Source organism: Schistocerca serialis, chromosome 1 (assembly GCF_023864345.2).
Source record: "Schistocerca serialis cubense isolate TAMUIC-IGC-003099 chromosome 1, iqSchSeri2.2, whole genome shotgun sequence".
Lineage (NCBI taxonomy): Eukaryota > Metazoa > Arthropoda > Insecta > Orthoptera > Acrididae > Schistocerca > Schistocerca serialis.
In genome coordinates this window covers 257913367-258057545 of record NC_064638.1, presented here as the reverse complement: position 1 = coordinate 258057545, position 144179 = coordinate 257913367, and the positions used below count along the sequence as shown (strand labels likewise).

At 44.7% G+C, this 144179-nt stretch overlaps 1 protein-coding gene across 1 annotated transcript; it reads left to right on the top strand.

The window, feature by feature from the left end:
• Positions 1 to 24073: 24073 nt before the first annotated feature.
• On the top strand, positions 24074 to 89010 carry LOC126464508 (atherin-like). The gene is made up of 4 exons (XM_050096242.1): positions 24074 to 24290; positions 34139 to 34256; positions 66847 to 67047; positions 88863 to 89010. The coding sequence occupies exons 1-4, from the start codon at positions 24074 to 24076 to the stop codon at positions 89008 to 89010; spliced, it is 684 nt and encodes a 227-aa protein (XP_049952199.1).
• Positions 89011 to 144179: the final 55169 nt, after the last annotated feature.

The following is a 144179-nucleotide window of genomic DNA, read 5'->3' as shown; positions in this document are numbered from 1 at the left end:
TGACGACGTACAGTAGTTAGCCGAGTATCACTTAAGTTAATTATATCTACGATAAGGACCAATTTCTTGAATTTTCCACCTCGGTGATGCAGCTGTATCTCTTCGGTCTTTCTCGTTGGCAGCCACCTCTACAACGACCAATAACCCTCTTCTTCCCTCCAGCCCTCGATAATTCAGAGCGTTGGTGGGCAACCAGCGGCCTGCAGGCCGGATCCAACCCGCGATTGATTTCAGATCGGGCCCGCGGTAGAAATTTGTTCGAGAGAGGGCGTGGACGTACTACAACACTGCAACTGATAAAACTGAAATTAATTTGCAGGGTGTTCGAAAATCCCCGGTACAAACTTCTAGGATTTGTAGTAGGGACTCAGTAGATAATATTTTCAATCGGAACTCATGTCCGTAAACGTACCGTTTCTGTGCCACAGCCGTTTGAAAACGTGTCTGCCAGGTAGGCATGCAAAAGGGTAGTTACGATGGGTCGGGGTAACGTCGGATCGGCTGATGTCATTCCTCGTCTGTTCTACCTCTTTGACCTGATTCGAGCTTCATTCACGTGTCTATTACTGTTACAGCAGCATGGGTGACTACACATCTGCAAAATACACCGACATGATCCTTCTGTACGGCGAAACGCACAATAATGGAAGAGATGCTCGTCCCCTTTATGAAGATAGTTATCCGTAACGTTCAGCTCCGTCGCATACCCTTTTCGCCACAGTTACGAACACATTCGAGAGATGTGTAATTTCACGATAAGCAAGCGTGTCTGTGGTGCTCCAAGAAGACGCGGAACAACCGAACTGGAAGAGGGCGTACGGAAATTCGTCAACTAGTACACGAGCAATTTCTTCGGCTATTAATGAGTGGAATTGTAAAACGAGTGATGTACTGGGTCACCCCTAATAAAATACTTGTAAAAGTGGTCTTGTCGCTAACATGTTTTCAAATGGGTGAAGCACGGAAACAGTGTGTTTGTAGACGTAAGTTCCAAATCAAAATATTATCTACTCAGTTCACTCTACCAGTGCTAGAAGTTTGCAACGGGGATTTCCGAACATCCTTCAAAATGAACTGGCGGCAACCAGTTCCTTCTACAGGCATTTATTTTCCTATGATAACATTTCAAGTGCCTAGCATCCCATCTTCAAATGTTTAAATTTGTTTACGTGTTATGAACATTGTTTCTTCACTACCGTCGATGCAGACCTCTGCAACAGAAGATTGTAATAAAGCTATTGTGAAATGGCGTCAGTAAAGGGATAATGTTCGCGACGCGTAATTAAATGTTAATATCTGAAGATAGTGTGCGTATAAAATCAATATACTCTCGAAAACCGGTGTTTTAAGGCATAAGTTCCTGGTGTTGTCTGTCGGGGTAGGGGTGTCATTCATATAGTAGCGTTACCGAAAAACATTGTTGTCACGGACGCTGTACTTGTCACCGAGTGCGCTAGGAGCGCTGCTGTCGCGTCACGTGACGAGGCAGTCCAGCAGTTTAATTATGTGAATCAGTCCCGCGTGTCCCTACGGCTGTGCATGCCTACTTTAAAGTATCGATCTCCCAGGAATACAACAGCCTACAACATCGCATTGCTTTACAAACCAGTTAATATGTAAAACATTTGACCTTAAGCACGTAGAACCAGTTTTAAGAAAAGCTACTTTTCCACATTTCTCCATGTTTATGACGTCATAACTCCTGAACTATATCTCGCACAGGTACGTTTAGTGGTATACGTGAATGCTGTCTACAAAATCTATTGTGAATAGAATTAGTACCAAAGAAGTAATAAATTAAACGTTTATGCGCTATGGTGAAGTTTTATGCATGAACAACCAAAATGTTGCAAATGAAACTTTTTCTTTCATTATTTTGTGACGAATGTCAGCGAGAACATGTTTCGGAAAGGTTTCAAATGATATGTCAAATTTTTTGGTCCCCGAAAACGCGCTTATTAAATACAGCATGAATATAGTCTCCGTAATTGGCACTCCGCTTGTTACGCTGCCTGAAGACATAGGCAAAATTTCTAACATTAATACTTGATTTATTGTTGTAAAGTGTCAACGTGAGACTTTAGCTCCAAATGAGCAGATTAAACAGCATTTTAAATTTTTGAATTCTGTCAATAATTGTATGAAATATTGAAAATTAAATGTTTGTAGCCCCTGAAACCAGTCAGATAGACAACCTGCAACTAGGAACTGTATGACGATTTTAGACGTTTAGTAATACACACTGTGTCCCTGAAACCTTGCGGCAGACTTCGGGAGTGGTAGAGGGTGTCTTGAGGAACAAATCGAGGGCAGGAAGCTGCATCCAGAAACGTCATCCAACGACGCTAGAGGATATCGAAATTAGAGGCCTGCACATGCCACTAGGTAACCCCTTCGGCAGCAAACGTGACTTTGTTCGCTGAGGGACCATAGGCAGAACGTCTGGCAGTGTTGTTTGTTGTTTTATGATAACGACTGATGGTGACGATCGCCAGTGGAGGAGATGGAACTACTAGCTGCGTAGAGAGGGTTTGTCTTCTACGAATGCGATGCTCTGTTGCCTCGGTGGATAACGATTTCGAACACAGGTTTATTTTTCACCTGTATACCGAAAAAGGTTCCAGGAGAAGAATAAACTGAGGATGGAAACCCATGTCCAAAACCGTCGCATTCATAGGAGACAACCTACGCAACATCTTCTCCAGTGATGATCGTGGCAATCAGTTGCGATTACTGATTAACAAATTCCCGGGTTCGATTCCCGGCGGGGTCAGGGATTTTCTCTGCCTCGTGATGGCTGGGTGTTGTGTACTGTCCTTAGGTTAGTTAGGTTTAAGTAGTTCTAAGTTCTAGGGGACTGATGACCATAGATGTTAAGTCCCATAGTGCTCAGAGCCATTTGAACTGATTAACAAACAACATTGCGAGACGTCCTGCCTACGGTCTGTCAGCATACGATGTCACGTTTGCTGCCGAAGGGGTTACCTGGTGGCAGGCGCCGGGGCCTATAACGTCGACGCTCTGTAGCGCCGTTGGATGACGTATCTGAACACAGGTTCCTATCCTCGATTTGTTTCCCAAAACACCCAGACAGCCTTTACAACCTATCGAAGTTTGTCGCAACATTTCCGGTATATTCTGTACATAATCATTTGGAAGTCTGTTAGGTGTACCTTTCAGTTCCTTGTGAGGAGCTAATGTTTATCTAATGTCTGATTGGCCAACTCTTTCAGTGCATGTGACAAACCGTATCAGCAACAGCTTTGCTGAACAAATGCTATGGCATCTGAACTTACTTGTCTATCGAAAAAATATAGACAGGAGGGCATATTGAGTTTGATACCTGGACAATCCAAGTAGGTGTAAAAATTATAAATGCGTTAGCAGTAGCGTAAAACACAAAAATTAATGCGAGTCGAAGGTTTTAGGGTGAAACCGTCGAAACGTGGAAATAATTATCACTGAAGCATATTCTGTACTTTAAAGAGGTGTCAACTGAAGGTAGTACAATAGCAGTGAAGTATTTTAGCGATCAGGTTATATACGTTTTCTATTTCGCCGTTGAAATATTAATCTCAAATCTAAAGGTAGGAAACTATTAATTTCAAACTGTTGAGTGATGGGAGAAGGCTGACAATTACTTTCTCTATGACTTACTATTTGGTAATCTTTGGTTTTGTTAGTCGTCAGATGCGAATTCTAGGACCGAAGTTATGAGTTTTGCACTGGTAACTTTAATTTTCCCGGGGATTTTTAGTTTAGTCCTCTTATAGGGGTGGCTCGCCGGAGGCAAAATACAATAACTTAAATTTTTACTGAATTTTAGGGCTCGGAATCTTCTGAGGATATTGAAAACAACCGCTGGGTTCTAAACATAGAAATACGTTATATGTAACAGTAACTCAGACCACCATGTACTATTATTTCTGGAATCACAAATATACCGATTTTAAGAATCACGTGCCGAGCTGCAGAGCTCGCAGTGGGCAGTAGTCGGGCACAGAGAGTGGATTCGCTGCTTGTGCCTCGCCCATTGCCCGTTAGTTACCGCGCTAAGGACGACGCCACAAAAAGCGTCTTAAGTCGCCGCTGCTGCGACCCGGACGACAGATTTATTTGCGGCGCAGCTGATTTATGGATTGATATTGTATTCGGGCGGCTGCAGTTGCGCACAATACCGCCCGCCTGTACCAGACCGCGTATTTCGCGGGCTGCGACACGCCACAGTAACTGCACCCTGACACACACGCTTCGCTCCATTCTGAATTACCGCGGCTGTGCTGAAGTTCTGACCGCAGGCAAGTCCCTCTTGATCCTTCGTGTCCTGCTTCACGACTGTCTGCTGGTTTTTGAGCACCTATTTTAATGCAAAGCAGTATGGTTGCCTCTAGAACCGTCCTCCACTCGTACAAACAACGTATTTATCGATTAGTTAGTTAGATACAGTTCATTTCTTCGGGGAAGACCCGTGACAGTTAAAGTGCACTTGGCGCGCTGCTTCGCGCATCTACAATCACTAATAAAGTAATGCGATTTCGTTTACTTTTCTATGACAACGCCACACTGTTGCCGAAGTTTCTAGGTGACTCCTGTTTGCTGTCAGTACTTGATGGCATCCTATCGCACTTACCGATTGAAAACTGGCAACAGCGCTACCAGCTGCTAGTGATCTTCCTCGCCTTATCGAGTATAGTTGCACGTTCCATATTGCTCTTAGTTACTGCTCATGTTACAAGTGAAACGCAGCTTTTAAAAATGAAGTTTATTTTCCTGCTATATTACGCAATTTATCAACCAGTATTTTAATATTTGGGTAAGAAATAGGAGCAGTCGTCCGGGAGAAATGATTCGTGGTTAAAATAAAAATTTGCTTTACCAACTATCACACATTTTGTTTTTTCGGGGAAATCATGAAGAATTTTTGTGGCTACTCCTCTGTGAAGCATTTACAGCCTCAGTAATTTTTTTCTTCTAGTGTTATTTCAGAATTGTGACGAATGTCGTCATTAGCGGATGTGCGTATGGTAAAGAAGCCGTTACAATAGCCAAGCCGCACAACAATTTTAGGTGAAAACCATTCACGAGGTGTGATCAAAAAGTTACGGAAATTTTGTTTTCTTGAGGAGTCTTTATTTATTCATCAGTATCAACTTTGTCTCCTTCAGAGTAATCCCGCTCAAATATCATTCACTTGTGCCGGTGCTTTTTCCAATCTTGGAAGCACTTCTGGAACTCACTCCTGTTGTGGTGTTCAGCTCCCTCAGCGATTCCGTTTTTATCTCATCAGTTGTGGCAAAACGACGTCCTTTCATGATTCTTTCCAGCTTAGGGAACGGAAATAAGTCGCAGGGGCCCATGTCCGGTGAATAGAGTTGCTGAGGAAACATAATAGTTTTCTTTTTTTGCCAAAAAGTCACGAACGAGCATTGCGGTGTGAACGGGGGCGTTATTTGGTGCAGTTTCCACTAGCGGTTCGCCACAAGTCTGGTCGTTTTCTTTGGATTGCTTCATGCAAATAGCGCATAACTTCCAATTAGTATTCCTTATTGACCGTCCAACCATAAGGCAGGAACTCATGATGCCCTATCCCATTGTAATCGAAGATAACAGTGACAAGAACCTTCACATGGTATCGAACTTGTCGAGTCTTTTTCGCTCTTGGCTCTTCAGGCAGTTTCCATTAGGACGAAAGGGCCTTAATTTCGACGTATACCCGTATACTCACGTTTCGTCACCTGTTATAATCTTCTTTAGAAGTTCTGAATCGTTGACGGCTTCATTCAGTAATTCCTATGTCTACGCGACGTCGTTTTTAGTCTAAATTCTACAGTTTCGGAACAAACTTTCCTGCTACACGTTTCATGCCGAAAACATGCGAAAAAATTGCTTGGTATGAGCCATAGGATTTGTCGACTCTTCAGCAATCTCTCTGATGGTGATTCGGTGGTTTTCCAGAATCGTTTTCTTTGCTTCTTCCAGATTGTTGTTAGTTACTGGTCTGCTAGGGCGTCTCGGGCGGTACTCATCTACAACGTCTTGTCGACCATTTTGTACTTTTATACCACTGGTAAACTCCTGTCTTATTCATAGTAAACGCCACAGTTAACATTTCGAATACGGTGCTGCACTTAATTCCATTTTTCATGCAATATTTAATACAAATTCTTTGATCCATCGTTTCGAAAATAAAGATTTGCTGAGCACTCGAAAACACGTATAGCCGTTTCGACTGTCACAATAAACCAGATATTTAAAACAGCTGAAAATCCAAACATACATCAGAATATGTGTACTAACAACGTAAAAAGTTTGAAAATCGGGTGTGTGAAGCCCGCAAAATTAAAGAAGTCTCGTTACTTTATGATCACACTTTATGTTACCGTCATCGCTCGTATTGGGATAAGTTACACCAAAAAATTGCACCATAAGGCGTTCGTGGTAGCTGTAGCGATAAGCTGGTAGCAAATTAGAGGTTCCTTGTGTCTGGAGGGAGAGCTCGGATAGCTGATTCGTTACACACTCCATGTTAAAGGCAGATACTGGGTTCGACTACTGCCCAGCACATTTTTTAAAAATTGTTACGTATACTCAGTACAGCTTATTCTTAGAATAATCCCAACTGAGCGAGATGGGACAGTGGAAAAGCACTCGACTCGTATTTGGGACGACAGTGGTCGAGTTCTCCCGTCCAGCTATTCAGATATAGTTTTTCCTTTATTTACCTAGATCCCCTAAGGCAAATGCTGGAGCGGAGAGAAGGAAGATTAGAGTTTAACGTCGCGTCGACGATCAGATTCCCTCCACAATCCGATCTCGTACTCCGTCCCTGATGACCATAACGTCGACGGCACATTAAACCCGAATCTTCCGTCCTTCATAGTAACATCATTGCGAGTACTTCGGCAGTGTCACACGTCGAATCAGCGAATGCACGTCATGACGCAGTATATTAGTTGCACTTTCTTGGTTCGCAGTTACATTGTCTTCCTGTGTAGCCCAGGTGCGGATGGCTTTGATTACGCCTTTGCCGACAGCTCTGCTGCGGCGTGTGTTGGGCCGAGAAGAGGTGTGGGATCTTGGGCACGGCCGGGTTCCCGGAAGTGGTAAGAGTGGCCACTGTGAGAGGTGGGAAGGGCAGGCTGGGAAGCGAAGGGCCGTCGGCCGTAATTACTGGCTGCTGGGCTGCAGGGCGCGGCGCCGCCCTTTGTGGCCGCTGATGCGCTGTCGATTGCCAATCAGGCGCGCCGCTATTTGGCCACCGCACCGGCCTCGCATAAGCCGTCGAGGGCCCGCCGCTCCTTCCCAGGAGCCGCAGTCGCTCGCGTCTTCCCGGCACCTGCTCGGAAGTGCGCTCCGCGACTTATTTTCACTCTCTTTCTTCTACTGGTAGACTTACTGGAACCTGCGTGCACAGTCAGTGTAACAGAATTCGATAGCGATTTGTTTATGACCTGCCTTCTCTCAACTCCACTGTTCACCTACATGTTACTAATAATCAAAATACATACATAAAAAAAGTTTCGCATCACCCCGGTTCCCAGAACTCCTGAAGATAGACGTTGACTGAGTATAATGTATCATAGACACAGTGAGACTTCGCAATACTCTCTTAGGATTTAAAGGTTGGCTACAGCGTGCATACATAAGTTCTGGAATCTAAGATATTGTTGTCGCGCTTCGCAGCGCACGGATTAATTTGTGGCAGTTTTGAAGCCAGTGTAGGAGCCCGCCTGCTGTGGTGCGCCCGTGTGTTGGGCTAGGGGTCGTCGCCGAGCTGCTGTACTGCCGTATCCGCCAGCAGCGACACAGGATTTGGTATTGAGTTTATATTTTTTATAATTTGCAGCGCGCTTATTAATTTAAAGAAAAGGGTTTGTGTATGTGCGTAGCAACAGACGGTAATTTTGATAATGACAGGAGTTGAATTCTTAAGGGAAACCATTGTTAGTCGAATAGATTAAGTGTTGATTTTTGTCATTGATTTCTTTTGTAATTGTCAGGGAATTGTTTCACTATGTATTTAATTGAGAAGTATTTCAGTCTGTCTCAAGAGTCTGATTAAAATGTAATGCCACTGGAGGCAGATTTACATACGAAGCTCAAATAGCTCTGAGCACTATGGGAGTTAACAGCTGTGGCCATCAGTCCCCTAGAACTTAGAACTACTTAAACCTAACTAACCTAAGGAAAACACACACATCCATGCCCGAGGCAGGATTCGAACCTGCGACTATAGCGGACGCGCGGTTCCAGACTGAAGCGCCTAGAACCGCTCGGCCACCCTGGCCGGCACATACGAAGCGATTGTTCAAAGAGCTTCTAGCATTTTGTTAATTGAATGAGAAAGAATCGCTTTCAGAATATAGTTTTTAAAAAAAGGAATTCCTTGTTTGGGTTATCATTTATGGAGTTTAGATTTGACCAAACCCTTTCTCTTGAATTGTATGTAGTTGAAGTAAGCAGCAGCAGCCGCAGCAACAGCAGGAGCCTCCATACAGAACATGCATTTCACTCAGCGTGAGTAATAGGTTTTTTATGTTTTTTGTTAAATAATGGAATGCAGCAGATCAGGCAGTGGCAGCAGAAAGACCAAGTAAGTTATTTGTTGCGCACAGGACCAATAAAAGAAATAGAGTTTAGCCGATCTCTGTAATAGTAAAGTTAACAAGAGTACAAGTACGAGATTTTCAGATCTCGTGTTTTCTAATGAAAATCTCGTTACTGAGTAATAATGTAATTGTGATTTGCTCTGGCGGTTTATTTTGTCATGCTATGCAACCAGTCCCTGTTTTGAATTTTAGGTAAAATTTATTTTTTGCGCCCTTAAATAGTTTTCAAGCCACTACAGGTTCATCATCAGACGGAGGAGTCACAGGAACATTATCTTGTCTTGTGCAACTGGATGCTGTGAGTGTGGTGCTGGTGGGAAATTTTATGAAACGGAAAGCTTATGTTCGGACAACCACGAACAGAGCGTTTAGCTGCATATGTTTCTTTGACTCCTCCACCTGGTGGTGAGCACGCCGTGGCTTAGAAACTAGTCAATGCTGCAGAAAATAAATCGTATAAAAATACAAAAAAAAAGAAAAACGCTGATCGCATACTATACCAAAATAAATCGCCAAATTAAATCACAGTTCCATTTCGCCATCCACAATGGTTATGACGTGTTTTATACGATTTCGTTCTATTATTACCTTCTTGTTTGTGAAAATATCTTCATAAAAACGATAAAAACCTTTAATATGCAAGATCCAAGATGTAAAACGCAAAACACAGTAATGCAACAACTTTCAGATGCAAGAGTACTGGCCGGCCGCTGTGGCTAAGCGGTTCTAGGCGCTTCAGTCCGGAACCGCGCTGTTGCCACGGTCGCAGGTTCGAATCCTGCCTCGGGCATGGATAGGACTGATGACCTCAGTTGTTAAGTCCCACAGTGCTCAGAGCCATTTGAACCATCAACTACGAATTTGGATAAGTCCTTGCGTGTAAAGCAGATATCGTCAAACTCTTTTGTTCTAGAGCCAATACCGACATTGTGGGCCGCACTTATGGTCGCATGTGTACCGATCTTGTTATTAACTGATAACCTACATAAATTAGTGTGTTAGAGCCATGTGATCCATTTGCAAGAGTACTGTGACGCGGTTGCTGTCGTCGCGGAGACTGTTCGGCGTAGCCTCATTGTACTGGTCTTACGCTACATTCGGTGAACCCAGATACGAGGTGCATATCGGCCAACTCTTCATCAGTGAACGTAATCATACTGTTGTCTATCACTGTTGACGTGCAACTAACACAGCTGGAAAAATAAACCAGAGGCAGAATACAAGAGTAGAGTGGGAACTGATGTTGTCAACAAGAGATACCCTGAGTTAATGGAACTGTTTTGTTTCCAGACAAGATACATATCGCATATAGTCGACGTTTTATTTCTGGTGCACATATTTTCAATGCAATGCAGATACAGAGGTAAATGAGTATAGGAACCACCAGGGACCACGCCTCCCCTGTACTAGAATGTACCGGAATACCCAGAAAATATGTCAGAACGATCTCCGAAATTTTGTCTGTCGAGCGTTAAATAAAGTGACGAATATTTTGACAGGTAACGGTACTAATCGAAACAAGCCTGGAAACGCATACTTTCTGAGATATACACATCTGTCCATAGAAAGAACTGAAAGACGTTTGGCTGCGGGTGTCCCCGCAGTCGTGTGATTCAACAAAGTGTTGATTTCTGTCAGTATCACACAGTACGCTAGATCCACTTTAGTCTGAGCGGTAGTGGTTCGCAGTTGGTTGTGTGATTGTAGTTGTGCTGTGTTGTAATTTCTGTCGTGTTAGCATGCGTCAGTCGCAACACTGGATGTGTATCATGGTGTCTTACTATTTACACAAATGACCACTTTTGTGTTTACTGTTATTGTGCTGTTTGTACGTATTGGTACAAACGAATGGTTCAGTACATTTTCTACCACACAAGTGCTATTGCGGAAATGATTTCTGCTATGAAGTAGCCTGAATCCCTTTGTCATCCACACTGAAAACATCCACTTCACAGAGAACATCAGTTTAGCTGTTTCGCTGATTTTCTCGCGTCTTAGCGACAGAGATTTTGAGACACGCTAAAATGTAAACGGTTGAAGACCTTAGCTCAAAAATGGCTCTGAGCACTATGGGACTTAACATCTGTGGTCATCAGTCCCTATAACTTAGAACTACTTAAACCTAACTAACCTAAGGACATCACACACATCCATGCCCGAGGCAGGATCCGAACCTGCGACCGTAGCGGTCACGCGGTTCCAGACTGAAGCGCCTAGAACCGCACGGCCACACCGGCCGGCCAGACCTTAGCTCCGCGCGTCTGAGATGGAGGAGCTTATACTGCATTTAGTTAACTAAAAACTGTAGTAAAATACAACTCGAACCACACAAATAGCTGCAAGCTACCTAATATGTACCTAGAATATGTCAAAACAGTCGGTTGATCCTGTTTACTGATCGTCAGTGCCACGACTGCACAGATATTTGCAACCGAACGTCTTTCACTCCTTCCTATCAGCACATGTTCAGATCTTAAAAAATATGTCTTTCTTCATTCATGTTTATTTTACTTGTTTTTTCGTCTTAGTGAGTACAGCCACTCAAAATATTTGTCGCCATTTTTTAACTTCCTGCCTAGCGACACCAGGTCTGGTGTGAGTATTAATAGCTATAGCCAATATACATATCTACTGCAGACATAACATCGCCTTCTATATTCTGGAAGTACGTAACAGTGGGCACTTTTGTTGTATCTTGTACTGAGGTTTCCTCCTGTTTCATTCACGGATGGAGCATCGCAATGCGAACTGTTTATTTGATTTTATCCGCACGACCTTGGTGGAATAGACAAGTAGGGGGTTGAAGAATATTTCTATTTTCTGCTCTGAAACACGATTCTTGGTATTTAAGCATGTTCCCACGAGATGTAAGCCGTATTTCTTCGAAAGAAGGAGAGACGATTCGGGTTTGAATTCCCGTCGACGGCGTGGTCATTGGGGCAGGCTAGGGACGAAAATTGTCCGTGGCTTTTCAAAGGCATTTGCCTTAAAAGATTTTGGGGAAAACATAAAGAGTTTGGACGGGGATTTTAACCACCGCCCTCCCGAATACGAGTCCACTGTCTTACCGCAGCTCCACCTCGCTTGTTCCCACAGTACAAAACCGTTTTCGGTGAGCAAATGTGGACTTCCAGCTTTCAGACCGGAAGCTTCAGAAGCAGTAACCACCATGCTTTGTTGACTGAAGCTTTAAACGTAGCTGCTACATTGCCACGAACATTCATTGACCATGGGTGATAAGATTTAATGCATTTCGTCTATGTACCTTGTTGTGGTTCAGGCGACAAGTATGCTACCCGCAGGGCAGCAGCACATCGCTGACCGTGGGCTGTCGTTGGTAGGCGACAGGCGCAGAACGATGTATCCCTTAAAAATCTACGAACAGTCTGCTTATAGTTTACCAGCTCATTCTTCGTTTGAAGCTGAAGGGTAAGTAATGGTTCACATTTTAACTATGCCAAACACTTATTCAACTACGAATTGCCGGCCGGTGTGGCCGAGCGGTTCTAGGCGCTCCAGTCTGGAACCGCGCGACCGCTACGGTCGCAGGTTCGAATCCTGCCTCGGGGATGGATGTGTGGATATCCTTGGGTTTAAGTAGTTCTAAGTTCTAGGGTACTGATGACGTCAGTTGTTAAGTCCCATAGTGCTCAGAGCCTTTTGGACCATCAACTACCAATTTGGATGAGTCCTTGCGTGTAAAGCAGATATCGTCAAACTCTTTTGTTCAAGAGCCAATACCGACATTGTGGGCCGCAGCTATGGTCGCAAGTGTACCGATCTCGTTATTAATTGATAACCCACATAAATTAGTGCGTTTTGAGCCCCCAACAGATAACCTATAGCAAGGGCGCGATAAGTTGGCCGCCGGCACCCAAGTAACTATAGTCGGCACCATTTGGAGCACTTCGTGTCGACTATTTTCTGTTTCAGATTTATATCCCCTCCCAGCGTCCCCAATGTTCTGACTCTGTGATGTCCGGATCAAGTGTTGTATTGTCTGTGTGAGTGGATGATTAACTGATTAACAACAGTAGCTAATTATAGGGTACTTACAATTAAATCGATTAAGCAATGTGACACTGGGTCACAAATATACACTAAATGTTTTGAATTTCATTTTTCGTCTACTTATTGCGCTGTGTTACAACAGCCTTAATTTAATTTCATATTTCTTGCTACAAATATGTGCCACATTTGAAGATGGCCGTCTCTGCACTGCTCATTCAGGAATCCATGTTGGTTCCCTTTAACATTTATTTCACAGTAGCTGATCATTACGAAACAGACACGCTCTTGATTTGGCAGCACTGGAAGACAGTCAAGAAAATATTTCCTCACCGCGCAACGACAAGTCTATCTGCCCCTGCACACAGTTTGGTCTTTGTAGTAAGCGTCCAACTCTACTTAGCTCACCGCCGAATTTACCAACGTCAGCTGAAATTAAGCACATCTTAAAACTTAGCTGCTTCTGTGAGTATTTTTGTTTGTTACTGAGCAGGGAAACTACACTACTAAGAAACTCTTAATGTTAGTTGTTTTTGGATTCGGCTGTTGGTTATTGTAAAATACGGGTGAGAACTGCGGACCGCACAAATACTTGGTTCGCTGGACGGGGTTTGGCGACCACTGGGCTAAAGCTTTCATTAAATCCTCATGTTTTGTTCGCCGAATTTCATGAACATTTATTTCTAGACTACCGTATTTTTCGTACGCTGCACAAGTACGAGTTGAAAAAGCTGAAAATAGTGTCTGTGAGAGGCAAAAGAAGTTGTAAGTGGCAGAAATAAATATTATGTCCGGATGGAGATCGAACCTGGACCCTGACATTTATTCATTAAGCTACCGGGCTACCGTCAATTTTTATTGCAGTAGTTTTCCCAAAATTTGGTGAAAGGAGCGTATTTACTGCTGGAAGCTCTCACAGGTTGGCTCCAATGCAATGTGAATTCTCCTTCCGTCCCGTGATTGTTGGTTCTTTTCTTAGGCAGACTTCCTTCCACGATTGAACAGCGCTTACTTGCATCCGAAACACTGCGCCTTAGATAGAACTGTGTAAGCGACGTGATGCCTTACTCTGTCCCTTTATTCATAGTACGTTTAGGAACTGTTATTAATAAAAACAGTTTTGGTATCGAGATTCACTGCTATTGTCTTCAGTAAAACTTACCCAGATATCTGACGGAGCTCTTTACGAGCAACGTTACAAGTTGCCCTCATCAAGCTTATGTTGGTAAAATGGCTCTGAGCACTATGGGACTTAACTTCTGAGGTCATCAGTCCCCTAGAACTTAGAACTACTTAAACCTAACTAACCTAAGGACATCACACACATCCATGCCCGAGGCAGAATTCGAACCTGCGACCGTAGCGGTCGCTCGGGACCAGACTGTAGCGCCTAGAACCGCTCAGCCACCCCGGCCGACCACGCTTATGTGCCGGAAATGTTCGGCTGTACTACGATGCTGTGACACACTCGGAAAAATTTTATTGAAGATGCCGTGTTTGTGGGAGTATCCTTCAGTTTAAATATTGCTAACGCAGTTATTAAGTGCGGTCTCTGCTCCAGTACAGCTCCGGTATTAGAATTGTGTATGCACTCAGGAACCCAATTGATATATGGATACTTTCAGAACAAAAAAAGTTTTCTAAGCTGGACAGTACGTGGTGTAACCCATAATCATCCAAGGCCTACTGGTGAACCTGAAATCTGTGATCATTCCTCAAGCTGTTGAGTCTACCACAGATACTTACCCTACTTGAAAGATATGGACAGTTGTGACATCACGAGTTCAGCGTCTCACAGAATGTTGACTCTAGTCGTTGTCCAGAAAGTTGTCTTCGTAAAGTGATAAACTGGTTTTATTTTATTTTCCATTGGTAGCCTAATGGACTAATACGTCCTGTAACACCGAACATCACAGTCCATAAAACTTGACCTTTCGTCCCCATACAGGTTCCGTTACTCGCATCGTAGCACTTTTGTTCTTGAAACACTTTAGTCTGTCTCACATAGAATAAAACTGTTCTTAGAGTGGAATCTACCGAATACTTTGTGCTGCTTTCGCCCGTTTTATTCTCAGGAACCGGCTGCTTTATATCCACGAGTTCCCCATAAAACGTTTTACAGCCTTACATTACACTGAATCGTTCATTCAGCTTTCCGAGTTATGGTTTAGGTGGTGGGTGTCAGCTGGAATGTTGTTCGTTTACACCGCACGCTACTATCTGGGAAAGTCGTATACACTGCAGGTGGTTTTCGGATTTGCAGCATTCTCTCAGTACTGTTCTCTTTTTTTCTCTCTCGTAATGTAGTACGACGTCACCAATGTAGTTGTTTTCAAGTTTCTCCCAGAGTTTGTGAACAAATGAGATACTAGACACTTTTACCTTCTGTACGAGAGAAAAAAAGAGTGATCTCTCCCACGGGAATAGACGCTAGGAGCAGATGCATCTGACCCTTCAAACTGGTCTTCTTTACTGACCTATACAAATATTTTATAATGAAATTAAAGGTAGTAACAATATGTTTATGTTAAATTAGTGGTGTATGTCCGGTATGACTACCTACCGACCGTTCAAGCCCACAGAATATGTATTTCTTTCTCTAGTTTTGATATCTAAGTAAGAGTGATTAACATTAGCGAGTCATCAAAAAAAAAAAAAAAAGTGGTTCAAATGGCCCTGAGCACTATGGGACTTAACATCTGAGGTCATCAGTCCCCTAGAACTTAGAACTAATTAAACCTAAGGACATCAGACACATCCATGCCCGAGGCAGGATTCGAACCTGCGACCGTAGCAGTCGCGCGGTTCCGGACTGAAGCGCCTAGAACCGCTCGGCCACCACGGCCGGCTAGCGAGTCATCCCTACAGTATCTATCCTGAGTGATGTCGCTAAACCAGATGCGCTAAGAAGAATATCTGATTCCAGTTCACGAAATAGCAGTTTTCTATAAAATACGGAGCATTGAGAATTGGTTTGTTGACAAGTATATACAAAGGGTACTTTCGCCTTTCAAGCTCACAGATCCCAAGGTATTGCTTGAATTCTCCCTTGATTGTCACTATTACATGTCTGCCTACAGTTTCTGAGAAAGTGAAGTACCCAGAAGGAAGCGAAATGAAACTTCATCGTTTGAGAGCGTTCGTGGTATTATTTCAGTGTTTACAAAATTTGCTGATATTTAGAAAGAACTTGGCAGTACATGTCCAGTTATCAGTATGACGTTGCACGCCGTCCACTCTGGATGTACGTACTGATGCTGTTGGGAAGGGTTTTGTATCCTATCCTGAGGCAAGCTCGTCTACAACTGTTGTAACTTATCCCTGATATCCCGGATATTGCCACGCGACGAAGCTGATATCCGAGATGGACTCAAGTATATTCTATCTGGACAGGTATGGGGATCTTGCCGGCCACGTCAGTACCTCAGCATCACGCAGACTGTTCATAGAAATACGTGTCATGTGTGGATGAACATTGTCCTTTTGAAAGATTGCAGCAAGTTACAGTCGCATGCGAGGCAAACACACGACGCAGAACGTCCGAGATGTAGTGTTGTTACGCAGAGTTCTCTTATCCCTAACAACCATGACTAGAAGTTATGCGTGGAGTAACACAGCTGTGGCTCTCCAAAACATTGGAAAATGTGGCCTCTTCCCGGGTCGCGGCTGTAGTGCAGAATCCTGATTTGTCACTGCACACAAGGCGACATTATTCATTAGCAAGCCATGCTTTATGATAACGGCACCACTTCAAACGCAGTCAATGATACAGGCTGACACAGAATGTTGCAATGAATACATAACTTGTTGTCGGATGCCAGATGTGTTGTGGCCACGATATGCTTGGCGCACAATACGTGATCCTTCCTTGTGGCGGTCAGACATGGCCGAACGAAACCCTGATAACGAATAAGCCTGACGTCACGTTCCCATGCAGTTTATCATTGTGCCATTGTCATATCCGAATGGCGTAAAAATCTGGATATTACACAATTTGATCAGACGATGACATGCAGAGCCACAAAGGGGCTCCTTTCAAATTCTGGCAGGTGCTGATAACGCTGTCTTACACGTGTGCGCAGCATCTCTCTGTCTTTCACAGTAAACACTCAATATCAGACGCTTTTCATGCTCTGTACATACCCCACCTGACGTGGCGATAACCCTAAACATGACCAATTCTGAAGCACTCTCGTGGCCGTTCTACTTTACACAGAGAACTGTAGCTTCAATCGTTTATATATCCACCGGATGTGTGTTCATGTATGAAGTTACATTGATATCCGATCTTTCCTTCTGGATGTTTCAACTTTTTATCTGGCAGTGTGTGATCTCTCTCTCTCTCTCCCTTCCTTCCTCCATCCGACACCCCCCGCGTCTCTCTCTCTTCTCTCTCTCTCTCTTCTCTCTCTCTCTCTCTCTCTCTCTCTCTCTCTCTCTCTCTCTCTATCTCTCTTTCTCTCTTTCCTGTCCCCCCCCCCCCCTCAAGCTTTCAAAAGCGTGAACTAAAACACGATAACTGGGCACTGACGATTGGCAAAGTATCAGACATTAGATTATCCTGTACACGACGCGAATTTAAGCCTGTGAACCTTGACACTTTTTTTTATGTGAATCTTTTGCTGTCTGGGAGTGCTTTGTAGCATTCGTTATAACTGCCAAAACCGCCGTAACTGTGCACTTCAATTGCGTTAGGTAGATCAGTGTCCGTACAGGGAAGGACTGTGGAAGGATTCTGATATACTAAAATCGTTCCGAGTGACTGGAAATGTGCATTGAAACATCCACTACATAATAAGTGAGAAATAAAGAATTTTAACAGTTATAGAGTGATTTTCCTTCCTGCGCTTCCATACAAAATTCTTCTCAGTATCTGCTGGACCGAGCACAACAACATGAATCCAAAACTGGCGAATATAAAGCAGGTTTCAGACAATAGAGATCTTTCCGAAAACATATTTTAATTCTGAAGCCAGCTCTCATGCATCAAAAAATTTATAAAAGAAAGCAGTTCGTACCGTCATAGATTTTAAAAAAGCTGATTACTCGGTGGACCGTGACCCTCTGTTCCAAATTTTGAAAGTACAAGTTCTGCACCTCAAACCGCTGCGGTTATCCGTCGAAACACTAAATGTTACAAAATCTAAGGTAAAATTCGAAGGAGACATTTCGGAACATCTTGAAATTGAATAGGAAGGAGACAAGGTGAGGGACTTTCGCCATTACTTTTTAACTGTGTCTTACTATAGAATGTAATCCTAGAGTGGCGGAACTTAAAATCAAACGCCAAACTTGACGAAGCAATCAAATTAGAAGAACCAATATAAGGAGAGGTTGCTTAGCTGTTGCAGACGACCTGTTGATTCTACACTCCTGGAAATGGAAAAAAGAACACATTGACACCGGTGTGTCAGACCCACCATACTTGCTCCGGACACTGCGAGAGGGCTGTACAAGCAATGATCACACGCACGGCACAGCGGACACACCAGGAACCGCGGTGTTGGCCGTCGAATGGCGCTAGCTGCGCAGCATTTGTGCACCGCCGCCGTCAGTGTCAGCCAGATTGCCGTGGCATACGGAGCTCCATCGCAGTCTTTAACACTGGTAGCATGCCGCGACAGCGTGGACGTGAACCGTATGTGCAGTTGACGGACTTTGAGCGAGGGCGTATAGTGGGCATGCGGGAGGCCGGGTGGACGTACCGCCGAATTGCTCAACACGTGGGGCGTGAGGTCTCCACAGTACATCGATGTTGTCGCCAGTGGTCGGCGGAAGGTGCACGTGCCCGTCAACCTGGGACCGGACCGCAGCGACGCACGGATGCACGCCAAGACCGTAGGATCCTACGCAGTGCCGTAGGGGACCGCACCGCCACTTCCCAGCAAATTAGGGACACTGTTGCTCCTGGGGTATCGGCGAGGACCATTCGCAACCGTCTCCATGAAGCTGGGCTACGGTCCCGCACACCGTTAGGCCGTCTTCCGCTCACGCCCCAACATCGTGCAGCCCGCCTCCAGTGGTGTCGCGACAGGCGTGAATGGAGGGACGAATGGAGACGTGTCGTCTTCAGCGATGAGAGCCGCTTCTACCTTGGTGCCAATGATGGTCGTATGCGTGTTTGGCGCCGTGCAGGTGAGCGCCACAATCAGGACTGCATACGACCGAGGCACACAGGGCCAACACCCGGCATCATGGTGTGGGGAGCCATCTCCTACACTGGCCGTACACCACTGGTGATCGTCGAGGGGACACTGAATAGTGCACGGTACATCCAAACCGTCATCGAACCCATCGTTCTACCATTCCTAGACCGGCAAGGGAACTTGCTGTTCCAACAGGACAATGTACGTCCGCATGTATCCCGTGCCACCCAACGTGCTCTAGAAGGTGTAAGTCAACTACCCTGGCCAGCAAGATCTCCGGATCTGTCCCCCATTGAGCATGTTTGGGACTGGATGAAGCGTCGTCTCACGCGGTTTGCACGTCCAGCACGAACGCTGGTCCAACTGAGGCGCCAGGTGGAAATGGCATGGCAAGCCATTCCACAGGACTACATCCAGCATCTCTACGATCGTCTCCATGGGAGAATAGCAGCCTGAATTGCTGCGAAAGGTGGATATACACTGTACTAGTGCCGACATTGTGCATGCTCTGTTGCCTGTGTCTATGTGCCTGTGGTTCTGTCAGTGTGATCATGTGATGTATCTGACCCCAGGAATGTGTCAATAAAGTTTCCCCTTCCTGGGACAATGAATTCACGGTGTTCTTATTTCAATTTCCAGGAGTGTATGTAATGGCATTCAAACATCACAAAATAAAACAGGAATTTTAAAGGAACAGCGGAAAGGGCACGACTCCAAGTATCATTTGGAAAAAATAAAACATATGTTTAGCAAGAAGCTGACACCCAAAATTCTAAAAATTTAATACGAGAAAATTGAGAGTTTCTTAGTTCAAATTTTTAGGCGAAACCGTTAAGGAAACTGGGCTGAAACAAATTTGTTACGAATTTCGTTGTCGCAGAACGGAAAGAGTTTTCAGGCTTATAAAAGGCATCTATAACAAAAAAAAGCATCTGAAAAAACACAAAAATGAGCCACTACAGTACTGTCATCAAACCAGAGTGCCTTTTTGGGGCTGCAATACCAATTTTAAGCAGAGAGAATATCGTGACATCTGACGAACTTTCCAAGAGCCAATTCTGAAAGAACTACAGCAAGGCACAAAGAAAAGCTTAAGAAAAAGAAAGAAAAGCCTCGTAAAATGCCCATTGTTAACATCACATGGCTGGGTAGGACCCAAACGTGTACATGTAATCAGTACTCCGCACGCGACATGAAACTATGGGAAAGGGTACTTATGCTGATCCCTCTAGCCTATTCCACTAGCGAAAGGCACGTCCGAAGAATTGTTGTCGGTAATCTCTGTATAAGCTCTAATTTCTCGAATTTTTTTGCCATGGTCATTTCGGATGAGCTATGTGAAAGGAAGTAATATGTTGTCCGACTCTTTCCGGAAAGTAAGCTTTCGAAATTTCGGTAGCGTACCACTCATGTAGCGTCTGGCACTGAGCATCTCTGTAAAGCTATCGTGTGACTAATAACGATCCATCAATAATAATAAAATCATTGGGAATGTAAACAGTTGGGGAGTCAGTGATGCGTGTACGCACATAACGCAGTGTGGAGACGAGGCGTGCCGTCTGGCACAGAGCCGCGCTGCGCCGTGTTGTGCAGTGGCGGTCGCGCGCTCGGCTCTGTTTGTCGGCGCTACCTGTGCCGCGGGTGAGTTTTTATCGCCGGCGGGACACGCACCCTTTCAGCGGCTGCTTTGTCATCGGCCGCCGGCAGCCAGCAGATGCTCCCAGAGTGCCTGCCGCCGCTACCTGTGACCGGGCCGCCCTTCTCGGCGACGTACTTGCGTCTCCCGCGGCGCATCCCATTCTCCTCCTAATCACAACTTCGCAGCGTGATCCAAACGCAGACATAAGTAAAGCAGTCAACAGTCCTAAGATTGGTTCGAACGCCGGAGTGGTTTTCAAGACGTGGTGCTAAGAACAGCTGTATTTCCTTCCCTTCCTCCGAACTGGGAACCACGACGTGTTATGACAGACACCCAACAGCCGTGCACCTTATCACTTCCTCCCACTAATATAACTCGCTACGCGTCTATTAATTTCGAGAAAAATTGCTATGTCGTCTAAAAGGTATAGACAAGATCATTTAGTAAGTGCGAGAGCGTTACGGAGATGCTGAACTTCGAAAATGGTTCAAATGGCTCTGAGCACTATGGGACTTAACATCTCAGGTCATTAATCCCCTAGAACTTAGAACTACTTAAAACTAACTAACCTAAGGACATCACACACACCCATGCCCGAGGCAGGATTCGAACCTGCGACCGTAGCGGTCTCGCGGTTGCAGACTGAAGCGCCTAGAACCGCCGACCACCAACGGCCGGCGATGCTGAACTGATTCTGAGGCCAGACACTACAAGAAAGGCGTTGTGCATCGCGGAGAACTTTACTATTGAAATTCAGGATGCGTACGTCCGAACAAGAGTCGGGCGGTGTATTACTTCTTCCCATTTAAGTCTCATGAAATGACCCCAGCGAGAAAATCAGAGAAAGTAGAACTCATGCAGAGCTTTACCGTGCTTCTTCCCATTCAACATCTGCGAAAGGAACGTCTACTTGCCGTTGGATTTTGGAAATATATTGTGCTTGAACAATATGAATTATCTCGAAGGAAACGATTTATTGGCAGATAGCACGGATTCAGAAAAAATTGTTCTTGTGAAACGTAACTAGCTCTCTATTCACGCAAAGCAATGAGCGCTATCGACAAGAGATCTCAAATTGGTTTCATATTTTTAGATTTCCAGAAGGCTTTTGACACCGTTCCCTCAAGCGTCTTCTAATCACGTTGCGTGCTTACGGAGTTCCCTCTCAGTTCTGTGATTGGATTCGTGTTTTTCTGTCAGGTCTTCCTAGTAACTGGCGGGAAGTCATGAAGTAAAACAGAACTGATATATGGTTTTCTCCAAGGAAGTATTGTAAGCCCACAGGTGTTCCATGATTTAGAAAACAATATGAAGAGTCCTCATAGAGTGTTTGCGGATGATGCTGTTATCTGCCGTCTCGTAAAGTCACACGATCAAAACCAATCGTGAAACGATTTGGACATGATATCTGTATGGTGCGAAAAGTGTCAACCGACTAAGTAATGAAAAATGTGAGGTGATTCACACGACTACTAAAGGAAACCGTTAATTTTCGGATAAACAATAAATAAAACAATTTTAAAGGCTGTCAATGGAACTAGATGCTTACGGATTGCAATTCCTAAATATCTACGGATTGCAATTATGACGACTTGCATTGGAAACATCACACAGTTGATGTTGTGGGAAAGGCGAACCAATGACTGCATTTTATGGTCAGAACGTTTAGAAGATGCAACAAATCTATTAAAAAGGCTACCTACACTAACCTTGTCCGTTCTTTGCTGGATTATTGTTGCACGGTAGACTACGGGATCCGTACTGCACAGGACTGACGGAGAACATGGAAAAAGTCCAAGATGGCAGCTCGTTTTGTATTATCGCGAAATACAGAAGACCAAGTTATGGATATACGCGAGTCATGGATATACGCGAGACGGGGCGCAATCATTAAAATAAAGGCATTTTTCGTTGTGACGAGATCTTTTCACGAAATTGTAATCCGCAACTTTCTCCTTCGAAAACAAAAGTATTTATCGACGCCAACCTACAGAGGGAGTAATGGTCATCGTAATAAAAACGAAAAACAATTAATGTTCGCTTTTCCCGCGTGCTGTTCGAGAGTGGAACACTAGGGAAATAGTGTGAAGATGTTTCGATTAATCTTCTGCCAGACACTTAAGTGGGAATTGCGGAGTAGTCATGTAGAAGTAGATGTAGAGGGGCAAAAGATATTGCTAGTAGAAGCACACTTTGCCACACACCGTTGAGGTGCCCTTCTTGAAGTCTATGAATTTTCGCCCTTAAGTGTAGTTTTAGTTTATTGTGCAATGTAAAGCGATGTTGGACGGAAGTATGCCACAACATAAAGACGACCTTAATTCTTCAGCCACCTCTGGATATACAGGGCGAATCATCTAAAACTTACACTGCAAATATTGCGGAAGTGGAAAGTGCTATTGATGTGCGGTTTTCACGGACTGGGTTGTCAGTCAGGGCTCGTCACGGTCGCAGGTTCGAGTCCTGCCTCGGGCATGGGTGTGTGTGATGTCCTTAGGTTAGTTAGGTTTAAGAAGTTCTAAGTTCTAGGGGACTTATGACCTCAGATGTTAAGTCTCATAGTGCTCAGAGCCATTTGACCCATACTTAGAAATCGTACTTTTTGTGCAAACACATACTTTTTAAATAGAACAATGCCTGCCGACATTAACAAAGTAAAAGTAGGGTAAATTACAAAAAGTCAGTGGTGTTTGTTGCTGGAGTCTATTGCCAGTCATTTACGATATATCGTATTTTGAAAAGTTTCCACACCGGTAGATGTTTTTACCATTCAAACTGCGTCTTTGCTACATACGATGTTGTTATGTTTGCTTTAGTGTACTTAGGTGTTCCCTGAGTGCAGTGTCGGTTGCTATTCAGGTGGTGCGTGACAGCCCAAGCAGCCGGTTGTTAGTGGATGGTGGGGTTTAGCAGTGCAGAAAGAGCCTACAAGCTCATGGTGTATGGAGAGTGTAGGAAGAACGCAGTTTGTTCTTGTACGGTGTATACGGCAAGATATCCCAATAGATGTCAACCATCTGGGGAATTATTTGTCAAACTCTTCAGTCAGTCCCGTGAAAGTGGCAGTGCAACACCTACACAACTTAACAGTAGTAAATGACGATAGAAGAGAGGAAATTAACGTTCTTGATGCTGTTGCAGCTGATCCGCACGTTTGATCCCGCGCAATCGCACGAGGAAGTGGCATGAATCAGTCAAGTGTCCTACGCATTCTCCATCGAAATAGGTTTCGTTCCCATCAAATGGTTCAAATGGCTCTAAGCACTATGAAATTTAACATCTGAGGTCATCAGTTCCCTAGACTTAGAACGACTGAAACCTAACTAACCTAAGGACATCACGCACATCCATGCCCGAGGCAGGATTCGAACCTGCAACCGTAGCGGTCGCGCGGCTCCAGACTGTAACGCCTAGAACCGCTCGGCCACCAAGGCCGGCTACCATAATAACAACAACAACAAGTATTATAACAGTCTGATGATTGGCTAACAATAAGAGCCATTGAAAACTAACGTAATCCGTGAAGTACGCATGTCAACAGCACTTTCCATTTATGCAATATTTGCGGTGCAAGATTTAGGTGATCCTCGCTGTTTAAATGGATTCATCTGATTGCTGCTGCGCCATTTGCGGCGAGTCCCCTCGTCTCGGCCGGGAGTGTCCCTGCAGGTATGTGGCAGGTGGCGGCCCCTGTGTACGACTGTGTCCCCAGGAAACCCGAGCCCGGGGCGCGTCCCCCTGCCAGAGTGGCTTCGCGCGCCGTCGGTTCCTTGCCCGGGTTCCGGGCTAATCCCCAGTCAGAAGGCTGCCACAATGGTGACAAGCCGGGCCGCGCTGCTCTTGATCCGCTGTCCTTCACAGCAGCCGAGCCGACGGGCCGCGTCGCGCGTTTTTAGCGCGGCTGCCTGCCGCTCCGTGCAAACGGACACATTCCTCTCCGCGTACACACGTGTGCTTGTGTTTCAAATGCCGAGTCGCTGTCAGACTGCTACACTGCTGCCCATCAAAACTGCAACGCCAGCAAATAAAATAAACAACAAAATTTTACTCATTGTGCCTACACAGTATAGTAAAAAGAATCATTCTCATCATGAGCAGTTTACAGCCCCAGGCAGGGTCCGTTTGGAACATAAACGTCGCCATCTAGTCCTGTTTCCCCACCAGCTTTCTCTGGGCCAGTGCTTTCCTCTTTCTTAAACAGATTCCTCCACACCTTTCAGCCATCTATGCCTTGGTCTTCCTCTTGGTCGTTTTCTTCGCATCTTCATTTCACGTATCTTCTTGGAAATCCTCTTGTTCTCCATTCTCTTTAAATGCCCATACCATTTTAGTCTGACGTTTCCATCCTTCTTTGCAAGGGTTTCTCTTTCACTTCTCTTCATTCCTCATCCTATCTCTATTACTCCTGTCCTACTACTGTGGTGTATGACTTCACATGCCTCTAATCTGCTAACGTCTCTTTCCTTCATTACCCATGTTTCAGACGCTTAGGTCAGTATTGGAATGTTGTAACTTCTATACATTACTTTTTTTTTTTTTTGTGGACGTCTTTGTTCCAAACCAGACTCCTAACACTGCGCAGGAATGCTTTTGCCTGTCAGCCACGGTCACGTATTTCTTTATCGTTTTATGGAACGTCCCCTTTGAACAATTATACATGACTGTGCTTAAACTGACACAATATTTTTAGCGCAACGCAATCTGACTTTCAAAAATCCCTACAAAAAAATGGCCCTGACTAACATTAACCTATACGTTTCACCAATCGCTTACCTCACAAAAATCTTGGTTACTCGAACTACTGCAATACAGCGAGCGCCACTACTGCCAGCTAAATAAAAGATTCAAACTACGGAAGGCACTAACTACTGATAGGCATAGTTAGCAAATGAAAGATTTTAATAGAGAACAAACAATGTCATCAAAAGTCATAATATATATAGCAGTTCATGACATCCAGTCTTACAAATTTCAAAACTGCACCATTTCTCTCCCCACATCCGCCACTGCTGGCGGCTCACCTCCAACTGTGCAACCCTACGCGCTGTTAACATCCAGCTGCCCACAGTAACCCGTCTCAACGTGTTCGAAATGTAGTACCTGCTACCTAAATTACTGGCTATGCAAACTATGGGTGATGATGTATACCCAAATGCACCCTATACAATTACGCAAGGTGCTCGGCCAGTGTGGCGATGACTAATGCTGTCTGGCACCTTTGTTTCTGCTTGGTGTCTCCACACACGAACATGTCCATCGTGATGCTACATGTGGAACCGAGACGCGCCTGAAAAGATGACGTTGTGCAACCCCTGTGTCTATTATCGTAATTGGGCGTATACAGTTTCCTACGCTGTCCTTCTTTCATTCAAGTTAGTGATCATTCTGTAATGAAATAAAACGGATAGAACGTAGAAGTCTTAGCCTACTTTCTGTCTGAATTACAGGTCCGCTAATAACTATTATTGATGTTAAATTTAAGCTACACTTAAGGAATTGATAAGGACACTACAAGAGGAAGAAAAGGCATTACGAAGTGTAACTTCAGGAATCACTGTTTAACGATGCACTTACTGTAGTTTGTTGAATACATCACACTACCTAGTTACGCATCAAACTACGAAAATCGAGATACCGCAGTGTTAAGGCACTGGACTCAGTTCTGGAAGACGACGCCTCAGATCGACTATCGGCCACCCAGACATAGCTTTTCCATGGTTTTCCTTCGTCACTTAAGGTTCAAATGATTCAAATGGCTCTGAGCACTACGCGACTTAACTTCTGAGGTCATCGGTCGCCTAGAACTTAGAACGAATTAAACGTAACTAACCTAAGGACATCACACACATCCATGCCCGAGGCAGGATTCGAACATGCGATCGTAGCGGTCTCGCGGTTCCAGACTGCAGCGCCTAGAACCGCTCGGCCACCAAGGCCGGCTGTCACTTAAGGCAAACGCCGCATTGGTTCCTTTCAGAAATGTGCGACTGGTTTCCCTCCTCACCCTTCTCCTATCTGAGCTGCTTCGTCGACTATAATGATCTTGTCGCCGACGGAACACTAAACCGTAATCAGCTTCCGTTTCCTTCACGTACGAGAATTTTTGGATCGTTGGAGTACATATACGTATACCACACTCCACATTAATCTGCCTTCGTGACTAAGTGAATAAGTCTGATTTTACAAAACCGACAGTCCGACCAATCCTAGAATTTGTTTCTGTTCGTTTATCTTACCGAAGGACAACGGTAATACAAGAGCTGAGGGCTCTGGTACTTCTGCCTTTTTGTGAAAGTACAGCGTCGAAGAAGATATCTGCACCATTCTGATTTGATACGGAGTAGAGACAGGACCAAAACAGAAATTCATTTTGGGAATTTCGAATGTAACATCCCATCTCTGTCCTACAGCGATGTAGAGAAACCACGAAAAAATCGGAATTGCTGGATCAGATTTAAGACGCATTCTTCTCGAATATAAATCTTACCCATTACAATATGTTGATCATTTTTACTTTTGGACTGTCTAGACGGCCGAAAAGTAAAAATTGTCAACATATCGTAACATTACACGCATCTGAGGACGACAGGACTACAAAAATTGAATCTTACCCTGTGCATTTTCTGTCTTGAAGAAGAAAGTAGAGATTAAAGCAACATTTAGAATATCTGAAGGGCGATTTCGTAATTGTATACGCAAAAGAATGTCGCATTAGGTACCTGATAATAATAGTTGATCTCTGTAGTATAAAGGGTCCACTAATACCATCCAAAGCTTACAATGGAATCGTCAGTATTCCCTTGTGATCTAGGTAAACCACCTTTACGTAATGTACGTGGAATGAGGAACAGGAGGCAGAGGGAAATTAAGCTTATGGGAAAAGTCTTAAGGCAGTGTGGCAGAGAGGAGCAGCACTAACGTTAAAGGAAGAAGCAAGGCATTCGATTTAAATGATTTAGGAAAACGATGGTTAATGTAATTTAAGGTAGGCAGAAAGGAACTGGCACCTTTTTCTCCCGAGAGCAATGCGATAACCGACTGAAAAAAATGTCTCTGAGCACTATGGGACTTAACAGCTGTGGTCATCAGTCCCCTAGAACTTAGAACTACTTAAACCTAACTAACCTAAGGACATCACACACATCCATGCCAGAGGCAGGATTCGAACCTGCGACCGTAGCAGTCGCGGGGTTCCGGACTGCGCGCCTAGAACCGCGAGACCACCGCGGCCGGCTAACCGACTTATATATATATATATATATATATATATATATATATATATTAGGGTACTATTGGACAGTAAAATATGCAAAAGTTGATCAGTAATTCGTCTCATTGAGGTATTGCACAAATATGAAAATGAAATTTTGTTCGAAACTGCAATATTAAATCATGGGTCATGAATTTTTTGGTTGGTAACTACCGGGTGATCAAAAAGTCAGTATAAATTTGAAAACTTAATAAACCACGGGATAATGTAGATAGAGAGGTAAAAATTGACACACGTGCTAGGAATGACATGGGGTTTTATTAGAACAAAAAAAAAAAAACACCCCATATTGCTAGACGCATGAAAGATCTCTTGCGCGCGTCTTTTGGTGATGATCGTGTGCTCAGCCGCCACTTTCGTCATGCTTGGCCTCTCAGGTCCCCAAACCTCAGTCCGTGCTATTATTGGCTTTGGGGTTACCTGAACTCGCAAGTGTATCGTGATCGACCGACATCTCTAGGGATGCAGAAAGACAACATCCGACGCCAATGCCTCACCATAACTCCGGACATGCTTTACAGTGCTGTTCACAACATTATTCCTCGACTACAGCTATTGTTGAGGAATGATGGTGGACATATTGAACATTTCCTGTAAAGAACATCATCTTTGCTTTGCCTTACTTTGTTATGCTAATTATTGCTATTCTGATGAGATGAAGCGCCATCTGTCGGATATTTTTTGAACATTTGTATTTTTTTGGTTCTAATAAAACCCCATGTCATTCCAAGCATGTGTGTCAATTGGTACCTCTCTATCTACATTATTCCGTGATTTATCCAGTTTTCAAATTTATACTGACTTTTTGATCACCCCGTATTTCAAACAGATAGTGTCGTAAAATTAAAATCTTCTGGGTTATTAGGCCGTCACATTCCCTCCTAAAATAATCGACGATTCGACCCCTCTGCTGGGATCTCCTTCAGGATGTTTCGGTGTACACTATCGCTAGAACAATGTTCTAGTAATCGTGTACTCCGAAACGACCTGGAGAAGACCCCAGCAGAGGGGTCGAAACATCGATTATTTTAGAAGCAAATATGACGTGGCGTAACAACCCAGAAGATCTTAACTTTAGTGACAACAGCTACGAAAGCCTGTAGACTTACACAAATATTGAACACGTACAGTACTTTCGACATGTGGGGTGAGTGGTGGATCTCGTCCGAGGCGTAGCTCTGAGGCTAGAACGTGTGTTTACTGTTCTCCCCATTTTTAGACAGCTGCTCTAGATTTTGCCATCCTGGCGCCACATTTGCAGCGCGCACGGCGTGTCTTCGCCTGCCGGTACTCCCACATAGGGCCCGGGTTGCCCGCAGCGACGGCCTCCGCTGCGGAGCTTGCACCGGCCTCAGCGTCGTGCCACGGCGATAACTCACGTGCGCCGCGTGGCCGAATGCCTCGTCAGTCAAACTCAAATTATTCCGCGCAAATACAAGCGTAATGTAGTTGAAATAATAGCGCGCGCCAGTTCATCAGCGCGCGATGCACCGGCCACATTATATTTCACATTATGGCCACTGTATGGTGGCGTAAATCAATCTCGCAACCAGATGAGTAATGAGTTTGAGGGCTCTCCCCTGCCACCAAAAAACTAGAATTAATGTTTTTTTTATTTGAAAAAAAAAGTATCTTCGATTTATGTCCCCGCGCTGCTCCAAATTCTAAATTGCGCTTCCCGTATAAAGTGGCAGCGACGCCGGTGTTTATTATGCATGCGGTGGCAATAAAACCGAGCAATTAAAGCCTTTTTATCGACGGGCATCAATCGCGATCTGCCGAGGCAAGCCTAAGTATTTTATGCACTCCTCCAAAACATATCATGTGTCGTGGGGCACGATAAAGAATTGATAAGTGGCCCGTAAAATACGAGATGGGAAAGAGAAATCGCAGCTGATTTCACCGGGTGAACTGAAATATCTATGCCTCAGGAAAAGCCGAGCCAACTGCCAGATGCCACAGAAACACATGGAATTAACAAGATTTAGATAAATTATTCAAACATCTTAGACATCGCCGCCCGGAGTGGCCGTGCGGTTCCAGGCGCTGCAGTCTGGAACCGAGCGACCGCTACGGTCGCAGGTTCGAATCCTGCCTCGGGCATGGATGTGTGTGATGTCCTTAGGTTAATAGCTAGGTTTAATTAGTTCTAAGTTCCAGGCGACTGATGACCTCAGAAGGTAAGTCGCATAGTGCTCAGAGCCATTTGAACCATCTTAGACATCCTATCTTCTTTCCTTGATGACGTAAACATTGTCCGTTGTTCGAAACGTCACCAGTGTTAAAAAGATGCATCGACTTACTTGGAACACACAAACTGCTCTTGAAGCTGTTGCTGGTACTTGAATTTTAAACATTCACGAATTACTAATTTTACAGCTGTCTCATTGCATCTGATGTGGATGACGCACTCGTCTCTTTATTCGAAAACTTGCCGGTTCCAAACCTGCTGCTGAGAGAAATTTTCAGCTCCACTCACGCGGTTATGAGGTGGAGAAGCGGTTAACTATAGTTCCTATTCAACACGTTTTGAGCGGATGCCCTGCTTTCCATTCCAAATTTCCCAGCAATATCGCACTAAGATAGCTTATCACTAAGACTGTAGATCAACGACACTGCCGTTGCTTACCTGTTTTGAAGGGAAATGATGACAGCGCTCGATTTCATATATGATAGACTTGGTTGGTTGATTTGGGGAAAGGGAACAAACAGCGAGGTCATTGGTCCCATCGGATTAGGGAAGGACGGGGAAGGAACTCCGCCGTGCCCTTTCAAAAGAAACAAAAAAAATGGTGCAAATGGTTCTGAGCACTATGGGACTCAACATCTTAGGTCATAAGTCCCCTAGTACTGAGAAGTACTTAAACCTAACGAACCTAAGGACATCACACACACCCACGCCCGAGGCAGGATTCGAACCTGCGACCGTAGCAGTCCCGCGGTTCCGGACTGCAGCGCCAGAACCGCACGGCCACCGCGGCCGGCCCAAAAGAAACAACCCGACATTTGCCTGAAGGTATTTAGGGAAATCACGGAAAACCTAAATCAAGATGATCGGACGCGGGTTTGAACCGTCGTCCTTCCAAATGAGAGTTCAGTGTGCTAACTACTGCGCCACCTCGCTTGGTATATATGATGGAAAGGCAAGGGTGTGCGGCAACAGCAGCTATTTGGAAACATCCAGTCAATAAGCAGAAGGCAGATGACGTGCTTCGTAGCAGTGAGTTGAATTAATTGCGTCAAACACTAACGTCAGTCCGGCCACGGATTTTATATTATGTATAAAAAATATAATGTGGTCGTGGCCTCAAAAGTACATAAAGTATGCATCATTACAGTGTCAAGTAGTGACAGATGCACGTAACGTGAAATCACTAACTCTCTATTCAAACGCTGCTTCGACTTTTCTCCCAACCAAATCTATTCCTCCGCTTATGGTACAGACTAGAGTCAAACTTCATCCCGAAGGAAAGTATCAGACGAATGGTGTCGGAAGTTTAAGAAAATCTTCATAGACTCAATGTAACCACGAGTAACCTGGAGGAAGAACGAATAGTTTCAGTTTCGTCGCTCAAAATACACTGCACCGTTTATCGCCTTTAATTAATTATCTAAAATTTTTGTCTCACTGGCTACGCGAAACTGACGAGTCGCCGCCCATGTACTGTAGACGAATAGCGCCCTAGCCGATGCTGTCTTCGTTTAAGTCTGAAGGCCAGGTTATCTGACACTGTTAATTATATCATTCGTCTTTTGGACGGAGACTTGGACATCAATGATCGTTCGTTGCTTTCGAAATATTTACAGCAGTTGTGTTTCTGGTTTTCACCTGTTACCTTTTATTCCCCTATCTATGCACCGTACCGAGCTTATGCAATATCTGCAGTAACCTCGTCGGCGGCGGATGTTAAACCTTTATCTTCCTTTGACTCAGCCGTCGTAGACTATTCCGCTATAAGCACAAGCGTTCGACCTGCTCTGCCAATGCCACGCACCAATTTCACCGAAGAGAATACTCTTGTCACTGAATTAACTGAAGGTAAAATTGTTTGTGATTCAGTAACGAAGTGAAAAGAGAAGAGGCGTGACTGGTACCTCGAAAATGCCTGTCAGAAGACAAATGTCTTGTTAAAAACTCATACCAAACTGCCTATGAGATGAGTCGCGAGTGTTAAGTTCCTCGTCTATTCCGAATCCATGACTGCCCTTACATCTCTACAACACTTGTACCCAAGAGGTAAAATAGTCCTGAATATCCAAGACTCCCTTCTCCACGCACAAACGCTGGAGAAGGAGATGTCTGTCAGCTGGGGATATGGGTATGAAGAGTAACAAAATGGCAGATCTAAAAGCCAAGGAGGCATATCGCTGTCATCAAAATAGTTCAATGTGCGATCCACCTACGTACCATCGCCTCGCTGTTGAGGTATAGTCATGCATTGATGGCAAGAAGAACGGCTGGAAGTCACAGACAACAATCTGCGTCGAGTAAAGTTCATTACGCGGCCGTAGCTTACATCCATCCAGCCGAGCAGACTGGGTGACGTTCCTCCTAGTTGTCTTCGTATGGACTCAGTCCTATGACGCATGGCTTATTGTTTCGGCGAGAGGAACCTCCAGCGCGCAGTTGGTGTGGCTTGCAGATTACGGTGCGCCACATTTTAGTAGACTGCTTTATTTTCAGACCAGAGGTTAGGAGCTCATTTACCCACAAATTTGCCCTCTATTTTAACTGACAATAAAACGAATGTGGCATGTCTTTTAAATTTTTGTGTCCGCAGCTCGTGGTCGTGCCGTAGCGTTCTCGTTCCCCCCCCCCCCCCCCCCCCCCCCCCCTTGGGTTCCCGGGTTCGATTCGCGGCGGGGTCAGGGATTTTCTCTGCCTCGTGATGACTGGGTGTTGTGTGATGCCCTTAGGTTAGTTAGGTTTAATTAGTTCTAAGTTCTAGGGGACTGATGACGATAGATGTTAAGTCCCATAGTGCTCAGAGCCTGTCAAAATACCCAGATTCGTCAACAGGGGCCAACAAGAGGTCCGCGAACTTACACAACGTATTGCCCGAACCGCCTGTTTCTGAGCCAAAAATATACTTTTAGAATGGGAAGAGTTACCCCAAAATATAATACCATACGACATTAGCGAATGAAAATAAGCAAAGTAGACTAATTTTCGTGTCGAACGATCACTTACTTCAGATGCCGTTCGAATAGTAAAAGTGGCACCATTAAGTCTTTGAACAAGTTCTAACTGAACACCTAGAAATTTGAACTGTTCAGTTTCACTAATCATATGCCCATTCTGTGAAATTAAAACGTCGGGTTTTCTTGAATTGCCGGCCGGGGTGGCCGAGCGGTTCTATGCGCTACAGTCTGGAACCGCGCTACCGCTACGGTCGCAGGTTCGAATCCTGCTTCGGGCATCGATGTGTGAGAGGTCCTTAGGTTAGTTAGGTTTAATTAGTTCAAAGTTCTAGGGGACTGATGACCTTAGAAGTTAAGTCCCATAGTGCTCAGAGCAATTTGAACCGTTTTTTTCTTTAATTGTGTGTTAGAAACTGTAAAAACTTGTCTTTTCATTGCCAATTTTACCTCATTCCACCGATTTTAGCTTGTCTTAAGGAATATGAGATAGTGTGATGTAGCTATTTCGACAGTCATCCCTGCTAATTTTCGTATGTGCGCTGATAACCTTGCTCCGGAGCGCCCGTAAACCACCAAAACACACACACACACACACACACACACACACACACACACACGTATTGCCGATCGCCTACGGACCCCTGTGTTTTGGAGAGACATGGTGGAATTTGGAAAAAAGTAGGTGGTTATTGGTAGAGTGAAAGCTGCCGTGTGTAGCTCACAGATGTTTACCGTTACACATACATCTGGGCTCGACGCCAAGACTGGCACAAAGTTTCAGATCTTTCAGAGTGTTACATTTCTTTTCAGGTTTTGCCCAGCCCTACATAATTTTGCTCTATTTGCCTCCTCATCCAGTTTTAATAGAAGATATACTGTACACAGTGCTCGGTCATTCTACCTGTCGCTACTTGTAGCTCGTCATATGTCGCACGCAAATATGAAGGCGTGTTTTTCTTAGAGCTCGAAATATGCCTCGAACCCTTTGTGCGAGTCGGCATTGTCTCGACGGAAACGTATTGCCACCCGTCTGGTGCTGACTTCTGAAGTCTTCGGTGGCGAGGTCAGTAACACCGCCTTCGCTCGCTCCCAATAAAAAGAAATATGGAACGACCTCGCGGAAGAAAAGAAGGGCGCCGAATTGTGCGTGCGCGTATATTTGTGCGTGGCGTCTGGCCGGCTGCGACAGGTGATCCGGTGGCGTATATTTAGCGCGCGTGCTGCGGGGGGAGGAGCGCCGCGCCCTGATGGGGGGCAGCGCGCCGACGGACAAACGGACGGCCCATTCCGCGCCGCGTTTTATGTGTTTTGCTCGCCAAAGCAGGCAGCGGGCCTCTGCGACACCCGGAGCTGCGAGCGTGCGCGACGGGGCGCGCGGCCGGCGTGCTGCGGCCTCCGCAGGCGGACCGTGTCGGACAGCCGGTGGTGCGCTCGCGCGAAATGTGCGCTCTTCGCCGTCGATTTACCCAGTCTCAGCGCCCCCTAGAAGGCGCTTCCAACGGGGCACTGGTTTACTCGTCTTTCGCGCGCTTGTAGTGCGTATTTAGATGTAACTACCTGACAAGGGAACCTCCCCATCGCACTCTCCTCAGATTTAGTTATAAGTTGGCACAGTGGATAGGCCTTGAAAAACTGAACACAGATCAATCGAGAAAACAGGAAGAAGTTGTGTGGAATTATGAAAAAAAATAAGCAAAATATACAAACTGAGTAGTCCATGCGCAAGATAGGCAACATCAAGGAATGCGTGAGCTCAGAAGCGCCGTGGTCCCGTGGATAGCGTGAGCAGCTGCGGAACGAGAAGTCCTTGGTTCAAGTTGCCGGCACGGTAGCTCAGCGTGTTCGGTCAGAGGGTTAGTTACCCTCTGTAATAAAAAAACTGATTGAATGGATCAATAACGAACTTCAACGGGCGTCGGGGGACGTCTGCCACGAACTGTCGCAACGAACTATAACGAACAAAATGAGATTTAAAAAAAAGTCTTCCCTCGAGTGAAAAGTTTAATTTTTTATTTTCAGACAATTATCAAAGTTCAAGTACTCACACATAATCAACTTCGCTCTCCAAAATTCCAATACATATTCAGATTTGCTTAGACATATGCAGGATTTGACGGTCTACACAGGGAAAAATTTGTTTTCATCACTTTCTTGGGAGTGATTATTACGTCCACAAGAAAACCTGAATCGGGCAAGGTAGAAGAATCTTTTTACCCATTCGCCAAGTGTACAAGTTAGGTGGGTCGACAACATATTCCTGTCATGTGACGCACGTGCCGTCACCAGTGTCGTATAGAATATATCAGACGTGTTTTCCTGTGGAGGTATCGGTTGACCTATGACCCTGCGATGAAATGTTTTCGGTTCCCACTGGAGAGGTACGTCCTTTCGTCTACTAATCGCACTTTTTTGCGGTGCGGTCGCAGAACATAGGCACTAAACTTATTACAGTGAACAGAGAGGTCAATGAACGAACGGACAGATCATAACTTTGCGAAAATAAAGAAAGTAAACTTTTCACTCGAGGGAAGACTTGAACCAAGGACCTCTCGTTCCGCAGCTGCTCACGCTAACCACGGGACCAACGCGCTCCTTAGCTCACAGTATCCTTGATGTTGCCTATCTTGCGCATGGACTACTCTGTTTGTATATTTTGCATGTTTTTTTCGTAGTTCCACACAACTTTTTCCTGTTTTCTCGACTGATCTGTGTTCAGCTTTTCAAGGCATATCCACAGTGTCAACTTATAACTAAATCTGAGGGGGGTCGATGGGGAGGTTCCCTTGTCAGTCTCAGCGCCCCCTAGAAGGCGCTTCTACGGAGCTTAAAATGGAAGCAAACATCCAACGGGGCACCGGTTTACTCGTCTTTCACGCGATTCTAGTGCGTGTTTAGATGTAACTACCTGAGTACCCGACGTCCCCCAGGTACTGTATGTATTTATTCCAATCTTGTGTTAGTCCATCTACTTCTTCCCCCTCTCTCTGTCCTTCTCCTTCACCCCCTCTTTCCGTCCATCTTATCCCCCCCTCTCTCTGTCTATCTACTCCTCCCCTTCTCTTTGTCCATCTGCTCCTCCCCCTCTCTTTGTCCATTTGTGCCTCCCCTCTCTGTCTATCTGCTGCTCTCTCCTAGATCCATATCCTGCTCTCGCTCTTATTCCTTTCCTCCTCCCCATTCTCTATGTCTGTCTCCTTCTCTCCCTCTATCTGTCCATCTCTTCCTCTTCCTTCGCCGGCCGGGGTGGCCGAGCGGTTCTAGGCGCTACAGTCTGGAACCGCGCGACCGCTACGGACACAGGTTCGAATCCTGCCTCGGGCATGGATGTGTGTGGTGTGCTTAGGTTAGTTAGGTTTAAGTAGTTCTAAGTTCTAGGGGACTGATGATCTCAGAAGTTAAGTCCCATAGTGCTCAGAGCCATTTGAACCTCTTCCCTCTATTTCCTCCTACACCTCTCTATGTTTCTCTACCGCGCGGGATTAGCCGAGTCTAAGGCGCTGCAGTCATGGACTGTGCGGCTGATCCCAGCGGAGGTTCGAGTCCTCCCTCGGGCAAGATTGTGTGTGTTTGTCCTTAGGATACTTTAGGTTAAGGGTTAAGTAGTGTGTAAGCTTAAGGACTGATGACCTTAGCAGTTAAGTCCCATAAGATTTCACACACATTTGAACATTTCAACCCCTCTCTCTGCCTATCTCTTCCTCTCCCTGTCTGTGTCCATATCATCCTCCTTCCTTTGTCGCTTCATCTCCTCCTCTTCTCTCTTTGTGTGCATTTCCCACTCTCCCTCTGTCTGTCCTTGTCCTCCTCTTCCCTTTCTTTGTCCATTTCCCCCATATGCTCTCTCTGTCCATCTCCTCCTTTCCCTTTCTCTCTCTCTCCACGTTATCACCTTCATCCCAATAGGAGGCTGGTGGTTTTGACCCCCACAGTTTTTTTTTCCAGATCGTAACTAATATGTAAACCAAATTTGGTTGAAATCTTCAATGGGTTCAGGATCACCTTTCTACACGTGGCTTTGACCGAATACGTACTTATATTTACCATATATCATGTAAGTAGGCTGTTTAGGTTTTTATGTTGGTAACGCCACGTAGCACTCTGTATGAAAATCACTGACTGTGCTGTGTGCAGTCTGTGGCTGGTTGGCATTAATGGAATATTCACTATTCTAATGTTGGGCAGTTGGATGGGAACAGCGCGTAGCGTTGCGCAGTTGGAAGTGAGCCGCCAGCAGTGGTGGATGCAGAGAGAGAAATGCCAGAGTTTTGGGAGGTCACTATAAGCGGACGATCTGGATGTGTGTCCGCCAGACAAAGGAAATTTGTAAAGATGGATGTCATGCTTTTTGAACATTATTAAGGTAAATACATTATTTGTTCTCTATCAAAATCTTTCATTTGCTAACTATGCCTGTCAGTAGTTAGTGCCTTTAGTAGTTACAATCTTTTATTTAGCTGGCAGTATTGGCGCTCGCTGTATTGCAGATTTCGAGTAACGAAGATTTTTGTGAGGTAAGTGATTTATGAAAGGTATAGGTTATTATTAGTCAGGGCCACTCTTTTGTAGGGGTTGTTGATAGTCAGATTGCGTTGCGCTAAAAATATTGTGTGTCAGTTTAGTGATGATCAGAATAAGTAAAGATAAAACTGTTTGAGTACGTTGAGTTTTGCTCACCTGTTTGAAAATCAAATAACGTAGAAGTTTAACAGCACAGTCATTCATAATTTTTCTAAGGGGACGTCTCAATCAGATGTATTTGTATTCCCATTTCACCTGCATCTCTAGCGAATTTCGCCCCGTAGTTTCATTTTCAAGCTGTTCATTGTTCATGACGGCATATCTCCTGAACTGTGAGTCGCACAATGGTAATAGTTTTACATGTACGTCCAGTTACAAATGTGGCTACTGTCTGCGAAATATGTTGTGAATGGAATTAATAGTAAAGAAGTAATCAATTAAAACGTCGTACATGATGGCTCAGTTTTTCACGTATCTTAGAGTTTATGACGTCATACCTACTGAATTATGTGTCGTACAATGATATAATTTTCTGGCAAGTTCTTTGGCATATGTGAATACTGTGTCGTGAATACAGTAATAGTGAAGAAGTAATGAACAGCGAAAAATGTAGTGAGCAATAAACTTTTTCCTTTCATCATTTTGTGCGGGTTGTCTGCGAGAAAATGTTTCGTAAAGGTTTGAAATTATATGTAGAGTTTGTTGCAGATGACTAAGTGCTCTCCTTCCCTAATACTGGATGGTTAAAGTCTGCGTATTCGGGCGGTGCGAGCATGCGAGGGCTCATACTATCACACGGCTAGATATTTAATTTAAGTTATCAATTTAAATGGCAAAGTTATTCGTCCGCCACGCCGTAGAGTGTATATTACAGCTACCTCTGCTTTGCCCATGACAGAGGTACGAAATAATCTGTGATCTCAGACAGTGCTTTTCAGTCGACGTTAACTGTTGGCGCTTGACACGAATATTGTTGTTGCGGCGGAGCAATCCGGAATTGAGTTGAAGCAATGCCCTTGCCGGCACTGTTAAGCTGTTTTTCTAGTGAGATTTTAAAATGGTTGTTCGTGCCGCGGTCGGTTACCTTATAAGTTTCAGTGCAGACGCGATGGCCGCATGTGGAATGTTGATGTAGCAGTGTGTAATTGCAAGTGTTCATAATTCTTTAGTACCCGTAATAAAACAAACAGTTCGTAATTTCTGGAAGTCATTGCTCTCAATCCATTCCGTCCTCATCTGCGTCCATAAGCGATCAGCACTTGCAGTCAGATAATTATTAAATTCATGGAGAAAGGTGCACAAGAACTCGTAATACAACAGCCTGGACATGTTATAAGCTGCATTACATTTTCAGCTCCACCTCCGCCCCTTTGACAGGTACGTGGTTCTTACTGCCACAGCGATTCTCTCCAGACAGTGAGTGATATGTGTATCACGTTTGGTTGAATATATACATATGTACGTACATCTATTTTTATAACATTTACGGATACATGCTACTGTGCTACGATGCTCTTATCAATCGTGTTCGAAAAATCGGGTTTCAAAGGTTTAGGAATATTCTGAATACCGTACGAGAGTGACAGCCGTTGACCAGCGGCGACAGTGTAACGCCTATGGCGGCAGACTGGAAATGTGCCGGTACTGCTTTAAATTTCCACATTTGAAACAAAATCTTGCACCAAACAGTTGTATTGCTACAATAATAAAAATTATTATCATTCTGGTATATTTATGGTGATGCTTAGTAAGAAATTAGGGTGAAATGAAACGTTTAGCATCCGATTAGAAAATTGAGCCGGCCGAGGTGGCCGAGCGATTCTAGGCGCTACTGTCTGGAACCACGCGACCGCTGCGGTCGCAGCTTCGAATCCTGCCTCGGGCATGGTTGTGTGTGATGTCCTTGGGTTAGTTAGGTTTAAGTAGTTCTAAGTTCTAGGGGACTGATGACCTCAGAAGTTAAGTCCCATAGTGCTCAGAGCCATTTTAACCATTTAGAAAATTGATTATAAACATCTTGAGCGTCTCACATCATATATGTATTTAGGGGTAAAACTAAGAAACGGTATTAAATGGGACGATCACTTAAAATAATTGTTATAGGTTGTTAATGGAAAATTTAGATATTCTGGAAGGATTCTAGCAAAGTGAAATGCATCTGTAATGGAAATCGTATCAATAACGCTAGTGCGATTAGTTGTTCGCGTATTTGGAGTCCTTATGAAGTATGCATGACAGCAGACCTCAAACGAACTCTACGACACGCTCGCAGGTTAGAATATAGGTAGGCGCCCTTACACCGAAACAGTGAAGCCAGCCTCCGCGATATCGGTGAGTCTTAGCAAAGTGTTCGTACTGCAGTTCTGCTCCTTGATTTCACCGAAAACAGGTATAAAACGTTCCTCTGTTTTGCCGCGATGCACACCGTGCTCGACAAATGAGAACTGGCGTTGAAAAAATTAAGTTTTCAATTGTTTGACTATGAGTAGTCATGCAAAAAAGTATATTGTTTCAAAAGTACATGCGTAGAACGAACTGTCAGTTCAACACATTAATGCTAAAAGGGTAGGTTTAGCACAGGACTTTAATGGCGGAGCAGACTTCTAAGACACATCAAGACGGCGTACAGGCTCCAACTGACGTCTCTGCTCGGTAGAGACCATACTATCTCCGCTTCATTCTAACCTCCTTGGGTAGAACCTTAACATGTCGGCATAGTCCATATGAAACTGTAACAGGTGTGCTCGGAAAATAGAGGCATGTACAGGGTGTCCCAGGAGGAATGGTCAATAATCAGAGATATGACAGGAATGATCAATGGAAGAAAAAAGTATCTTATAAACATGGACTCTACAACGCGTACCTCAAGAGCTTTGAGAACTTCATCTTCCATACTGTGAAACAATTATCTTCTTCTGCAAACTCTTTACTTTTTGTAATTTGCGAGGAGGTGGTATAGACCACACAACAAAAAACTGTCGAGTGAACAAGCGCTTTAAAATCCATACCTTAAGAGCTGCGAGCACTTGTTCTGCCGAAGAAATGTGTTACACAGAATCGAAGACGAAGTCCTTGTAGCTCTTACGTTATGCATTTTAAAGCCCATGTTTACTAGACTTTTTTTGCTTCGAATGATTGTTTCTGTCACATACCTGAATATTGACCTCTCCTCCTAGGACATTCGATAGACAGTCGTTTTTCTTTCCTTCGATAGACAAATGGAATCGGAGAGGAAAGTGACAATGCACTGTAAAGTGGCTTCGAGAGTATTTATGTAGCTGCAGTTTTACCGATACATTCATACGACTACTAAACATCGTCACAGTGAAATGAATAGACTCATAATCCTTCGTCGTCTTTGGCAGTCCGATAGAATTTGGGATAGTATCTGCCATGAAAATATGTACAATATAGTACAGACTTGCCTCAAGCACAATTTATGATCGTCACTTCCGGACGCGCATAGTTGATTTCTATTAATGATAGCATAAAATAGATCCAGTTAACGTTTTAAAAGAACAGTCATTCAGAAATCGTTTTTGACGTAAGACATACGCACATCAGTATAGGTGCGAATGCTAAAGCTGTCTACTGATGCAGTACCAGGGCGCAACAATGCAAATTCACGACGTCGAATATTCTCTCTGGACGTGTAGCGATGTACACAAATTCTGGTCTCTTCGTGTACATTACGAAGAAAATCATGAAGATGATTTTGCAAGGGGGGATTGGTAAATTCGTGAAGACATTCGGCTAGCTATAAATTTCCTTGTATGGCAAGAAAATCACAATCATAGGTAAAAAAAGTATTGCCTCAGCCTCAGATTAACTGGATCTCAACTTTGACTAACATTTGTGTTAGGGATTTGACACCCCTGCCACACAAAACGACTGTGGAAAGCATTGCAGACAGTCCTGCCCTAGACATACGTGAACACCAGTCAACAAGTCAACAGGAGATTGAGACACTCGCAGTTCCTTTAGCTGCCGTGGTTGCGGTGACAACGGTGGTGGCCTGGCCAGTAAACAGCGGCCGTAATAACGCTGCTCGACAGCGTGTATTTTGCAGGTCACACGAGCTCAGAAGATGCGCCATTACGGTTGTTTACAGCATGAATCACGCGTAACTGGTCCGCCGGCCATGAAAAACAAAAAAAAATGCGACGCCGCACTCCTTCGCGGAGCGAGACCGCGTGCGTAATTACAGAAGCGCATTTCAATCAGGCTCATTAATATAAACGTGCGCTGGCCGGCCTGAGCTACGAGCGACCCCCGCCACGTATGCTGCTGCTGGCGCTTGCGACACTTGATTTATGTCGTTACCCTCCGTTTCCGACCCATTATCACATTAAGGATTGAACACACTGGCGGTGGACACCGAAAATGAGCCGATCCATTCCGGAAAGAGGAGAAACATGAAGAATACGGTTTGCGGTCTGCAGCGCCTCGTGCGTGGCGTGGATCGGCCGCTGCTGGAGCTACCAGGTGGGCGGGCTATCACCTGACATGCAGCCTCACCAGTGTCTCGCTGTCAACACACGAGTCAGCTTCATCTGCATTCCATTTCGCCGCTTCACGATCGAAAAACGTGGCTGCAACGACCGGTGCGTGGGACTTAGGTGGACGCTCTGTCAGGAGAAGTAACCCGTGTAGCACCCCACTGCTTGGATAATTCAGATTAGTTGACATGAGAGCCAAGATTTCTGCACCCTGTAACGTAAAAAAACAAAACTTAATATTTTATAATTTCTTTTCAGTCGATCCCGCAGCATAGATTATACATCAAATATGACATTTTGTAATGAATAATTCCAGGTAAGCTGCTAATGGTTTAATTAGCAATTCTTCTTCTTTAGTACAAGTCAGTTTTGGCTATAGTGCCACTCTCAAGCAATCCTGTACATGTTACACTTGGTGAGTATACTTACGTTTATAGAAGTTGTACAGATAAGTCAATTTAGATACATATATGTACTTGGAATAGAGAGCCGTAATGTATCGGCGAGTAAACTGTCGACTGTCTATTTGTTGTTAGATTTATAATTATAGCGATATATATAATTAGTTTTATTGACATTTTGAAAAACGAAAACGGATAAAAATCACAGTAAACAGAAAACCAAAGCTGGCCACACGGAGTGGCCGCGTGGTTTGAGGCGCCATGTCGCGGATTGCACGGCCCCTCCCGCGCGAGGTTAGAATCCTCCCTCGTGCGTCGATGTGTATGTTGTTCTTAGCATAAGTTAGTTTAAGTACTGCGTAAGTCTAGGAACCGATGGCAGCAGTTTGGTCCCATAGGAATTCACACACATTTGATAACAAAATTATAATAGCAATGAAACGCAACTAACATCACTAACTAGCAAATACTGCACTGTAAATATAAAGCATCAACGAGAAGAAAGTGTCATTCCATCTGTCAAAAGCATTTCGCAAAAATATTCTATACAAACGAAAATTACGTGATTCTAGCTAACTGGCAACAAACAGCCGACAGTTTACTCATTGATGCAATATGGGCATCTACTCCAACTGGATGTTAGTATGTACGCAAATTGACCTTTTTGTACAACTTCTATAAACGTAAGTATACTCTCCAAATGTAAAATCCACAGTTTACTTGAGAATGGCACTGTAGCCGAAACAAGCTTGTAGTAAAGAAGGATTACTAGTTAAATGATCTCATAGCGTGGCACAAGTTTTTGTATGCCGCTTTCATAGAAGGTTGCCGCCTATGTATTCAACCATGTGGTAACATGTTCTTTCAGCTCCTCATCATCGTTGAAGTGTTGACTACCAAGGACCGATTTTAGGTGTAAGAAGAGATGAAAATCGCTAGGAGCGAGGTCCGAGTTATACGGAGGATGATCAAACGCGTCCCACTGAAATTCCCATAAGAGTTGTTTGGTCACATTCGCCGTGTCAGGTCGGGCATTACCGTGGAGAAAACTCCACCTATTGACAGTAGTCATCGGCGCTTGTTCTGTATCGGGCGGCGCCATTTCTTAATGGTCTCGCAGTAACCGCGTGCATTGATTGTTTGCCTTCGTGGAAAGAAAGCAATCAGCAAAATGCCTCTTCTGTCCCAAAAAACGGCGCACATGACTTTTAGAGGTGTCAAGTTTTGCTTATGCTTAACCTTCGTTGGGCATGAAGTGAAGTGTGCCTACATTCCATTTATTGCCGTTTTGTTTCAAGGATGTCGTACGATACCCAAGTTTCATCCCCCGTGACTATCCGAGAAAGGAAACCATTGCCTTGTTCACTGTAGCGTGTCAAAAAAGAACGGATAGACTGTGCACTTCAGTTTTTGTGTTGTTCAGTAAGAATTTTGGGTACCCGACGTCAGTGAAATTTTCGAAATTTTTCAGTAACTATTTCACGAATCTGTGATCGTGAGATTTGCGGAACTTTCATCACAAGGACACTAAGTGTAAACTTACGGTTGTGCTTAATCCTCTCTTTAATTGTATGAACCAGTTCATCAGTAACCACAGACAGGCGTCCACTTCTTTCTTCATCGTGCACTTGATCACGTCCTTCTTTAAACAGTCTGACCCATCTTCTAACCATTGAATCACTCATAGCATTTTGTCCTTAAAAGTCGCACATTTGCCGATGAATTTCCTTTGGTTTAACTTTCGTGGCATTTAGAAAAAGAATCACAGATCTGATTTCACACGCGGTGGCATTTTCAGTTATGGCTGACATTATGAAGAAGCACTACAAAACATATGTCGGCAACAGCGATCTGCAAATGGCTTACATGCCTTCTCTTTGAGTCAGAGTAACTGCCGCGCATGCTCAGAACTGCGATCGTAGCGCTGCCGCGGATAGAAATAGAAACGGAACTTACTTTGTGGATGACCCTCGTATTTATTGAAGTTACATAGTTTACAGGACTTAAGTACAAATTGCCTCCATTGTTAATCATACCACAGGACTTGTGAATCTCCGGTATTTCTGAACACTTATTACAATTTCTCTCACGTCAGGGTGGTGAACTGTCGGTTGCTTCTAATTGCTGCACCATTTCTGTCCACGGGTTTCTTATTCACTGTTGAATGTCGCCCTCTTCGGTGTTTATTGCACATTTCGCACGTCCTGTATTTAACATTCGCAGCCAATCACCTTCTGTGGCCTCAAGTAATTGGTAGAGATAATTGCGGCATGTATAACAATATTTTAATAAGTTTTATAAAATACCAGGCTAGCGTAAGCTTGGTGTCCCAGTTCAATTTCAGTGTAGCAAATTCGAGAGAAATAAACAATACCGAAAACAGATATTGATACGATGGATAGCTCCATTGGAACACGCAGAAACAGAAGAAAGAAAGTATATTGGATGCAGTTTGAGTAGAAAGCAAAAAGGAAACAACTGCCCTTTGGAAAACCTAACGAAAATGTCGAGAAACTTAATCCAGGAACAGTGCCGCCAATAACTCGCAACACGGTCGTGATACAGAAGTTAGACTTTTTACCTCATAAGGGCTCTAGTATCTCAAACATTTTTGCAGATATAAGCACTTTCGGATTTACCAACGACCCATCTTCATATCTATCCTTGTTGTAATGTACCTCATTTGTTTAAGAGCTAATCATTCGGACTTTACTTCGCCTATTGCAACTATAAGAGTTAGTTCACACAAATAACTCTGAAATGCAAGTGTCCATTATTTTTGTTTTATGTTTCAATTCAAGGTAATACGGTGATATCTCTAAAATACTTAAATGCTGGGGTGGTTCCTTAAACAAGATTACCATCATATTCCTTGCCCTTCTTGTCTAGTCTGCCCTGTCTCTATGTCGGCTAACCGCTAACCCGTAACCTGCCCGTCCCTTCCTTTCCTTCAACAGATACAGAGACGTGCTGTTGTAAAAATTACCTTGTTACATCTTCTTCATCTCACAGAATTATGACCCATCATATGTAGTATGGTTTTATTTCTAAGGCGAAACAACATCTGTCATGCAGTCGTATCTGCGGGTGTTTTACAAGGGGCTGCATTTCCACACTAAAGACGCGCTGGCTTCGGGTTGCAGCCTTCGATACGGAGCCGCGCAAAGCAACGGCGTCGCTCGTCGTACATCAAGATATAGCGGCGCATTCCACAGAGCTTGGTATCCCATAGATCGGGATGTATCAGGAGACACCATAATATTTGTTGCTTTCGAGACGGGGCGATTTTTCTGTCTTCTTCAGTCTCGGGGCAAGAAGGGAAACAGTTCCACGGGCGAGGTGCGAGGCGTCGTGTCGGCGATTGACACAGATTACGCCGGCGAACTTCACGCGTGTCTTACATTCGCAGCCATGTTGTAGCGAACAGTGACCGCTCTTATCTGGAAACGCGAGAGCTGTCTTGTTCTCGGCAGTGACATAGTCGCGTGTTCTTCTGTGTAGCTTTCACTCGCTGCAAACCGTAGTTCATAATTCCGTGATCGTGTGTGGGTAAAAGACCGAGCGCTTGCGAAGCCCGGTGTTCGGTTTCATTGGTGAAAGCTTTCTTTAGACCAGGTTGCGGTGGTTAAAGGTCTTAAACGATATTAAGCTATAAGCTTTTCATAGAGCGAGTCCAAAGAAAAAAGATTCAGAAGGTGTAATATTTAATCTGGTGTAATTTAGTACCGTTGATAAATATGTAATCCTTCAGTTGGATGATTTTTATTGAGGATTGCGTCACGGCATAGATATGCAGACAAGTCCTGGAACTTGAATTTGTACCGACTGCACACTGCCGCCGAATGATCCGAAACTGCTGGTTCATACAGGATGGATGACGTCAACACAGTACTACGGACGTTGTCCGTTTCTTTCAAGCGATATTCAGACGTCAGATCGTTGCCCTCGGCACCTTAGCATTCATTTGACATGGTGAGGAACAGCGCTTTTACAGTCACGATGTAAGACAGTGTGATTACATCTTACGGGGTTATCTAAAGGACAGATTCTTCGAAGATGTCCCCGAAACACTCCAGGATTTACATTCTGTAATTTCCAGAGAGATTCTTCAGAAAGTCATTCCGGAATTCACATGAAGGTTTAGCACATACGTTGCTGCAGAAGAAAACCACTTTGAAAACCGTCTGTGTTAAATGTCAGGTTATATTCTACAACATAAATATGAAATATATCACTTCATATTACTTCGTAGTAGACAAAAACTATCTGACATCTCTTTTGCCGGCCCGTCTGGCCGAGCGGTTCTAGGCGCTTCAGTCTGGAACCGGGCGACCGCTACGGTCGCAGGTTCGAATCCTGCCTCGAGCATGGATGTGTGTGATGTCCTCAGGTTAGTTAGGTTTAAGTAGTTCTAAGTTCTAGGGGACTGATGACGTCAGATGTTAAGTCCCTTAGTGCTCAGAGCCATTTGAACCATTTGAACATCGCTTTTGCGTCAACCTGTTGTTACTGGCGCCGCCCGGTGACTCAGTTGTAAAGTTATTGATCTAGAGGTCTGTGGTTCGTTCCCGGTGAGTTTTAGAATTTTTTATTTTCCAGTACTTTTGCACCTCTGTCAGTGTTAGCTAATGCGAAAAATACCGAGATGAAACTTCCTGGCAGATTAAAACTGTGTGCCGGACCGAGACTCGAAATCAGGACCTTTGCCTTTCGCGGGCAAGTGCTCTACCAACTGAGCTACCCAAGCACGACTCACGCCTCGTCCTCACAGCTGTACTTCTGTCAGTACCTCATCTCCTACCTTCCAAACTTTACAGAAGGTCTCCTGCGAACCTTGCAGAACTAGCACTCCTGACAGAAAGGATATTGCGGAGACATGGCTTAGCCACTCCTGGGGGACGTGGACGCTTCGTGGATCGGTGTCAACGTTAATCTGTTGCCCTCTGCCCCCCCTCTCTCCCTCTCCCCTCCCCTCCCCTCCCCTACCACCCAGTAACTGACTGTGTAAGTTAGTTTAAAGATCAGAGATAGGCAATGGCGCACAGCCTACAGTAGAACCGCGCCTAATAAAGCACTATGGTGGTCAGACAAACCTTCGGGTTGTTGAAAGCTTTATCTTCATACTCTTGAATTGAGTCCGCAGCTCGTCGTCTCTCGGTCGCGTTATCGCTTCCCGAGCACGGGGTCCCCGGTTCGATTCCCGGCGGGGTCAGCGATTTTCACCTGCCTCGAGATGACTGGGTGTTTGCGTTATCCTCATCATTTCATCCTCATTCATGAAAGTGGCGAGATTGGGCTGAGCAAAGATTGGGAATTTGTACGGGCGCTGATAACCGCGCAGTTGAGCGCCCCCCAAACCAAACATCATCATCATCATCATCTTCAATCGAATGATGGCTCTAGAAAGGACACGGCCGATCTCGTTCCCTATCTTTCCTCAAACCGATCTTGCGATCCGTCTTTAGTGACTTCGTGGTAGACGAAACGTTAAACTCTGATCGTCCTTCCTTTTTGTGATTCACGATCGCTGTTGCGAATCTAATTACTGCAGAAGAATACTACAGCTAGAAAAGGAAAGTAAACAAAGGCTTGCTCTCTTCTTGAAAACCTTATAACCTGCCAGCGGTGTAAACGAAATAGAATGGGAAGGAGAATAGCATTACTAATTTGTGCCACGCCGCGACTCCATCTGCGCTGGTTAGAGCTATTAGCCGGCATTGATTACCGCCGGGCTGGTAGAGGCAACAACGGGTTCAGCTGGCTGCGGTAAGTGCTGCTCAGCGATGCACAGACAGGCAAACAGGCAGACGGACACGTGCGATCCGCTTTGCTGATAGACAGCGCGGGGCCCGGTGTTTCGCTATAGTGCCGACTGGCAAGCCCCCCAAAGCTAATCAGATTGTTTGTAAGCAAGCACGTGATGCCGCAACAACACAGGAAGTGACTGAGACAGAAGAGAAGGCTGTGGGCAGAGAGGACAATTTTTTTATTTTTTTATTGACAAACGCTTATATAGGCAGTAAAGGAAACGAAAGAAAAGTTCGGAGTAGGTATTAAAATCCATGGAGAAGAAATAAAAACTTTGAGGTTCGCCGATGACATTGTAATTCTGTCAGAGACAGCAAAGGACTTGGAAGAGCAGTTGAACGGAATGGACAGTGTCTTGAAAGGAGGGTATAAGATGAACATCAACAAAAGCAAAACGAGGATAATGGAATGTAGTCGAATTAAGTCGGGTGATGCTGAGGGAATTAGATTTGGAAATGAGACACTTAAAGCAGTAAGGAGTTTTGCTATTTGGGGAGCAAAATAACTGATGATGGTCGAAGTAGAGAGGATATAAAGTGTAGACTGGCAATGACAAGGAAAGCGTTTCTGATGAAGAGAAATTTGTTAACATCGAGTATAGATTTAAATGTCAGGAAGTGGTTTCTGAAAGTATTTGTATGGAGTGTAGCCATGTATGGAAGTGAAACGTGGACGATATATAGTTTAGACAAGAAGAGAATAGAAGCTTTCGAAATGCTGAAGATTAGATGGGTAGATCACATAACTAATGAGGAGGTATTGAATAGAAATGGGGAGAAGAGGAGTTTGTGGCACAGCTTGACTAGAAGAAGGAATCGGTTGGTAGGACATGTTCTGAGGCATGAAGGAATCGGTTGGTAGGACATGTTCTGAGGCATGAAGGAATCACCAATTTAGTACTGGAGGGCAGCGTGGAGGCTAAAAATCGTAGAGGGAGACCAAGAGATGAATACACTCAGCAGATTCAGAAGGATGTAGGCTGCAGTAGGTACTGGAAGATGAAGAAGCTTGCACAGGATAGAGTAGCATGGAGAGCTGCATCAAACCAGTCTCAGGACTGAAGACCACAACAACAACAAACACTTATATCCACACATCAAATCGAGATTAATTGGAGTTTAACAAATTAACTCTCTCGTTTTTAGCGTTCCGTACCTCAATCGGTAAAGACGGAAACCTTATACGATCACCTTGTTGCCTGTCTGCCTGTCTATCTGTTAAAAACCCTTTGTCTCAAGGAGACATATTAAGTTGAAATTTAAGTCAGTTACTAAGATCTACGGTCTGTCGGCGGTATACATAATTTAAGCTTCTAAGTCAGTGCAATCAAGAGATACGACCATTTACGTTAATCGCAAACTGACTATCAAAAGTAAAGGTTACATCCCGTTGACCAAGAATCATGAAATTCTGCAAGGCGCAAGATCTCTCAGTACAAGCAAAGGAAGAACTCCGAGAATTGTTAATTTTTAGTTACATCACAAGAAAAAATTTTGTCATTTGTCATCAAACTGTCAATATCTCGTTTTATCTGCTAAGACCCTTTTTCTAAGGAACAGTTAAATGTATCAAGTTTAAACTTGGCGGTGTAATAAATGTAAGCTTCTAAGTCAATGCAACTAAAATATACGGCCCTTTATGCCACATATTTTGATACTCGCAAACTCACGCATCAAAATGTGTAGCGGTCTAGAATCACGAAATTTCACAATAAGCAAAGTGTCACAGTACAAAAAAGGGAAAAAATCAGAAAATTGTTAATTTGCGATTACGTCACGTGAAAGGAATTTTTCTTCTGTCATTCGTATTCCGACTTCGAACTTGAAATCAAAACAATCTCGAAAGTCTTGGAATCCCTGGGACGGATATGTCGCGAGTACCAATGTCGGTAACAGGCAAAAGTCGTCTGGGCTCTCGATTTTCGGAATGGATGAAATGCCCGTATACATTTATTAAGTGTGTACGGGAACTTCATTGCACAGGTCCTACCCGGACCTGGCCAATTTTGTGTCCACTAATAGGAGGTAAAAATGTTCGGTATGATAAACTACGGACATTCTGGCCCTGCTAGTCACCTGTGTAAGAGATGGTTGTACTAAAACTGTTAGATTGCTGCTACGCGGTACTCATTTCAGATGAAGCGGATGGGGTGGGTGGCAGACTTTGTTTTAGGCGTTCATAAGTACAAATTGCTTCTTCTCTTCTTTATATAACGTGACGTTATAGGTACTACTCGACAACATGAGCTATAGACGCAGCCGTAGCGATAAATGACTTGTTCGCTTGACTGGGTGCAGATACGTTCAGTTCAGAGTAATACGCATTGTGACCTCGCAGTGCACGCATGAAAACTGATGGCCAAAATCGTCTTGATGTTCATTAGTTTCTCCATGCTTAGGGAGTGCCGTTGCTCTACAACTATATATTCAGTTAATAACCGTTCCACTTCGTTGTATCCCTTATCGCGTTTTAAAATTCCTTCCAGTTTTGATGATGTAGCTAGCTAGCCTTACGGTGGTATATACAAAATTTACTGCTCTGACTGAAAGGCCAGCTGGATGGAATATACGGTAAAGAATTTACAGAACTGAAAACGAAAAACATAAGAATTAAATCTAGTTTCACAGCTGACCTCATACAAGCTAGTAACACGGTGCACAGTATCGAAAACAGCATTGTAATTCCTCGTACAAGAAGGTATACTGTATGGACACACATGAAAAAATAGAAATTTACACCCATCTGAAGAAAATCCAGGGAGAAGACACCCAGCGAGAAGTACAAACTAAGAAATATAAGTTTATGTGCATATACCGCCCTGTTATTGATAGCTTTCTTCAGAGGTACGTAGCAATTTTGTATGTGCATACAGATGTTAGTAAACATGTTCCTGTAAGCAGCCCTCGTTCCGTCCAAGACATAATAACGCTCTCTACAGTTTCTTGTCTTCTACTGTAACTTTTAGCCGGCCGCTGTGGCCTAGCAGTTCTAGGCGCTTCAGTCCGGAACCGCGCTGCTGCTACGGTCGCAGGTTCGAATCCTGCCTCGGGCATGGACGTGTGTGTGATGTCCTTAGGTTAGTTAGGTTTAAGTAGTTCTAAGTCTAGGGGACTGATGACCTGAGATGTTAAATCCCATAGTGCTTAGAGCCATTTGAACCATGTTTTGTAACTTTTGATGTTAACGCTAAAGGCCGTAGATTTACATTTGACCTGAACACATCGACCGCTGCAACTGTTTCATAATTTTATGAAATATGAAAAAGTGTTCTTGTCTTTTCAATGGTAAAGCAAGCAACTTACAATTTAGACTATGTCAAAATATTAAATAACGCATGCCAGTACTTTCAAGGTATCGAAATGTACAGTTCTTATGGTCATGACACGCCCATTTTTTCTGTGACATCATTAGGCATATCACTTTCAAAGCTACCTAGCTTTTACTGTCTTAATCATTTGACGTTTTTTATGACAGCAGCATGTCAGATACAAATATTTTTTCTGTACCTGTAAACACAGCTTTCCGTGTCCCATTACGTAAAATATTTGTATATCCATTATCTCACGCATTTACAATGGTAGTGTCGGTTCCAGTTCAGAATGGCCGGGATGTGAAGGCCGACATCATTCGTGGACTTTCATAAAGATCATATCATCAATTGGAGCGGCTATTAATTAGTTAATTAATGAACATTAAGTGCATACATCACTACATTATTCGTAAATACGAGGAACCGCATACAAAGTCATATTATTTGTTGCCATATTTTTCAGTCCACTTTACAAGGCGACCGAAGAGTGTCCTTCATTTTCTATGATAACATAGAGCTGAGATAATTTTAATGATGGTGTCTTTGAGCGTACGCATAGTATTTTGATATGTAATTCGATGTTTACGACACCGTTTCTAATAAACTAAGCAGATAATTGTGCAGTCATCGTTGTTAATAATGCTTACGCCATCGCTAAAATACACAGACGCAGAATGTTTTGTGTACTGACCGGCGACCACGCCCCTGTCTTCCACTGGACTCGGCGCAAACAGGTTAACTTGCTCAGCCAAGTCTAAGTAAAGACAGTGTCAAGGTGGAGCACCGTTACTGAGCAATGATATACGGCATTCTTTATGTGGTTACGGATGTCCTTTTGGTTGGGAAAATAGTTACGCATAGTTTATGCGAACTGCAAATCACTGCTGCACGTTATGGGAACGTTTATCCTGTCTCATTACTTACAAAAAATGAGGTTCATGTTTATTTTATCGGGTGTTCAATTTTTTTTCCTGGTGGGATTTGAAGACTGAGATATAAAGCCATTATTTCTTCGAGGACCACCTTTATTAATGTGCAATAATGCGGCCGTGAGTGGTTTGAATTGTAACATAAGTGTGACTATCTGTTTGCGTAACAGACATTCGTAACTTATAAAAATGTAAACCTAGAGCGTTTTCACCTCCGATACCACCTAAACTTTGGGCTATGAAGGCAGAAAAGCTTTTTTATTCTATAGCGTGTAGAATAATAAACACTACCAGTCACAGTTCTGTTTTTCAGCTTCACCCGTTGTTGAAAAAATTCACATTTTTCCTCTATTTTTCGACAGACGTCTGTTTGACATTTAACACAGTTCTCTGCCTCTTTCTCGAAACGCTGAAGTCTAAACAATAACAAGTGCTATGTCAGAGCACTTGTCTTTGACAGTAGTATTTTCAGTGTATCGGCAGAGTGTCCTGAACATCAATTGTTAGTTAAATACTTTGCTCCTAATCGTATTATCACGTGTGGGAAATCGGTATTCGGTATGTTGAGTCGAATGAAATGTTCAGGTTTTCACAATATATAACTCTTCTAATTGAAATCCTTTGTTTCAGGCGTCGTCGACAGTATTCAGATCGAAAGGGAAAGCAATAATTCTTTCACAAGCTCTATGAGAAAACGGCATTGTCCATAGTAATATTTTCGTTTAGGGCTTTCTGAAAGTGCTGGCCATTTTATAAGCCTACTTGCGTAGGTTTTAGACTCTTCATTGTCGTTACACATACGCTTTTGTTTCACTGAACTGCACCGTTTTACATCCAAATTCTGACTAATAGGGTAATATGCAGAATTCTACTACTTAGACGAAGTGATATTTCAAAGTATTGAAGATCTTCATCCAGCTAACGATTTAAGTGTTGCGTATTTTTCTTGAATAACGTCACATCAATGCCAGAATGTTCTCTGCAGCAGGCTAGTTCATTTCAGCGCAGATCATAGCTCGCGACGAGCGGGCAGCAAGCCCCCGTCGGGCCCTCCAAGTTTTAAAATTTTCCGTGGTTTTCTTTAATAAACTGAAGGGAATGTCGAAATTTTTCCTTTGAAAAGAAAACAGTCGATTTACTTTCTCATCCTTCGAATCTCTGAGAATTCGTCCAATTTTAATGACCTCGTCGTCAACCGTAATATTCTATCCCTTCTCTCCCTTAATCATCTGCAGGTGGTCTAGTTTCCTGCTGCTAATGATTATAACTTTGCCTAGATGCTCAAATCTAAAATTCTTCTCTTACTTGTTATCAGCGCTCGATAAATATTTGATATGCACTGGACATGAAAGGATCGAAAGGGAGGGCAGCGTCACTGTCTAATGTGGGCGCGTTCACACTAGACGGAATGTCAGCACTTCGCCTAGTCCAGTACCGAACGGTGAAATAAAACTTACGATATACCATCCACGATGCTAAGGTGGGAATATAGAATCAAAATTAAAGAACAAGTTTGTTAATGACCAAGACAAAATTCAAAACAAAAGTTCTTGGCAAAGGTTGCAAGGACATTTTCAACACTGCTGAGAAGTGAAAGAATAGAAAAAGAGTCGTCGAAACATATCGAAACATCCACATTTATTTGCTCGACAGAATATGTACGTACAAATATATCAAATAATATTTAGAACGCAATACATAGCGTCTGTGTATTCTACATTTACAGGTTAGCGTAAAAATACTGCATTTTTCTTCTTCAATGGGGCTGACTTTCTTCGCAGTTAAAAACGTTTTTTAATGAAAATTGTTTGATCAGCTTGTGTTCTTATTTACGCACAGTTATAGAGAAATCTAAATAATTTCTCGCTTTCAGATATTTGGCCTTTTTGTGCAAGAACAAAAATGGCTCTGAGCACTATGGGACTTACCATCGGAGGTCATAAGTCCCTTAGAACTTCGAACTACTTAACCTAACTAACCTAAGGACATCACATACATCCATACTCGAGGCAGGATTCGAACCTGCGACCGTAGCAGTCGCGTAGTTCCGAACTGAAGCGCCTAGAACCGCTTGGCCACCGCGGTCGGCTGGAAGAACACCCACAGGAAAAGTAGCCAAGTCCTAATGGTAGCGGGTATATGAAAACTAGATCCAGTGAAATTAGCACCTGTCCAGAAATCTGTGAAATTTAGTCATAAGACTCTTGGACCTACCTGCACACCGAGAACACTCGCCCACCGGACACGCTCCCTTTGAGTCACGGTCTTCCTTCACTTACCAAGTTCTCGTTCACTCCAGTGGATGACTGCTTGAGCTCTGTCACCCATGGTATGACAATAACTTTTGTAGGGTTCAATTCGTGCGCTGTAGTTTGGTGCTGTCCAAAACAGAAATCAGCGTATTGCCTAGGAAAGCTTAAGGGTTCCTTCTTCTCAATAAGCCTATAAAATATGCATTTTTTGCGACTTATTGTAGAAAAATTAATAAAGCAATCAATGTAAATCTTTTTACACCTTAGTTATTGATTCTTGAACAACATTTTCAGATTTTGAAAAAATCAGTCGTCATTGAGCTTCCCATCCGAGCACTTAAAAAAAAAATCTATGGGATGTTGGGCACGAAGTAATAGAACAGATTTTTTGAAATTTGAAAAAATAATAAAGTGGTGAACGTCAGAAACAGAGATACCCGCAGACCATTCCGTCAGTGTTAAATATACTAATAAAGATATCTTCCTGAAATTTAGCTGAATTGCTCCTCGGGCTTGTCCGCAAGGAATAACAGGCTACTTTTCATTTTACTTTATTCATTTATTGTTGCAAAAAACGTGACGAAGAAGACGCGACAAAGCTATATCTCTCTTTCTAAAAAAATCAGGAAATATTGTTCAGTATCAATAAATAATGTACAGAAACATTGCTTCATTGGCTTAAAAAAAAGTAAAAATCACTTACTATAAAGGCTGAGTGAACAAAATTGACCCTTGAGACCAATTTTTTTTTCTCATTTTCTTCGTGGTTGTTCGTTCTATTTGTTCGGAGCGAACGTCCCATGACGCTTGTTCAAGTTCATCGTTGATCCATTAACTCAGTTTTTTTTTTTTATTACAGAAGGCAGCTAACCCTCTGACCGAACACGCTGAGCTACCGTGCGGGCGCTTAGTTCAAACGAGCACTAGTGTGCAACTCCGGACGATGCTTGCTTCGAAATAATGACTCTGAATCAAGCGAAGAACAGGGCGCGAGAAAATGTAACTTCCGATTGTAAAATTTTTGCTGTTGCAGCTCTTGTTAGAGTACCTGCTGGCATGCTCATCAGTAGTTGATGTAAGGTAAAAGATGACGTAAATCCCTCCAGCTCTTCAAAAATGGTTCAAATGGCCCTGAGCACTATGGGACTTAACTACTGAGGTCATCAGTCCCCTAGAACTTAGAACTACTTAAACCTAACTAACCTAAGGACATCACACACATCCATGCCCGAGGCAGGATTCGAACCTGCGACCGTAGCGGTCACGCGGTTCCAAACTGACGCGCTTAGAACCGCACGGCCACACCGGCCGGCTCTCCAGCTCTTCTACCTGCTGAGCGGGCAAGTTACAGAGTTCAGACAGGGGGATTTATTTAACCTTCCCTCGACGTTTTCTGGGCGCAATTTTCACTGAAAGTGGTTTGCTGAACACCCATGATATCGTCGCAATGTGTTATTAAAATAAAGTAAACGATGATATAAAAATTAAGAAGTCATAAAGCACAAAATCCACTATAGTAATGTGAGTGAGCTCGATGGTAATAAGTTAACTTGCAATGTTACCAGTTGACGCCACTGTCCTCTCAGCAACGTCTACGTCAAAACTTTCCTCTCGAGAATTTTGACGTTGACGTCCCGGTCCTTTGACGCTCTGTCTGAATGCCGCCATTCTAAATCCACTGATGAATGTTTTAACTTTCCGTTCCGCGACTTTCAGTGGAAGTCTACCTTAATAGCGATATCAGTTGTCTGCTACCGTTCTAGGCAAACCCCGAGACAGATCACCGGCGCACTGTGCAACCACTGGCCGCTCAAGCGCGCTTCGACCGCTTTCTACCGGCACGTAACTCGTTAAAACACCAGTAATGTCGTTAGGGGCTGATTTATGCGGCGTTCATAACGGGAACCGCAGGCTGGCGGCTGCGCTCACAGTCTGCTATTGTGCGCTCCGGCCGACGTTTCAATCAGCCGACGGTCTGTCCCGAAATGGAAGTGGTCGCTAGACACCGCCTGCGGGGCCCGCCGCTTGGCGGCGCAGCTCGCGAGTCTGCAGAAGGCCTTCCGATCTATTTTGCACCAGCCGCTGCCGCATCTGACCCCACATCGTGACTGGGCGCCGATCTGCCCGCTCACCGGGGCCACGGAGGCTACGAGGTCGTCTCTGATACCGAACGCGTGAATGCAAATGCAGTCGTGTTCTGCCCAAACCGTTCCGACAGCGTTACATTGTTCTTACAGGAAATTCAGCCCGCTGGTTTTCCTAACCGACACTTTCGCAGATGCTGCTGACCTACTTCCGTTGTGACTTGGAAGCGTAACTAAAGCTTTACTCCCTATTTGCATATTTCTTCATAAAGTATACTGTAACTTGGGAGGCTGAATCTCTTCTGTCAGTGTTTGTTTACAAATACTGTACTATTAGCCTGATCGGTAATATACTTGCTGGGAGAGCCTTTAAAGTATTTACTGACGAAAGAAAGAGCTCCACCAAGGTTCTCAACAGCGGACTACCACAGGGCACAGTCTTTGCCCCATTCTTCTTCAATCTTAAAATTTCCGAGATTCCAAACACACAATCTAGCAAGTTTGGCTACGCCGACGACTTGGCCCTAGCTGCACAACGCGGATCATCTGAGGCCGCTGCAGACATCGTGTGCTCCTGTCACTGAGAGACTACTTTTGCAAATGGTGACTGTAAATGGTTCAAATGGCTCTGAGCTCTATGGGACTTAACATCTGAGGTCATCAGACCCCTAGAACTTAGAACTACTTAAACCTAACTAACCTAAGAACATCACACACATCCATGCCCGAGGCAGGATTCGAACCTGCGACCGTTGCGGTCGCGCGGTTCCAGACTGACGCGCCTAGAACCGCTCGGCCACACCGGCCGCCTGGTGACTCCAGCAAACTCTAACAAGACCGAGATATCATGCTTCCACCTTTTCAACCACTCAGCAGAAAGAGACCTTAGATTTTATCTTTGAAGGGAAACGCCTTAAACTTAACAACTACCCCAAATACGAGGGTTGGAACTTAAACAGTGGCAACTATTTATTCACAACCGATACAAAAGAGATACATGTTCGCACCGATTACTGACCTTCAAAGTAGTCAGCAGCATTGTGTAGAACCGGTTGCCGGCGATGTGGAAGGCGTCGTATATCGTTAGCAGAGCCTCTTCTGTTGATGGTGCGGATGGAGGAGTCTAAACTTATGGTGATTCTCGTGCACGACTGTGGTGGTGTTATCCTAACGCATTATGTTCCTCCACGGCAGACAGTCAGTGCACAGTATTACTGTTCGTTTTTGGAGCATCACCTGCGACCAGCTTTGCGAAAGAAGCGGCGACACTTTCTGCGCAACCCACCCATCATTTTGCACAATGCGCGGGCGCAAACAGCGCAAGCTGTCGCTGCTCTGTTCGGTCGATGGGACTGACAAGTATTGTACCATCCACCATTCTCCCCGGACTTAAGTCCTTGTGACTTTAATTTGATTCCGAAGTTGAAGGAATCACTTCGTGGCATTCGCTTCGGAACTGTTCCAGAGATTCGACAGGCAGCAGACCTCTCTATTCGCACCATCAACAGAACAGGCTCTGCTAACTGTGTACTACGCCTCCCACATCGCTGGCAACGGGTTCTACACAACGCTGGTGACTACTTTGAAGGACGGTAACAGGTGCGAACATGTAACTCTTCTGTATCGGTTGTGAATAAGTAGTGGCCACTGTTTAAGTTCCAACCCTTGTATCTAGAAGTTACACTGGGTAGGATGCTCTCTTACAAGGAGTACCTGAAAAAGACTGCAGGCAAAATAAGGACAAGAAACATCATTCACGAAATATGCGGCCCTACCTGGAACTCCACAGCAAATACACTCCCCGCACATCAACACTTGGGATTGTCTACTCAGTGGCAGAATACTGCCCTCCCGTATGGATTAACAGACCGTAGACAAACAAAATTGTTGTGGCATTACACGATATAATGCGCATCATCAGCGGCACAATAAAACCTACCCCTATCGTATGGCTGCCAACCCTGAGCCACATAGCCCCATCAGAGATACGGCGGAAAAATGCCCTCCTCACAGGATACAAGGTAATTAATTACCCTCAGCTGCCCATACGTAATGATACAGTTGACCTGGAGAGAAGACTTAAATCTGGAAGACCATCACCACTACTCACTACTAAAGAGATGACGACCTCTAACTTCGACATCGACAGTCTCTGGTAACAACACTGGCGAGAACACTTCCCACCAAAATGCCAAAGCTTCATCACAAATGAGAAAACGCCCGACTTCAGTCATTCACGCGAAGTGTGGACAACTTTAAATCGCATACGCACCGGCCACGGAAGAATAGACGTGCGATCTCAGGCGCCTTGCCACGGTCCGTGCGACTCCCCCGTCGGAGGTTCGAGTCCTCCCTCGGGCTTGGGTGTGTGTGTTGTTCTTAGCGTAAATTAGTTTCAATTAGTTTAAGTAGTGTGTAAGCTTAGGGACCGATTACCTTAGCAGTTTGGTCCCATGAGACCTTACCAAAAATTTCCAATACCAACTACAATAGCGACTGCGGTGCTGAAAAACAAAGAATCCAGCACTTAGTGGAAGGACATCCAGTTCGAGCTTAGAAGAAAACCTTCATCCACTTACTGGCTGCAAAAGAGGAGGCTATCGATTATATCAATGTCTGGATGTCAATTTGTAATTAAATTATACATAAAGAGTATAAAATGGTTCAAATGGCTCTGAGCACCATGGGACTTAACTGCTTTGGTCATCAGTCCCCTAGAACTTAGAACTACTTAAACCTAACTAACCTACGGACATCACACACTTCCATGCCCGAGGCAGGATTCGAACCTGCGACCGTAGCGGTCGCGCGGTTCCAGACTGTAGCGCCTAGAACCGCTCGGCCACACCGACCGGCTAAAGAGTATAAGAATAGCGATGTATGCCTTACGATAAATAATAATACAGATAGATTTGCTTTTGCAGGGGGTCCACCTTGAGCAAAACGCAACTTTGTTTTCTTCTATTTCCCAGACATATTTCGCTGAATTTTTCAGCGTCATCAGTGGGCTTTTACTTTCTTTCTTGTTACCACACGCTATGATTATCCTTGTTTCTATGTTTTTTAATTGCACTTGTTTTCTTTCACAGTTTGTCGTTTTTTCCTTGACGTAAATGGTCATAATGTTCTGGCTGATCAGTGTACGCCTCGTTTCCGTGTAGGCTACACTTAAGAAAAACGTGATTTGTATCTCTTATTGTTCTCCATCACATTCACTGTCAGGAGTTTTCCTTACAAGCATTCGGTGCAGATGGCCTGCCAGTTATCTGTTTCTAAATCTCATATCGATTATGGAACTTACAAGTTTTGTATTCATTTTAACAACGTGGAACCAGAGCTTAGAGGGAATGGCTGGCTGTATTTGTCTGCATTACTTGCCTTCAATGTGTTTAGACAACTGATATCCGGTTTCCCATTGGCGTCTCGCTATTCTGTGTAATGCAGTCTTCTGGTCTGATGCCGTTAGTTTGATGCTTTTTATACAGGTTTCTTTCAGCGGCAATTTTTTCTTAGAAAGGAACTGGACACAGTATTTCTGAGTTATAGTGTGTTACAGATGCAATATTCTGGCAGCTTGCAAACACGTTAGTGAAAGAGATAGTCCACGCCCTGTCAACCGGGTTATATCGCTAAATGGACTCGGAGCTAGTAATTGGCCACATGACGGCCGTGCCTTGGCGCTATAGCGCGCGTTAATAATTTTGTGATAGACGAGCTAGTGTTGACGCGCACTAAGGCCAGCCGTCACGTCACCGGGTGAGAGGTACTAGCCTCGGTATTTGCATAAATCACGCCGACAAGCGGCCGCGTTGTGAGCTCACGCCCGCCGGTGCGGCTATTGCTGCATATGCTTCCCCGCGTGGCCTCGCCAACCGAAAGTAACGTTAGAACTATACGTGGGAAGGCACATTTGCAAATGTGCGCGTTACTTGGCTAGCGCTGCTCCGGCGTCACGGTTTCGCCGCGACCGCATCGGAGAGCGAGCAACATGGGCGTGACACGTGTTGTCGTCATCGCGTCAGCCGAGTGGGAAGGGCGAAGCACGGCGCAGGGAAGGCGTCGTGCGTTGCGAGAGAGACTGTCCCGCTACTTAATTAAAGATCACGGCGGAAATTTGTGTTTTTAAAGCTATCTGAGCGCCGCGTGTCTACAAGGTACTTGCAAATTGAGCTCAAGTGTACTTGGTGCGCTAATGAGGAACGCTTTCCGTTCACCGCCAATTAGAGGGCGTAATCTGTGACAGTAAACAAAAGTCCTCCATTAGAATGCTAGCGCTTTGTTGCCGTTCTACTTCCATCTTAACTATGCGTGAGGGTCTCTTACACATTGTAGTCAAACGAGATCAGGATATCGGGGAAATATGGAATGCTGCTTCATTCATTAGAGTGCTACATGTACACTCGCCAAAGTTACTTCTAGCGAAATTCAGATTGTATCATGCTGTGCGATGATATTCAATTATTTGTTCTAGATACAAGTTTAAAATGACGGCAACTACAGCCCAAATTCTGCACGTTGAATAAAAAGTCTTCTACTCAGGCTGTTAAAGTCCTTCATAGGAAGGTCGCGACCGGTTTCGCATTCTTGAAATGCTTTGTGAGGTGATCTGTACTGTACGTTGGAATAGCAATATTTTTACTCTTCGAAGTAACCAATTTTAAAAAATAGGTGGTCATAATCACGTAAGGCCACTAAGAGCAGTATTCTTACGTTATCTGTAAATCATTGTAATAGACAGAGAGAACGGTTATAACCACGTCCCGTCTACGTCTACATCTACATCCGCAATCCACCATACGGTGCGTGGCGGGGGGTACCTCGTACCACAACTAGCATCTTCTCTCCCTCTTCCACTCCCAAACAGAACGAGGGAAAAATGACTGCATATATGCCTCTGTACGAGCCCTAATCTCTGTTGTCTTATCTTTGTGGTCTTTCCGCGAAATGTAAGTTGGCGGCAGTAAAATTGTACTGCAGTCAGCCTCAAATGCTGGTTCTCTAAATTTCCTCAGTAGCGATTCACGAAAAGAACGTCTCCTTTCCTCCAGACTCCCACCCGAGTTCCTGAAGCATCTCCGTAACACTTGCGGGATCAAACCAACCAGTAACAAATCTAGCAGCCCGCCTCTGAATTGCTTCTATGTCCTCCCTCAATCCGACCTGATAGGGATGCCAAACGCTCGAGCAATACTCAAGAATAGGTCGTATTAGTGTTTTATAAGCGGTCTCCTTTACAGATGAACCACATCTTCCCAAAATTCTACCAATGAACCCAAGACGACTATCCGCCTTCCCCACAACTGCCATTACATGCTTGTCCCACTTCATATCGCTCTGCAATGTTACGTCCAAATATTTAATCAACGTGACTGTGTCAAGCGCTACACTACTAATGGAGCATTCAAACATTACGGGATTCTTTTTCATATTCATCTGAATTAATTTACATTTATCTATATTTAGAGTTAGCTGCCATTCTTTACACCAGTCACAAATCCTGTCCAAGTCATCTTGTATCCTCCTACAGCCACTCAACGACGACACCTTCCCGGACACCACAGCATCATCAGCAAACAGCCGCACATTGCTATCCACCCTATCCAAAAGATCATTTATGTAGATAGAAAACAACAGCGGACGTACCACACTTCCCTGGGGCACTCCAGATGATACCCTCACCTCCGATAAACACTCACCATCGAGGACAACATACTGGTTTCTATTACTTAAGAAGTCTTCGAGCCACTCACATATTTGGGAACCAATCCCACATGCTCGTATCTTAGTTAGGAGTCTGCAGTGGGGCACGTTCATTGTCAAAGCGATAATAGATTGCTTTTCAGAACCAATCATTTTAATTTTGACCTCCGCTTTACAGAAAGTTCCTTAATTTTATTGCTTTGACTGTGAATGATGGGACTCGGCTGTAACTGTTTTCCTGTATTCTACAATGGTTTAAAAGATAGCGTAAGTATGCTATTTGTGGTATCGTCCAGACAGTTCGTGACCTCAGCTGAGACAATCAGTATCGTAAAGTAGGACTAAAGAATTATTCAAGTCTCTGGTAGACATGTACTTTTGTTTGTGTTGGACTCAGTAGTTAAAAGAGACCAGTTTGTTAATTAGCGCACCAAGCGATGTTTCAATAGTCCATGACAGTCGTGAATTACAAGGCACTCCTGTAACAAAGGATTGTATCAAGTCAAGTCATTCTTTTTATTCTTTCATCTAATAAATTGAACTAATATTTGTCATGTTTTAGTTGCAAAGAGCCATCTCCCTGAACCCACAGTTAGGGCCGGACGATTATAGTTTCGTCTGGACACATTCTGTTCTTAGCGGCCTTATGTCATTGTGATCTCTTGTTTTTAAAAAGTGGTTATTCTGAGGAGTAAATATGTGTGGCTGTTTTGAGAAGTAAATATGTCATTCCTTGAATGTACAGATCACTCGATGGTGCATTCTAGGAATGCAAAGTCGGTTGTGCCCTTCCAATAAAGGAAGACTTTTTACTCAACGTACAGTATTTGCTCAACATTTTAACGTTACTGTAGTATTCTACAAAAGATCCTATTTTTTGTGGACAACTCAATTTCAACATTCACTATACATTAAGATGTTTAACCAAAGAAATTAGGGTCCAGAAGTTCTCGCTTGTGAGACACTACACGTACATAAAATGTAGGAGACATGAAACTAATTACTCTCTGTCCACATCATTTAGTTATAACCGATACAAATTTATTTGTTGTGAATCATCATGAATCCGCCACTCTAAAGAGTCGGCTGTCAAAGATAATGGCACAGTAGCCCTGTCCGTTACACATGGCATGCGACGAGTGTACGTTTGTGCGCCCGAGAGAGATCTTTGCGCCTGTGATGGTCTGTATCCACATGCACCACATAGCTACGGCTGAGATGACGGCTAGACGGCTTTCAGCCAAAATATCAACGGGGAAGACATATTGGGTGAAGGTGCATTCCCTTAATTTTTGTAGAACAATTCCATCACTTATTGCATTTCCTTAGTAAGACAATGAAGAGGCCTATAAATCCAACGTGAAACATTTTGGGTAAAAAAAAATAATTTCTGTTACAAAAGGGAGTAACAATTATTCTTACCTATGTTATTTAAGAAAAAAAATTCTTAAAAATCTGTGTCTTTAAATCAAAATCATACCTCATCGGAAACGAAAATTTTAGTTTTACTGTTGGGTTGTTGTGTGTGTGTGTGTGTGTGTGTGTGTGTGTGTGTGTGTGTGTGTGTGTGTCGAAGTAGCAATTTCCATAATGGCGTCTCCTAACATCTCTTGGTAGACCATGAGTTGGCTGAATTGGAAATTTGTTTCCGGACAGTCTCATTCTTAGTTTTTGAAAACTCGGCTTCGTAACTTGAAAGTGTTAGAGGAGAACTGGGTCTTGGTAATTAAACTAGAATAGTTTCTTCTGATATTTATTTAGTTTCCAGACTCATATGCAGTCACAGGAAGGAAAAACGATAAAAAAAACTCGGTTTGGCGAAAATTAGCCGACGATTACAACTAAGAAAGCGAAAACTTGGACACTATTTTTCTAATTAAGTTGCGAGGAAAGAAAAAAGGCGAAGACTCATGCAACAGAGAACAAAATGATAAATAGCAGACTTGCTAATATAACGATTTAAAGTACGAAAAACTCATCATCGAAGCTGCTTGCGAACCTCTTCTAGATAAAGCTATCTTTCGGCGCTGGCCGGTGTGACCGAGCGGTTCTAGGCGCTTCAGTCTGAAACCGCGCGACCGCTACGGTCGCAGGTTCGAATCCTGCCTCGGGCATGAATGTGTGTGATGTCCTTAGGTTAGTTAGGTTTAAAGTAGTTCTAAGTTCTAGGGGACTGATGATCTCAGATCTTCCGTTCCATAGTGCTCAGAGCCATTTGAACCTAAGGCAGCAGTTCCAGTTTGTGCACCAACACTGACAGCAGCACCGAAACACACACACACACACGCACACACACATATATACACACTCTAACAGTGATCACGTTCACAAGCACGTACCACAGACAGCCTTAAACAACATCTAAATAATTAAACTGTATCAGAATAAGCAGTGTAACGCAATGAATCCTGTTAACCTCTTCTAGCTCAAATATAAACAGCAGGCTTATCCATCCCGCGGTCATTATACCGCTGTTGGGTTGTAACATTTGTAACTGTATACTTAGTACATAAGCAACATAACAGGTAAAATTCAAGACACATTATACAGGAACTGAAGGTTAATTAATAACCAACCCCAAGAAATAACATACTTTACACTCACACACCGTTGCGCTTTCCACAATGTACGTAATAGTTATATTGTTTTTGTAAACTGTGTTTAGAAATATTAATCAGTAAATTAAACTGTAGCGAACTGGGACTGCAAGGCTGGAAGTAGTTCCGAGGATTTCAGACCAGGCTGGCTCAAACAGGCTTTCAGACCAGGCAAGGTCAGACAGAGTAACATTTCTCTCTCTCTCTCTCTCTCTCTCTCTCTCTTACTATCCAAGTCTTTCCTATCATCTGTCATCATCATCATCATCATCTTAAATTTTTTGTGTTTTTTCTTTCAATTTCTAATGTATTTTTAATCTATTATTACTTCCGTTATAACTGCAGAAAACAATAATTGCTTTTTGTAATATGGAATATGTTTTGTGATCTATATGAAAAGCTGTAAAATGAACGACCTGTTACAAAACGTAAGGCAACATGTCTCCAAATGAGGAATAAATCAAGTCAGATCAAATCAAATGAAATCTGTTACAAGATTTTTTATCAGTTCGCATATCAATGACCAATAAAGGTACCTACCGCTTTTGAGTGGCGAGAATAGTTTGAAACATCCCCTTAGTAAAAATTATAAATGACAGTGTTGGAAAAATTCTTAAGTTATTAGATTTTCAAACAGCTGAGCAAAACTGAACGTGGTCAGACATTTCTCTCTTTACTTATTCTGATCATCAATAAACTGACGCACAATAATTTTTTTAATTTTTGTTTTTATCTTTTTAGCGCAACGCAATCTGACTTTCAATAATCCCTACAAAAGAATGGCCCTGACTAACAATGGCCTAAACCTTTCATGAATCACTTACCTCACCAAAATCTTCGTTACTCGAACTACTGCAATACAGCGAGCGCCAATACTGCTAGCTAAATAAAAGATTCTAACTACGGAAGGCAGTAACTATTGATGGGCATAGTCAGCAAATGAAAGATTTTGATGGAGAACACAGTGGCGCAGTGGCTAGCACACTGGACTCGCATTCGGGAGGACGACAGTTCAATCCCTCGTCCGGCCATCCTGATGTAGGTTTTCCGTGATTTCCCTAAATCGCTCCAGGCAAATGCCGGGATGCTTCCTTTGAACGGGCACGGCCTACTTCCTTCCCAGTCCTTCCCTAATCCGATGAGACCGATTACCTCGCTATCTGGTCTCCTTCCCCAAAAACAACATCTCTCCCCACATCCAGCACTGCTGGTGGCTCACCTCCAACTGCGCAACGCTACGTGCTGTTCACATCCAGTTGCCCAACACTACAATAGCAAATATTCCAACAAATGCAAATCAGCCACAGACTGCGTACAGCAGAGTCAGTTATCATACAGAGCGCTACGTGGTGTTACCATCATAAAAAACCTAACAGCATACTTACAAGTGTTGATGACACGGAGTCTTCTTGTCTGAAATGACCTCTATCACTTTTGGTATAACATCCGAAGTTTCCCTGCTAAAGGATGGGTCATCAAGTAATTAAACTATTTCGTCATAGTTCCCGAAACGCTTACGAAAGCCGGTGCGGGTGTTAGCGCGAGCTGACGGTAACGAATTGTTCGAAGTAACTAGTCGTAGTGAGTAAAAGACACATATCGGGAGCGCCAGTGTAACAGGCAAAAAGTGAGGCGCGCCGGGCGCGAACCTGACTGCCGGCCGTCCGGGTGTCTGGGTGGCGTTATTACGGGCCGTCAGCGGCGACCGCACCGCACGGCAGCGCGGCACGGCGTGGCGCCCGCAGACGCAGCAATTTTCGCGGCTCTGCTCGGGCTGCGAGGGCGGCAATTAAGCGGGTGGCAGCTGGCAGCGGCGGCGGCGAAATATTAACGCGCGCCGGCGGCGGCGACTGACGGGACACGACGCGCGGCCGTGTCGCCGTCCGTCCGCTGTCCGCGCGCCGCCCGCGACAAACACTTGCCGCAGCCTGAAGCCTGACTGACGGCCCGCCACTCGCGCTACACGCGCCGGCGCCGCCGCCGCCGCCGCCGCCGCCGCAGCTACGGCCGCACACCGGCACGACCGACGCCAACACTTTGCGGCCGCTCGCCGCCGCCACCGCCACCGCTGCAGCGGGCGGTTCTCGCAGCGATTGCGAGCCACGCTCCAGCACCAAAAAATCACCACTGTGCAAGTACTGAGCTGCTTCACGAAACATGAACTGCCGATGTTACACTGATGTAACCCAAAAAATTCTGACAATAAATCTACTCTATAGCGACGTGACAACGGTCATGGGATTGCGATAAACACATATACCTTTGGTGGCAGTACCGTGTACACAAGTTATACACCGAAGCGTAAAGGAAACTCGTATAGGCATGCGTATTCAAATAGAGAGATACACCCGCCAGGGTAGCCGAGAGTGCGAACTATTTGCGCAGTGTCTTCGATAACCCTCCCTCACAGTTGGGGAGTACCGGGCAGAGGATGACCGCCGTCATGGAGCTCCACACGCTGCGAAATGTGTTATCAATTTGGGACATCGAATCTGTTCGCAGATGAGCCACGCACATGGAATGGCGTGCGGGATTTGATTACATTTTTCTTTCTTTATTATCTACCATCATACTATTAATTTTAAATTCTATTTCATAGTTTAGAAGGAACTCTTGTTCTGTTGTTGCTACGGATGTACATTCTAATTTTGTTTGTCGTAACTGAAAGACGCCTTTTTCCATATTGAAAAAAAGTTGGTAGCGACAAAATTTTTGGATAGAGTGTCTGCCGTGTAAGTAGGAGATCCTGGGTTCGAGACCCGGTCGGAGCAAGTATTTTTTTTTTTTTTAAAAAAAAAAAGGAGCGCTAACGCGCTGCTTCCTGGACTCGGGTAGGCGTGCCGGCTCCGGATCGAGTCCGCCCGGCGGATAAACGACGATGGCCGCTGTGCCGGCCACGCAGGATGTGGTTTTTAGGCGGTTTTCCACATCCCGCTGGGTGAATACCGGGCTGGTCCCCACGTTCCGCCTCAGTTACACGCGTCGCGGACATTTGACACACGTCCGCACTATTTCACGATTTCCACTGGACGCAGACAGTGGGGTACACTAATTCCGTCCTGGGGGCACGGCGTGGCGGCAGGAAAGGCATCCAGCCGTCCCTAAAGCTAACATTGCCAAATCCGTAGCAACCACGCCGACCGTGCGATCGCTGCGGGACTATGGCGCAAGCGAAAGAAGAAAAGAAATTCAAATACAGAGATATGTAAACAGGCAGAATAAGAACTGCTGTCGGAAAAATCCTATATAAGACATCAAGTGACTGGCGGTGTTGTTAGATCGGTTACTGCTGCTGCAGTGGCATGCTATCAACATTTAAATCGGTTTGAACGTGGTGTTGTAGTCTGCGCGCGAGCGATGGGACACAGCATCTCCGACGTGGCGATGAAGTAGTGAATTTCCCGTGCGACCATTTCACGAGTGTACCTTGAATATCAGGAATCCCGTAAAACATCCAGCCTCCGACATCGCTGCAGCTGGAAAAAGATCCTGCAAGAACGACCACTGAAGAGAGTCGTTCAACGTGACAGAAATGCAACCATTCCGCAAACAAACAAAAATGTTCAAATGTGTGTGAAGTCTTACGGGGCTTAATTGCTAAGGTCATCAGTCCCTAAGCTTACACACTACTTAACCTAAATTATCCTAAGGACAAACACACACACCCATGCCCGAGGGAGGATTCGAAACTCCGCCGGGACCAGCCGCACAGTCCATGACTGCAGCGCCGCAGACCGCTCGGCTAATCCTGCGCGGCTTACACAAACAGTTGCAGATTTTAATGCTGGGCCATCAACAAGTATCAGCGTGCGAATCATTCAACGAAACATCATCGATATCGGCTTCCGGAGCCGAAGGCCCACTAGTTTATTCTTGATGACTGCGCGACACAAAGCTTTACGCTTCGCCTGGGCCCGACAACACCGACATTGAACTCTTGATGACTGGAAACATGTTGCCTGGTCGGACGAGTCTCGTTTCAAACTGTATCGAGTGGATGGACGTGCACGGGTATGGAGACAAATACATGGACCCTTAGCCGGCCAATGTGGCCGAGCGGTCCGAGGCGCTTCAGTCTGGAACCGCGCCGCTGCTACGGGCGCAGGTTCGAATCCTGCCTCGGGCATGGATGTGTGTGATGTCCTTAGGTTAGTAAGATTAAGTAGTTCCAAGTCTAGAGGACTGATGACCTCAGATGTTAAGTCCCATAGTGCTTAGAGCCATTTGAACCATTTACCTTGCATGTCAGCAGGGGACTGTTGAAGCTGGTGGAGGCTCTGTGATGGTGTGGGGCGTTTGCAGTTGGAATAATATGGGACCCCTGATAACGTCTACATACGACTCTGTCAGGTGACGCGTACGTAAGCATCCTTTCCGATCATCTCCATCCATTCATGTCCATTGTGCATTCCGACGGACTTGGGTAATTCCAGCAGGACAGTGCGACAGACATCCCATACGTTCAGAATGGCTACAGAGTGGCTCCAGGAAAACTCTTCTGAGTTTCAACACTTCTGCTGGCCACCAAACTCCCCAGACGTGAACATTATTGAGCATATCTGTGATGCCTTGCAACTTGCTGTTCAGAAGAGATCTCCACCCGCTCTTACTCTTATGAATTTACTGACAGCGCTGTAGTATTCATGGTGTCAATTCCCTCCAGCACTACTTCAGACATTAGTCGAGTCCATACCACGTCGTGTTGCGGCACTTTTGCGTGCTCGCGGAGCAGGAGCAGGTGTACCAGTTTCTTTGGCTCACTGACATGACAAAACTCATGGGACTGGCATATGCACATATACAGATGGCGGTAGTATCGCATACACAAGGTATAAAAGGGCAGTGCATTGGTGGCAGCACACCGCTCGAAAACATTGTACAGCAGGCGCTGAACTAAGCGCCCGTTATGACAAGAGTAGACACGCCTCCAGGTTACGCACCGATAACGCCCCCTGGGTAGCATGCATATAGGCCGTCGCCGCCGACCGAGCTGTCTCAATCTCAGTAACTCAGTTCGTCGCATCGGACTCAGTTCGCACTGTACTCTAGTCTTCCATAGTCATAGTCGTCGCCTCGCACCTTAGCTAGCTGTGAGGGAACGCTAGTCATTGTATATAGTTGTGATATGGACACGAACAATATTAAAGAATTAGTAAATGTTATTTGATTGCTGTTAATCACAGAATTTCGTATTTGACATCACTGAAGTTAACTAATACGCAGTTGGTTCCTGTAATAAAGTGTATTTTAACCATGTATGCATTTCGTGTTGTAGTGAGAGGAAGCCGGCTACACACTTATCGTCCCAACCTCTCCTCGTCCAGTCAGGAACCACAAAACATTACAAAACAAAATTTAAAGAGTGTCACTAGAATGCCAAATTTCATGCATTACGTCTCACTATGGATAACGCACTGTCCGATAGCCTCCACTTTAACTACCGAGAGCAGCGGAGTTTACGTAGACTTTCCCGTTCTAATAGACGAACAACGCTACGTGAAATGACCGCAGAAATCAAAGTGAGACCTACGGCGAACGTATCTGTTAGGACAGTGTGGCGAGATTGGTGCTTATGGGCTACGGCAACAGACGACCGATGCGAGAGCCTTTGCTAACAGCACAACAACGCCTGCAACGGCCCTTCTGGGCTCGCCGAGACTACTGTAAAACCATGGCCTGGTAATATGAGTCCCGATTTCAGTTGATAAGAGCTGATGGTAAGGTTCGAATATGGCGCAGACTTCACGAAGCCATCAAAAATGTTCAAATGTGTGTGAAATCTTATGGGACTTAACTGCTAAGGTCATCAGTCCCTAAACTTACACACCACTTAACCTAAATTATCCTAAGGACAAACACACACACACCCATGCCCGAGGGAGGACTCGAACCTCCGTCGGGACCAGCCGCACAGTCCATGACTGCAGCGCCCTAGATCGCTCGAGGAAGCCATCATTATGCTTCCATAAAGACGATATTAACACCTGTTACACTAATACTAAGTAAGTTTCTGTAATATACCTCTTATACTTTACATAAATATATAACCAAGGTCTACACATTTATAATATCCTCAATTCTGTACGCTTTCGGAGATGACAAATTAATTTGTCGAAACCGGTAAAGCGAATTGAAAATGTATTTGGATCAAAATGGCTCTGAGCACTATGGGACTTAACATCTATGGTCATCAGTCCCCTAGAACTTAGAATTACTTAAACCTAACTAACCTAAGTACATCACACAGCACGCAGTCATCACGAGACAGAGAAAATCCCTGACCCCGCCGGGAATCGAACCCGGGAACCCGGGCGTGGGAAGCGAGACCGCTACCGCATGACCACGAGCTGCGGACAATGTATTTGGAACTGATGGCTGAATTTTTTTCTGAAATATTCCGATAGTGTTAGAGCACTTTTATGACATGACTTCCAAATTACCGACTAACATTTAGTGGGATTATTTCTTGTTCATTTTTTGGATACCTCGCCGGATCTCAACTTTAAATACTGTGCACGAGAAGGAAATCCGTTTGCATTTTACCTGAGGCAACCAAAAACATCGGTACTGAATTTGTGTGACTTTCAACGAGGTCGGCATGAAAGGAAAGGTTTTTTTTAATTTTATTTTTTAATGTTGCCTTTCCGCGGGCACATTCGTGATTATAAATGGAAGACCAAACATTTACGTCTGTCTGTGGCAGACGAGTTCCCTGTCGCAGCGCCCGCGATTCGCTTTGTAAAAGACACGTGGGATTTGTGCCTCATTTTCCTTCTTTCCCCTCGACCGTTCCGTGTGTAGTGGCCCGCGGAGCCCTGGAGTAAACATTTCTGATTACGGGGGAGTACGGACGCGATTTCCGCATCCTCCGTTCTCAGTCGGAGGGGCAAATGCCCGCGGGCTACCCGATAAGCGAGCCCTCTTTCCGCGGCGTCCTTTTGGACCGCGGCCGAGGAGGCATTTCTCGTTTAGCTGGGAGGCGGCGCGCGTCAAAGGAGGCGAGCGGCCGCGCATGCGCGTGACCGACTCGCCTCCCAGAGTGATGCCGTGTCGCGCGGAATTGGAAGCGGCCGGCCAGCGGACCACCCGCGGGCCATTCCCAGGGTGCCGAGGACCGACGCTTGGGTGCTACGTAGCTTAGCCGTCTGCATGGGACACAGGAAAACTGCGCCCATTTACATTTGCGCCCATACAAAAGTATGTGAAATTCGCGCCTAGTATTCATATAAAATACCTGCTCACAAGGGAACCTCCTCATCGCACCCCCCTCAGATTTAGTTATAAGTTGGCACAGTGGATAGGCGTTGAAAAACTGAACACAGATCAATCGAGAAAACAGGAAGAAGTTGTATGGAACTATGAAAAAAATAAGCAAAATATACAAACTGAGTAGTCCATGCGCAGCATAGGCAACATCAGGGATAGTGTGAGCTCCGGAGCGCCGTGGTCCCGTGGTTGGCGTGAGCAGCTGCGGAACGAGAGGTCCTTGGTTTAAGTCTTCCCTCGAGTGAAAAGTTTACTTTTTTTATTTTCAGACAGTTATTGTCTGTCCGTCCGATGCGAGGTAACTGTGCCGTAGTGTGGGGACGTTACACCTAAACAAACATCGAAACATCCACAAGAAAATCTAAATCGGGCAAGGTAGTAGTTTTTACCCATTCGCCAAGTGTACAAGTTAGGTGGGTCGACAACATATTTCTGTCATGTGACGCAGATGCCGTCACCAGCGTCGTATAGAATATATCAGACGTGTTTTCCTCTGGAGGAATCGGTTGACCCATGACCTTGCGATCAAATGTTTTCGTTTCCCATTGTAGAGGCACGTCCTTTCGTCTACTGATCGCACGGTTTTTCGGAGTGGTCGCAAAACACAGACACTAAACTTATTACAGTGAACTGAGATGTCAATGAACGAACGGACAGATCATAACTCTGCGAAAATAAAAAAAGTAAACTTTTCACTCGAGAGAAGATTTGAACCAAGGACCTCTCGTTCCGCAATTGCTCGCGCTAACCACGGGACCACGGCACTCCTGAGCTCACCCATCTCCTTGATGTTGCGTATCTTGCGCATGGACTACTCAGTTTGTATATTTGCTTATTTTTTTTCATAGTTCCACACAACTTCTTCCTGTTTTCTCGATTGATCTGTGTTCAGTTTTTGAAGGCCTATCCATTGTGCCAACTTATAACTAAATCTGAGGGGGGTGCGATGGGGAGGTTCCCTTGTCAGTAAGTTACGGCCAACGGGCACCCTGAGACCACTTGGCCACCATACAAATGACCAGCGACGTAAACATCCTATTGCTGGAACCACAGCGTCAGCAGTGGTTGACGTAACGTTCTACGACATGCCCTCTTAACACGCATGTTGCACTGGTTGTAGTTCATTAAATGCTTAAATCCTACTTTTATGACGCATACTCTGTGGTTTCGAAGACGATGTCGCTTCATATTCAATTTTGTAACGCTCACGTATCTTTCACCCTGTAATAATCACAATGATACGCAGAGTTGGGATTACAAAGAAAATTGTTTCAATGTGTTGAAGTCGCAGATATAGGACACACGTGTAGCAGTAGCAATCGGATGAGTACAGCTCATGTCACGTATATAGATGCATAATCCTGACCTTTTAGTTAGTATTATAACGCATCTTACGTACATTGCATGCACCATATGCTGATCCATAGTTACGAACCACATTTTATTTCATCTTTTAATTTTTTAATATGTTTTGTGAAATAGAAAAGCAACGGCCTTGCCGGAGTGGATACACCGTTTCCCGTGAGATCACCGAAGTTAAGCGCTGTCGGGCGTGGTCGGCACTTGGATGGGTGACCATCCAGGACGTCATGCGCTATTGCCATTTTTCGGGGTGCACTCAGCCTCGTGATGCCAATTGAGGAGCTACTCGACCGAATAGTAGCGGCTTCGGTCAAGAATCCCACCATAACGACTGGGAGAGCGGTGTGCTGACCCCAAGCCCCTCCTATCCGCATCCTCGTCTGAGGATGACACAGCGGTCGGATGTGCCCGGTAGGCCACTCGTGGCCTGAAGACGGGGTGCTTTTTCTTGTGAAATAGAACATAAACTATTGGTAACTGCGTTTTCCGCCATAGTGCGATAAAATACTAGCTGAAGTACTACATGCCTTCAGATAAAGATCAACATCTAGACTAAGAAACCTCGTTAGTAGGATATATGACAAAGGAATTTGGCCTGAAGAACCAGTAAAACTAGTCTCTGCACGAGAGAGATTCAATCCTAAAGAATGCAAAGATTACAGGACAATTAATTTTATCAGTAACGTGCAAAGGCGGTGCGTAAAGTTTTACTCAGAATATTAGGAAGAAAAATTGAAGAGAACTTGGGGGAAGATCAGTCTGTATCCAAGACAGGGAAAGGAACGCGAGATGCTGTTGGATTTTGCCCCTATGAGAAGAAACTTTGCGTTGACATAGCTTTAGGTGTTCTAAAAGCTGCAAATCACGGCGATCCAAGCAGAGAGACAAGGGTAATGCTTCTGCCAGCAAGCTGATGGAATACGGGTAATAACGAATTACTGATACAGTCAAGCCGACCGCGGTGGCCGAGCGGTTCTAGGCGCTTCAGTCTAGAAGCGCGCGACTGCTACGGTCGCAGGTTCGAATCCTGCCTCGGGCATGCATGTGTGTGATGTAGTTAGGTTTGTTAGGTTTAAGTAGTTCTAAGTTCTAGGGGACTGATGACCTCAGATGTGAAGTCCCATAGTGCTCAGAGCCATTTGATACAGTCAAGACATTCACAGTCAGTGTTTACTTCAGTTAAAACTTACAGGCTGAAAGGCCGTGGTCGATGTATAGAACTATTCACTGACGTTTCGGCCTCATCTGCAGTTGCTGAATTATCTCTGAAGATGTCTTCCGCAAATGGGGCAAACTGTCAGTAAATAGTTTTAACTAAGCCATGGAATATGGTAAGAGTGAACTACTGATTAAACCTATTAATACCTGAATGAAGCACTGACTATTGCAGTGTCAACGCTTACGGTTTTTCGATATTTTACTAATACTGAAAATATAAAAAAATGTTCAAATATATGTGAAATCTTATGGGACTTAACTGCTAAGGTCATCAGTCCCTAAGCTTACACACTACTTAACCTAAATTATCCTAAGGACAAACACACACACCCATGCCCGAGGGAGGACTCGAACCTCCGCCGGGACCAACCGCTCAGTCCATGACTGCAGCGCCTAAGACCACTCGGCTAATCCCGCGTGGCCTGAAAATATAGACTATTTTCTTGATTGGATGGAAAACGAAAATATTGTCTTATACCGCGTCGGCGAGAGAAAGGCTCTTGTTGCTCTGGTTGGAATATTCGAGAGAAAAATTAAATGAGAAAATAATTACAGTAAAATCAAACGTGAACATTACTGTAGGCTACACATTTCAGGAAGACGATGTGGAACGCGTGTGAAATGGGAATTTCGGTCTGGCTACTACTTCAAAAGGAGCTTAAGAGCCTTTGAAAACTCATGCTGAGCTGTATGGTTGAGGTAAGTGTTGGAAAATCAATTGGGGGGCGAAGGTCATCATGTGTCGGCTGAAGTTTCGTTACAGAAGACGAGAGGTTGACGATCGCACTCAGAATCTTACCATCAGAGGCATTAAGTATCCAGTCGTGATAATGTGGTAAATGTGGCTTCGTTGTAACAGAGACAGAGATGCGCATTAAGTACCCACGGCAGCAAGAAGTCGGCCAGACGATTCACGGCATAAATGGGACAAGAAGCGGCGGAGGCGGGCAAAGCAGGTTGAAGTGCGTGCACCTGGACAGCCCTGGGGCGGCATTGTGCCGCCCTGGCGTGCACTGATAACCGCGGCCGCATTGTCTCGCTATCATTGTTATGTTAAACAGCAGCCAGCGCTCTTCTCGCTGTACCCGTGCCTGTTCCTGTCCCCATGGCGGCCAAGATATAACGCCAGCCCGCTACCCGCTACCCCGCTCTCGGCACACCCTGGACGCTCACCACCGTCGAGTTCATCACCTGCTCTTCCATTACTTATCCAGTGCACCAGCTCTATCGGCGACTTCGTCTGCCACATCGCGTTCTCGTATATTGCTTGGTGGCCTCCCGGATCGTGCAAGACACACGTTACTTTCAGTCACTACGAACGTTTCTGTGCATTTAGCCGTCATTTATGAGCTTCTGCTTTTAAATGGCTTGTTTTTTCGCTCCTCCAACACTTAGCCACCTCTCTCCAATGTATCAGGGGGGGGGGGGAGGTGGGGGGGGGGGGTTCTTTCGCTTATTGTTAAAATGATACCTTCTCCTGATGTACAATAAGCATTCTCACACGGAACGTGCTTCGTATCAAAGGTCATTTTCAACATTCGTCTTGATCTAGATATATAAAGAAAAGTGTTCCTTTGTTTATAATTCATATAAAGCTACGATTTTATTCTGACCGTGATGAAATTTTGCGCACTTTCTCTTCAAGACGAGAGGAAGTTCGCGGTCTACATAAGATTTCGTGATCTGGGTCGAAACATACATGCATGTGACACATAAAGAGGAATAGTTGTTACCAAAAATCTCTAAACGTTCTTCGCCGATTTACCTCAAATTTCTACACGATCCCCTAATGAACGTATATTTTTTAATATACACAATATATATAAATATACACATAAAATATTTTTGCAACCTACAACACCTTCAGAAACCGCGCGCGAGATTTTCATATTCCCTCGCTGGCTACGTGCGAACTATTAAACAGGACGTTGTTGTTGTAAATTTAAAGTTGTTAAATTTTGTAGTGGGGTACGTTTTCGCTGGAGACGACGGTTTTCCAGATATCCAAGGAAAACGCGTTTGAACGTCACTTTTGTCTGTTTTTCTTCAATAACTAGGTTTTGGAGTTATTCCAGAAAATGGCGTTTGAAGGGCACTTGTACGTTTTTCTTGAATAATTTTAAAACTCCAGCTACTAGCGAAAACGAATCACAGTACAAGATTTAAGTACATTTAATTTCCTTCGGAAAGGTCCTGTTCATTTTTTCTGTAGTACTAATAGTTTGCAACATAGCGAACGAGAGAATATGGAAATCTTGCGTGAGGTATTTGAAGGCATTCTGACTTGCATAAAACCCATGGGAAGGGGGAATCTGACCACCCCTGTATTTATTGCAGCCACAATCACTGAAGACGTTATTATCTAATCAATTTCCTTTAAGTGAAAGGCAGGTATCGTACAAAATATTTCAATTTTACAGATTCACATGTGTGGTAGGCTGTTTCTGTAAGTGTTTGTTTAAAATATAAGTACACAACATAACTAGTTACTGAATATTATTTTTTTTAATTTAAGACGGAGTCTCAGTTCTGTAATCAGATGGAAGGTGTGGTGTTCAGCTCAGAAGCATCGCTCCTGGGAAACCAGTGATGACGAAGTGTCTGCAGTCGTGTGCGTCTTCGTTGTATGATTTCTTGGGAGCCACTGCATTTGAGCTTAACACATTTAATGTTTATACATATCTGTGGTACAGTTTTGTAAATGGTGAATGTCAACTCTGGTTAATTTTGTAAACAGTGAATGTGTTAATCTCAAATACAATGCTCTCTAGGAGACTGCACAACAAAGATGCACAAGGCTGGAGCTACTTGAATGTGTACTTGTTTTCTCAGGTCCGATGCACCTGAGTTAACACCAGAACTATCACCTGATGATGGAGCAAAAATCCAAAACTTGTCGTAAATAGACAAAGTTTAAAGTCAGAAAATGGTTTAAAAATGGTTCAAATGGCTCTGAGCACTATGCGACCTAACTTCTGAGGTCATCAGTCGCCTAAAACTTAGAACTAATTAAACCTAACTAACCTAAGGACATCACACACATCCATGCCCGACGCAAGATTCGAACCTGCGACCGTAGCGGTCGCTCGGTTCCAGACTGTAGCGCCTAGAACCGCACGGCCACTCCGGCTGGAGAAAATGGTTAATTTGTACATGTACGAGGGATGTTCAATAAGTAATGCAACGTATCTTTCTTTTGAAAGTACGTTGGTTTTATTCATGATTCCAATACATTACATTATTCCCCACTCTTTTGGCTACGAAATCCTGTTTTCAGCATAATCTCCGTTCAATGCGACAGCCTTACGCCACCATACTGGGAAGGCCTGTATGCCCTCATAGTACCTCTCTACTAGTCGACGTCGGAAGTTTTATCGCCTGTGACGATGTTCGACATAAATTGTCACGATCAACCTCGTAAAGTGCAAGCAATTCCGTACAGATGGTCGTTCGTTCCTCTTTATGGTGTTCTGTTAGGCGGCGAGAAAACCTGTGAGTACCCCCCGACTGGTGGACGAGTGTTTCAGCACTACGAATAGAGACGTTCAGTTGAGCAGCAAGGTGTTTGATTGAGATTCGTTGATAATCTCGAATGAATGATCACAGCTGTATGCGGCCGTGTGGCACGGGAGGATCGGACAGGTTTGTGCGACCATGTTGCGATGATGACACACACCTCGCCCAACCACTCGCCGTGCTGCTGTTCACCGCCAGTTCTCCGTAGACATTCGGCAAGCGCCTATCAATATGTGCGATGCTCTGGTTTTGCGCAAAAAGGAACTCTTTAACCACTCTCTGCTTGGAACGCACCTACATCTAAATCTATATTTCTACTCCGCAAGCCACCCAACGGTGTGTGGCGGAAGGCACTTCCCATGCCACTGTCATCACCTCCCTTTCCTGATCCAGTCGCGTGTGGTTCGCGGGAAGAACGACTGCCGGGAAGCCTCCGTGCGCGCTCGAATCTCTCTAATTTTACATTCGTAATCTCCTCGGGAGGTATAAGTAGGGAGAAGCAATATATTCGATACCTCATCCAGAAACATACCCTCTCGAAACCTGGACAGCAAGCTACACCGCGGTGCAGAGCGCCTCTCTTGCAGAGTCTGCCACTTGAGTTTGCTAAACATCTCCGTAACGCTATCACGCTTACCAAATAACCCTGTGACGAAACGCGCCGCTCTTCTTTGGATCTTCTCTATCTCCTCCGTCAGCCCGACCTGTTACGGATCCCACACTGATGAGCAATACTCAAGTATAGGTCGAACGAGTGTTTTGTAAGTCACCCCCTTTGTTGATGGACTACATTTTTAAGGACTCTCCCAATGAATCTCATCCTGGCACCCGCCTACCAACAATTAGTTTTATATGATCATTCCACTTCAAATCATTCCATACGCATACTCCCAGATATTTTATAGAAGTAACTGCTATTAGTGTTTGATCCTCTATCATATAATCATACAATAAAGGATCCTTCTTTCTATGTATTCGCAATACATTACATTTGTCTATGTTAAGCGTCAGTTGCCACTCCCTGCACCAAGTGCCTATCCGCTGCAGATCTTCCTGCATTTTGCTGCAAATGTCTAATACTGCAACTTCTACAGCATCATCTGCGAAAAGCCGACACTATCAACTAGGTCATTTATATATGTTGTGAAAAGCAATGGTCCCATAACACTCCCCTGTGGCACGCCAGAGGTTACTTTAACGTGTGTAGACGTCTCTCCATTGAGAAAAACATGCTGTGTTCTGCTTGCTAAAAACTCTTCAATCCAGCCTCACAGCTGGTCTGATATTCCGTAGGCTCGCCATTTTGAAGGCTACGTATAGTGCGGCCACTTATCGGAAGTTCATGCAGTTATAGGTGCTGGAGCGGGAATATTCCGCGAAGTCCCGCAGTAAATTCCCCATTTTTTCAATCGAAACTGGCCGAGCAAAAAGGTGTTACATTGCATATTGAACGCCCCTCGTGTTTACATTTCAAGTTTTCTTTGTTACGGTACGTCCCTAGTCAGTGTTATTCCAGTTCTACGAGAGGGAACTTTCTGGAGGCTGCATTTTGAGCACCTTCTCGGCACCACGGCAAGACAACGCCGGAGCCCGAACCTCGGGCGCTGGCGGCTTTATTAGGGTGCGTATTGAAACGCAGCGGCGCAGTGATTATATATTATGCAGGCGCGCTGACTGGCATGTTTATGGTGGAGACATTTCGCGCGGCAAACAGCCACCTGCCCTCGACACCCGCGCGGATTTAAGAGGCCCCGGCCGCCAGCCGCCAGCACGAACAGCCTCCCCAGGAATCGAGGGCCGTGATTCATATCGCCGCTGTACGTCCTACGGTTACGTTACTCCCTCTCGAGCGATCGTGACTGTACGGAACAAGAAACCTTGTAAGGGGGTTCTCAAGACATCCATATTACATTTTCAGGCGTCATGCTGCTCCACGAGACATAAATCGTGCGTGAAGCGCTGTAATGCGATGAAATAGGGCCCCGATGCCGGCCGTACGTTACTCCCAGACACGGGGACGCCATTGTAAGGCATCTGTCACTGTTTCACAACACGCGAACGTCTGGAGTAATCGAGTTTTTGTGGCTCGCGTCGTCTTCAGATTTTTGGCCTACTTTACTGCCGCATGTAAGACTGTGACTATGCTTTTGTTGTACATACATCGATAAATGCGTCTGTCTAGAGTCGACGGCAGTCGACGGAAGTGTGGTCGATTCTGTGAAAGGGAGGACAGAGAAACTAAATTAAACCCGGTCATGACTCGACATTAGGAAATAACCTAAGGTGATAAGTTAGACATGAGTCTCTTAAATAACTCTTCGAACATGACAGAGGAACGGGTGAATTAGCGACAAACCTTGCAACTGCGTATTAACCGACCAATAACTTCGCGTTCTTTATGCTTAGTTTGCACCTACATCTACATTTGTACTTCGCAAGCCACGGTACATTATATGGCGGAGGCAATATAGGGACCAGCATTATTCCCTCCGCCCACCCCGTATCACGCCACTGTTTCCCTTCTTATTGTTCGGTGATGGTTGGTTCGCAGGCAGAAACACTGCCTATTTCCCTCCCTGTGGGCCAAAATTTTTGTTGTTTCAGCGTTGTGATTATTACTTGAGATGTATGCTGCAGAAAAAAGTCTTGACGTTTTTTTACGTGGACTCTCGGTATTTTAGGAGTAAGGGTGACCATACACGATGCGAAACGCTCTTCCTATAACGTCCTCTTCTGTAGTTTCTGTAACGTTGTTGGTTGACTAAACAAATCTGTGACGCATAACACAGCTTTCTTTTGTATCTTTTCTCTGTCTCTGCATCTACAATCCGCAACCAACTTTGCGGAGTGTGGCGGAAGGTACTTCGTTCACTGTTCCACCCCTCTCTCCCTTCTGTGTTCCAGTCGCTAATGGTTCGCGGGAAGATTGACTGCTGAAAAGCCTCCTCGTAAGTTCAAATCTAGTCGTTTCTCGAGATACTCGTAGAAGGAAGGAATAAGTTGGCTGCCCCTTCAAGGAAAATACGCCCTTGGAATTTTAACAGTAAACCATACCCCGATGCATAATGCGTCTCGAAGCATCAGCAACTAGAGTTGACTTCCAATCTCCGTGATGCTTTCGCGCTTGCTAAATGAACCCGTAACGAAAGGCGCTGCTCATTTTTGGATCTTCTCTGTTTTCCCTATCGTTTCATGTGGTACCGATCGCATACTGAAGACCAATATTCAAGTACTGTTCGAAAGAGGATTCTGTGAGCTACGCCCTTTGTGGATGGACCACATTTCTGAGGATTCTTCAAATGAATTTCATTCTGGCATCTGCGTTACCGCCGGCCGCTGTAGCCGAGCGGTTCTAGGCGCTTCAGTCCGGGACCGCGCTGCTACTACGGTCGCAGGTTCGAATCCTGCCTCAGGCATGGATGTGTGTGATGTCCTTAGGTTAGTTAGGTTTAAGTAGTTCTAAGTCTAGGGGACGGATGACCTCAGATGTTAAGTCCCATAGTGCTCAGACCCATTTCTGCGTTATCTCTGGTTGGTTTTAAGTGGTCTTCCACTTTAAATCGCTCCGTATGTATACTCATAGACATTTCATGGATGTGACTACTTATAGTGAGTGTTCCGTTATAGTTTAATCATACAGTAATGCTTCTTTCGGCCGGTATATATTCGTGGACGTTATACAGTGGATCATTTACCTGTACTATATTGTGAAAAATAGTGGTCATGTAATATTCCATTGTGGCACACACGAAGCTACTCTTACGTAGGGAGACTCCTTCGTGTTCAGGGTCGCATACTGTGTCCTGTTTGCAAGAAACTCTTCAGCCCAATCACAGCTGGTCTGATATTCCGTACGCTCTTGTTCTGTCCATTAGGCGTCAGCGCTGTACTGCATCGAAGGCCTTCCGTTTAGTCGACTCGGTAAGAGTCCCATACAAACGAACAACACCCACACGAAAGGGAAGATTAGGCTTTAAACGTTACATTGTCGCCGAGATCAGTTTAGACTATACACAGACTGGATTTGTGAAATATAAAGAAGGAATTCGATCACGTTCTTTTCAGAGGAACAATCTCTGCATTTGCGACTAGGGGAAATCACGGAAAATCGCCTTCCTTCCGAATGCGATTCTTACTAGTGCTTCACCTCACTCGATAATTGGTCGAACAAGGTATTTGCAAGCGACTTCATTTGTGGGTGTGTTATACTTTCTCAAGACTCCTGCAAGAAATCACTTTAGCATGTGCCTTTTTCTCCACAGTTCTCCCTCTCTCTCTGTCCCAGAGGCATTCCGCCATTCTGTTCCCTCTCTCTTTCTTTCCTCCCCCATTCTTTTCCTCTTCACTTGTTTGTTTTTATTTTCAGGTGTGTGTGTGTGTGTGTGTGTGTGTGTGTGTGTGTGTGTGTGTGTGTGTGTGTGTGTGTAACTAAGGGGGGGGGAGGAGCTGGCATTCGTGTGTGCGTGCGGACCTTTTTCTGCGCACATAATGGAGTGAGATGACGGAGTAACACAGACCATGGACTCCCATTTAAGAGGAGCCATGTTCAAATTTTCGCTCAGGTGTTGAGTCTGGGCTTTCCTATGGTTAGATTATTCGACAGATGCTGGGTTGGTTGTCTGAAAAAGACGTCCTAGCTCAGTTCTCTAGCTCAGATTAACTCGTCGTTGCCGGGACGTTTAAGGCTAATCCTGCTTCTTCCTATCTATGATTCTGTAATTTATTATTTTTATGCATCACACACACTAATTGTTCTTTAAAAATCTTCATCGATGTTTGTTCCCCTACTCATCCCACCCCAGACTTTTTTAACAGATGGACGAAAGAGTACAGACAATATTGGACTGGAAAAGATGCTAACAGTTAGTCTTCTCTCTTCTCTCATTCCCCATTTGTATCTCATTCTCAGTATCCTTCCCTCCTCCACCACCGTTCCTCTCCACTTGCCATTACCAGTCCGCTTTCCCTCCTTGCCTTACACTTTCTTTTCCCTGTCCGTCTCTCTCTTCTTCTATCTTCCTTTAGCTTCCTAACTGTCTCTTTAGCTCTGTCACTCCATCTCTGCTTTTACCTCCCTCTATCGACCATTATATCTCTCCCTTTTACTTTACCTCCCCGTCTCTAAGTGATTTCCCTCCTTCTCCCTTTACCATCCTCCACCTCTCTCTCTTCCTTCCGCTTTTACCCCTCTCTTTCCCCTTTCCTCGCGCTGTACCCTTCGTCCTATCTTTTGCTCCCCTTCCTCCTCCGTTATCTGCCTCCCTCTACCTCACTCCCTCCAACCTTTACCTCCTGTGCCTGTGCCTCTCCCCATACCTCCCACTCTAATTCCCTTCACCTCACTCCTTCTCTCTCCCTTCCGTTTTTACCTGCCCCTCTCTCTCCCCTTCTCCCTCACACTTTCCCCCCTCCCTCTCCCTTTACCTACCTCCCCTCTCAGTTTATCACCCTCCTTCTCTCTCCCTTCCTCTTTAACCTATCTCCATCCTCTCTCTACTTTCTTTTCTTACACACCACCCTTTCTCTCCTCCTTCCTCACCCTTTAATCTGCCCCCTCTCCCTGTACCCACCTTCCCTCTCCCTTTATCGCCCTCCTTCTCTCTCTCTCTTCATCTTGTACCTACCTCCTTCTGTCACTTCGTCCCTCACCCTTACCTACCTTTGCTCCCCTTTATCTCCCTCCTTATCACTCTCCTTCTCTTTTACCTATCTCTCCTCTTCTCACTCACCACCTCCACTTCTCTACCTTTACTTCGCCACCTGTCCTGTTACCCTCCAGTACTCTCTCTCACCGAGCGAGGTGGCGCAGTGGTTAGCACACTGGACTCGCATTTGGGAGGACGACGGTTCAATCCCGTCTCCGGCCATCCTGATTTAGGTTTTCCGTGATTTTTCCTAAATCGCTTCAGGCAAATGCCGGGATGGTTCCTTTGAAAGGGCACGGCCGATTTCCTTCCCCATCCTTCCCTCACCCGAGCTTGCGCTCCGTCTCTAATGACCGTTGTCGACGGGACGTTAAACGCTAGTCTCCTCCTCCTCTCTCTCTCTCTCTCTCTCTCTCTCTCTCTCGTTCTCGTTCTCCCCACCCCCCTCAGTACGCCTGGGTTGTATGTCACAAATAACAAATCTTCATTTAACTCATTCACGCCTTAGCAAGTAGCGTGCAATCACTTACAGCGAGAGTACAAAATAAACTGCAGACGACGAGCGTCTGATGTACGAGAAGCGAGCGTAGCCGCGGCCGCGGGCGGCGCCGCGGCATCTGCGGCCCGTTTCGTCGCCGGCCGTCTACGTGACGGGCCCGGCCGGGCCGGGCAAGACGGCGTGCAGTTGGCCCGGCAGCGCGCGGAGGAAACATAACTCTGGCCGCGGCGCTGCGCGGCAGAAGGAAGTGTTTTGTTTCGTGTCTCTCTGCGACTGCGTCACGTCCTGGCGCGCCTGCGCGCACGACACGCCACGCCACGCCACGCCGGGCCGCGGAGCTCCGCGCCTCTGCGACTACTCCCAATGCATCACTCAGTTGACACTTGGTGCCACATATATCACGCGCCTCCCCCGCTCCAGAGGTTTGTATTTGCATATAGCAACACAGCGAACCCAAGTGTGCGTCTCCTCGCTACGTGTGTATGTGTGTTTTTTATCTGTCTCGCTCTCCCTCTACGTGTAAGAGATTTATTGCCGGACTAATGTAGGGAGAATTCCTCTCTCGCTCTAGACCTCCCTTCTTTGCCGTGCCTTTTCTCTAACGTCCGCGACACCCTCCTCCCCCGCCACCTAGTACAGTCGCAGTATTAATCCCGTGCCCCCCTCGTAATCCCATCCTCCATTCCGCTCTCCACGCCGCGGCCCCGTTCCCAGAGTCCATTTAAAAGACAAACGTCCTATTGAATAATAGTCAGTACCCCTCTTACCTCACACCAGTGCCGGCCCGGCTATAGAAGAATCGCCGATAAATTTCTGCAGATGTGTGCATTAAAAGGCCCGGGGGGGCGGCGACGCGTGGGAGGGGGAGGTGAGGTCTTTAAAATGTCAGCGGTAATGGCAGATATCAATCACCGCCGTTTCAATCAGCGGCTAGGCGGGCGGGCGCCGTTCTGCTGACTCACGGCACCTCTGAGACTTCCGACCTCTCCTCTCTCGTTTGTCCGTCGCGCCGGACCTCCGTCCCGGTTGCCTACCTCCCAGGAACTGTCAACACCGTCATCAGTTCTGCGGCGTCACGCCCGTCGCTGCAGGACACTCCCGTATTCCAGGTCGCCCCTGCCACTTATCTTGGGGGAAAGGGCCGGCTGGGGTGGCGGAGCGGTTCTAGGCGCTACAGTCTGGAACCGTGCGACCGGTACGGTCGCAGGTTCAAATCCTGCCTAGATCATAGATGTGTGTGATGTCCGTAGGTTAGTTAGGTTTAAGTAGTTCCAAGTTCTATGGTACTGATGACCTTAGAAGTTAAGTCCCATAGTGCTCACAGCCATTTGAACCATTTTTGGGGGAAAGGGGAGGGGGGAATGTCCTCTATGTATTATCAGCTCGCCGCAGTAAACCTAAATATATTTTTCCTGCTGACTGCTGCTCAACAAAATACGTTTCTGTTCTTGGAGTTGTAGACAAGAGCCGGCGGCGGTAGCCGAGCGGTTCTAGGCGCTTCAGTCTGGAACCGCGTGACTGCTACGGTCGCAGGTTCGAATCCTGCCTCGGGCATGGATGTGTGTGATGTCCTTAGGTTAGTTAGGTTTAAGTAGTACTAAGTTCTAGGGGAGTGATGACCTCAGATCTTAAGTCCCATAGTGCTCAGAGCCATTTGAACCATTTTTTGTAGACAATAGTGGTCCTTATTTCTTTTAGAAATACGTATTTCTTCACGCACACCCCCTAGTTTTTACCTTTTGTTTTAAGAAGAATTATTAAGACCTATTTGTAGAAACTGAAGACGAGGAACCCATGCCTCAGCGGCCGAATAGTTGCGTTATGTCACTACGTATTGTTTACTACTGCTTACACGTTTGCTTGATTGCTGTCATACTCCGGAACGAAACTTTCGCTCTGCAGTGGAGTGTGCACTTTTATGAAACTTCGTGGCAGATTGAAATTGTGTTCCAACTCGAGACCTTTGCCTTCCGCGAACAAGTATTCTACCGACTGACCCACCTAAGGACAACTTACGACTCGTCCTCACAGCTTTGAACCCGCCAGGACATCATCTCCTACATTCCAAAATTCACAGAAGCTCTCCTGAGAAACATACGCTTAAGAAGTTGCATTGGTGGGACATTGAACTGTCAGAAAGGGTTCCTTTGAATCAAGTACTAAATTTAGGACATTTCAAGGACAGCAGGCACCAGGAAAATGAATGAGACGTCAAGAAGTTTACCTTTGCGCGTAATAGGTTGCATTTGTGTTATATTTAACTGTCAAAATGATTTCTTCCGAATTAAGTACTAAATTCAGGACACTTCGAGAACAAAAGACGCTAGGAAAGCAAAGTGAGGGTCAGTAAGATCACGCTTCGTGAACAAAACTTGAAAATGCGAAATAACTTGAAAAAAAAAGATCGCTTACATGTTTTACGAAAAGAGATTATAGAAATATTTGATGCCGCTTTGGATCATGCTCTAAATCATGTATAGCAGATGAGGCGTGTGTCAAATGTTTATCTATTTCATCTCTTACTTTTGGAGAAAAGTTTTCCAAAGCATTGGATCGACTTTTTAAAGTTTTTTTTATTGTGTCTTCCAGCCTCAGGTCACTCAGATGGTATCACTATACGTTCCGTCTTTATACCAAGTAATCATCAGATATCTGTTCGAAAGAAACAGGAGGATAGTAAAATATTAGGAAAATGAATTACAAATCAAATTAACTTCTGTTCACACCGACACTATAACTGGTTCGGAAAATATTTCATGCACTTTAAGATAGGCAACCCAACCTACATCATCCGCAACCAGGGCAGATGGTGTTAGTTGGGGTGCTTGTCTTAAGAAGCATGAAATATTTTTGGCACCAGCTTTGTTTTGCCCACCCTGTATAAGTGTCTGAATACATTATATAGTAACTTTTCAAGTGAACAGACAGATAGTGGCGTTTATGATTTAAACACATGTACACCGTGATTGTTTGAACTGAAGACTGCCGTTAATTACGTAATGGCATAAATTTAAATTGCAAGTATAAGATTAAAAATATTCACAATATGTAATAGATTGTGACGGAAAGCTTTCTCAAAGTGAAGGCTAATAAAAAAATGATATAATAAAGTTGATATTAGGCTGCTTACTATTTCATCGCTGTGCTCATTCCACGTCAGTAGCATGGAGAAAACGTAGTACTGAAATTCGTAAAGGCCCTTAACAGACTGTTTAATAGTCATTAAGATGGAATACATAGTCCTTTCTGGAAGGACGGACCCCTTCTCAGTGATGACCACTCTGGAATTTCTTTATGCGACTTCTTTCTTAGCACTACTTTTAGATACCGTGGAGCACTCTGTGTTAGACTAATAGAAGTTACCGCGTGGAAATATGACTATCTCAAAGGTTCGTAGCGACGTACACTTTGTGAGACAGATTATTGGTTCTGAAAGATTCACAATACAGATAATAATTTTTCTTTCCGTGTGTGTAGAAAAGAAAGGAATTTTTGTCATGGTTCGTGTTATAAGTACTGACGACAGCGGTACCAGATTTCCAGTCCTCAGTTTCGAGGGGTTCGAATGGCTGTGAGCACTATGGCACTTAACATCTGAGGTCATCAGCCCCCTAGAACTTAGAACTACTTAAACCTAACTGACCTAAGGACATCACTCACATCCATGTCCGAGGCAGGATTCGAACCTGCGACCGTAGCAGTCGCGTGGTTCCGGACTGAAGCGCCTAGAACCGCCCGGCCACTCCGGCCGGCTCCACCTTGGGCAGTTCGGCCGTCGAGTCGCAACTCTTTTCAGGTGACCATACTTCGGCGACTTGCGTATCAATGATAATGAAATGATGAGGAGGAGAACACAGCATCCAGTTCCCAACCGCCTCAAATTTCCGATCCGCTCGGGAATCGTACCCGGGTCTCCTCCATGGCAGTTAGGGGTGCTGACGACTGTGCTAAGGAGGCTGACTTTGACAAATAAAAATCGTAAGACTAACCGGCATCAAACCAAAGACCATTGGAGCTGTAGTGTGTCACGTTATCAGTGAGCACAACAAACCTCGCTCTTTTCGAATGCGAGTGCAGTTGTTAACTGTTGCGTCACTTCACTCGCTGTCCACATCGAGGCAAAGTGGAGTTAAAATAAAGTGAACTGCCCCGGAGAGGGCGTTTCCAGATTTCTTGCCTCGTGGCGTAGCAATTGAGAAGCGACCGCTGTGCGCCAGACGCAGCCAGCGCGACCGAGACGGACGGTGGAGCGGGCTCTGAACGCACCTCAGGCCGCCGAGGGGCGGGAGTGTCGGCTGCGGAACGCGCAACGCAACGCGCAACGCAAACCTCGCTGCCTCTCCGCACAGATTGGTTTTTGTTATGAAGAGTGCTAATAAATCCCTCAACGCGGCCAAGATAAGATACGCGGACACGAGAGAAGTAGGGTTTTATGACCCTGTAGATTAGAGTCCGCGCCGCTGCCGCCTCGCCGCGGCCGCCAGCCCTTACATGAAATATTTCCAGGGCCGCGCCGCCGCGCGCTCGCATCCACCCCCAATAACAAACACCCGCCCCCGCCGACGCCGCCGCTGGCGCTGCCTGCCGTCTAATGAAGCACGAGCAATGCCCTAATTTATAGAGATACCGCACCGCGGCGCGCCGGCTGCGTCATTGTCGCCTCGGCCGCAACTCTCTTGAAATATCGCCGGCCGCCTCCCCACCTCTCTGCCGCCGCGGGATTCTACGGCCTGCCAAGCGTTTTCCATCACCTTATCAAGCGGCGCCCGGGAACTGCAAATCCTTTCTCCCCCGCAGCACCACTTCTACTGCTTCATGCCCTCCTAATTTATGAAGAAGTGTGGGGTCCGGTTTAATAGTTCACCAGCAGATAGGTGAATTTCGCGAAAACGCCTCCTCTCTTCTGCAATGAGGTTCGCTAACACTTGCAACCAAGTCCGTCCGACCATCGGTGCAGTCTGATGAACTGAGCTCGTAATATTGCTGCATACAGGGTGTAACAGGTGACCGCGGGACCGCTACGGTCGCAGGTTCGAATCCTGCCTCGGGCATGGATGTGTGTGATGGCCTTAGGGTAGTTAGGTTTAAGTAGTTCTAAGTTCTAGGGCACTGATGACCTCAGCTGTTAAGTCCCATAGTGCTCAGAGCCATTTGTAACAGGTGAAGTGCAGATGTTTTTATTGGTGACTGAGAACAGATCACTGAGCAATATTACATCAGCATTTACTTCATTTGCAGGCTAATAATTATAGCTTTAGCAGTAGTATGTTATTACATTCGAAAATAATGGTTCAAATTGCTCTAAGCACTGTGGGACTTAACATCTGAGGTCATCAGTCCCCTAGACTTAGAACTACTTAAACTAACGTAAGGACATCACACACATCCATGCCCGAGGCAGGATTCGAACCTGCGACCGTAGCAGCTGCGCGGTTCCGGACTGAATCGCCTAGAACCACTCGGCCACAGCGGCTGGCATTTACGTTCGTTAGTACCACCAAGTACATCAATGTTTATTTTCTCTTGGACAGCAGGTCAGGTATTGAAATAGGGATGCTCGGACACCAAACAGTTAGCTCATACTGGCAGGCGAAGTCCAGTTGGTGGTTCAGTTACGACTGTACAGAAGAGATCAGTTAGTAAATTATGTGTTGGTTTGCAGGAAGACTATTTGAAACGAGGAGAAACAATCAACATACCGATGTGTGTACATATTGAGTTACACATATAAAAATGCCCGCACTTATGCCCATTTCACCCAGCATAACTGCTTGAGTGCGCCTGTGTGCTTGTCCCGTTTGCTTTAGTGCTCTACAGGGCCAAATTTCGGTAGGAGGTGGAAGGGGCTTTTGTCCAGTCAGGAGATTATGGGCTAGTCTGTTCTTAATCCTCGTAAACAGGTAGTGTGACATGGACATAGTGTGTCGGTTTCAAGGAGGAGTGATTTTGCCATGACGGTGAGAGTTTTCTAGCACCTGGTGGAAATAAACTTTTCAAGGTCCTGGCAAGAAACAGCAATTTCTCGAGAAATTATATTAGTGCGAGCAGGAATTGGCAAGAAATTAGTTTTATTATACAAATATGATTTTTACAAGAATAATAATTGAGTTAGTTGTGGCTTGTTACTTCTATCTACAGCCACTATGGATCTGTACGTTGCATAATTAGATTGCATCGTGGCAGGATAATTGTTCGAAAGTCACACAAAACTTGTTTATTTACGAACTTAGCAGTAGTTGTTGTTTTGTAGCCTAACAGATATTAACTCACACAGCTCGCTAACAAACAGCGCTAACATAGATTACATCCATACGGACTGAACAAATCGGGTCTCCCCGAGGCTTGGGCATGGATGTGTTGATGTCCTAAGGTTAGTTACGTTTAAGTAGTTCTAAGTTCTAGGGGACTGATGACCACAGATGTTAAGTCCCATAGTGCTCAGAGCCATTTGAACCATTTTGAACTCCCCGAGGCTTGGTTTTCGCGCTGATAATACTAACACGGGTAGCACCATACGAGGACGCTGGTTCAAATGGTTCAAATGGCTCTGAGCACTATGGGACTTAACATCTGAGGTCATCAGTCCCCTAGAACTTAGAACTACTTAAACCTAACTAACCTAAGGACAGCACACACATCCATGCCCGAGGCAGGATTCGAACCTGCGACCGTAGCGGTTCCAGACTGAAGCGCCTAGAACCGCTCGTCCACTCTTGTCGGCGAGGACGCTGGGCTTGTAGTACAATGCCATGGCTACTTCCCTGGGTAGTCTTGGTGAAGGGAAATCTGTACCTACCCTTTCCTGTCTTCTTTCTGTTGTCTTCTTTAGATATACGACAAATTTATAATTTCCTACTTTCGAATTCAAGTATTTTTCTTCAAAAATTAAGTATAATTGCTGTAAGTAAATAAAATATAGTACCAAAATGCTGACAATAGAACTCCACTTGGTGCAGCATGGACAACAGTGTCCGCGGCTTCAGATGTGTAGCACTGTTCTGCCGCTTGGTGAGAGCTCTGTGTGGGACACTACTGCCTGCGTGAAGTAACAAGATGGGAGGACCTAGTAGTCACAAGGCAGCTTGAAAAAAATTGCAGTCCAGTGAACGTTCCTAATTTATGTTCTGGAGGCTGATTGGCTGAAAGGCCTCTGTGTTGAAACAATTTCGTGGGACGGTTTGGAGCTCGCGAAACAGAAGTCGGCCTTCAGTGCTCGTGGGCTGTAGGCTGTAAATCGTGGACCTTTGGAGCGGAATTTGTCTTTTAAAGTCTCTAACTTCCTGAAGAAAGGAGACAGTGATCACCTTCTTCATCAGCAAAATTACTTTTCAGATGCAGAAAGACTACAAGAATGAGTAGTCCACGCCTGGAGACGGGTGTGGAATTCTGTTTAGTCATTTTTCTTTTTTTAATGCGATTGTCTTTCAGTGAGCGTGCAAGGGCTCGATAGAAACAGCCGTCTTATCGGAGCGTGCAGCCATTAGCTCTCTGGACAGTGGTGTTTAGTGAAGGAGACGGTGTTGGTGAGATTGATTTTAGTAGTTTGTTCCTCACAACTATATGCCGAACAAAAACGACGATTCGTGGACGCGTGCCGCGACTTGATTGAAACGGAAAACGCGGGTAACTCTTTTCTGTAAAAACCATCACGGGTGACGAGACTTGGTGTAATGAATACGAACTTACCACAAAACGACAAAGTGCAGAAATTCACATGAAGCGTCAACGCTTTGACGGCACAATCGATATTCAAGCCTATGTGACTCACGAGTTGAACAACAACGCAAAAGAAGATCTTTTCTGTGTGTTTCACATGGACGTATGTAGGTCCATTGCATTATATTCAATTCTGGGAAGAATATGTATAACGCCCGAAGCATTAAAATCATCACCTTATTTTCCTCCTATTTTTTTATTAATTCAGTCTCGAAACTTTTTGGTCGGACGGGATTGCTTGTAGGAAAGGGAAAAAAATTCATACAAAGGATGTGCTGGTTCATGAGGTGCAGTAGTGTAGGCACCAGACTCATCTTTCGGAAAAGAAGTAACAGTTCACCGGTTCGCCACATTTTACTGGCCATTCTGCATATTTTCTGCATCACGTCAGGTGAATTGCGGGATCCTTCCGTAAACAAGGCCACAGTTGATTCACTGCATCGTCCTCCACGTAAGTTCGTGCTTAGCCTCTGGCGCTTCGGCGTCGACGTAGCGTTCGAGACCAGCCTTGCGTCTTCCCTATCTCGTGAGAATTGTGAGGATATCTACAGGTAGTAGAGTTAAAAACGAAAGGAATACATTTACTATGATGATACTGGAGGATAGGGACTCCTTGTTTCAAAACGCCCTGGTCGGAATAAGAGTTAGAATCCTTGAAGGTATTCTACCTTCAAGGTTTCAAAGCTTTTCCCTCGTTTTACCTTGGAACCAGCATTGTAACGATTTCGTACAACGTATGGCCAGCCTTTCGCTGGAAGGTCCGATTGCTGTCTGCATAGGAACCTTGCAGTAACGTGTAGGTCTCTGAGCAGTATAGGTCACAACAGTGCTTCAAAACGATTTCGTATTCGGGTGATTTATAGCAAACAAACACAACACGGAAAAAGACCGAGTTCGGTTTCAACCATTCTGGTAGAATAGGCACAGTACCAAGATAGCTGACATATTGAGTTATAGATTTTCCACCAAATAAAGACGTGAGAAGGCTGCGGTCATCTTTCCGTTTTGTTAACTATAGTGAGTACTTTATATAGGTTATAGCGCAGAATGCGGTTTGTTTGAGTCCTTTGTCGCTCATTTTGAGGATCGGTCACTCTTTTGATATCACTGTTATCCGAAAAGTTCCACTGAAAATTCCGAGTTGGGTCTAGAATTTTGTCTGGCGCTAAACGTTGCTTTCACTTGTGGCAAAGTTAATGGACGTAGGAAAAAAACGAAGCGCAAGTAAACATTGTTTCTACATTAAATTATATATTTTTTGCAATATGGCTGTTTGAGGTTGCTCTCACCTGAGAGGAGACTAATGATACACCATGGCTGCAGGATTATGCAAAGTAAAGAACCATGCTGTTCAAACAGGCCTTAGGTTGTATGAACAAGATAACTTTTTACGCCCCTGATTTTCGTTCTTAATCTATGCTGGGAAATATAGGAGATGCGAACTAGATTAACAGAGAAACTGTAATACTGTCAGTGAACTATGCCCTTTAGACGAAAGTGTTTAACTTAAGTATAGGTTGGATTTTACATTTGGAAGTTAGTGACTGCACCGGAAATAATTCAAAAATGTTCAAATGTGTGTGAAATCGTATGGGACTTAACTGCTAAGGTCATCAGTCCCTAAGCTTGCACACTACTTAACCTAAATTATCCTAAGGGGGCACACACACACACACACACACACACACACACACACACACACACACACACCCGACCCTCCGACGGGACCAGCCGGGAAATAATAATTCATTACGACTCACATGATTGTGGTTCACTAGTGCAGCCCCTTCGTGGCTTATTTTTGAGAGCTTACATATTTGATGTGTGATACTGATACTGTTATTTTCCGACCGTTGTGGGAATAACACTCTGCGGACACTTGTCGTATTAAGAACTCCGCAGGGCGTATAATGAGTATGTACACGTTATACAGAATAAAATTTCCAATCTGCAGCGGACTCGAGAACTCGGGATTGTTGTCTTCCACGGGCAGATTCTCTACCGATTGAGCTACTCAAGAACGTATTTACCCTGCCAAGAAGCAATCAGCGCGCACTCGCCTGCAGATTGAAGATTTCATTGTGCAAACATCCCGCAGGTTGTGGCTAAGCCATGTCCCCTCAATATCCTTTCTTACAGGAGTGCAAGTCCTGCAAGTTTCTTAGGAGAACTTCTGTGAAGGACGACGGTTCAATCCCGCGTCCGGCCAGCCTGATTTAGGTTTTCCGTGATTTCCCTAAATCGCTCCAGGCAAATGTCGGGATGGTTCCTTTGAAAGGGCACGGCCGACATCCTTCGCCATCCTTCCCTAATCCGATGAGACAATGACCTCGCTGTCTGGTCTCCTCCCCCATCCAACCCAACCAACCCAACTTCCATGAAGTTTGGAAAGTAGGAAATGAGGTACTGCAGAAGTAAAGCTGTGAGGTGGCTCAGTCGGTAGAGCACTTGCTTACGAAAGGCAAGGTCCCAAGTTCGAGTCTCACTCTGGCGAACATTTTTAATCTGCTAGGAAATTTCATGTACACGGTATGTTCTCCAGAAACTTAATTCGGTGCTATACATCTCATATTGAAGTACAGAGGACATGAATGAGATTTTCACTCTGCAGCGGAGTGTGCGCTTGTATGAAACTACCTGAAGATTAAAACTGTGTGCCGGACCGAGATTCGAACTCGGGACCTTTACCTTTCGCGGGCAAGTGCTCTACCAAGTTCGAGTCTCGGTCCTGCACACAGTTTTAATCTGCCAGGAAGTTTCATATCAGCGCATAATCCACTGCAGAGTGAAAATCTCGTTCTAGAAACATCCCTCAGGCTGTGGCTAAGCCATGTCTCCGCAATATTCATTCTTTCAGGAGTGCTAATTCTGCAGGCTACGCAGGAGAGCTTCTGTAAAGTTTGGAAGGTAGGAGACGAGGTACTGGCAGAAGTAAAGCTGTGAGGACGGGGCTTGAGCCGTGTTTGGGTAGCTCAGTTGGTAGAGCACTTGCCCGCGAAAGGCAAAGGTCCCGATTTCGAGTCTCGGTCCGGCACACAGTTTTAATCTGCCAGAAAGTTTCATATTTTACAGAGGACATGTTGGACCTTTAATGTTATGTTTCGTATAGGGACGTAGAAAACTACTTTTCATCGCTTTTCGTTCCTTTATCATGTTTTCGGAAGTATCTTCTACCCCAAAGGACGTAATAAAAGCTATACTTTTGCTACTAACGATTCCATCTCTTTTTGATGTGATTGTATGAACACACCAGTAACTGAACCCGGAAACACCAGTAACTCTCAGCAGGCGAACTTGTCAGAGCACCACGGTGGGATTGCGACCACCTACAACCATCATTCGGTGGTGATCGCTCGCGGAAGGCCGCGCCAGCCAGCGTGGGCGGGGCGGCGCGGTCGCGCAGCAGTCCATGTGCCGGGCGCAAGTTAATGCGGCGTGTTTGTTTACGCGCTGTTGGGAGGAAGGGAAGCACTGTTTGGTTGTGTGTTGCTCTAAGAGGAAATTTACGAGGCGCCAGGAGAGCCTGCCAGATGTACCGCCGTCATTGGGCGTCGCCTGCGCTGCCTCACTCGCGCTGTCTCCGGCGCGCATTCCTCCCGAGCGGCGCCTACAACTTGCTGCTCAATGAAACCGCAACGGGGCCGACAAATTCATTCTCTATCATTACTATCTGCGCGTATTTCAAGCGCATATTTGTACCTGTTTTAATTATATTGAGCATCCGAGTGTCCGCATTCTCTTTCCCTGCTAACAAGGGAACCTCCCCATCGCACCCCCCTCAGATTTAGTTATAAGTTGGCACAGTGGATATATCTTGAAAAACTGTACACAGATCAATCGAGAAAACATGAAGAAGTTGTGTGGAACTATGAAAAAAATAAGCAAAACATACAAACTGAGTAGTCCATGGGCAAGATAGGCAACATCAAGGACACCATGAGCGTCACATGACATGAATATGTTGTCGACCCACCTACCTTGTACACTTGGCGAATGGGTAAAAAGATTCTTCTACCTTGCCCGATTTAGGTTTTCTTGTGGATGTGATAACCACTCCCAAAAAAAAAGTGATCACATCGGACGGACAGATAATAATTGTCTGAAAATAAAAAATTAAACTTTTCACTTGAGGGAAGACTTGAACCAAGGACCTCTGGCTCGGCAGCTGCTCTCCCTAACCACGGGACCACGGCGCTCTTGTGCTGACATTAGCCTTGATGTTGCCTGTCGTGTGCATGGACTACTCAGTTTGTATATTTTGCTTTTTTTTTTCATAGTGCCACACAACTTCTTCCTGTTTTCTCGATTGGTCTGTGTTTAGTTTTTCAAGGCATGTCCACTGTGCCATAACTAAATCTGAGGGGGGTGCGATGGGGATGTTCCCTTGTAAGATCTTCTCCTTCTTCTTTCCTTCAAGGACTGGGCCTTTGATCCATTCCGGCCTCCTTCCATCTTTCCCTCGGTCGACCGACGTCTCTTCTGTTCCTTGTTACGTAGGATCTTGCCATACTGTGTAGTCGATTTTCTTCCATCCTATCCATACGATTTTGTCCGCAGCTCGTGGTCGTGCGGTAGCGTTCTCGCTTGCCACGCCCGGGTTCCCGGGTTCGATTCCCGGCGTGTCAGGGATTTTCTCTGCCTCGTGATGACTGGGCGTTGTGTGCTGTCCTTAGGTTAGTTAGGTTTAAGTAGTTCTAAGTTCTAGGGGACTGATGAACATAGATGTTAAGTCCCATAGTGCTCAGAGCCATTTTCCATACGACTTTCCAATTTTTCCCTGTAGTCGGGGTACCTTGCCATTTAGAGCAAAGATTTTAGGCTCCTGTCATACAGGGTGAAAATTATTGAACAATATGAAAAAAACGTAAATGAGTTACAAACTACGGCGTGCACACTCTTTATTCGACATGTAAACGTCACCACAGGTATTCAGGCTTAGCTTATGACGTGTTCGATATGCTTGCCATCATTTGCGCTGATGTGACGCAGACGAATAGCGAAATTCTGCATGACCTGCTGAAGTGTCGGAACATCTATGCTGTCGAGGACCTCCTGAATGGCTGTTTTCAGCTCAGCAATGGTTTTGGAGTTATTTATGTGCACTTGCCTTTAAAATAGCCCTCCAATAAGGAGTCACATGTGTTCGGATCCGGTGAATATGGCGGCCAATCGAGGTCCTTGCCAGTGGCCTCTGGGAACCCCAGAGACAGAATGTGGTCCCCAAAGTGCTCATCCAGGACATCAGACACTGTCCTGCTTCGTCGGGCTCGAGCTGCGTCTTGCATGAGCCACATCTTGTCGAAACCAGCGTCATTCTGAATAATGGGGATGAAATCGTCTTGCAAAACCTTCACGTACCGTTCGGTAGTCACCGTGCCGTCAAGGAATATCGCCGCGCGTGATTAGCCGAGCGGTCTGAGGCACTGCAGTCATGGACTGTGCGGCTGGTCCCGGCGAAGGTACGAGCCCTCCCTCGGGCATGGGTGTTTGTGTTTGTCCTTAGAATAATTTAGGTTAAGTAGTGTGTAAGCTTAGGGACTGATGACCGTAGCAGTTAAGTCCCATAAGATTTCACACACATTTGAACTTTTTTTTTTTTAAGGAATATCGCACAGATTATTCCGTGACTGGATATTGCACACCACACAATCATCCGTTGAGGGTGAAGATACTTGTGGATCGCGAAATGCGGATTCTCAGTCCCCCAGAAGCGCCAGTTTCGCTTATTGACGAACCCATCCAAGTGAAATAGGCCTTCGTCACTAAACCAAACCATATTCACGTCACTAATTCCCAACATGCCCCACGACCAACTGTGCAGTTTTAACATCCTAACGGAAACCGTTCGGAAGTTATGACGATTTTATTTCATATAGTTCAGTTACTGTCATCTTGTGTGTATAAATCCCTTAGTCTGTCCAGTCCTGTGTATCCCTTTTCTGATCTTAAAAATCTTTTTTCTGCTGCTTGTATTTATTGTTGTCCTTTTTCCCCCGTCACCGAGGCTTCGCTACGATATATTAAACTAGAGACTGCCATTGTTGTATAAAACTTCAATGAAGTCTCTTTACGAACATAAAAGAAGAATTTTCTTCTTATTGTTCCACAAATTAGTCCGTACTTACTCTATTTTTCCTTAACTTCAGCGTTTCTCTCAAACGATGTATCAGAGCCTGGGTACTTAAAATACTTTAATTCTCATGGTTTTGTTTCAGTCATGTAGAATTTTTAAAAGGACATCATATTCACCGTTTACTCTGCTGCTGGTACGACGGATACAGGAGGTACTTGTGAGTAGAAATGCAGGAAGGTTACCTCGCTATCTTTAGCTCTTTCAAATGTTAACAACACAATCTATCCTCTCCTTTCTCTAATTGTTCATTCCAGCTAACATTGTAGCACTCCGTCCAGAATGGGTAATAATAGAGACGTAAAACAATAACGGTTATTACTATCGATAGACGGAAATCATAATATTGATACTATGCTTTTACTTAGACTTCTACCAATAGCAAAACAAAGTCATTGATCCAGCGTCTATAGACAATGAAAAGGCTGTCTATGGTGTGAGAAGGAAGTATTTGTGGGGCATTCTGGGTAAGAGTCGCTACCTTAGGCAGTAATTTACGTTCTCAAAAGTCCACATGATCGTACAGAGATAGTCATAGACAGCGCTCAAGAACTGAGGAAACCATTAATGTCAACAAGGAGCGACGTCAGGGCAACAGCCTGTCAGCTTTGCCGTTTAACATTTGTTGTGACAACGTCCTACGAGAAAGGGCTGGTGAGCACTATGGTCGTAAAATAGATCGAGAGATTAGTCTTTTATTTCAGATCGCCAAAACAATCTTCAGAAAACAGAATGTGAACTGCAGATCCCGGTCACAGTCGTGTCCAAATTACCAGTAAACAATTTAACTATCTCCACAAGCAGGACCAAAGTAATAGCACCCAAAGCCATTTTCAAGGACCTTACATTTGCCGTAAAGACTGCTTATTTCACAACTGCGGTTTCGGCCTGAAGGCCATTATCAGTTGGTACTGCAAAAGGTTTTGATTCAACAGATATAATCTAACATGTATAAATCTAAGACCGAAAATGACATATCCGCATCTAGGGGCTGTGGTAGATACGGCGGTCGGGCGGTATCGTTTGGCCTTCAAGACCTGTTCGGTCGAAATTTAGTTTTATATAGTACACTGCCAAACTTAAGAAAGAGATACAAAAGGTAATATAACGTAGTAACTAATCGGTGGAAATGCATGAAGGGCGGGAGGCTATTGCCAGATGTGGTGCAGAGAAATCTTCACGTCACATGACTTGAGGACAGCTTGTCTATAGCTGCAAATGGGGCAGGTCTCGCAACACAACGCAGTTGTCGTCCAAGTTTCATGCTACTTGACAGTGACAAATTATGTGAAAGTTACTTTCGTCCTTAAGTTTTATATACCAGCATAGTTGTCAATATATTCTATTGCGATTTAGACTATTAAATGTCCGCCTCGGTAGCTTCGCGAGCAGCGCTGCGGATTGCTAAGCGAAGGGGACAGGGTTCGATTTCCGACCGGGTCAGAGACTTTTTCCTCCTCGGGGACTAGGTGTTGTTTTGTTTTTACGTTCGTATCGTCGTAATTGACCTTCCACTGCTGAGATAGCTGTATGGGCACGTCCCGAAAGCCAATAAGAAAACTTTAAAATTTATAATAGATAATGCCAATACACTACTTGCCATTAAAATTTCTACACCACGAAGATGACGTGCTACAGACGCGAAATTTAACCGACAGGAAGAAGACGCTGTGATACGCAAATGATTAGCTTTTCAGAGCATTGACACAAGGTTGGGGCCGGTGGCGACACCTACAACGTGCTGACATGAGGAAAGTTTCCAACCGATTTCTCATACACAAACAGCAGTTGACAGGCGTTGCCTGGTGAAACGTTGTTGTGATGCCTCGTGTAAGGAGGAGAAATGCGTACCAACACGTTTCCGACTTTGATAAAGGTCGGATTGTAACCTATCGCGATTGTGGTTTATCGTATAGCGACATTGCTGGTCGCGTTGGTCGAGATGCAATGACCGTTAGCAGAATATGGAATCGGTGGGTTCAGGAGGGTAATACGGAACGCCGTGCTTGATCCCAACGGCCTCGTATCCCTAGCAGTCGACAGGCATCTTATCCGCATGGCTGTAACGGATCGTGCAGCCAGGTCTAGATCCCTGAGTCAACCATCTGCACGAACAGTTCGACGACGTTTGCAGCAGCATGGACTATCAGCTTGGAGACCATGGCTGCGATAACCCTTGACGCTGCATCACAGACAGGAGCGCCTGAGATTGTGTACTCAACGACGAACCTGGGTGCACGAATGGCAAAACAACATTTTTTTCGGATGAATCCATGTTCCATTTACAGCATCATGTTGGTCGCATCCGTGTTTGCTGACATCGCGGTGAACGCACATTGGAAGCGTGTATTCGTCATCGCCATACTGGCGTATCACCCGGCGTGATGGTATGGGGTGCCATTGGCTACACGTCTCGGTCACCTCTTGTTCGCATTGACGGCCCTTTGAACAGTGGACGTTACATTTCAGATGTGTTACGACCCTTAGCTCTACCCTTCATTCGATCTCTGCGAAACCCTACATTTCAGCAGGATAATGCACGACCACATGTTGCAGGTCCTGTACGGGCCTTTCTGGATACAGAAAATGTTCGACTGCTGCCCTGGCCAGCACATTCTCCATATCTCTCACCAACTGAAAACGTCTGGTCAATGGTGGCCTAGCAACTGGCTCGTCACAATACGACAGTCACTACTCTTGATGAACTGTGGTATCATGTTGAAGCTGCATGGGCAGCTGTACCTGTACACGCCATCCCAGCTCTGTTTCACTCAATGCCCAGGCGTATCAAGGTCGTTATTACGGCCAGAGGTGGTTGTTCTGGGTACTAATTTCTCAGGATCTATGCACCCAAATTGCGTGAAAATTTAATCACATGTAAGTTCTAGTATAATATATTTGTCCCATGAATACCCGTTTATCATGTGCATTTCTTCTTGGTGTAGCAATTGTAATGGCCAGTAGTGTAACTATATCTTCCTCACACTAAGATGTAAGAACCTATAAAACATTAGCTACGTAACTTAATTATTTCAGTTTGATAATTAAAGCTTGAAGAACACGCCTCGTATGGACCCTTGATTTAGACTTGAGGTCCGCTCATAAAGTACTTTTTTATGTGATGTGGCTCCAGTTCCTTAATCAGTGAAATGATTGACGGTCAGAGTGTGATGCAGGTAAAAGAGGATTAATTTAAAGCGCTATCCCGTGTCAGTTGTAGGCGCTGAGCGTGTCCTCAGATGTATGTGGTCTCGTACAAGTGGCGGATCGTTAAGCAATCGGCTCTAGCAGCGAGAGGCGGGCAAGCCGCTAACCAGCGGTCTTCGCAGGCAGAGGCGCGCCAACAGGTGCCGACGCGGAACGCAAACGCCTGCCGCTAGGCGCCGCGCCGCGCTCTGTGGTCTGTGCGCTGGGCTTCTAGCCTCTGAGCCTCCGAGGGCGCCGGCCTCTGGGACTGTTCTGTCGGCTGAAGTTCCTGTAAGCGTACCAGCAGCTCTCACCGTTAGTCTTAGCCACCCTTGGGACCAAGATGCGAACAGCTACTGTATAGTCAGGCTAGAAGAAACGAGTCATCACTTACTACGCGTGCTTTTCTGCTTACATACACTACTGGCCATTAAAATTGCTACACCAAGAAGAAATGCACATAATAAACGAGTATTCATTAGACAAATGTATTATACTAGAACTGACATGTGATTACATTTGGGGTCCAGCACGGCGTTCCGTATTACCCTCCTGAACCCACCAATTCCATATTCTGCTAATAGTCATTCGATTTCGACCAACGCGAGCAGCAATGTCGCGATACGAGTAACCGCAATCGCGATAGGCCTCCTTAGATGAGGCATCGCAATAACGTTTCACCAGGCAACGCCGGTCAACTGCTGTTTGTGTATGAGAAATCAGGTGGAAACTTTCCTCATGTCAGCACGTTGTAGGTGTCGCCACCGGCGCCAGCCTTTTGCGAATGCTCTGAAAAGCTAATCATTTGCCTATCACAGCATCTTCTTCGTTTTGGTTCAGTTTCGCGTCTGTAGCACGTCATCTTCGTGGTGTAGCAATTTTAATGGTCAGTAGTGTAGTATAAAAACTGGTGTTAAGTAAAACATGTATGTAGCGAAGGGGATGAAGAGTGTTAACCATAGTAATACCAACGCATTTTCCCTAACGGTCATTACGAAGCAGGGGTACGCCCATCCTAAAAGCTTAAAAAAATCTGTTAATTGTTGTATATTTTAAAGAGTTACTGATGTGTAAGTAGGGTCCAGAAAGTGAAAATTACCTAGCGCACTCTTAGCAGTGTCAACGCTCTTTAACAACGTGTGCTACCAACGTTATGATCACAGCAAAGAAAAATTTAAAGAAAATACAGATTTCGTTCATTATTGTTGACTTTTACTGTCAACATATCTTTTAAAGAGATAGTGATGTGTAAGTAAGGCCCTGAACCTGGAAATATTGAATACAACATTCACTGAGGATAGTGACATCTACTACTCAGACAAATTTTCGAGTTAAGTTTAATTTAAAAATTTAAAACATGCATTATATCTAATAGAAGAATCCATTAAAAACAAAAAATATTTTTTTTCAGAATTCAAAAATATTAAGTAGCTGACTGGATTACAATATTTTCAAAAGGTGGGCATGAGGTATTCCCCCCCCCCCCCCCCTTCTCCCTTGGCATTGCAAGGACTAAAAGAACTCCATAAGCGTTTCACTGTGTGCAGACTCAGGGGGAGACTGTTTTGAACAAACACAGTGATTTTATGAATATGATCCTTGACTTCTGTTCTTTTATAGACACAGTCCAAACAGCACTCGGACACACTATGTGTCAACCGAGATGGAGCGACAAGGAAACGCGATCACGTCATCACCAAAAGCATATTTTCTTATTCTGGCTTTATGTTGTCAGAACGTTAAATCATAATCTTGCGTCCTCCCTTTTTCTGCATCGAGTATTCTAATGTAGGTGTTTGTATTTTGCCAAAATGGATACTTGAGAACGGTTGTTACAGGATAATGCATTGATTCCAGAACATCGTACGGCAACCGAGCGAGGTGGCGCAGCGGTTAGCACACTGGACTCACATTCGAAAGGACGAAGGTTCAAACCCGCGTGCTGTCATCCGGATTTAGATTTTCCGTGATTTTCCCTAAATCGCTTCAGGAAAATTCCGGGATGGTTCCTCTGAAAGGGCAAGCCGACTTCCTTCCCTAATCCGCTGGGTCCCCCCGGCCCTCTTCCCCAAATCAGCCAACCAACCAAAATCGTAGGGGCTGTGACGGACATGCAGAGCTCAAGTATTATGATTAGAACGTGCTAGAGACGAGGAGTGTCGGAAAAACTTTTACGTTATTTGATTTTCAAACAGCAGAGCAAAACTGAACGTACTCAGACAGTTCTCTCTTTACTTTTTCTGATCATCACTAAACTGACACACAATATTTTTTTTTAGCACAACGCCTTCTGACTTTCAATAATCCCTACAAAAGAATGGCCCTGACTAACAATAACCTATACCTTTCATGAATCACTTACCTCACAAAATCTTCATTACTCGAACTAATGCATACAGCGAGCGCCAATACTGCCAGCTAAATAAAAGATTCTAACTACTGAAGGCACTAACTCCTGATAGGCATAGTTAGCAAATGAAAGATTCTGATGGAGAACAAACAACGTATTTACCTTAATAGCGTTCAAAAATAATTTTGTGACATCCAATTAAACAAATTTCCTTTTTCTGACGGACACACGTCCAGATCGTCCGCTCAAAACTCTGGCATCTCTCTCCATGTCCACCACTGCTGGCGGCTCACCTCCAACTGTGCAACGCTACGCGCTGTTCCCATCCAACACTACACAAGCGAATATTCCAACAATGCCAACAAGCCACAGACTGCACACAGCACAGTCAGTGATTTTCATACAGAGCTCTACGTGGCGTTACCAACATAAAAACCTAAACAGCCTATTTACAGACTTATCCATCCTCTTTGAGAGTACTGCTGCCTGGTGTGGGAGCTTTTTCAAATAGGATTAAGGGACTACATCGAGAAAGTTCAAAGAAAGGCAGCAAGTTATGTGTTATCGAAAAGTAGGGGAGAGAGTTTCATAGACATGAAACGGGATTTGGGGTGGAAATCATTAAAAGAAAGACGTTTTTCGTTACGGCGATATCTTCTCACGAAATTTCAATCACCAACTTCCTCCTGTGAATGTGAAAATATTTTGCTGACATCGAACCTACATAGGCAGAAACAATCATAATAATAAAATATCAGAAATAAGAGTCTGCACGGAAAGATACAGTTGTTCGTTTTTTCCCACGTGCCGTTAGAGAGTGAGTGGAGTAATAGAGAATTAGTTCAAAAATGGTTCAAATGGCTGTAGGACTATGGGACTTAACATCTATGGTCATCAGTCCCCTAGAACTTAGAACTACTTAAACCTAACTAACCTAAGGACAGCACACAACACCCAGTCATCACGAGGCAGAGAAAATCCCTGACCCCGCGGGAATCGAACCCGGGAACCCGGGCGCGGGAAGCGAGAACGCTATCGCTCGACCACGAGCTGCGGACAGAGAATTAGTGTGAAGGCGTTTAAGTGTGATTCGCAGAGTAGTCATGGAGATGTAGATTTAGCTTTCAAGGGAACATTTATTGATGATTAGAAGACAGCTATTTTTAAGATGTGTAATACCACCTACTTTATTGGTTGACAAAGCAGAACACTTTGTTACTTGAGACTACCATATTTCAAGAGATGTTCTTCTCTAATAACAGATTTCATGCGTGCAAGTACAGGGCTTATACCTGAACCATTATGTTATCGACTTTACGGTGGACGCACCTTGCTCATGTATAATTCTGGAAGCAAGTGAACAGAGCTACTGGCACAAAGCTGAATGAGCCGGGCGGCTATTGTTGGCACGCACAGCTGCCGTGCCGGAGTACCGAGACCTGCATCGGAATGATCAAGTGCATACCGTCGCGTTGTAAACACTCTTAACACTCCGGCTCGGCGCATAAATTTTCGTAGAGACGTGCTTTCCTCTGCTCTTCAGTTTCTTCCTGGCGTCTGCCTTTGCGTCGCCCGTGTGGTCTCCATGTCTCTCTCGCGTGTCCCTTGCACATTCCTCTGTCAGAATATTGGATCTAGCCAGATTAAACTCATCTGTTAGTTGTAACGAATATATGCTACCGGACGGAAAGTTTGTATTAAACACACCGTTATTTTGAACAACAGTCACGGGTGTAGTTGAAAGCTTACAAGTTCTTGGCAGTGACGCCGGGGAACCTGTGTTTCTGGCCATTGAGGTTGCAATGCTATGAAACTGACATCAAGTGTACTATCAGCGTGTAGGATTTTGTACACGACCTGAACTCTTGCTTATGTCCCATAAACTTTTGATAGGGTTCACGTCGTGGCCAAATCATACTCTCCAATTGCCCAGTATGTTCTTCAAATCAATCGCGAACAACTTTGGCCCGGTGACATGGGGCTTTGCCATCCATGAAAATTCCATCGTTGGTTGGGAACACGATGTGCTTGAATGGCGGCAAATGGCCTCCAAGCAGCCGAACGTTATCATTTCCAGTCAATAATTGGTTCAGTTAGAAACCCGCCAGTGTAGCCGAGAGCGCTAACGCGCTGCTTCCTGGACTCGGGTAGGCGCGCCGGCCCCGAATCGAATTCGCCCGGCGGATTAACAACGAGGGCCGATGTGCCGACCGGCCTGGATGTGGTTTTTAGGCGGTTTTCCACATCCCGCTACGTGAATACCGGGCTGGTCCCCATGTTCCACCATAGTTATACAGCTAGCAGACTTCTGAACACATTCGCACTATTCCATGGATTACACTCGACGCAGACAGTTGGGTACACTAATTCCGTCCCGAGGGGTACGGGGTGGCGGCAGGAAGGGCATCCGGCCACCCTTTAACCATTAACATGCCAGATCCGATTAGCGATGGCTGACCCTGCGTAACTGCGGGACAAAGCTCAAGCGATAGAAAAATTGGTTCAGTTCGACCAGAGGACACAGTCCGTTCCATGTAAACACAGCCCATACCATTATGAAGCCACCACCAGCTTACACTGTGCGCTGTTGACAACTTAGGTGCATGGCTTCGTGGGGTCTGCGCCGCACTCGAAAACTACCATCAGCTCATTCGAGCTGAAATCGGGACTCGTCTGACCAGGCCATGGTTTTCCAGTCGTGTAGGGTGTAAACGATATGCGAGCCCAGGAGAGGCCCTGCGGGCACTTTAGCAGAGGCAGTCGTGTTGGTCGTCTGCTGCTATAGGCCATCAACGCCAAATTTCGCCGGACTATCCTAACGGATACGTTCGTCGTATGTCCCACATTGAATTCCCAGGCAGAGGTAATGCCTGGAATGTGGTAGTCTCGGCACACTCTTGACACTGTGGACCTCGGAATATTGATTTCCCTAACGATTTCCAAACTGGGATGTCCCATGCGTCTAGCTCCAACTACCGCTCTGCGTTCAGAGTCTGTTAATCCTCGTCGTGCGAACGTAATCAAGTCGGAAACCTATTCACATAAATCACCTGCGTACAACTGACAGTTTCTCCAATGCACTTCCCTTTTATACGTAGTGTACGCGATTCTACCGCTATGTGTATATGAGTGTATCACTATGCCATGGCTCCTGTCACCTCTGTGTATTCTTGTATATGCAAATGATTAGCAGTCACGGAAAATAGGTAGGAATAAAACCGTCCGCCTTGTGCACACAAGGGAAGATTACGCATTGGGTTTCCCATTCAGCCCGATATGCAACGGTACAGTCGTTTTTCAGAGAAATGTGTTCAGAAAGGATGCTTTACAAACCTGAACGCTTTGGTTTTCCACCTCTATGACATACGGTGATTTCAATTTCCAGAACCATTTCGCAGGATTCTTCTTTGCACACTGAGTGATTGCACTGTTCGCTGAAGATAGATATTTTGTTGCAAATAGTCACCTACGTTCCAGAAAAAATCAAACAATTTCCTGTCCGATTATTGACCTAGCTAGTACGTAGTAGTAGAACACTATCATAGAGGGATATGTCGAGGGAAAAAGACCAAGAGGAAGACCACGACTGAGGTACACGAATCAAATCGTGAAAGATGTGGAATGTAACACCTATGAAGAAATGAAGAGAAAAGCTGAAAGACGCACAGAATGGAGACAAGCTGCCATTGTAGCTGTTGCAAACCAATCCTTGGATTGACCACTACAGAAGAAGAAGAAGTACGTAGTTCAGGTTTCCCACTCATTGAAAGCAGCCAATACACTGGCACCTTAGCGCTTGCCAGCCACTAAGATTGGTGTTTACTAAATTTCGCACCCTGTTTCCCTGAATCACCTACGAATTTAATCACGTTCTCCCTACTGTACTGCAATTTAACTTATTTCCTTATTTGCTATCCTTTCTTACGTTCCATTGTGGTAACCATTTCTTACGTTCTAATACGATTCTGAAAGCTGGGCGACCGTGTTGACTATAATGTTACAGAGCGGAATTAAGTCAGAGAGAGGGCGGTAGAGGGACGAACTGAATGAAACGGCGGAGAAAATCGAGAGCAATTAACGGGAAAAGACGTCGCAAGTTGGCATCCGAGGGGCACGCGTTGTCGCCGGGCAGCCGGCCCGGAATGCCAAGCGGCATTTAGGAGCGCAATTTGGGCGCGCGTGGGTCGTAATGGCCGCCGCCGCCAGGTAGCGCGTCCGCCCACGGCGCGAGGAAGGCGCCTCCGTCTGCTCTCGCTTCGTTCTCACAGAGGCCACCAGCACTGTGAAAGCCGCGAACACGCGGAGTGGCGTCTTAAAAATGCCGAACGATGTAGGGGACTGGCGGCCGTCCGCTTTGATGAAAACCCCGTTGCTGCTGAAAAAGACTATGAAAGATGTCCTGGTAGCACGGATGCGTGGGTTCTAGAGCAGTGTGAAATAGTGAATAGTAAAAATATGGTACTCAACTTCAGTAACGCTGGTTACAACAATTGTGGAACGCAGGTTTAGCCTATATGCTCTGCGTTGGCTAGGGTCCCCTGAACATAAACTAACAAGGGAACCTCCCCATCGCACCGCCCTCAGATTTAGTTATAAGTTGGCACGGTGGATAGGCCTTGAAAAACTGAACACAGATCAATTGAGAAAACAGGAAGAAGTTGTGTGGAACTGTGAAAAAATAAGCAAAATATACAAACTGAGTAGTCCATGGGTAAGATAGGCAACATCATGGACACCATGAGTTCAGGAGCGCCGTGGTCCCGTGGTAGCGTGAGCAGCTGCAGAACGAGAGTTCCTTGGTTCGAATCTTCCAACGGGTGTAAAGTTTAATTTTTTATTTTCAGTTTATGTGACAAGCTCTTATGTTTTCATCACTTTTTTGGGAGTGATTATCACATCCACAAGAAAACCTAAATCGGGCAAGGTAGAAGAATCTTTTTACCCATTCGCCAAGTGTACAAGTTAGGCGGGTCAACAACAAATTATTGTCATGTGACGCACATGCCGTCACCAATGTCGTATAGAATATATCAGGTGTGTTTTCCTGTGGAGGAATTGGTTGACCTATGACCTGGCGATCAAATGTTTTCGGTTCCCATTGGAGAGGCACGTCCTTTCGTCTACTAATCGCACGGTTTTGCGATGCGGTCGCAAAACACAGACACTAAACTTATTACGGTGAACAGAGACGTCAATGAACGAACAGACAGATCATAACTATGCAAAAATAAAGAAAGTAAACTTTTCACTCGAGGGAAGACTGGAACCAAGGACCTCTCGATCTGCAGCTGCTCACGCTACCACGGGACCACGGCGCTCCTGAACTCATGGTGTCCTTGATGTTGCCTATCTTGCCCATGGACTACTCAGTTTGTATATTTTGCTTATTTTTTCACAGTTCCACACAACTTCTTCCTGTTTTCTCGATTGATCTGTGTTCAGTCTTTCAAGGCCTATCCAATGTGCCAACTTATAACTAAATCTGTGAGGGGTGCGTTGGGGAGGTTCCCTTGTAAACAATTTTCTCTGCACCAAAGTCGGATATATTATTCGAAGAACAGTTCTAGACTAACAGTACTCAGTTTAAATCTGTAGGTATGCGGTCTCTGTCCATACACGATAATTCTATTCACTGTTCTGTTTCTTGTGAAGACTAACCACTGTCTGTCGACCACTGTTTCTATCTCACTCGACGACTTGAAGATAACATGTTTGTTTGTGTGGCCATCCTCCGCAGCAAGCATATAAACACTTGTTTTGCAAATCAAACTGCCTTTTCCTGGTGCTAGTTACTTTATTTATCCCATAAGCGTTTCGCCTTCTTCTGTTCTTAGGCGGGATCAGTGGGATCTATAACGATACAGTTTTATTAGTTATAGATTATCAAACAGTTCACTTGGCGATTTTTTCTAAAAAAAGTAATTACTTACGAGTTGCTGATCTGCGTTTCTTCACATGGTTCAAAAATGGTTCAAATGGCACTGAGCACTATGGGACTTAACATCTGAGGTCATCAGTCCCCCAGAACTTAGAACTACTTAAACCTAACTAACCTAAGGACATCACACACATCCATGCCCAAGACAGGATTCGAACCTGCGACCGTAGCAGTCGCGCGGTTCCAGACTGAAGCGCCTAGAACCGCTCGGCCACATCGACCGGCCTCCTCATATGTGGTCTGGAGGTCGCACTACCACTTTTATCACTGCCATATATTCACATCTTTGTGTTCTCGCCATCCACACACTGTTCACCATGTTTCTCACTCTTTTTTGTGGATAATATTGAAACGAAAACAGCTGTCACCAAAGTTTTCAGCCACTCTCTAACAGCTGGTTCAAGGCTCTATCCCCTCCTCTCTCTCTCACTGATACACACGCACTCACGGTATAAACATCATAAATAGAAGTTAGTAACGAACATATACTTCGTTAGGTTGGCAACAAATAGGTAAACATACCAAAGAAGATGAAAGAAGATGAAATACGTCTTGGAATCGCAACATTTATCCAGTGAAAAGAAGTGTACGACGAAATAGTAGTATCGAGTGACAAAAGAACGACAGTCCACCACAAAAAAGAGTGAGAAACATGCTGAACAGTGTGTGGATGGCGAGAACACAAAGATGTAAATATGTGGCAGTGATAAAAGTGGTAATGCGATCTCCAGACCAGATGTGAGGAAACGCAGATCAGCAAATCGTGAGTAATTACTTTTTTTTACAAAAAATCGCGAAGTGAACTGTTTGATAATCTGTAACTAACAAAACTGTATCGTTATAGATCCCATTGATGATGCCTTAGAACAGGAGAAGGCGAAGCGCGTATGGGGTAAATAAAGTACCTAGCAGCAGGAAAAGGCAGTTTGATTTGCAAAACAAGTACTTGAAGATAAGACGAATGTTCTGCAGGAGCTCCCTAGTAAGACTAAAACTGATTTACGACGACTTAAAACTGATAACTTATGCTTGTGCTCGGTTATTTAAGTGCCCGACTCTTCTCGGTGGCGCTGCCGCTAGAGCGCCGTGATTCTCGCGGACAGCGTGATTGGTTTGCGCGCAGCGATGTTGCTGCTGCGGACGGACATTCACTGTACTTCTGCTACCATTGCCACAAACGCTTGTTGTGTGGTATCTACAGGGTGTTTCAAAAATGACCGGTATATTTGAAACGGCAATAAAACCTAAACGAGCAGCGATAGAAATATACCGTTTGTTGCAATATGCTTGGGACAACAGTACATTTTCAGGCAGACAAACTTTCGAAATTACAGTAGTTACAATTTTCAACAACAGATGGCGCTGCGGTCTGGGAAACTCTATAGTACGATATTTTCCACATATCCACCATGCGTAGCAATAATATGGCGTAGTCTCTGAATGAAATTACCCGAAACCTTTGACAACGTGTCTGGCGGAATGGCTTCACATGCAGATGAGATGTACTGCTTCAGCTGTTCAATTGTTTCTGGATTCTGGCGGTACACCTGGTCTTTCAAGTGTCCCCACAGAAAGAAGTCACAGGGGTTCATGTCTGGCGAATAGAGAGGCCAATCCACGCCGCCTCCTGTATGTTTCGGATAGCCCAAAGCAATCACACGATCATCGAAATATTCATTCAGGAAATTAAAGACGTCGGCCGTGCGATGTGGCCGGGCACCATCTTGCATAAACCACGAGGTGTTCGCAGTGTCGTCTAAGGCAGTTTGTACCGCCACAAATTCACGAAGAATGTCCAGATAGCGTGATGCAGTAATCGTTTCGGATCTGAAAAATGGGCCAATGATTCCTTTGGAAGAAATGGCAGCCCAGACCAGTACTTTTTGAGGATGCAGGGACGATGGGACTGCAACATGGGGCTTTTCGGTTCCCCATATGCGCCAGTTCTGTTTATTGACGAAGCCGTCCAGGTAAAAATAAGCTTCGTCAGTAAACCAAATGCTGCCCACATGCATATCGCCGTCATCAATCCTGTGCACTATATCGTTAGCGAATGTCTCTCGTGCAGCAATGGTAGCGGCGCTGAGGGGTTGCCGCGTTTGAATTTTGTATGGATAGAGGTGTAAACTCTGGCGCATGAGACGATACGTGGACGTTGGCGTCATTTGGACCGTAGCTGCAACACGGCGAACGGAAACCCGAGGCCGCTGTTGGATCAACTGCTGCACTAGCTGCGCGTTGCCCTCTGTGGTTGCCGTACGTGGTCGCCCTACCTTTCCAGCACGTTCATCCGTCACGTTCCCAGTCCGTTAAAATTTTTCAAACAGATCCTTTATTGTATCGCTTTTCGGTCCTTTGGTTACATTAAACCTCCGTTGAAAACTTCGTCTTGTTGCAACAACACTGTGTTCTAGGCGGTGGAATTCCAACACCAGAAAAATCCTCTGTTCTAAGGAATAAACCATGTTGTCTACAGCACACTTGCACGTTGTGAACAGCACACGCTTACAGCAGAAAGACGACGTACAGAATGGCGCACCCACAGACTGCGTTGTCTTCTATATCTTTCACATCACTTGCAGCGCCATCTGTTGTTGCAAATTGTAACTACTGTAATTTCGAAAGTTTGTCCGTCTGAAAATGTACTGTTGTCCCAAGCATATTGCAACAAACGGTGTATTTCTATCGCTGCTCGTTTAGTTTTTATTGCCGCTTCAAATATACCGGTCATTTTTGAAACACCCTGTAAGTATACCACAAACGGACAAACGGCTCTTAAACTGGAGCTATGCTCCGCAGTCGCAGGTTCTTCACTGATGGAGCTGGTTCCGAAATGTCTACTACCGAAATAATAATAAACCTTGCCTTCTCACCAAAGCCGACACCGCGGGTCGTTACCACAGACATTAGTGTGGGCTCACTGCAATCCGCAACGACGTATGCGAGGCACTCCTGAAGACCACACCTATCCTCTCGGCAACAGCAGCACACTCGCACTGAGGTCAATATAGTGTCGAGCATTCTAGAACTCTGCTCCAGTCCGAGACCTCAGCTACAGTGGTGAACATCATCGACTAGGACCAACGAGTAGTGAAACGTCAGATGAATTTACTGTTGTAAATGTGGAACATTATACCTCAAGAGAACAGTTTGTCAATTAGTGCATCAAGCTGGCCTATGACAGTTGTAAATAAATGATGCAATCCTGTAGCAAAGGAATGTGTCAAAGTTACGCAGGTCTTTTACTCATTTATGTAATGAAGTGAATTAATACTTCATGTGTTTTAGTTTGATGTGCATTCTCCCATAGCACTCAAAGAACCCACAATTATAGCCATATGGGCCGACCGCGGTGGACGAGCGGTTCTAAGCGCTTCAGTCCAGAATCGCGCGACTGCTACGGTCGCAGGTTCGAATCCTGCCTCGGGCATGGATGTGTGTGATGTCCTTAGGTTGGTTAGGTTTAAGTAGTTCTAAGTTCTAGGGGACTGATGACCTCAGATGTTAAATCCCATAGTGCTCAGAGTCATTTGAACCATTTTATAGCCAGATGAAAGTAGTTTCGTGTGGTTCCCAACACTCAAATCAGGTGAAAAATTATGTGGAAAGAAACATTAAAAAAAGTTAGGCTTAGTGAGGTGGAAATGCTGACGGAAGGAGCTATTGTGAAAGTGACACCATGGAACTGGTTTCTAGTTGCGAGCCATGCCAAGAAGGTAGCCGCAGAAATATGGATCCGTGAAGGACTGATTGAAGAACAAAACGAATAGATGATAACTTCTTCCAGGATCAGCTAGCGGGGCTTCGTCTTCTCTCTGGACTGCAGACCGTCACGACCCATATACTTTTCCCTCGATTGGATCACTCTTACACGTATTATGACTATTCGATCAGATCTGTGACTAATGTCAGTAACTCCAAATGCACTATCCCATGAAGGACGGGCTAATGACCTCACTATTAATCTCTTAATTCCCCACCACTACTTCACTCCTCATCAACCAATCCACCAATCAACTTCTGACCTCAAATCCTTCAGGCGACAAGCCACAGCACAGTTGAGGCTAAACGCAGCAACATAAGCGACGCTTCCATCACACACATATTCTTTATTACGGCGATCATATTTGCTAAGCACCTCCCTTACAAAGGATCACAAAGATTGGATTTTTATTTGTACTTTTTGTATCTGTTACTCGTATAAAAGGTGCCTAGTGTTGATGTATTTTTCCGCCGTCCTTGGGCAATGATGGACAGAGAGCATCTTTGCGAAACTCCGAATGTGAAACGGGCTGTTAAAGACGTTGGTCCTTACTGGCAACTCCTACCGATCTGTACGTGGAGAAGACGGGTTCCATGTGGGAACATAACATTGCGTATTGGATTACCAGGTCTCGCATTCTCCTTACAACCTATGGTAACCTTCAGTAAATCTTACAATCTTCCCATCAGAGCAGTTTTTATTTTGGTTCTGGGGCGATAATTCCCAAACACAAATATGAAGACCTGTGTGTGTGTGTGTGTGTGTGTGTGTGTGTGTGTGTGTGTGCACCTCCCTTTGGGGTGAGTGGGTATACTAGAGATTTCTCTTTTTAATAATTTTCATTCTCTTCCCGTAAAGTCAGCAATGACTCACTGGAACGTCAGACACATTTCAGCCAAATACCATGCGAGCTGGTAGTTGGGCAAAGGAGGTTCCAGTTGGGATACTTGGAGCGGGGTTTCCTGTTCCAGTATTTGTCTATCAATCAAAGGAAACGTAAAGAAAACCTTGATGAGAACCGTAGTATGCGAACAATTTTTAGTTTAACTGCGAAACATTGTATAATAGTCCAATATATGTGTAATGCTTATCCACAATACAGTCAATGACTTGCTCGCCAGCTGCAGAAACATTGTATAATAGTCCAATATATGTGCTACAGTATTTGGTAACGCTTATCCACAATACAGTCAATGACTTGCTCGCCAGCTGCAGCAAAGACCTATGCGGTGAATCTAGAATTTGCTGTACTTGCTTCTTATTAAAATGAGGCCAGAAACGGAAACACCTGCGAGAAAACTTGTCCAACCGGACGACCACTGCCCAAAATAGACTGTCCCTATCTGTAACTGGAGGTGCGTGAGCGCCGTTAACATAAAAATAAATAGTGTAAGACACGTATGGCCCCCGGAAGCCTTAAAATAGATTGAAAAGGCGGCTGTCGGTGCCGAATCAGTATTAGCAAACGACGGGCGCACGCCTCAGATCTGCCGTTGCGCGCCACAAAAGCCTGATCAATAGCGTCGTGATAAATTATTAATTAAAACAGCTTCGTGGCGTCCATGGTCGGCTAAGCACTAAGTGTTTAAGCAAGTTGGGCAGTGCAGCTAATCTGGCCTGGCATCGAGGATGGGGAGGAATGCGGCCGCAATAGACACCAGGAAAATCCCACGTTCCTGCTCTTCCCGCCCCGGCTGGCAAATTCGTGCCACGGGGGACTGGAATTTGTTTTACGGCCAGATTAATCGCTCCACCGATAAGTTTCTTTCCCACGATAGAGTCAATCCACCCGTACACCCGTTACTCCTACACAACCGCTGGTTTGTGTGAAGACCGATTTGAAGGCTGCTACGTAATAGCGTATCCCTCCCTCCCCACTACACTACACACGAACCAATTTGTTCAGACTTCTACTACATCCCTCAACCAGGAAGTCTTGTGCACGTTCATGCCCATAGGTAAGAAAATGTCCATGAATCACTTCGGAGTTCTACCGACACATCAGTGAGGGTGGAGCAAGATATGAATTCACGCGTTTGCTATACGAGTTATGAGTGGAACAGTATTCTCCCACTTACGCTATAGATTTGCTTGAGACTTTGATGAACAATGTTTCATAGAGTACTTGCATCACTGATTGTGCTACACTTAGCATAATTAATCTGTCTCTCTTTTTTTCACTATTTTGTAGTCCTCATATCCACCATTTGCGTCGACTCAATTCATTTGTTTCCTACAGTGTTTAATTTAATCGAGGTAGCACTTGTATCATTAAAAAACCTTCCAGTATATATTTGCAAACTTGGGCGTCTATAGACGATGACGTTTGGATCACTGGTCTTGTATTTCTGCCTCAGTGTTGTTCCACCATCCCGTGGTCTAGCCACGTTTCACTAAGATAAATCCTACGCTTCGGAATCTTTGCCCAGGGTTTAGATTTACTTCTAGCACGTGCCTAACGTCTAAACTGTGTTCTTTATATGATCATAACGTATCGCTTGCTCTGGTGATCCTTTACGTTGTATGTCATATGTAAATCATTACCAGAAAAGGCATGTCCAGTTCATAAGTTTAAGCTTGGTGTTTGTCTTATCTTCTCTGCTTACAAAAAAAGGATTACAATAATTTTGACATCTTGATTGCATCATGCTATTCCCTTGTTTTGATTAGAATTATTCAATTCTTAATCGTAACATTTACCACGGCTTGATAGTAGGTCCCTGATTACTTTACACGTTTTAGTTTTCTTTCCAAGGCAAGTTATTTATTTTCGTTTTGTAAGTCTAGGTCACTGTTTAACCTGCTTCGCTATAGAGTTCTTTGTTTTAGCAAAGCTTAAACTTATTGTCAGCTTCCCGTTTTACAAAGTGGTAGAAGCAGTAATTGTTGTTATAAAGTTGTAGTAAAATGGGAGAAATCAGAAATCGAACGGAGAGATTTAAGTGTTCGTTTTTCACACGCGCTGTTCGAGAGTGGACAATAGAGAAATAGTTTGACGATAGTTCGATGAATCCCCTGCCAGGCACGTAATTTTGAATTGCAGAGTAGTTGTGTAGGTGTACGTATAGATGCAGAAGAGTGTCTGTAGCTGAAATAGATTGAATCTACTATGTAAGTGGGTTTATTAATTTCATTTCTGGTTTGATTTCGGCTATGTGGGTAGTTTTTATATGGAGACCACTCTTTTATATCTAATATCAGTCTCCACGAACAATCATCTTATAGCCCTTTCGAAGATTTAGCGGAGGTAAAAACATCGAACCGAAGCACTGATGCTGAGTTACCGCCGTTCGTTCAAATTATTGATTTAAGCTGTGGGATTTCTATCCCGGAGCGTGAGATGGTAATTATACTGTACGCTCTGCTTTGATAGTCATAAAATTTCAATTTTACTTACATCTTTAATTGTAATGGCACACTTATTTAGGTACTTAAACGCATTTCACATGTTTGTTTACCTACTAAGCAGTAAGTTACACAAGAAAGAAAAAAGCACACAAAAAAAATTCAGGATTGTAGATCATAGGGAGAGTTGGAAAACGTAGAGAATGTGTGAAAACGTATCGGATCGTGGAATTTCCACTGCTGGGAATAAAAAGAGTGAAACTGGTGAAGGCGACGGTGTGCGGCCGTCTCGCTCTCCTGGACCAGGCCTACGTTCTTCTGGACTGCTGCCTCTCTCTCATACCTGTGTTCTCACCGTCGTTCACTTCAGTGCTTTAAATTTTATGGTGAGGGTGCAGTCACACCGCGCACAGTGGTCAAGCACGGTGGTGTTCATAGGAGAAATCCAGCAGGGCCATGTAGACTGGTACTGAGAGCGCCTACATTCGGTCAAAACTCATCTACGTCGGTTATTAGTAAACATGGCATTGCCCCCTTAAAGCAAAGCAAACAAAAGTCAAGTAATTTTGATCACAACAAAGCTCTTGTGTTTAGAACACCAACTGTCCCTTAGGGAATTGAGCTTGATATTGTGGTGGTAAGTTATTATGGGACAAAACTGCTGAGGTCATCGGTCCCTAGGCTTACACACTACTAAATCTGACTTAGTTACGCTAATTTAGTTACGCTAAGGACAACACACACTTTAGCCGCACGGTGTAGCCATGCGGTCTGGGGCGTCTTGTCACGCCTTGCGCTGCTACCCCCGTCGGAGGTTGGAGTCATGCCTCGGACATAGGTCTGTGCATTCTCCTTAGGATAAGTTAATGTAAGTTAGATTAAGTAGTACGTAAGCCTAGGGACCGATGATCCAAGCTGTTTGGTCCCATAGTCCTTACCACAAATTTCCAATTTCGAACACACACTTTCGTGCCCGAGGGAGGACTCGAACCTCCGACAGGGCTTGATTTTGTGTGAATCCATTTTGTTTCTAGGTGTTAAGATCGACGAAATATCAGGTTAGTGGCAGCATATTACAAATGCGATCAACAACGGTTAAAGTCTTTTTTTACCAATTGTAGGTGCTTTTTATAAGGTAAGCGGAAACGATACTGCTGTCCGTATTATGGAGTTCTGAAGTGCTGTCAATGGAGCGTGTAAATAGCATCATGCAACGACTCCTGGTTTTAAAGATTAAAGTCTGTTAACCAACGCAAACCGCACATACTAGGCAGCACTTAGACCAGCTACCACTGTACCACATCTAAAAGCCGAAAATCCCTTAAATCAGATTGAAAAAATCTGATTTCGCATCGCAGTCTTATAGGCACCATAGGAAAGAGCCACTTCATTTTTGATATGACAGACCAAACATCAAAATTAAATAATGTTTTAGCGATTAGTCATACACTTTGACCTAATAAAGGCGGAAATATCGTGATGATCATAATGTTCATAGGATCAACGACATGCCATGTTGCTCAAATACTGCTTTCGCACAACAGGGTAAATTATTTGTGATATGAGCCACTGTTAATTTTTTGTAACATTCCAAAATTATTTTTCTGGTGTTTTCAGGTGACACTTGGTGTCTTAGACTTACAGTAAGAACCCTTTTTATCGAAATTTATGGAGTGAATTGCGTTTTAGGCAAATCTTTAAGAAAAAGTATAAAAATGAATCTCATTTCACCTCGAAACCGCTAGAAACTGTAGAAGCTGGATTCACTTCAGCATTTCAATTGAAAAGTCGTAAAACATCAATTAAATCTCTTACAAATAAGCAGTTTTGTCTTTAAAGCTTTTATAAGGTCGGATTAATGAAATAATTTATTCTATACCTCAACTGAGGCGTTAACCAACAATTACGAAAAGAAAACAAATTTTATTACAATTAAAATATTTTATATCTACTCAATGTCTTAGTGAGGGTAAAACCTTTTATTTATTTTTAAATTAACAAGTTTTTCTATTTTATTACTATAAAAATTCGTGATTTGTATAAATTCTTCCACTCCATAGCTAGGGTGCAGCAACGTTAGTGATATACTTTCAGTAAGAAAAACGGATTAGACTGTAAATGAGAGCAGATGAGTTATACACGCGTTTCTCACTTTTTTAAGGATCTTCAGAACTGGCGGGGTAATGCATTAGTCATAAATAGCCAAAACTTTGGTATGCTGATACTACAACTACCTTCGACGACGTGCATGCCAAAACATTGGGGCTATTTATGACCAATGCGTTACCCTCAGATTCTGAAGATGCCTGAAAAAGGCGAAATGCGTAAATAATGCTACTGCTCTCATTTACAGTCTAATTTGTTTCTCCTATCGCAAGTATGTCATGACATTTAGATCAGAAATGATCTTGATGTTCAGCGATTATTATAACACAAAGTTCACAGAGTTCTTTACGTTTATTACGTTATAGGAAGTCAGAATGCTATTCAAGTGGTTTTAAGCACAGTCTTTGTGCGATTTGTAGCCTAAAAAGCATTTAACCTTTAACATATCAAATGGGGTTCTCTAGGGACCCACAGACTGATGTTTGGTGATACTGCTGCAGCTGGAAAAACCAGTTTATTTTTGAATTTTATGTGTGTACTAATGTCTCTTTAAAATATATGTTACATAATTAGGTCTTTGATGCGCGTGTTAAAAAAATTTAAAAAATAAAAACTCTCTTGGGGTCCTGGCAGGATCCCGCTAGATATACTACGTTTCATATTTTGATGGGTTTATTTTTTCTGTTCTCTTTCATAATGTGAACACCATAAATTTTAAAAAGTAGCCCGCAAGCAAATACGAGATGATGACAATCTTCAGACGCTAGGTGAATGTGATGTCAGTGATCCGTAAGATGTCTTGAATTATCCTGATGCGCGCTTTATTCCAGAACGAGATGCGGTAGAATTGGAAGGGCATTCAGAAGAAAATTACATTGCCAGCGAATATTGTAATGGAGATCCCAGTAAAGGATACAAGTTCAATGCAAAGACAGGACGAAAATTGACAATTTCACTATTCCCGATGACACTTTTTCGACAATATTATTTTGTCATAGGCGCTCCCGGGCCAACAATCACGAGGGATATTACATTACAATGTCAAAAGTTTTCAACATGTTCTTTGATGACCAGATTGTAGATAATACATCCACGTTCACGTGCAGTTCAGCATATAATGCAAATGCAGCTCTGAAAAGAATTAGGATGGATTTCGATTTTGCCAAGCTGAGGACGTTTTTTAGTGTAGTGCTGGTTGCTGGAGCTCTTCGCTGTCGAAAGGACTCATGTACTAAAATGTGGACAACAGTCGAAAATATTCGTCATCTAGTTTTTACTGCTGCTTATCACAGAATCGATTTGTACACATCCTTCAGTTTATTAAATTTAAGCAACGCGTTGATACCGCTTATTTAATTTAAATATACGTTTCAACATCTAAAGAACCTTATGTGGGTAAGTTTCTAGACTTCTATGTTGAGAAAGTAAGGAAAAAAATGGTTCTCAGAAGATCCCAGCTTGGTAAACAACGTTGACGATTTAGGCTCGGTATATTAAGAGTTAATTTAAAGGCGTTTGGAAGCGCAGTTGTTGAGACTAATAATTTGTACGATTCGTCAGGGAAATCGGGAATAACCACTAATAAAGCAAGCGAGTGTTTGTTGCTAGATCATTGCTAATAAACGTCTTCCGGATATGCGGATTATCTGGTCTACATGTTGTTAATTAGGGCGTAAAATACCGCTCGTAGAGGCACAGGAAGTGGCAACGTTCCGGCCGCAAGCTGTCGTCGGTGAAGTTTTTGCGGCTGTCCTGGGAGGCCAAGACGGGGGCGGTGCGGGCGCAGGTAGACAGCCTGCCACGCAGCGCCAGCCGCGTAATGTGGACAATGGCGACAGAGAGAGATGGGCCCCAAAGTGGCCGTCGTGACAGCAAGATGGATCCCCGCATCGCCCATCGATCACGCCCAAGTTATGCATTGTTTAAGAGCTACGAAAATCTGTCCGGATATACCTACCACTGCCGCCGGAGGTCGTCAGGGTATCAGCTTTCAGCCGGCAGTCGCGCCGCTGCCGTCGCGACGCAGCCGCATGTTGTTAATTGCGATGTTGGTGGAGAGGCGTCCCGACCACCGTTCCTTCTCTGTTTCACATTTCCTTTCCATTCAGACGTTGAAATATGTCAATCTCTCTTTGTACGAGGGGTGTTCAAGAATTAACACAACACATTTTTTCTCTCTGCCAATTTCGGTTGAAAAATACGTAGTTTGTTGCTGGTCGTCGTGAAATATTACCGTTTCAGCCCCTACAGTTTCATGAGGTTCCGATGGGTGGCGGTGCTATACGTAGCCTTCAAAATGGCGTCTGTAACGGAAGTGCGTTCCAAACAGCGAGCTGCCATTGTGTTTCCTTTGGCGGAAAACCAGAGTATCGAAGATACTGATAGGCTCTAGCAGACTGTCTACAACGACGTGGCAGTGAACAAAAGCATGGTGAGTCGTTGGGCGAGGCGTTTGTCATCATTGCAACAAGATCACGCAAACTTTCCCGATCTCACGCGTGCCGGCCGGTCGCACACAGCTGTCACTGCTGCAACGCTGGTACGTCCGGACACACTCACTCGAGATGATGGACGGACCGCAATCAGAAAAATCGGTGCACAGCGGGACGCCTCTGTTGGTAGTGCTGACGCGACCACCAGTTGGGGTTCTCAAAGGTGTGTGACCGGATATTATACCTTCCGATTTCCATCTGTTTGGTTCAGTGAAGGATCCACTCCGCTTGAAGCAGTAGGTGGATGATGGGGTGGTCACTAATGCAGCAAGACCTTGGCCCCTACATCGACCAGTAGAGTGGTACAATGCAGGCCCTCCTAGAAACGTGGCGCAAGAGCGTTGCATTAAACAGAGATTCGGAGTGGCCGAGCGGTTCTAGGCGCTTCAGTCTGGAACCGCGTGACCGCTACGGTCGCAGGTTCGAATCCTGCCTCGGGCATGGATGAAGCAGTAGGTGGATGATGGGGTTATTACTGATGCAGCAAGAAGTTGCCCCCCCTACATCGACCAGTAGAGTTGTACCATGCAGGCCCTCATAGAAACGTGGCGCAAGAGCGTTGCATTTAACAGGGATTCGGTGTGGCCAAGCTGTTCTAGGCGCTTCAGTCTGGAAACGCACGGCCGCTACGGTCGCAGGTTCAAATCCTGCCTCGGGCATGGATGTGTGTGATGTCCTTAGGTCAGTTAGGTTTAAGTAGTTCTAAGTTGTATGGGACTAATGACCTCAGATGTTAAAGTCCCATAGTGCTCAGAGCCATTTTTTTGAACAGAGATTATGTTGAAAAATTGGGGTTTCTAGACAAAAGATTTGGGAATAATATGTGTATTGGTATCCCGAATAAAACCAACCTGATTTATACGTACTTATGTGATGGGACAAGTGTTCCACTAGAGAAACTCGAAATACTTACACTTTTCTGGTTTCACCGTACGTCATGAAAATCATCCAAAGAAACTTTCGGTTGTTGTTGCGGTCTTCGGGCACGTATTAGACTGTGAAATTTCTTTGACGAAGGTCTTAAATCAAAGCCCTTTGGTCAAACCTTTGGCAGTGAACTAAGGGGGATTTCATTAAAAATTTCTTTGATCAAAGATCAGAGTTAGAACGTGGGCCTAATTTGATCAAAGTTCCCCATGTGGTATGCTTGTTTGACTCGCTAGAATTGCTTCTAACCAATAAAATAACTTGAAAGTTTACTTTGTCGGCGGCTAGTGGCAATGACCTCATTGATAATTCCCGAGTATGAAGAATACGGCATTCTTTATAACATCAAACACATTGATTATAAAATCCACATTAAGCGTCTAGAATGTCATAAATAACTGCAGCCGTCAAGTGTATTCGAAGTGTCGGTACTGTGGACGTCTTAAGGAAGAAATTAAATGGACTACGGTGTCCATGGTGACGTGGATATAAAAATATTATCCTTAAAGTGTACGTAAGTAAAATAAATGTATTTACTTGTTACTCTAAATAATGTAGACTAATCTATATAAATTCTCCCTTATGTGATTTATATATTGGTTCACGTGTTTCTCGAACAATATGTGATAAAGTACTTTGTGGGATGCGAGTACTTTATTACAAGGTCGAACAGCTTTCGCCTCTTCCTAAAAATCTTAATGAAACCGTGAGACAAACTTTAACAAATGGTTCAAATGGCTCTGAGCACTATGCGATTTAACTTCTGAGGTCATCAGTCGCCTACAACTTAGAACTAATTAAACCTAACTAACCTAAGAACATCACACACACCCACGCCCGAGGCAGCATTCGAACCTGCAACCGTAGCGGTCGCTCGGTTCCAGACTGTAGCGCCTAGAACCGCACGGCCATTCTGGCCGGCAAACTTTAACAGAAATAACATTTCTTGAAAAAGAATCTTTTTCTTAAATATGAGGGGCTACATTCATAAGGGCAAATTGTCTGTTCGCCCATTCTCAAAGAATTTTTGGAGCTCTATGTCCTCGAACTGTAGCTCACGAACCACATTCTGGTGAAAACTTCAAGCTTCTCTTTTTCTTCTCCATGGTTTCACCCACAATCGTTCCCGTTTCTCTTTGTTCTTAAGCAGTGCGATTGCCGCTAACATTATACATTAAATGCTGCTGCACAGATGATTAACTGTTCGGCATCGATTCTCTAACAACTACGACGAAAAATTTGACGATACCGTAATAGCTCAGATGAAGTAGTTTGACAAAGATCTTTGATCAAAGAACTTAGACAGTGTAGTACGGACCTAAGACTGGTTTGATGTAGCATCTCTCCACGCCATTCTATCCTGTATAGCCCTCTTTCGTTTTGCCTAACTACTGCACAGTATCTCCATTTAATTCTTCATCTCCTTTTATACTCCTTCCCCCCGCCCCTCCTCCCACTTCCCACACCCATTCTTCCGGTACTTAATTATGAGATAATTATTGATGCCTTAGAGTGTGTCCTATCAATGATGCCCTCTTGTAGTCAAGTTATCCCATAAATTTCTTTTCTCCCCTATCTGATGCAGTACCCCCTCACTACTTATCCGATCTACTTACCGGATCAGGAGCGTTCTTCTGTGATATCCCGTTTCAAATGTTTGTTATTTTCTTGTCTGTGCTGTTTATAGTACGCGTTTCATTTCCGTACAAGGTTACGTCCCATGCATTCAAAAATATTTTCAGATCTTTAAATTTATATTCGATGTTAATAAATTTCTCTTTCGCAGAACGATTTGTCTGCTATTGCCAGCCTGCATTTTGTTATCCTCTCTACTTCGGCGTCGTCAGTTATTTTGCTGTCTAAATAGGGAACATTATCTACTAGTTTCAGTATCTGTTTCAAATAAGGCTTTGGGAAGAGAGACGGACAAGTGCATTGGACAGGAACTAGATAAAGAAATGTCGATGCAGACAGTAAAGTGTTAACGTTAGAGTGTGCGTTGGAGTGTGTATCTCCTACGAAATAGTTTTCAGCTGACGCGTAAACACAATCCATCCGCATTGAATAGACCAAACATGAGTGCGTCAGCCGAAGCTGTCCGTAACCCGAATAGTTAAGTTCCAACTGCACTAGGCGTGCTCCTATTACAAGTGTTATGCTCTTGTCTTTCCCTAAACTACGAATGTATCACCTTTTAAATATAGGCGGACCCAGATTCTAACGTGAACTCTGTCACTGTGTATTTTGATACTTTACCACGAATGGAAATCATTGCCATATTTCAAAGAAGCGATAATAGGCAGAAAAAATATCTTGGACTGAGAACTGGAGCTTGAACATTTGAATTTGTAGTATGACAGCCAACGTAGTAAGATAGTCATCGAGCCGATTGGCTTCACAAAAAAAGAAGTTACATTAGAAATAAACGTCACGTCGACAATGAGATCATTAGCGACGGCGAAAGACACGAGAACGGTGACGTAAAGTGCCCTCCGCCACACACCGTTGGGTGGCTTGCGGAGTATAAATGTAGATGTAGATGTACTTGTCTTAGTGATTTTGGCAAACCACGAAAAACTAAATCGGGATGTCCGGAGGGGATTTGATCCACAACAGCGAGTCTAGTGTTGTAACCACAGAATTCTCTCACTTTTTGGCTCATGTTGCTAAAACATTTGCTTTGATGTATGTATGCAGTCTGAAGCGACAGATTAAAATTTTTACCGAGGATGGGATTCGAACTTGTGTCTCCTGTTCACGAGGCAGATGCGCTAACCACAACGCCACCCAGTCACAGTGGATTTACCCAATTGCACAGAGCAGGAGAACCGAGTTCGAACACCGGCCTTGTTATAAATTTTCATTCGTCACTTGAGTCTGCAACACATACATCATAATTGTTTGAGACTTGAAAAGATCTCTGGAACCATACAGTTTCATTTGGCAATTACTTTGGTCCTAAAGTACGTCGCCGTGAAAATTACTTTTTAGCTTAAACACGCTATCTTACCGATAAATAGCTGAGAGTTGTCAGACGTTAGATTATTGTCGATACTCCACCGACATCATTCTTTCGAAGAGAATCGCTTCTCCTTGTACAGAAGGTATTATAAAAGATGACTGTAGATCGACGTCGAAGTTTGGACCCGTTAAATAACTTCAAAAACGTTTTCTCGCAGGATTGCTAACCAACTGTGGCCACATTTAATAAGTATGTGCCTTAGTTGTCTTAGCAACTCTGGCGCATGCGACGTTGCTAACTGCTTTGGCATACAAACCTTCACAATCTAATCGCTCTCATTCTGTGTTTTAGAAATCCAGAATTGCAGATTGATGCCTTCTGAGCCCTTTGCGCCGTTTCAGTCCTATTAGAGAGATGTAGAGACAGTTTTGATCGGGACATTAAAATTGTGAAAGAATATAGTGGTCATAGCTGTAAAGGATTTCTCTGCCGTAACAAGTTTAGAAGAGAGTTGCAGCTCGTGTGACTAAGCCTCGTGCTTGTTGTTCAACTTCAGGACCAATGAAGAGCTTCGTTCAGCCAGTACTACATCACAGACACTTACTGTTAAAAGTGATATCATTCCCAGCACAGTAGATATGATCCGGATCAAACTGAAAAAAATAGGGAAAAGTAAGGTCACATAAAAGTTTATTCTCACACGTGTCGTATATCTGGTCCCTGCATCAGGTTGAACATTCAGACGATAAACCATACGGTATGTTTAGAAAGTACACGGGCGCCTCGGCGCTTGCGCGTGTTTTGTAAGTGCTCGCAAATTCGGGCCAAGAGCACGTCCCGTTGGCAGATTTCAGATGTTTAATAGCCAAGGAGTTGGCAGAGACCATTTGGCGCTGTTTACAGTGAAGAATGACGAGACTGGCGCAATCTACAAAACTGGATTTTATGTTTCGCTCTGTGAAGTGTGACATGCAGCATGCAGGATGCGGCTGCCTCCGTGTAGTAAGCAGATTCAAAATTAAATCAATCCAGGCGGATCGAGAAAGTAAAGAGTAGACTGAATAACTGTCAGACAGCAGTAATACAATTACATTCGATATTTCTTTTAAATGAATTGTACTTTATTTTAGTGTCGAATAAATTGCAGCTGAGAGGAAAACAGACAAAAAAAAAAAATGGTTCAAATGGCTCTAAGCACTATGGGACTTAACATCTGAGGTCATCAGTCCCCTAGACTTAGAACTACTTAAACCTACCTAACCTAAGGACATAACACACATCCATGCCCCAGGCAGGTTTCGAACCTGCGACCGTAGCAGCAGCGCGGTTCCGGACTGAAGCGCCTAGAACCGCTCGTCCACAGCGGCCGGCCGAAAACAGTCCGACTAATTTATTGATTTACCCTGCAAGAGAAGCTTCCATTCGATTTCGTCATTGTGGCGGGAATTTCATTACTGAAGGAGCAGTCAGTAAGGGAGTTCCACACAGGCGAAACGCGTTTTCAAATGTCCTAGAGCGAGTTTTCCAGTCCTTAAACTGGAAAAACGGAAAAAGAGCTAGTTGCAGTCGACCATATCTGAATCACCTATGTTTTGATGGAGCAGTTCAACCGTTCATCCATAGTACAGAGAAGTTTCAACAAGAAATGGAAGAATTTGATACAGCATGTTTAAAATAGGCCTGAAAATCAATTAAAGTAAGACAAAAATAATTTATATCGAACGTATCGACAAGAAAATTTCATAATTTTACAAATTGATGTTGAAGTCATAAAGCCTTTTTGTGTTTAGGGTGGTTTAAGAAAAGACTGAATGGACAGAAAAAAATAAACAAATAGTAAAAATGGCCTGATAAGATATTTTTGTTAAATTAGTTACAGTTTTCTAAACTAAGTAAACTAAGTTTTTGATGTTTCTGAAAGGGAGTTTTTACAATCGTTCTGTTCTATGACTGAGTGGCAGATAGGTATGGATTGTTAATGCAAAAAGCGTCGGAAGACGCAGAGAAGCTTTGTGACCGACGAAAACATGCACCTTGGAAATCGCTGGGAGACAAGAAAAATGATGAAAATGTGATACAAACGGGATGGACCAGTAGGTAGACGAATGGGTATGTTGGCAAAAGAAGTCTTTGTTTTATTTCAAGAGATAAGTAAAAAGGTCCAGACAATGATGCATGAAAGGCTAGATGCATTTTTTTTTATCTCGCAGAGGATGTCAAATGATATAGGATGAACCAGAACTCCACCAACTAAGTATCAGAAGCAATAGTACGGAGCAAAAGAAGAAAAAAATATGTAGTAAACATAAGTTCTAAAACGCATACCATAAGAGTTATGAGCACTTGTTCATATTTGATAATGTAAACCGCATCTCTTCCCCTGCAAGCTCTTTGCTTTCCATATTTTGTAAGGCGGTAGTATGCGGGTAAACAAGGAAAAAAGTCTAAAAATGGACTCTAAAATGCATACCTTCTGAGCTGTGAGCACTTGTTCAGTAGAAGAGAGATGTTTCTCAGTAGCGAAGACGAGTTGATCACTTTACCATTGCTGTTTGTGTATGCAGATTATGGAAACATCAACCTACAGAAGCGCATATCGTTACGTGCATTCTTACAGGAAGTATAGTTCACGTTGAAGAGTAAAATATTGTTTTTGTTGTTGTCTTCAGTCCGAAGACTGGTTTGACGCAGCTTTCCATGCTACTCTAACCTGTGCAAGCTTCTTCATCTCCAAATAACTACTGAAAACTATATCATTCTGAACCTGCTTACTGTATCCATCGCTTGGTCTTCCTGTATGACTTTTATAGCTCGCAGTTCCCTCCAATACTAAACAGGTGAGCCCTAAATGTTACAGACTGTCTATCAACCGATCTTTCATTCTAGTCAGGTTTTGCCACAAACGTCTCCCCACTTCTGTTCAGTACCTCCTCATTATTTACCTCATGTTCCGATCCAACCTTTATCATTCTTCTGTACCACCACGTTTCAAAAGCTCCTGTTCTCTTCTTGTCCAAACTGTTTATCGTCCACATTTTGCTTCCGCACATAGCTGCACTCCATACAAATACTTTCGGAAAATACCTTCTTACACTTAAATCTATCTTCGATGTTAACAACTTTTTCTTCTTCAGACGCATTTTTCTTGCCATTGTCAGTCCACATTTTACGAAGGCTGTTCGGAAAGTAAGTTCCAATCGCTCTCGGAATGGAAACCACTGTGAAAATCCGATGAAGTTTTGCACAGGTGTGTTGGATATTGTGTCTAGTATGCCCGTCGATCGCGGCCAGTCACTCTTTTTCAATTTTGAGCGCACAGTGAGCACGTAAAGATGCCTAGATAATAGTGTCTCCCGCCTGCTTTCGTGCAACCCACATAACATAACTGTCATGCGTTTCGCTCTTCATGATAATTCGCAGTCGCACCCTGCAGAAGCAATGAAGATGCTTCTGCAGCGTTTTCGATGGGAATGTTTGATCATCTCGTCCTGTGTTTCATCTCTGCCCACATGAAACGCTGGCTACGAAGACAACGTTTTGACACAGACAACCAACTGTAGACGACCATAGAGAATTGGCGGAAAGCACAGGCGGTTGCCTTCTACGATGAGGGCATTGGGAAGTTGGTACAACGCTACGACAAATGTCGAAGTCGGAGCGGTGACAATGTAGAGACGTTGCTTTAAGGTGTAGCTAACTATTGCAAATAAAACGTTTTTGATTTCCACAATTGTTTCCATTTCGCGACCGATCGCATCCTACTTTCCGAATAACCCTCGTATATCCCCTCTACTTCGACCATCATCAGTTACTTTGCTGCCCAAATAGCAACATTCATGTACTGCGTCCTAATCTGATTTCGTCAGCATCACCTGATTTAATTTGACTACATTCTATTATTTTTGTTGATCTGCATTTTATGTCCTCGTTTCAAGACACTGTCCATTCCGTTCAGCTGCTCTTCCAAGCTCTTTGCTGTCTCTGATAGAATTACAATGTCATCGGCAAACGTCAGTGTTTTTGTTTCTTCACCCTGCACTTTCAAACTATGGTTCAAATGGCTCTAAGCACCATGGGACTTAAAATATGAGGTCATCAGGCCCCTAGACTTAGAACTACTTAAACCTCACTAACCTAAGGACATCACACACATCCATGCCCAAGCAGGATTCGAACCTGCGACCGTAGCAGCCGTGTGGTTCCGGACTGAAGCGCCTAGAAACGCTTGGCCACCGCGGCCGGCTCCTGGACTTTAATTCCTGTTCCAAGATTTTCTCTGGTTTCCTTTGCTGCTTGCTCAACGTACAGATTGAATAACGTGGTCGCGGAACAAACACTGGTAGCAGTTACTTCTGTAAAATATCTGGGAGTATGCGTGCGGAACGATTTGAAGTGGAATGACCATATAAAATTAATTGTTGTTAAGGTGGGTGCCAGGTTGAGATTCATTGGGAGGGTCCTTAGAAAATGTAGTCCATCAACAAAGGAGGTGGCTTGCAAAACACTCGTTCGACCTATACTTGAATATTGCTCATCAGTGTCGGATCCGTACCAGGTCGGGTTGACAGAGGAGATAGAGAAGATCCAAAGTGAGTGGCGCGTTTCGTCACAGGCATATTTGGTAAGCGTGCTAGGGTTACGGAGATGTTTAGCAAACTCAAGTGGCAGAATCTGCAGGAGAGGCGCTCTGCATCGCGGTGTAGCTTGCTGTTCAGGTTTCGAGAGGGTGCGTTTCTGAATGAAGTATCAAATATATTGCTCCTACTTATACCTCCCGAGCAGATCACGAATGTAAAATTAGAGAGATTCGAGCGCGCGCGGAGGCTTTCCAGCAGTCGTTCTTCCCGCGAGCCATACGCGACTGTAACAGGAAAGGGAGGTAATGACAGTGGCACGTAAAGTGCCCTCCGCCACACACCGTTGGGTGGCTTTTAGAGTATAAATGTAGATGTAGATTCCATTCTCAACTACTGCCTCCCTTTCGCGCCCCTCAATTCTTATAACTGCCGTCCGGTTACTGTAAAAGTTGTAAATACCTTTCGTTCGCTGTGTTCCCCCCTTTCCCCCACTATCTTCTAGAATACACTGCGAAATTTTCATGAACGCCTTCCATCCGTTTCAGCCCCACGAAATAAAACGTTCTACTTTGCTAATTAATTGCTCTCAAGAGAATAAAAAAGTTTCTTTCATGACAGTTTTGTGACAGTAAATATCTGCGTTGCATTTTAGCCGTATCTGTGAAGAGGGGAAAAAAATACGCAAACAGCGACGTGCTTTCCGAGTTTGGAACGGTAGTAGTTTCGATAGTAAACGTATCAGTTTTGCGGAGTGGCGGAGGTGGTGTGGAGTTGTCGCGGGCAACGGCGTCTTGCAGAGTCCGGGCGCCTTGTGTCTGGACCGGCCGCGGGGGCTGCGAGCGTGTAATTTGTGGCGGCGCGGCCGGGAGATCCATCAATCAGGCGCGGACAGCCGCTGATCCCCGGGCTGCACTCCATTCAGGGCGTCGCGCCGTGCCGCTGTCGCGCCGCACCGCACGGGCTCAAGTGCCGGCGCACGGCCGTCCCTTACGAATTAACTCCGCTGTGCCCGTCCGTCCGTCCGTCTGTCTTACTGGCGCAGACAGTCGAGGACGTGGCCGGCTCTGCTCCAAGTCCTGTGGCTGGTTGCTGCCTTCTTCTGCTACACTACACTACCACCTCCCCTCTCCACAATGTTACAGTCCACCACTGTAGCAGACCAGTTTGTGTCACTGGCTACCAAACGGAGATGCCTTGTTTGAATCCCGGCACTGCGTAAGCTAGTTAGTTACATCTACATCTACATCTACATGATTACTCTGTAATTCACATTTAAGTGCTTGGCAGAGGGTTCATAGAACCACAATCATACCATCTCTCTACCATTCCACACCCGAACAGCGCGCAGGAAAAACGAACACCTAAACCTTTCTGTTCGAGCTCTGATTTCTCTTATTTTATTTCGATGATCATTCCTACCTATGTAGGTTGGGCTCAACAAAATATTTTCGCATTCGGAAGAGAAAGTTGGTGACTGAAATTTCGTAAATAGATCTCGCCGCGACGAAAAACGTCTTTGCTTTAATGACTTCCATCCCAACTCGCGTATCATATCTGCCACACTCTCTCCCCTATTACGTGATAATACAAAAGAGCTGCCCTTTTCTGCACCCTTTCGATGTCCTCCGTCAATCCCACCTGGTAAGGATCCCACACTGCGCAGCAATATTCTAACAGAGGACGAACGAGTGTAGTGTAAGCTGTTTCTTTAGTGGACTTGTTGCATCTTCTAAGTGTCCTGCCAATGAAACGCAACCTTTGGCTCGCCTTCCCCACAATATTATCTATGTGGTCTTTCCAACTGAAGTTGTTCGTAATTTTAACACCCGGGTACTTAGTTGAATTGACAGTCTTGAGAATTGTACTATTTATCGAGTAATCGAATTCCAACGGATTTCTTTTGGAACTCATGTGGATCGCCTCACACTTTTCGTTATTTAGCGTCAACTGCCACCTGCCACACCATACAGCAATCTTTTCTAAATCGCTTTGCAACTGATACTGGTCTTCGAATGACCTTACTGGACGGTAAATTACAGCATCATCTGCGAACAACCTAAGAGAACTGCTCATATTGTCACCCAGGTTATTTATATAGATCAGGAACAGCGGAGGTCCCAGGACGCTTCCCTGGGGAACACCTGACATCACTTCAGTTTTACTCGATGATTTGCGGTCTATTACTACGAACGGCGACCTTCCTGACAGGAAATCACGAATCCAGTCGCACAACTGAGACGATACCCCATAGGCCCACAGCTTGATTAGAAGTCGCTTGTGAGGAATGGTGTCAAAAGCTTTCCGGAAATCTAGAAATACGGAATCAACTTGAGAGTTAACGGGAATACTGGATGGGTTGCACTCAACCTCATGATAACGAGACAAGTTTTCATATCTGAAGACCTGATCCTCTGAGGACCGTGACTACTGCACCTATAATCAATTAAGACACCGCCTGGGTCACTTGATATGTTTTATTTGGACAACCAGCGTGTACCCGCCACGCAAATCATCTCCAGATCCACATACCCCGTAAAAGAAGGCAAAGGAATGAGACAGTACATAGCACAGTAGCATGACATTAAAAATTTACAACCAGTAACAATTAAGATTAAAACATAATGAAGTAATTCAAATGCAAGCTAATGAAAATATCCTGACTCAGATTGGGGGAAAGGGAAATTTGTGGCAGAACTAGAAATAGGGGACTGTCCCGAGACATCAAGGAATCGTCAATTTGTAAGGACGGCGATAAAAACTGTAGAAATGTATCAAGGCTAGAATACAATAAGTAAATGATGGATGTAGGTTGCAACCAGTCTTCGGGCTGAAGACCACAACAACATCAGCTGCGAAGTACAGTGTGTCAGGAAGACGTGGATTCAGAGAAAGCTATGACAATAACTATTGAGGTTTACTTTCCTGAAGACTGTAAAGTCAAAAGAAACAAAACCGGTGGTATATACAAACAAGCTACTAGATAAGTTCACAAAAGGAGAGATCGGTCGAATAATTACCAGACTAGATCAAGCTACTTAAATATAGGACAACTTTTGTCGGAGCACAGAGTGTCACTTGGAGGAAAAATTGTGGATTAAATAACTTAAAGCCTAAAAATATGCAAACTGCAAACTCTTCAGCCATCCTGCTAAAATTTGCAGCTTTACCATAGTTGTCCCCCAAAAACCAGCACTTCGATCTTGATCAAAATTTGAGAAATCTGGGAGCGACATTTTGTCATCTTTCATCTCAACAGGCACAACGCAAAAGGAATTAAATTTGTCGACTGGAAATTCGTGCTTCTTCGTTTGTTCGTTTAGCAAACCAAGTCTGAACAAAATCATTCTCAGTCCAATGGGAAGCGAATCTAAACCTAGGCCATCAGACATGGACCTCAGAGAAGGTAGGATGCTGTAATTACAGGCTCTGGAAATCGAAAAAGAAATGTTTTAAGTCTGCATATCTTTTAAGTATTTGGGACTAACGTCGTGGTTGTACGAAAAAATACAAGAGAAGCAAATAAAAAGATGGGTTAGGGGAAATAAGCAATATGTCAACACCTTGGTGCTGACGAGGAGTAACTTCAAACGTATTATTTGCATCATAATTTTTGAGTATCTGCATTAGCAATACAAAACCATGAGGAAAGACACCATAGGAGAAAAGGAAACAATTGGAAGGACAATCGAAGCGAAACGGCTGTTACCAGCACCTAAAAAACTTGAATGGAAAATACAGGGGCAAAAAGAATTCGAGAATGGTTTCCCCCAGAGACAAAGAATCGAAAATGTCCGTCTAGTAGCTACTATGAAGTAGTTCATGGTCCGATGACCACAAAAGAACTCCAGGAAAAGAACTGGTAAGAGTAAGCGAAAAATCGCCACAGTTGTAAAACATTCACCCTTATACTGTGTGATTCAGTTTCCCCTAATACATATTTTATTCACTCGCATCACCTTCAAATACCATGTGCAAGATTTTCATGTTCTCTCGCTCGCTGCGTGCAAACTATTAGTCCTACAGTAAAAATGAACAGGACATTTTTGTAGAAAATTTAATATGAAACGTCCCCTTAGAAAAATTAATGAATTACTGTGCTGATAAACCCCTTACGGTATTTGATTTTCAAACAGCTGAGCAGAACTGCACGTACTCAGACATTTCGCTCTTTACTTATTCTGATCATCACTAAACTGACACACAATATTTTTAGCGCAACGCAATCTGACTTTCAACAATCCCTACAAAAGAATGGCCCTGACTAACAATAACCTATAACTTTCATGAATCACTTACCTCTCAAAAATCTTCGTTACTCAAACTACTGCAATACAGCGAGCGCCAATACTGCCAGCTAAATAAAAGATTCTAACTACTGAAGGCACTAACTACTGATAGGCATAGTTAGCAAATGAAAGATTTTGATAGAGAACAAACAATGTATTTACCTTAATAGTTTTCAAAAGTCATAATATATATATATATTATCAGTTCATGACATACAGTCTTACAAATTTACTCTCTCTGATGGACACACGTCTAGATCATCCGCTCTCAAAACTCCGCCATCTCTCTCCCCGCATCCACCACTGCTGGTGGCTCACCTCCAACTGCGCAACGCTACGCGCTGTTCACATCGAACTGCCCAACACTACAATAGCGACTATTCCAACAATGCCAACTAGCCACAAACTTCACACAACACGGTCAGTGATTTTCATATAGAGCGCTACGTGGCGTTGCCAGCATAAAAACCTGAACAGCCTGCTTACAAATGTAGTAAAATTTTATACTGGGATTTGTTTTTACTAGAGGCCATAGTTTTCGAGTTATTCAAGAAAAACGTACAAAAGTGACCTTCTAACTTGTTTTTCTTGAATTACTCTACAAACATGGCCTTCAGCTAAAACGTTTCGCAGTACAAAATTTAAGTATATTACATTTCCTACAAAAATCCCCTGTTATTTTGTGTATGACTAATAGTTTGGACATAGTGAGCGAGAGAGTATGAAAATATCAGGCGTAGTTTTTGAAGGCGTTGCGGGTTGTGCAAAGCTGATAGGTAGGGGCGGATGAATCACCCCTGTATATTAGTCTGGAGTGTGGCCTGACACTAAACTGCGAAACGCTCTAAAAAAATTGTCTTGTTGCACGACAGTCTATAGTACTCCTCAGGAATGGAACCGGACGCCTTGTTTCCAGCTGTCAGTAACGGTAATTACTGTGCATGTTGTTACAGGACAATTTATATTCATGTAGAATGAGGGTAATTAATGGTGCAAGAACGGAGTACGGGCTGTGTACAAAGTGTCAAGTGCACCTGATGTCTAATTAAAGCTGCTGGGTGGTATAGAGTTGGCCGGGGAACTTTTAAAGTGTCCACGCGGCTGCCTTTAGTCGCGAGGCGGCGAGCTTTCGCTGGAAAGGCTCGTGACGGCTGCGATGAGGAAATGCTCTCCCGGCGGCATGCCGTACGGCAGTGCGGAGTAATCGACCCAGTTTCGAAAGGCACCTATGCGCCGCTAACAAACTACGGTAATCCAGTAGCTGGCCGCTAGCATTGTTCCCGCGCCGCGGGGGGTGGGGGAGGAGGCGCTCGTTTACGCCACTAATTGCGGCTCCTGTGGAGCGTGGGCCGTTATTACTGGCTGTCTGCGCTCGGAGCGCCATTTCTTCGGCATTTTTGCGGGGGTTGCGCCACGCAGGAAACGGGACGCGTGCGGCGCGGCGGTTTGTGAAACCCACAACACCGTGCAGACTCCCACCTGGCCGCTCCAGTTGATGCTCTCCAGACGAGCCAGGCAGTGTTTTCTCCAGATTTCTATAGCACGTGACGCCGGAGGAGACAACGACCTCAGTACCGCGGTACGGATTTCTCTTGGACACAGACGTTCGTCTTTTTCCTTTTCCTTTCCGATTAAAGCTGTGAATTCGTTCTAATCAATTTCTTCTGCCTCAGGTGGCTCAGTCCTAAACATTTTTACACTTTTGAAGACGATCTGTGTGGTATCGCATATCGATACCACCCCACAGCGTATCGAGGATGGTGATGCCATGACAAGTTACCGTTTGATGCCGATAGCACTCGCGCGGGATCTGACGGACCCAATGGTGCGCATCTGCTGAGCCACACCCCCAGCAGTGCCCTCTGCCATCGCAGTATAGGACGGCCGGTGGCAGCCCGCTCAGTCCACTTGCTCGGAGCTACTACACTGCGACACCTTCCCTCTTGCTGATCCTAGTTGACATTGTGATAGGTGGACTGTTTCTTGATGCACTGTATAAAATTAACTTTGGAGAAGTACAGGTTAAGTAAATCTCCTGATCACTGTTATTACTTGTTTGCCAATCATTTCTGCTCCTGTCCAGCTTTCTTGCGACGACAGTTGCTGCACCACTCTGTAATTCACCTCTCCTTACTTTTGCGTATGGAGCTGTACACAACAATCTACATCTTCGAAAGTTGTCTGTGACCTGTATGTGGCATGTCTTAAGTGATCCAGACTATTAGAACAGTCGAGGAGAGGTGTAAGAACCGCCTGTCGCTATGGCCGAGCGGTTCTAGGCGCTTCTGTCCCGAACCGCGCTGCTGATACGGTCGCAGGCTCGAATCCTGCCTCGGGCATGGATGTTTGTGATGTTCTTAGGTTTGTTAGGTTTAAGTAGTTCTAAGTCTAGAGGACTGATGACCCCAGATATTAAGTCCCATAGTGGTTAGAGCGATTTGAACCATTCTTTTGTGTAAGAACTTTCAGTACTACACCCAACTAAAGCAATCAAGCACTGGTAAGGAGTCCTGGTAAGGAGAGTACTGGTAAGGAGTGCACTCAGTCTTGTGATACCAATTGAGGAGCTACTTCAATGAGAAGTAGCGGCTCCACGGTCCGGAAAGTTGGCAAAATGGCCTGGAGGGCGGTGTGCTGATCACATGTCCGTCCACACTGCATCCGAATGAAGGTGATACGGTGGCCGGTCGACATGCATTGGGCCTTCAAGGCCTGGATAAGGTGCTCGTTCAAAAAATCAGCTGTCGCCGACCATTGCCACGAGCATAATCCCGACATGGAATACGACGAAATCAGCATCGTGGTGCAAACGCCAACACTCTGGGAAAGAGTAATTAACGAGTATGTCAAAATAAATACGTCGGAAAAATGTAATAATCCTGGACTGAAGTTTCAGTGTTAGCAAGGCTTGGGGTCCGGTACGTAGTTTAGTAACACATATATGTCGTTTTTGGAAGGATCTTATTCATAAATATTAAGTTGTCGGGAAGGAAGGAAAACATTCTGCAGGTGTGTATATGGATTGTAACACGATGGGCTTTCCAAATCACTGCAGGTACTAAGTCTTGCAGTCTCTTTGAAAAAGTAAGTCGAACATTTTTGAATAATGTTCTTTTGTTGAGGAAGTAATTCTTATGCATCGTCAAGTTATGTTTTTAGTAGTGTCTTAAGTTGTTTCTTTTCCTACTCATACATTTTCTGAATATTGTAATTGTAATGAAAGCGCATACAAAATAGTTTTGTTGATCATCGTCATCAGAAGTAGTAGCAGAAGGAGTATTACATACAGGCCATTTCTTCAGATCATCGAGAAATACCTATATTCGTGCGGAGTATAATCAAGTAAACGTTGAAAGACTTATATTTTGTTCCTGTTGATAACCACTGTTCCAATGTAAGCCTTTTCAAAATTAGAAACAACGGACACATCCATAAATAAAAGATCGAATGCATGCTTTTGTAGTCCTAGTAGTGTGTAAAAGCCACAACTCCTCACTATAAGTTAGCGTATTCAAAGCTCATAAAGGAACATGGCTGAAACCTGGCTTACCTGCTTTTTGGAACACCTTTTTACTCACTTAACAACCCTCTTTCCTATAGTATGTTGGCCACTACTGAGAGAAGCTGCAAATAACTTTATCAGGTCTTCTGATCACCCGTTTCACCATGGAAAGTTTCGTGTCACATTATACGAATGTCCACGAACAGGAGAAAACTACAGAAAGCGGAACTTAACGAGAAGTGCATTAAGTGTTCGACAGACTGTGTGCAAAGACGATCATCATTGGAACGGCTATATTACAGGAGTGAAGCCCTTTCAAAAATGACGTCGCTGTAAAGAAGTCACAAAAATACCCTTATACGTGTGAAATGGAGCCTATTTCATGCAGAAGAGCTGATGTTTGTATATACACTACTGACATTTAAAAGTGCTACACCACGAAGATGACGTGCTACAGACCCGAAATTTAATCGATAGGAAGAAGATGCTGTTATATGCAAATGATTAGCTTTTCAGAGCATTCACACAAGGTTGGCGCCGGGGCGACACCTTCAACGTGCTGACGTGAGGAAAGTTTCCAACCGATTTCTCATACACAAACAGCAATTGACCGGCGTTGCCTGGTGAAACATTGTGGTGATGCCTTGTGTAAGGAGAAGAAATGCGTACCATCACGTTTCCGACTTTGATAAAGGTGGGATTGTAACCTATCGTATCGCGACATTGGTGCTCGCGTTGGTCGAGATCCAGTGACTGTTGGCAGAATATGGAATCAGTGGGTTCAGGAGGGTAATACGGAACGCCATGCTGGATCCCAACGGCCTCGTATCACTAACAGTCCAGATGACAGACATCTTATTTGCATGGCTGTAACGGATCGTGCAGCCATGTCTCGGTCCCTGAGTCAACAGATGGGGACGTTTGCAAGACAAAAACCATCTGCACGAACAGTTTGACGACGTTTGCAGCAGCATGGACTATCACGTCGGAGACCATGGCCGCGGTTACCATTGACGCTGCATCACAGACAGGAGCGCCTGCGATGATGTACTCAACGACGAACCTGGTAGCATGAATGGCAAAACGTCATTTTTTCGGATGAATCCAGGTTATGTTTACAGCATCGTGATGGTCGCATCCGTGTTTGGCGACATCGTGGTGAACGCACATTGGAAGCGTGTATTCGTCATCGCCATACTGGCGTATCACCCGGCGTGATGGTATGGGGTGCCATTGGTTACACGTGTCGGTCACCTCTTATTCGCATAGATGGCACTTTGAACAGTGGACGTTACATCTCAGATGTGGTACGACCCATGGCTCTACCCTTAATTCGATCCCTGCGAAACCGTACATTTCAGCAGGATAATGCACGACCGCATGTTGCAGGTCCTGTACGGGCCCTTTTGGATACAAAAAATGTTCGACTGCTGCCCTGGCCAGCACATTCTCGAGATCTCTCACCGATTGAAAACGTCTGGTCAATGGTGGCCGCGCAACTGGCTCGTACAATACGCCAGTCACTACTCTTGATGAACTGTGGTATCGTGTTGAAGCTGCATGGGCAGCTGTACCTGTACACGCCATCCCAGCTCTGTTTGACTCAATGCCCAGGCGTATGAGGCCGTTATTACGGCCAGAGGTGGTTGTTCTGGGTACTGGTTTGTCAGGATCTATGCATCCAGATTGCGTGAAAATGTAATCACATGTCAGTTCTAGTATAATATATTTGTCAAAAAAAAAAAAAAAAGGTTCAAATGACTCTGAACACTATGGGACTTAACTTCTGAGATCATCAGTCCTCTAGAACTTAGAACTACTTAAACCTAGCTAACCTAAGGACATCACACACATCCATGCCCAAGGCAGGATTCGAACCTGCGACCGTAGCGGTCGCGCAGTTCCAGACTGAGGCGCCTAGAACCGCTCGGTCACTACGGCCGGCTAACGCGTAGTGCATTAAGTATTCGACAGACGTTATGCGAAGATGATCATCACTGAAAGGGCTGTATTACAGGAGTAAAGCTTTTTCAACAATGACGTCGCCGTAAAGAAGTCGCAAACATACACTTATAATGTGTGAAATGAAGCCTATTTCATACAGAAGAGATGTATGTTCGTATATAGAAACTGTTTTGTCCTTATCTCATTTTTTAAAAATTTGGAGTAAGGTCCTTTCAAAAATATCTGTGTCAGATGGTAATTTAATGTTTTGCGTATAAATATTGCCGATAAACTATTGTCGGTTACGCTGTTGGCAATGAGCCAGTAGAAACTGTCATATCCATAACATGTGTCTGGAGATAGGCCGTAACGGTTAGCGAACGAGTGGAGCCTTGGACAGCGCCTCTCAACCGTCCACTTTGGGGGCAGGACGAAATCAGCCCGCGTACGTGGGCTTGCTCTGACTGACTGGTACGAGGTGCCCGAAGCGCGCGCTGCGGGCTGCCTACGCTGCAGGGATCCGGCCCTGGGCGAGTGACGCTGTCAGCGGACGGCGGGCCGCGCCGTGGGCGTTGGGCGGCGGGCGGCGGGCAGCTGCGACACTTTTGTGTGGCCCGCACGCTGACGATTCCAGCCGCTGCCTGCGGGGGCGGTCGCCCCGCCGCCGCCGGTCAAATTATTAATTGAGGTTAGGACTGTCGAACGCGTCCGCGCGCGTCCGCAGGCTAATCCATCGACACGCGTCACGGCCGCAGAGGGCGGCGCCAGAGAAGATGATAGAGCAAACAGCAGGTAAAAGAGTAAATAAAAACGCGCCGAGCGCGGGCGCGCGCGTCGCAAACAAAACACTGCGCGGCGATTGTGTTTGTTTGGCCTTTGGGGTACAGTTACGCATTCAATTTCAATTGTGAATTAAATGAAGCGTAAAATAAACTGTCAACAGCCAATGAAGTTTTCGCTTTGAAAATGATTGGAGAACCAGTGCGGCAAGAGTTACATCTATGTATAAATAATTTTTTTCACAGTTCATCAAATCGTAAAATGCGACAATAATACGACGCGCGACGGGGGGAAGTGGATGCACTTTGGTTGTTTTTAATTAACGCTTACACCTATATAGCCGGCCGTGTAGCGGCGAGTGCAGTTTGGACGGAATAATGCGTATTTGTGTTTATATTCCCCGCCCTCCATAACTCCTCTCTCTCCCTCCTCCCTGCGCTGCAGCTCGCGGCACACACAGAACGCGCGAAATATTATCATGAGCTTTTCTTTCCGTTATTTACAGCGTGCACATATGCTGCGCAAATGTCGATTGAAACATACAGTGTGTGTGCGCGCGCAGGATAGAGACAGAGAGCGCAGTTAATGTTGATGCGATTTTGATCACCGAAGCAGGAAATTGCGTTTGGGAGCAGTAATTGTGTAATGCTTTTAGTGGGCGCATCCCAGTCCGGCTGTGCGCATTGCGTTGAGGATACCGCGCGCGCCGGCCAACCGCTGCGCTTTCTGCCACCATTATTGCTGCTTGCGCTGATATAAAAATTATAATAAAAATGGTTATAATAATAGCGTCCTTAATGCTGGCCGAGGCAAGCGATCGCTGCAATAATGCACATTGTCGATTTGCGAGTAAAAAATTTCAAACGATCCAGCTGACGTAAAAATCGGACTAATTGCGGGAGTTTGGAAAGGTTTCTGATCGGGACGGTGCGAGTGGTGGGTGCTTGTCAGGCAGAGCAGTTTTTCGTCTTCACTCCTGTGGCTACTGCGGTTAGTTCTTCACCAGCGAATTGAGAATTAGCATTAGATGAAAGTTATTTTTAACGTCATACGAACATATGTGTGACGCGTCCTATTTTCCAGGAGAGCACGCATGTTGCGCGAGCAGAGAGAGGCGCTCGGAAGATTAGCTTCATTGACACAATTGACGGTTTTCATTCCTTCTTTCGGCATTACTGAACATGCCGCCCGTGTGAAACCTTCGGGCGCGGTAATTGCTCTGCCGATACGGGAAACTGATCGCGGATCTTCGGCTGCCATTCAGCAGTGGAAGTGCGATCCGGACGTGCACTTTCATTCCACAATCAATTCGGCGGGACGTAAGTCAATAACTGGGAAATTAAAATGGCCGTCGGTACCATTTAACAGGATTGGTGCAGCGGCGGCAGAATAAGCTGCGTATAAGTTAGCGGCGGCGCAGAGTTATCAGCGTGTACCGGCCGCGGCCATATTTGGGCACGATTCTGTTTTATCGCGGGATTACGCGCCGCGGTGTGATCCGATTCTAATGAAGCGCCAGCCGCCGCAAAGCCCCGCCCCTCTCCGCCCCTTCTCTCCCCCCCCCCCCCCCCCTTATTGCGAAGAACGGCGCGACGCTCCCCCCTCGCGCTCATTTGAATATTAACGGCGTATCCGTATGAGCCTGCGGTTAATTAGCCGAAATAAATAACGCCCGAGTACGTAGGCGTTACCCAGAAAACTACGTCTAATTAGAAGCGGTGGGTAGTTGGAGTTGCGGCCCGCGGAAAGAGAGTTGTCGCAGCGATGTTGTAATCGGGTCCGAGTCGGCCGACCCGGTCCGCCTAATGAATTGGTTGCAGCGAGCGGACGTCTGCGCGAGAGTAACACACGGCCAGCGCGAGCCGCACTGAGTTACGGCGGCTGTCCTGTCGCATCCGTCAGGCCGCAATGGCCACCGCCGCCACCGCCTGTTCTCCGGGGACGCCAGCGACGAAGCCCCAAGTGCTGACCGCCGGGTCGCTCCAGCACAGCGCGCGCACAGGCTGTCCGAGCCGACGGTGTCGTCGAGGCGGTAACGCCGGAGGCCTCCGTGAAAAGAGATTCTCAAAATTTTTCACCGTGATCGATTAATGGTACGATTTCGGCTGCTCAGCCGAGCTGTTCATTCCGTTTCAAAGAGCAGTAGTTATTTGAAATTATAGGAGAAGACATCACAGAAAGGCGCCAACTAAACCGTTGGCGAAACGATACCTGGCAGAGAGAATGCGATTCGGCAGAAAGAGGCGGTGGCGTCTACTTATCTTCTCCAAACATCAACGAACGAATGAGGCTAAAACTTATAGATCTCGCACGTGACATGATCCATTTCCTCGCTGGCCATGGTCCATATCCAGAACACCTCCATCAGTTTGGTCTCAGCCGAACACCAACGTGCCAGCCGGGGTGGCCGAGTGGTTCTAGGCGCTACAGTCTGGAACCGCGTGACCGCTACGGTCGCAGGTTCGAATCCTGCCTCTGACAGGGATGTGAGTGATGTCCTTAGGTTAGTTAGGTTTAAGTAGTTCTAAGTTCTAGGGGACTGATGACCTCAGAAGTTAGGTCCCATAGTGCTCAGAGCCATTTGAACCATTTTTGAACACCCATGTGCACCTGCGGAGAACTAGGAACCCCTGAACGTCACACATCATATTGTGACAGACTCACACACTTACGACCCCGATATGAAATGACATCAAAGGACAAAGTGCGAGGTCATCCGCATGGGTACTAAAAGAAATCCAATAAATTTTGGGTATACGATAAATCGCACAAATATAAGGGCTGTCAATTCGACTAAATACCTAGGAAATACAATTACGAGCAACTTAAATTGGAAAGGCCACGTAGATAATATTGTGGGGGAAGCGAAACGTAGACTGTGCTTTGTTGGCAGACCTCTTAGAAGATGCGACAAACCCACTAAAGAGACAGCCTATGTTACACATGTCCGTCCTCTGCTGGAATACTGCTGCGCGGTATGAGATCCTTACCAGGTAGGTTGACGGAGCACATCGAAAAAGTGCAAAGAAGGGCAGGTCGTTTCGTGTAATCGCGTAATAGGGGTGAGAGTGTCACTGATATGATACAAGAGTTCGGGTGGCAGTCACTGAAACAAAGGCGGTCTTTTTTTGCGGCGAGATCTATTTAAGAAATTTAAATCACCAATTTTCTCTTCCGAATGCGTAAATACTTTGTTGCCACCCATATACGTAGGGAGAAACGATCATCATAATAAAATAAGAGAAATCAGAGCTAGAACGGAAAGATTTAGGTGTTCCTTTTTCCCACGCGCCATTGAGATTGGAATGGTAGACAAGTAGTATGAAAATGGTTCGATGAATCCTCTGCCAGGCAATCAAGTGTGAATTGCAGAGTAACCATATAGATGTAGGTAAGTTCTAAGACAGCCGGTCGATTGGTGCATACTGAGGCAGATAACCAATAATGTGTCACGTATCTTACACGAAGTGTACAAACAAGAAGTGTCACACAACACACAGAAAAGAGGAGAGACACAAACATAGGGACAGGTTGCTCGAAATGACAGACACACAGATACAGACTCAGATGCTGAAACAGATACATACATTGAGATCAATATACAGGCCTAGATGTAAGAAAGATTAAGGAACACAGAAATGGATCAGCGGTCATAAAATATTGAAACGTCTTGAGTAATACCTGTAATTTAAATAAAGTAATTGTTTGTTAAGCATTGGTAAAGTAACACAAAACTTAGATAATGTTTACCTTACAC

Bases quoted from the DNA above. Each gene is read 5' to 3' on its own strand.
- LOC126464508 (XM_050096242.1), top strand. From the start codon at position 24,074: ATGTGGCAGGTGGCGGCCCCTGTGTACGACTGTGTCCCCAGGAAACCC. The intron at 34,257-66,846 runs GTGCGCTCTTCG...CGCAGCCTGAAG, and splicing joins GTGGTGCGCTCGCGCGAAAT to CCTGACTGACGGCCCGCCAC. The intron at 67,048-88,862 runs GTACTGAGCTGC...ATGACCCTGTAG, and splicing joins AAAAAATCACCACTGTGCAA to ATTAGAGTCCGCGCCGCTGC.